Source organism: Phyllostomus discolor, chromosome 6, assembly GCF_004126475.2.
Source record: "Phyllostomus discolor isolate MPI-MPIP mPhyDis1 chromosome 6, mPhyDis1.pri.v3, whole genome shotgun sequence".
Lineage (NCBI taxonomy): Eukaryota > Metazoa > Chordata > Mammalia > Chiroptera > Phyllostomidae > Phyllostomus > Phyllostomus discolor.
Genome location: NC_040908.2, coordinates 158,576,397 through 158,720,575, shown reverse-complemented (window position 1 = coordinate 158,720,575; position 144,179 = coordinate 158,576,397). Strand labels below are relative to the sequence as shown.

At 35.8% G+C, this 144,179-nt stretch overlaps 9 protein-coding genes and 2 pseudogenes across 9 annotated transcripts; all 11 read right to left on the bottom strand.

The window, feature by feature from the left end:
- Positions 1-9,769: 9,769 nt before the first annotated feature.
- Positions 9,770-12,498, bottom strand: LOC114490205 (olfactory receptor 1052-like). The gene is made up of 2 exons (XM_028504131.2): positions 12,235-12,498; positions 9,770-10,763 (listed from the first exon to the last, which is right to left on the bottom strand). Exon 2 carries the CDS (start codon positions 10,742-10,744, stop codon positions 9,806-9,808), a length of 939 nt encoding a protein of 312 aa, XP_028359932.1. The 5' UTR covers positions 10,745-10,763; positions 12,235-12,498; the 3' UTR covers positions 9,770-9,805.
- An 8,971-nt stretch (positions 12,499-21,469) lies between these two features.
- LOC114490169 (olfactory receptor 1052-like) lies at positions 21,470-22,619 on the bottom strand. Its single transcript, XM_028504097.2, has one exon. The coding sequence runs from the start codon at positions 22,617-22,619 to the stop codon at positions 21,633-21,635; it is 987 nt and encodes a 328-aa protein (XP_028359898.1). The 3' UTR covers positions 21,470-21,632.
- Positions 22,620-29,515: 6,896 nt separating this feature from the next.
- Positions 29,516-30,419, bottom strand: LOC114490168 (annotated as a pseudogene).
- A 17,978-nt stretch (positions 30,420-48,397) lies between these two features.
- On the bottom strand, positions 48,398-49,180 carry LOC114490208 (olfactory receptor 1052-like). Its single transcript, XM_028504133.1, has one exon. The coding sequence runs from the start codon at positions 49,178-49,180 to the stop codon at positions 48,398-48,400; it is 783 nt and encodes a 260-aa protein (XP_028359934.1).
- Positions 49,181-59,481: 10,301 nt separating this feature from the next.
- On the bottom strand, positions 59,482-60,499 carry LOC114490167 (olfactory receptor 1052-like). Its single transcript, XM_028504096.2, has one exon. It carries the CDS (start codon positions 60,497-60,499, stop codon positions 59,513-59,515), a length of 987 nt encoding a protein of 328 aa, XP_028359897.1. The 3' UTR covers positions 59,482-59,512.
- Positions 60,500-67,085: 6,586 nt separating this feature from the next.
- Positions 67,086-68,069, bottom strand: LOC114490165 (olfactory receptor 5AS1-like). Its single transcript, XM_028504095.2, has one exon. The coding sequence runs from the start codon at positions 68,043-68,045 to the stop codon at positions 67,086-67,088; it is 960 nt and encodes a 319-aa protein (XP_028359896.1). The 5' UTR covers positions 68,046-68,069.
- A 17,280-nt stretch (positions 68,070-85,349) lies between these two features.
- LOC114490164 (olfactory receptor 1052-like) lies at positions 85,350-86,439 on the bottom strand. The gene is given in 2 exon segments (XM_028504094.2): positions 85,350-86,373; positions 86,375-86,439. Coding segments are annotated over 2 exon segments (1,035 nt in total). The 5' UTR covers positions 86,437-86,439; the 3' UTR covers positions 85,350-85,400.
- Positions 86,440-96,829: 10,390 nt separating this feature from the next.
- On the bottom strand, positions 96,830-97,863 carry LOC114490163 (olfactory receptor 1052-like). The gene has a single exon (XM_028504093.2). It carries the CDS (start codon positions 97,854-97,856, stop codon positions 96,870-96,872), a length of 987 nt encoding a protein of 328 aa, XP_028359894.1. The 5' UTR covers positions 97,857-97,863; the 3' UTR covers positions 96,830-96,869.
- Positions 97,864-104,455: 6,592 nt separating this feature from the next.
- On the bottom strand, positions 104,456-105,679 carry LOC114490162 (olfactory receptor 5AS1-like). Its single transcript, XM_028504092.2, has one exon. The coding sequence runs from the start codon at positions 105,538-105,540 to the stop codon at positions 104,503-104,505; it is 1,038 nt and encodes a 345-aa protein (XP_028359893.2). The 5' UTR covers positions 105,541-105,679; the 3' UTR covers positions 104,456-104,502.
- Positions 105,680-117,555: 11,876 nt separating this feature from the next.
- LOC114490161 lies at positions 117,556-118,687 on the bottom strand (annotated as a pseudogene).
- Positions 118,688-127,296: 8,609 nt separating this feature from the next.
- On the bottom strand, positions 127,297-128,256 carry LOC114490160 (olfactory receptor 10AG1-like). The gene has a single exon (XM_028504090.1). It carries the CDS (start codon positions 128,254-128,256, stop codon positions 127,297-127,299), a length of 960 nt encoding a protein of 319 aa, XP_028359891.1.
- Positions 128,257-144,179: the final 15,923 nt, after the last annotated feature.

Below are 144,179 nucleotides of genomic sequence, written 5' to 3'. Positions count from 1 at the left end.
ACTTGGTTTCTGAACAGGTTATAAGGTTACATTCAATTATGAATTTCTATGATTCTGAAAATAGAACATGGTGCCAAAAACAGGACTCCTTGGCTCTTTAAAATTCGTAAGTTATAGTCTACCGGAGAGTCATTAGCAGAATGCCTAATTTTAAGGAAAAACAAAACAAAAGACTTAGAGGCTAACCACATAACCATTCCTCTCATACTGAAACTGCTCCCTACAAAGACTCACCAAATTCTCATCCATCTTTGGTTTGAATCTTCCAAATAATTTTTTTCACATTTCAGTTGATCTTGGTATGTTATGTATTATAAAATCTCATTACATTGAGTCAAAATGTGCTTTCATATAGCTTCTAAGTAATCAAGATACTGTTAAAGATATATTTCATTGATTTTTAAAGACATTCTGTGTAAAACTTTTAAAATTATAATAACTGTATTCCTTCAACCTGTATAAAACAAATCTAACCTCTCCTTTCTATTCTTTTTGTGACTTTTCTTCAATAATAAGAGTCAAATATAACATGTGTGCTGACATTTTTAATTCCATATTTCTCTACCTAATATGTTTTTATCACTGTGTTGCTTAACCATGCAAAAAATTTGAATGTTTAAATATGTAGTATTCATACGTACATATATTACGTTGTTTGGCCACTATGAATTAAAGTTGAATCCAACACCTTAGTGCCTTAATCTTATACAAACTGTGTGCAGGTAGATACATATAGAGACATTGAAAATAGATACAGCTGTATATTAACACATAATTAATATATATTATTAACAGCTGTGCACTTCTAACAGTGGTTTTTAATAGCAACAAAATCAAACACATACCTTTAGGCTGGTTATAGATCTAAACAAAGAGACCATATTCACTCACACACCATTAAATTCCATTAAATGACTAGTTTAATTCCCAAAAGCAAAAACTGTTGTGAGAAACAACATCACCACAAAGTGCAGAAACAAATGAAGCAAATTTCAGGTAAATACTTGCTTGTTTATGTGGCCTTTTAGTGACTGTTGGAGAAAGTATCTTTGTGTATAAATAAGGACTTACTAGACTTGAGAAGTTCCTTTTTGTTGTTCTTTTATATTACAGCCTAAAACTATTGAGAAAGTTCACCTTAACAATTTCCTGCTTGAGTAAGAAGTATCTGAAGACACCAGGATTCCTCCTGGTTTTACCATGACATCCCTAAATAATTCCTTCATTTGTAATTTTCTATTTTAGGATACCCATTTCCTTTTATTTCACCCATATATTTAATTTAATATGCTTCTGTTTTCTTGATTTTTGGTCTAATGACCATGTTCTAAAACCCTTAAAAATACCATCCTACCTTTCTCCAAGCCCCACAGGTAGTTAACAATGTACCTGCCTGTAACATCAGTAAATATTTCTTAAATGTTTCTGCTTGAAAATTTATGGATACCGAGCAAATATTTTTCTCATAATCATTCTTGTCATTGCTTGTTTGCCTTCTGTGTTTCTCACACTGTATATCAGAAGATTTAGTATTGGCAGCAAAAGGGTGTAAAACACAGACAGGATTTTGGCTCTATCCTGTTGGTAGCGAGAGCTGGTTCCCAGGTAAGTAAATATTACTGTCCCATAGAAGAGAGTCACTACCATTAAGTGAGAGGCACATGTGGAGAAAGCTTTATATATATTCCTTGTTGAGTGTGCCTTCAGGACAGTCTGGAGGATTCCCAGATAGGAACTAACCACTATCAGAAAGGTAGTCACTGATGTTGCTCCAGAGAGGACAGAAAACAAAACCTCACTGTACTGGGTGTCAGAACACGAAAGTTGAAAGAGCAATGGAATATCACAAAAATAATGGTTAATGACATTGGACCCACAGAAAGACAGACTGAGCAAGCTACTCAGGTGAGTGAGTGAGTTAGCACAACCTAGTAGGTAGGAAGCAGTCACCAGGTACATGCACAATGTGGGAGTCATGAGACCTCTGTAGTGAAGGGGGTGGCAAATGGCAGCATACCGGTCATATGCCATTGCAGCCAGAAGGAAGCATTCAGTGGTCAGGAGCATGCTGACAAAGGAATACTGAAGGAGGCAGCCGAGATAGGAGATGACCATCTGCCCTGTTATGTAGTTCAGTAACATTTTAGGAATAAAGACTGAAGAATAGCAGAAATCTAAGAAAGCCAACTGGCAAAGAAAAAAGTACTTTGGAGAATGGAGCTGGGCAGTAGCCATAATGAGTGCCATAACCCAGACGTTGCCCACCACAGTAATGAGATAGATCACGAGGAGCAGCACAAAAAGGACAGCATTCACTTCTGGGCTGTCAGTCAAGCCCAGGAGTATGAATTCTGTGATTGTGCTGGAGTTTCTGTCAGCCATTTATGTTACTCCTCTGCAAAGGGTCTGCAGGAAGATAAGAGAAAAAAGAAATATTACCAAAGATACAGCTTAAGTATGTGAATTCAATTCGCTAGTTTCTTTAGAAAACAGCATAGTTTTAAGTCAACAATAATAAAACACAGTAAATCCATTTACTGCAAGTATGAAAACTTAGCTGATTCAAAAGTTTACTTGGCTCAAAGTTGCACCAGGAGATAGAAGTTGGCATTATGCACTATGTGGGAACCCCTCAAGAAATTAAAATACCCTTGGAGAGCCCTAGTAGAAATGTTTGTTTGACAGACAGAGTTCAAGAGCTGGAGCCTGGATAACAGTATAGTCCAGATCCCAGAACACAAGGCAAGGGCCTCATATTTCAAGGAACAGCACTCATTAACATCAAGCATACACACTCAATATTTAATAGGTAAATTTTGGAGACATCTAGACAAATTTTCTCTGTGACATCTTTTTAACTTTGACAATGAACACACATGACAAATGCATTAAAAAATAAAAACAATAGATACATATGTAAATATGTATGTCTGTTGTATGTACACACACATATATATAACATTTAAGAAAACATAATATATTTTGTATAAAAATGAAAAGTGCAATTCAAGGGTGTCCAGAGAAGAGAATAAAAATAATCAAATATTTTCTCTCATGAAAATATGACTTATTTGGTAAAACTTGCTTGCTCCAGCAAGTCATCCTTTGCTACTCCAGCAGATATTTATCACTTCATCATTTGATTTCCTATAGCATTTTTTATCCAATGGCTTGTATTAGTCCATGTGAGATCTTTTTTAAATTAAGATTGAATTAGGAAAGTCTTCAATATGTTTTAATTCTTTCCATTAAAAAGTCTCAAACCTAATTTCCAGTACAACGCATATGCTTTTGGCATATTAAATCACATATCAATCTAGCTTTTTATCCAGAAAAAGACAGATAATTAAGTTAATTTTAGTCAGGCTTTATGCATTACCCAAGATACATGAAAAGTAAGGTTCTGATGGCTAATGAATGTGTGGAATACTTGGTTAAATGATTCTTAAGGAAAGCTTTCTTTACTGTGGGACTAACAGGAAAATATAATATGCTACTATTATTTGAAAGTTTCCAAGGAGGGAAAGAAATAATACAGAACATGTCTCATATTAACTTCATGATTTAATCTATTTTAATTGAACACCTATGAAAATGGATTTCTACAAACCATGCCTAGGGAACAATAGTTCCCTGATATAGAAATATATATATATATATATATATATATATATATATATATATCTTTCTCACTGTTCAGTGAGAAAGACATAGGATTGGATTTCTACCCTTTACTATCAACGTGATTGATGTTTGCATTTAATAACAATTCAAACACTGCAAGTCATACTACAAAATAGTTTTGGTGTCATCCCTTTTACTGAAATTCCAGAGGTTAAAAAGAATGACTTGTCACTTTTCACCACATTGAGCTGTGATTTCAAGTCTAAAGCTTAGTTTCCTAGCCTAACTTAGTTTCATCGGTAAACCTCCCAGAAGAGGTAGTTGTGAAAAATATATAGGAAAATATGTAAGAAATGTCTGTCACACCATAGATCATCTCTAAGTAACTGCTGTGTATTCAAAGTAAAACAAGTAAAGAAAATAGAGACTGGACCTTCTATTCACCTATAGGCTGTTAATTAAAATAGTTTTTTAGTTCTTTGCTTTTTTGGCTTAGTTTATTTAGTTAGTGTTGCTTTGATCTACTTTACTTTTTTTTTTTTTTTTTTTTTTATTGTTCAGGTACAGTTGTCTCTCTGTTTCTCTCACCACTCCATCCCCACCTGACTCATCACCACCTCGCACCCTCAATCCAACCCATCTTTGGCTTTGTCTGTGTGTCCTTCGTACATGTTGATTGTTGACCCTTCCTCTATTTTCCCCCATTTTCCTTCTCCCCCTTCCAGTCTGGTTACTGTTGGTTTGTTTTTTATTTCAATGACTCTGGTTCTGTTTTGCTCACTTGTTTGTTTTGTTGATTAGGTTCCACTTACAGGTGAGATAACAAGGTATTTATCTTTCACCACCTGGATTACTTCACTTAGCATAATGCTCTCCAGTTCCGTCCATGCTGCTGCCAAGGGTTGGAATTCCTTCTTTCTTTCTGCTACGTGGTATTCCATTGTGTGAATGTACCACAGTTTTTTGACCCCCTCATTTACTGGTGGGCACAAAACATTTTTTTTTTACCTTGATGATGAGTTTTTTATTTCACTGATTCTATATTAGTTTCTTTAGTCATAATTTAATAAATGATAATTTTCATCTGGACTGCATTCCACATGGTGTGTTTCTTTTGCTGTAAAGTCTGTTATATACAATGAATTTTTTAACCCAATAATTAGCTCTGATAATAGGGCCAAATAAATCATTGACCTTTCTTCAGGTTTAGGATAATTCAATGATTTGTAATAATCAGCCTTAGATGTTAAAGAATTCTTTTAAATAAATTCAGCTCTTGCAATTGGTATCATTATATGTACATAAATGTATGAAGCTTTAAATATAGAGAATTGAGGAAAGATGGAATAAAACCACTAATCATCTCAAAAATTAGAATGTATTTGAGGCAGATTAGTTTACTTCACATTCCAGTCTCAGCATGTATTGAGAACTGTTGTTTTTAAAAAGCATTCAGGAAACACTTTTGTAACTTCTTTGATAGAACACTAAATATAACACTTACCTGGATTGAGAGGAAACCTGTTTTTTTCTATTACTCTTCTGACTTACGTTTATATTTTACTTATGGCCTTTGGAGGATGGAATCCCCAGTGATTCTGTGAACACTCAGTTTTGCTAAAATAGCTCAAGGGAAGCCTGGGGAAAGTAAGGCCCTGTGCTAATTTGCCAAATTGTAGCAATGATGTGTTTGACCTTTTCTCTGCTTTAGAGAAAACCATTGATGTTCTTGTCTTGTCTTGTATGAGACTCTACAAGGAAAAGTTGACCTATTAAAAATTAAGTCTTCCAGTATTTAAAATATTATATATGCATATTATCCATCATACATAAATTTTAATTTTAAAGAGTGCTATTTCATTTTATTTATTGATGACCATGTGCTTCTAAATACATTATTGTTGTAATTACAAATGATATTTGTAATTACTACAAATATTATTGTAGTAATAATATATTATTACTACATTATATTACTAATATATATTATATTATATATTGTGTATATATATTGATTATATTATATATTGTATATATATTACTAATATATATACAATAATATATTATTACTACAAGCAAATATATAACATTTCAATATGAGACAACCCCAAAGAGGTGGAAACAATTACTAAATAGAATTTGTGTGTGTGTTTTCATAAATTAGATTGCCTTTTAATATTAGGGGTATTTAGCCAATTATGACACTGAGATAAATATCAGTTTCAACATTTCTGTCATTATATTGGCTGAACATAGAAGTAATTTTTATTTTTTTATTTTTATTTTTTTAAGATTTTATTTATTTATTTTTAGAGAGGGAAGGGAGGAAGGGGGAGAGAGATAGAGATAGAGAGAGAGAGAGAGAGACAGGGAGAGAGAGAGAGAGAGAGAAACATCAACGTGCGGTTTCTGGGAGTTCTGGCCTGCAACCCAGGCATGTACCCTGGCTGGGAATCGAACCTGGGACACTTTGGTTCCCAGCCCGCGCTCAATCCACTGAGCTACGCGAGCCAGGGAGAAGTAATTTTTAGAGATACTACATTGGTTACTTGGAGAAAAGAATAAAAAATATAAAAGGGAATAAATACAGGACAAAATGATAGGCTACATTTTAAAAGGGGCAAGAGGCAAATCACAACACATAGGTCACTAAGCTAGGTCAAGTTCATCCAAACCAACACACAGAGATATAAAAGGTGGTACTAATTTACAATCATTTTAAAATGAAGCAATCAGGAAAACAGACTAACACTCAGGGAATTTTATAATTAGTTTTATTAACAAGAGTGTTCCTTTTTCTTTAGCAATCAAATGTAAAGAAGAACCCTAGCTGGAATTGTTCCTATTTATTAAATGCCTAAATACCTAGTGTTTTCCAGGCATTTCACAATTATTGTGTCCAATCATTATGTGCTTTTATTTAATTAAGTATTCCAATTCATATGATTGATATTATAGGTGACTTAGAATAACTAAAGAAATTCTCCTAGTTTGCACTTTAGGAAGTGCTAGAACAATAATTTTGATACAATACTTCTGTGATTCAAAAATCTGTGGTCTTTCACCATTTATTTCATTCAGCCTTTCGACAATGACATATTAAGGAGTAAACATAATAGGGTTTGAAGCCATACTGCATAAAGAATAGTGGAAATGTTAGGAAATACCCAGGGTGACAAAAATTGGAATCAGGATCATATTCTAGCAAAACCTTAACATGTCAGGAGACTAAGAATGAAGAATGAGAATATATGAATTCTAAGACTTCATAAGACATGTAAAACCAATTGACATAAACTCTAAGGATTGATTCATGTCTTGCTTAAATTTTAAAAAGTCATCATATAATTGGTAAAATTTAATAAATGCTGATTTTGTAAGGGAATGTAGACAACATGAGAGTGTTGTAGGGACTACTTTATATTAGATTATGGTTTAGGTGGGATGGCAGTGTGATTCTTAGATGTCCATGATTTTGGGAGTTTGAATTTGTCCAGAGGCCAATTTGACTGAGGACAACTGAAAGCTGTCATTGAAACTTCGGTTTATATAATCATTGTGTGCTCACAGCACAAAAACAAATCTCAAAACTTAGGAATGTCAATTCGTTGCATTGGCTTGTGGGTTTCTTCTGAGTAAGTGTCAAACTTCCCCACCATGCAGATGGAGCCACACCCAACCCACATGCTACCAGCACCGCATTTTCCTGATGAGCCAGGCCAGTTTCCAAATCACAAGCCCCAAGGCTACACACATGAAATAGAAAATGGACACATATTTGATACAGATTTTCTGAGGGTTCAGAAGAAAATGTTGTGAGACAGACCTCTACTGAGTCCTGATTTCTCCAGTGTTGAGGTTGAACAGTAACCAATTTTATGTAAGAGCTGAAGGAATTAGAGCTACAAGTATCATTCTCAATTCTTTTTACCTGTGCACGTGACAATTGATGACATAGCATCAGATATTTCATAAAAAAGTCTTCATTTATTTCCTATTAACTAATTAAACTTATCATTTATGGATATTAAGTGAACATCTTCTTGATGGAGCTTCATTTGCTTTCAGAATATGAACATAGGGTATATTACTTCTTTCAATTTCCAGCTTGCAACTTCCCCACAACCTCCCTTTTCCTCAAAATTCTAGAAGAAAGAATTTATTTCTCATTTTAGCATCCAATTCCTGTATAATACTGTAACATACAAGGTTAAGATCAGTATTTGAAAAAAATCTAAACACTTTTTCCATAAAATAATCCCCTCTCCCACACATACACACTTAATAAACGATTATTTTATCTGCATCCTGGGCACCAGACCCTTCTTTTACAGAGTGTATATTGTAGGAGAATTTATCAAAATTACACTTTGATTTATTTTTCTGAGTTTTAATTAACTTGATTGTATATTATTCCTTGTGCTTCATGCTCAAGGATATAAGATATTGAATGCCTTTGAAAAGTGTGAAGAACTATATAAAACCATGTTTACTAATTATCATTATTATTATATTTGTATTTTATTCTTAAAATAAAAACTTCCATACAAATGCATTTGCATGAATGTACCATACAAAAATGTCATGGCTTTATAGACCCCCATTTTCCAATAACATATTAAATATTCTTAGAAAATCATGAAGAGCTACATGAATATTATATGATGTTCTCAGCATTGGTGGTGGTGATGTTTTTTCATTCTAAGAGGCAAACTTTTATATGAATTACTTTGCATAATTTTCTAATATAATACGTGTTTTTGTTTGCTCCCTTCACAGATATTGGAAACATTCATTTATATGATTTTGGCTGTCACTGAGAGAAAAGAATTTCAATCTAGCTGCTATGTAAATACATGAGTTAATATTTAAAGAGCATTGAGCTGTCCCATAGTGCTGCTCAGCTTATTGACCTGTACTTATTTCAGTATTTAAAGCAAACCCCCCAAATTAAACTTAATTTTATTTCTAAAGGAAGATGTCCTCTAGTACACCATATTTGTTTTCCACATAGGACAATTTCTAGCAAATTAAGGAAAAAAGATCACCATGGAACGATTAGTAATTATGGGTTGACTGTACCTTTTCTATGTGCATGTATAGTTTGAATCAAAGGGAAAACAATTGGTTTCACATATTTCCCCTCTCTAGAACACCTTCAGGAAATTTTCTGTTTAACGTCTAAATAATATCCTTAAAAATATTCTTTAAGATATTGGAAAATCCTTAAAGAAAAGGAGGAAATTAGTCTGATTATTAATGGTTCCCTAATCATTATGGAGGCATTCTTTCTAAAATTGTTCAGGGTAAGTTTTACCTGAGAATTAGGGGCCCTTTCACGTGAAATGGTAAAACAGTGGCATTCCATCCTGTTCAGTTTCATGTGTGGTAATGTAAACTGGGTCCAGGAATAGGGAAATGATTTAGACCTGCGATCTCCAACCTTTTTGGCACCAGAGACAAGTTTCATTGAACGCAATGAAACTGTGTGAAAAATGTGTGAACAGTTTTCCACAGACCGAGGTTGGGGTGGGAGGTAGACAGAAGGCAAAATTCAGGCAGCAATGCCAGCAGAATTCAGGGACAGGGATGAGGGTATTGGGGACCGCTGATTTAGACTAACTACTGTGAGTGTGGAGGTAATCTAGTACCAAGTTCTTTTTCTGGAGTGTCATCCAGTGTTTAGATTTCTTTTGAACAATATCTGACTGAAAGTATAGGCTAATTTCAAGATCATGCATCTGTCTGTTTTATTGAACAACTCGATGTGATATTTTTTGCTTGAAAAGTATCTTATTTGTTTTCTGTGCAGCAAACAGACCAAGTTAAAATATATTTTATTATTTATAAATTTTGTTTGTATATCTCAATTTTTGTGTTTGTGTCTAGATATCTTTGTATATATGGTCATTTCTACCCATATGAAAGAATTAAAATGTCAACAATTGTCCAGACATAACTAACTTAGATCTTCATATAGTTTTTAGGTTAATTTACACAATAACCAGGTATGTGTACTATAAAATGTAATTCTACTCAGCTTTTTTCTTCTACTGTAAAACAGACGGTTCCAATTAAATAAACTGCAACGTTCCTTTGTGACCCAAGTTTAAATAAATTCATAGAGATATTATCAAAAGCACTTGTTTGTATATTACTTTAGGACACATATGGTATAAAGTTAACAAGGAAAACATTTCATCTCTATAGCCCTTTTCACTGCATCCTTCACCTCCTTGTTTCTCAGGCTGTAAATCAATGGATTTAACATGGGAATGACAAGGGTATAGAAAACAGATACCACCTTTTCCTGTTCTAAGGAATATTGGGAGCTTGGCTGAATGTAACTGAAACTTATAGAGCCGTAGAACAAAGTCACAGCTGTGAGGTGTGACGCACACGTAGAGAAGGCTCTGTGTCTCCCTGCTGCCGAGCGGATCCTCAGGATAGCAGCGACGATGAAGATGTAGGAGATCATCACAGTCAAGAAAGTGACCATGGCAATAACACCAGAGAAGACTAACAGCAACAATTCATTCATGGATGTATCAGAACATGAGAGCTTCAAGAGCGGGGGAAGGTCACAGAAGAAGTGATGGATGACATTGGGCCCACAGAAAGACAATTTCACCAAGCCAATTGTGTGTGTCAGTGAGTTGATTAAACCTCCTACACATGATCCAATGACCAGGGCAACACAAACTCTTTTCGTCATCGCCACTGTATAAAGTAAAGGGTTCACAATGGCCATGTAGCGGTCGTATGCCATTGCTGCCAGCAAGAAACCCTCAGTGGTAAGGAGTGACACGAAAAAAAAATACTGCACAATGCATGCAGAAAAAGAAATTATATCCCATTCAACAAAGAAGTTCAGCAACATTTGGGGTGCAAAGACTGAGGAATAGCAGGCATCAACAAATGACAGGCAGCTTAGGAAATGGTACATAGGTGTTTGAAGTTTGGGAGTTATGTGGATTAGAAAGAGCATTCCTAGATTCCCCACCAAAGAAATCATATAGATGAGCAGAAACAACACAAAGAGGAACACTTTCAGTTCAGCACGATCTGTCAGCCCCAAAAGGATAAATTCAGTAACCATTGTCAAATTAACATCAGCCATGTGGTTTTCTTCTTGGAACCTGTTAATGATCAGAAGATGGGAATAAATGGAGAATAATCATTCTGTGCCATCGAGACTACTCATAGTCCCTAACTAGCTTGTGTGGCTTGAGTTCTTGACTTCTCTGCTCTGGTTTTTTCATCTATAAAGTTGGAAAATTTTAACTAGAAAATCCCTAGTCTTTTCAGGCAGTGCTGATTTGCCAGTTCTATAAGGAAATTCCATGAAGAAAAAGGCAAACATTAACATTCCAGCTTCAGGGTGCATTTAAAATGCTGGTTTTAATGAGAAGGGGGCAGGAGATTAATAAATTTTATTCTAAAATATGTAAAGAAATCCAGTTTAGAAAGCACACTATTCAAGGTTGAAATTTTAATCTATGTTACCATGAAACTCTTTTGAACTCCCCATTTTGGATTTAAAAGTATTGATGTCAAATATATCAGGATGAAAGAATGAAATCTACTGTGGCATTTAAAGCAAGATATTTGACATATACCTTTCTGTTTTGTTGATACTCCACATTTTTAAAACTTGATGTAATGAAAGGCAGGGTCCTGACTTCCACCATCTCTGAGCCATCCTTAGGAAACAGCCAGGGACAATGGCTTTGGAGAAGCCTGCCCACTGGGAAAGGGGAGAGGGCACTCTGAGCTGGGATATGAAGCAGAGAGAATAACAAGAGCTTACAATTGGTCTTTCATATCCAAAAGAAATTATCACACTGGAAACTCAGGGAACAGAGTCTAAACTTTTTCTGAGAAAAAGCAGAGCAAACCCATAAAATAAAACAAACCTTTAAAATGTATAGGTACTTCCTCGTAGTATTTTTATGTTGAAATCCATTTTTTAGAATATGCAATGTCTTTCCTACTAAGTCAATGCAAAATTCTGATTTCTATTTCACTTTATCTGAATAACTTAACTATAGTTTCACATTTATATAAAAGTAAAAACAAATATTTTAAGTGGTTTACAGTAGGGTATCTTTACCTCCATGAAATAAAGGATGATGATTTTGGTGTCTTCCTTCTTTCACTCATGAGACATCGGCACTACTTTTCAGGACAGTAAGTGAAACTCACAAAAGAACTCATTGCCACATTACTACAGCAATAATCAATGAACAGTTATCGATGTTAGACTTAGTTGCTGACAGGTAATTCCCAAGGAAATATGCAGTTAGATGGATTACAATGAATCCTTTATGAAAGGATATTTAAAACTGAATTAAAACAGTGCTTTTCCATTGTCCCATTAGAAGCTGTATAACAGTTTTGATGTTAATGTAGAAAATGAAATAGTTTAGGATGAGGAGTAGGCATAAATGGCCAAATTACAAATTGCTCCCACTCCTCATCATTTGAAGTGTTTATCAGATTAAAATCTGAGCATGATCTTTCTTTCTCATCTTTATTTATTTTTTTGTATTTTAACTGATTTGCAAGATGTATGTGCATGGGATATTGAAAGAAGTGAATCAAACTTACCAATGGAAGAAAAAGTATTCAACACCTTAGCTCATGTAAGAACCTCATGATCTCTCATCCCCATGGTTTATTGCTATACATTAGCTCCCAAGCAAAGACAAAAACAAAACACAAACAAAAAAATAGTCCAATGTATCTGATGTTCACAGTCATTCAAAAATTAAGCGAATGATAGAAGTTATAGGTAGCAGAATTGAAATTCCAGCTTCTTCTTTAATATATGAGAACCAAAGAAGTAACCTTCAGGGTAAGAAAGCAAGCACGAGATGATTCAAACACAATCATCTCAGAAGATAGATTCAGTAACACATTCAGTTCTGTATTTACCTTAGTCTAAGGGGAGTAGGGTCCCTGGAGTTAATCTTCTGATTAAAAGGGTATTTTCAATGTGTGTAGTTCCTGTGTGCTTCTTGAGGGATTTGAGAAAATCTCAAGAATTTAATGACTCCCTTAAGACATTTGATTTCTTGAATATAATGATACATAGAAGAAAATATGGGGCAAGGATAAGTAAAACACAGACTATAAGGTCTCTGAAGAAATACAATTAGAATTACTAATGATGCCTACTTTGTGGTTTAGAAAGGGAAGCTTTTCAGAACACATGATGTGGGCCACATAGAAACACACACACACACACACACACACACACACACACACACACACACAAGGAAAATCAAAACCCAAACATATATAGCATTTCAGGTAGTACAGTAAGACCTGATGAAAGCAATGCTATCCCTTTATTTCCTTGGGTTTTGAGAATGGTAGAAAAGAACATTAAATCTATTACTTCCACAAGACTGACTTGACTGAACCTGGATGTCTATCTCTTGAATGTTTACTTCTTCATTCTAGCATGTGTTTGCTGACAGAACATTTTGGGATTTTTGCGTTTACTCTAAAATTAATGATGAGGGATTCGGGTAGCAATATTTCATACTGTTCTCTTACATTCTTTATTTTGTGTTCTAAAAATAATAATTTTCCTGGCTGGCATACCCCAGTGGATTGAGCACGGGCTGCGAACCAAAGTGTCGCAGGTTCATCCCAGTCAGGGTACATGCCTGGGTTGCAGGCCATGACCCCCAGCAACCACACATTGATGTTTCTCTCTCTCTCTCTATCTCCCTCCCTTCCCTCTCTAAAAATAAATAAATAAAATCTTTAAAAAATAAAAATAATTTTCCTTTAAATGCAAATTTCCTAAAACCCTAAATTATAAGGTAATGGGGCAGGTGATAGAAGTAAAAATTAGTTTATATTCTAATCATATGTTAGGCCAAATTGTGATATTATTTTAAAAGGCCTACAGCATTTCATGTATCTGTTGCATTGTGTTTCTTTTAAAACATGTAATTCATTCCCACTCAATATATAAAGACTTATATAAGAAATATACATAATTAATATAGAGTTTAAATGCTCAGGCCAATATTTTTTCTCCTAGAAAATTATTAATTAAGTACAAAAATTATTTAAAAACAATGTATGTAGAAACTCGGTTGAAAAGAAAACAGCAAATAATTACATTCATACATATTAGGTCCTTTATCTTCTATAGGTCTATCATTTCTTTGAAGCACATGCAATACCATGTTTAAAGGCATATTTTTTAAAAAGTCTTTATATCAATCATTAGATACCTATACATGTCCCCAAATCAAGAACTAATGTCTTTTTAGTAATAAACTGATGTTAAATAAAACTGATATTGAATAAAAGTATTACATTTAGAATAGTTATAGCTCTGTAATTGAATTTTACACATAAAAATTGTATTAGTATTATTTAAAAAGAATTGGCATATATTTGTTAATATGCATCCCTCACATTGCAGGGTCATTTACAATGGCCAAGATCCAGAAAGAGCCCGAGTGCCCACCAGTAGATGAGTGGGGGAAAAAGCCATGGTACATTTACACAATGGAATACTGCTACTAAGGTACCAAAAAGAAGGAAATCTTACCTTTTGTCACAGTCTGGATGGACCTGGAGAGCATTATGCTAAGCAAAATAAGTCAGTCTGGGCAAGACAAATACCATCTTATTGAAAATGGAAAAGACACCTGCATTCTTTCTGCCTCTTAAACCCAATAAGCTGAGACAGGAATTGAATCTTTATGGGCACTTTATTCAGAGGGTGGGAAGTCCAAGAAGACAGCAGGTTTACACCCTAAAACAAATTGTCTCACAATTTCTTTCCAGGCCAACATTTTTTATAACAGAGAATAAACAAAGTGTGGTGAGGGGTTTTGAAATTCAGGAAGAATTAGGTGAAAGAAACTGCAGCATTCTCTTCTGGGCAGTTAGCTGTTCCCAGGGGCAGGTGTTCCTGTGTCCCTCCCTGGAACACAATGGCCTGGATGCCTCCACTTGTCCCCAGGCAATGGTCTTTAGCAGTGCCCCAGGAGGTTGGCTGTCCCTCCCAGGAACCAGGATGGGCTTTATCTGTAGTTTTTGAAACAAAAGCTTTAACATATGCATCACCTACTGGACTTATTAACTATTTACTTAAACTAAAAATTTCCAACTCTTGAGTCTCCTATCATGATCTCAGTTATATGTGGAACCAAATGAATAAAATAATTTACTCATACATTTCTAAAAGTGGATGAAAATGATGCATGATAACCGGCCAGCAGTGATCACGCAATGCCCTGGATGGCTCGTCGAAACATGAGAAGTGAATATACACAGAAATAGGCAATTTTCTGTGGAGAAATAGGGACTGAATGGCCACTCTCCCAAGTGGAAAAGCACCATGTCCCCCTGCACAAGCAGGGTTTTATTCTTGAATACGGATACAGTTTGCAAATTACAAGTAGTTAGCTTTTGAAAGGTGCTGGCAGATTTCCTACTGGGATCCTAAGCCAGAGATTTGGGGGTTTTATCATTTAAAAAGACTACAGAACTTAAAGCTTAGTTCTGTTTCCTGCCCGTGACTTCATATTCTAATTAAAGAGCATCCTCTAGCAAGCGGATTTCACAGGGTCTTTCATATTCTCTGTCTCAGGCCCGATTACCCCAGGAGTCTGCCATTTCTGATCTGGACTCTACCGCCTCTGTTACCTCCAATGGGCCTGAGTTGGGCAGAGGAGACAAAGGCAGCTGGGAGACTTGGATTTCTAAAGGACTCAGGCATTGGCAAACCCAAGGGTGCAAGGGTTGGTGTCGATCACCCCATTATTTCCACAGCCCCGCGAGTCTCGTACCTGTCATTCCTCCGTGAACGCGTCTGTCTTAGATTCAGTCTCTATCCAAAAGAATTGTTTCCCCTCATTGACTGCCATTCAAGCATGAAAAGGAATGAGGCATATGAACAGGCAGCATTCAGGCCAGGGAAATAAGTTTTGTCTCTTTAGCGTCTCCTGGTTCAGAGGCCTCTTACTCAGCCATAATTATAGGCACTTACAGATTCCTGAGACCAGGCAGGACAGTCCCCAACATGACAATGGTACAGGCACTTTGGAGAACTGTCTGGCATTAAGCTGAATATGTGCCTGGCTCATGTCCCAGGACTTCTGCTTAGAGAGGAATGTGTCTGTCGACAAATGTACAGAAACAAAAATGCTCACCATTGAGGCCAATACTTTTTCCTAGACTGTATGTGCTGCCTAGGATATTCTGTATAATTTCAAATAGATGTGTTTACTGTGAATATTCCCATTTGCTCCCAAATCAAGCGTGGGTGTAGTAATGCTGGATATCTTATTAACATTATTACATTAGCTATATTGTATTTATATTCTATAAGTACTTTGCTGGGTTTTTATCACTATTAGATATTAAAATGTATAGGTATTTTCTGCACCTCTTATGATAGTCATATTCTTTTTCCTTTGTTAGGTCAGCTAAAACTACCATCTATTCCTAGAATAAGCCCTTCTTTATACTCACAAATATTTTCCCTAGAATTTTGGATTTTCTGGCATAAGATACACTAACCTGTAATTATCTCTCTTTGTAACATCCTATTCAGCTTTTGAGATCAGTGTTTCAGCAGTTCCATAAAATCAGCTTTTTTTTTCCTTTTCTTCCTCTCTGAAAGAATCTTCAAATGATGTTTCTTATTGACTATATAGCAGGAACATATCATCAGAGAAACATGTAAACCTGGTGTTTTCTTTTAGGATATGTTTTATTATTATAAATTCAATACCTCAACATGTTTAGAAATATTTAGATATTCTTGTTTGTATTTGTTTTGGTAAATCTTGTTGCTCTGTCCGATTTCCATATAAAGGAAATTTTTATGTCTGGTAAGATCTCATCCTATAAACTTTTTAATAGTGATAGAAACTCTAATGGTATTTTCATCTATGGTATTAGTAATTTGGTTTTTAGTCATTTTTTTCTGATCAGTTTTGCTACAGTTTCATCCCTTATTATTCTTTTAAAAGGATGACTTTATTGATTTTCTGTTATGTAATTTCTAATTTATATGTTCTGTTTTTATTTTCTTTCTTCTTACTTTATTGAATTTATTTCAAAAACTGTCCATATTGATTTTTTGAAACATAGTTTATTTGTGAATATATATATTTATCTGCAAACTTACAAAGATTGATTACTTGGCTTTTCTTATTTAAATTTATTGTGATCAAAATAAATAAATAAATAAATAAACTGTGATCAGAGAAAAACATTACAACACTACAATGGGCAAGTTTTAATATTTCATATGCATTTCGAGAATGAACATTCTGTAGTGTGGGTTGGTGGTCCACGTATTTCAACCAGGTAAATTGTTCATGCTGTGATTTTACTTTTATTGGCTTGATCTTTCAATTACTCACAGAGGTTTTTTAAAAACTCCAGCTAGATCTATGAAATTTATTATATCACTTTCATCAGCTTTCTAAAAGTATTTTAAAGCAAATTAATAGGTAAATATAAGTTTAGAACTATTTTATTTTAACACTAAGAATTATCCTTTTTAAAAAATAAAAATTTCACTTCATGTATTTTTCTTCTTTTTTTAAATACTGCCTAGAGGTTTTTTATTTTTTAATTTTCACATAGTGTACCTCTTATTTTTTTACAGTTGTTCAAGCACAGCTGTCTCCACTTTCCCCCACCCTCAGTCCTACCCCCTTTGGTTTTGTCCATGGGTCCTTCATGTATGTTCCTTGATGTCCCTTTTCTTTGTTCCCCCATTACCCCTTTCCCCCTCCCCTTTGGTTACTGTCAGTTTGGTCTATAATTTAATGTCTAAGCAACAAAACAGATAAGTAAGCAAAATAATCCCCTTCATACTTGATTTTTCAAATGTGAACCCAGTGACACCAGCTTTCCCTAAGTAACTTTTTCTTTCTTTTCATTTTCAATCTGTCTGTGTCCTTGTATCTCCCATGAACAGTACATATTGGCTCTCAGTTTAGGACATTTTGCCCCCACCCTGCTGCAGGGCATATTTGACAAACTCTAGGGACATTTTTGATTGTCCTCAATGGGGATGAGGGATGTTGCTACCATCTTGTGTTAACTTACAAGGAACAGGATGCCCACACAACAAAAATTCTCTGAGTTTAAAATGGCAATAATGTCAAGGTTAATAAACCTTGATTGAGTTTTCTAATCTTTGTTTTTATATGTAATAATATTTGGCAGAACTGATTTTTCATGGAGCATCTCTCTGTTCAATTTATATTTTTCCTTGTGACTTTTATTCCTTCCTTGTGGAATGCTATTAAATTAATCAAGATGTCACTATTAAATTTGGTTTTCTTAGTCTTTTATCTAGGTATTTTGATTAAAGCTTGTATAGCTTACAAGATAAACTTTAATATGTATTTTTCTTATTTGCATTTTTTAAAAGAGGATCCAAGACAGCAGCAGAGTAGGTAGAAGTTACACTCACCTCTTCCCAGAACTAAACTGGAATTAAAACTAAAATATAGAAAAGTCAACCTGAAAACCAACTGAAGACTGGCTGAATGGTATCTTTCTAAAAATAGTAATTTACCACACCTAATGCTGGGATAAAACTTTCAACAGTTTATTAATTCTTTTCTATCATTTTCATCCTATATTTTGATTCACCCAGTTAAAATTCCCTTAGAAAATCAATTTTGGTGTGGGTTTAATCAGTAAATATTTTTCAGTTTATCTTTTAATATATTTGACATAGAATGTTATATTATTTGACATACAATGTTATATTAGTGTTACATTTATAACATAGTGATCAGATATTTATATACTACAGTAATTCTAATACCCATCTATCAACATGCATAGTTATTATATTACTGACTCTACCCCTTATGCTGTGCTTCATACCCCATGCCTTACTTTATAACATGAAGTTTGTACTACTTATTCAGTCAATTTTTTAATATTTTTGCATATTTACCTTTGTGGATGCTTTATTATATTCTGTATTTACATTGGGATAGTTTATGCTTAAAACTTTTTTTTTTGCTATTTCTTATTAGAGAGTCAGAAAGATTCTCTCAGCTTTTGCTTGTTGATAATACCTTTATTTTTCCTATTTTAAAAGATTTTCCCCCTGAAAATAGAATTTTCAACATTTACTTTCTTTTCCTTTCATACTTTAAAAATGTTAATTCATTTGTCTCACATTTTATAATTTCTTTGGAAAACTGACCCTATATCTTACTGTTTTGTTTTTTTTGACGAAGCATCTGTATGTGGGTTTTTCTGCATCTTGAATATATCTGTTGAAGACTTATCAGTTTTGAAAAAATTAGCCTTTTTGTCTTAAAATATTCATTGTATCTATTCTCTCTTCTTATTCTGGGACTTAAACTACATGTATTTCACACCATTTGACTATATCACACATGTATCTCTCATACTCTGCTTTATCTTCTAATGTTTTTCTTCTCTGTGCTTTAGGTTAGATTAATTTATATTGGTTTGTGTTTGAAATTCTCAATCCTATCTTATGCTTTGTCTGATATCCTCTAAATTTTTCTTTTGAGTTCTTATTTTCAGCTTTTGTGGGATTTTTTTCATAACACCATTTCTTTCTGTTTTTTTTAAACAGCTTTAATGGATGTAATTGATGTTCAAAACACTACACATATTTAATATATAGAATTTGGTGCATTTGGTCATATGCACACACCTGGGAAACCATCACCAAAGTCAAGGTGATAAACAGTCATCACCTCTAAAAGTTTCCTCATGTCTCTTTGTTTTGTTTTCTTCGAGTAGGAACACTTCCTTAAATGTGTAACCTTTTCACACATTTTAAGGACACATTACAGTATTTTAACAATAAACAGTGCATTATACTGCAGATCTCTAGAACTGCCCATCGTGCACAACTGAAACTTTATACTCATGGAACAAGCACTCCCTATCCCTCCCCAACCACCCAGAGTTACTTACACTCAATGCCTTCTGCAGCACTCTTAACAATAACCAAGATAGGGAAACAGCCCAAATGCCCATCAGGTGAATGATTAAAGAAAAGGTGGTATATTCATACAGTAAGGTATTAGTCAACTTTAAAAAGGAAGGAAATCCTGCCATTTGTGATAACATGGGTTAACCTGAAGGACATTACACTAAGTGAAAGAAGCCAGTCACAGCATGATTCCACTTAGCAGAGGTTTCTAAAACAGCAAATTCATAGAAGCAGATTATAGAGTGCTTCTGTTTAAATTTACTTAATTCTCTCTTGAAATATTTCATTTTAGAATGTTTTCTCTTTTTTCTTTATTTTCTTTAATATGTTAATCATAGTATTTTTTGAAGTCTTTTTGTAGCTCTCCATATAGCTCTTCTATGCTTTGTGGTTTGTTTTGCAGATTTTTATATTTTCTGACTCTTGCATATGAACACAAGTTTTCTAGAACCTGGAGATGATACTATTTTCCAAGGAGGAAAGTTTCGTTTTCTTTTTAAAAAGGCATCAAGGAAGAAGGGCTGTTTGTTAGCTCAATTGTTAATTGATCTGAGACTGAACTTTGCGGTCAGAGTTCCTTTTTCCTTTGACTTGTTTCAGGTGTGTAGATTTCCCAAGGTGTTAAGATGTGGGCTTCTCTCCCTCTCTCTCCTTTTTCTCACTTGCCCTTAAACACTGTAGAAAGTTCAGTTTTAACTCTTTGGATGTTGAACTTAGCCTCTTGCTTTGTAGATCTTCAAACCACAGCAAATGCCTTGGAGGGGTTGGCCTCCTGCATCACCCAGGCTCATAGCTGTGGTGGGACATCACCAACCAAGCCCATACAGCCTGGATGACTTCACTTTCTGGCTCAGTCTGAATATCTGGAGTCTGAATCTTCTTGTGCTTCCTAAAGAAAATTCTAGCACTTCTGTGCCCGACTTAGAACAGCATCAAAGTCTCGTAGGTGTTTTCGGGATACCTACATAATGTTCGTTGCTGAGTCCCTGCTAGCAGGACTGTGTGTCTTCGAAGCACAGCAAGAGTACAAGGAGATTTCAGCCTGCCTCTGTGGCCTAAACCAGCTTTCTGCACTCTCCACTCACCCACTTCCCTCCAATTTCCTGTGGGCCAAAATAACTGTGTTTTTAAGCTTATGTATAATCCAATCCATCTTTGAGCCTATCTAACTGCTTACATACAACTCCATCGTTTTTCTTTTCCCAAGAGCAGTCATAGGGCACAACTTCAGATTCGGCAGGTCCTCCTTTTTGATTTAATATTTGTATTGTTTGGGACACAACCCAAAGTCCCTCCTTGATTTCAGAAGTTCTCCTTTTAGGTCTGTCCATCGATTATCTATTGTCTGACTATCATTTATCCATTTACCTATTTATCTAACATCTATCTGTCACCTATCTATCCATCCCTCTTTCTGTCACCTGTCTATCATCCATTATCTGTCTGTCTCTATATCTATTTATGTGTTTGATCCAGGTCTGCTCTGGCCAAGAATATGTCTAATGCCCTGAAAGAAAATAAAATCATATGTGACTAAACTTACAAAGGACCTGCCAAAAGCTCTACTGGTTGCTGAGAGCTTGCAGAAATCTCCATGCACCACAGGCCTGCCTTTTCTAGAGTGCCCTGGCTCAGTGAGATGAAAGTCAGCTCACTTCTCCATGTTAGACCTCCCTGAGTTCTAAACCACCCAGTTTCTGTAATAGCTACTTCATTTCATTACAGCTAAAATCTGTATCATGTCTTGTATTTCTTGTTCTTTCTGTGAAAAAATGAATTTAATGACAAGCTACTCCATCCTTGAGAAGTAAAAATATTATATCATTTTATAAGCACTTTTCCCTATGTTTTCCCAACTTTTTATTTTGAAACATTTTAAACTTCTAGAAGATGTAAGAATAACACAAAAAATCACAAGAATAGGGAGCTATCATTCATGTCTCATATTTCATGTGGATACCTTGATTGTAGCTCTGTTTGTGATCATACATCTGTGATGCAATTTTGAAGAATTTACCTATTTGCAGGTTAATGTTATGTTTAAAAAACCCATAGACAAGATGGAGTTAAGTTGGAGTTCTTTTCCACATATTGACCTTTTTGCTGCATCTTTCACATCCGTATTCCTTAAGCTGTAAATCATTGGGTTTAGCAAGGGGATCACCAAAGTACAAAACACAGAAGAGACCTTCTCCTGTTCCAGGGAATACTGAGAGCTTGGCTGGATGTAACTAAATGTTCCAGACCCGTAGAATAAGGTCACAGCAGTCAGGTGGGAGGCACAAGTGGAGAAGGCTTTGCACCTCCCCTCAGCTGAGCGAATTCTCTGGATGGCAATGATGATGCGGGAATAAGAGACCATGATTATGATGAAAGTGAACACTGCAATAATCCCAGTAAAGATCAAAAGCAGCATCTCATTGTTACGTGCATCAGAGCAAGAGAGCTTGAGAAGAGGGGGGATGTCACAGAAGTAATGATTCACAATGTTTGGACCACAGAAGTCCAGTTGGAGCAGCCCTATTGTGTGTGTCAGTGCATTAATGAGCCCACCCAAGTAAGATGCCAGGACCATCTGAATACAAACTTTTTGGGTCATGATGACTGTATACAGCAAGGGATTAGCTATTGCTACATAACGGTCATAAGCCATCATGGACAGAAGGATACCTTCTGTAGTTGCATACACTGCAAAAAAGAAACTCTGTAGAACACAGCCAGAAAATGTGCTGGACTTGTGTTTTGATAAGAAATTGACCAGCATCTTAGGGGTGAAGACAGTAGAGTAGCAGATATCACAAAAAGAGAGGTTGCTGAGAAAGAAGTACATTGGGGTATGAAGCTGGGCATTTACCCTGATCAAGGCAATCATCCCCCAATTACCCACCAGGGTCATGAAATAAATAAGGGTGAAAAGCAAAAAGAGAGGAATCTGCAAATTGGGATTTTCAGTTAAACCCACCAGAAGGAATTCCTTCACACCTGTGTGATTCTGACCTGCCATGCTTGCAGGTTTAGTCAGCTGTTTAGGTGCAGGACAAAATAGTATCACTAAGATGAAAAAGAAATGATGATTTCCTCCATGATCCGGTATCCATGATATCAAGGAGTATTTGGGTTTAGCCTGTAGTTAGAGGAAGAGAAGAAATTAACTTTAAGCAGTGTACTTTCTGTGTACTAGATAACCCATCTATAATAATTAACCCCACTGCAACTAGAATTATTTTATACCTCATTTCTCAGTTTGCACAACATAAAATTGGGATAAAGAAATCCTTAGATCATGAAAGTATTAATATTTGATACTGATATTCATACTCAGATATGCCTTGTGCCAGGCCTCTGGCTCATTCTATGGTAATTATAAGTCCTCTGATGAAATAACTACAAATTGAATGACATTCTGTGACAGCAATATTTTTGTTTTCCTGTGCCTGAACTCTTCCTATTTTTCACACCCAGTTTACCTATGAAACCAACTGTTACAGTATTCAACCCCCTCCTTTACAAATCTCAAGCATCAATACTTTTTTTGCATCATCTTCTGCTTGTGAGATCAATGACTGTGCTCTCTAAAGAGTTGAGACAGGAAAAAGGGCTAGAAAAACCTTTTTATTTGCTATTTACTGTTAAGGCCAATCAAAACATAGCAGTGTATTTTAACTCAAAAATTATTCCTTTTGCTATTTGCATCACTTCACTCTCACATCTTTGGTTTTCTTCAGTATTAAAACAATAAAGCCAGAAACCAAAAAGAAGAGAAGCAAAGTGTTACTATGAGGTAACAAAATTATCTCTATCATGACATAACTATATCAGATATGTTCTGCTTTCAAAAAGGTAGTCTTCAACTTAGTTTCACTTGTTTTTTGATATGACAGAATACTAATGCAACAATATTTATCATTAAATAGTAGTAAATTTATTAGCGCATACCTTCATACTTCCTGTCAAGTATATTAAGTAGTAATCTGTGCCAAAAAATATTATGTTTGCTATAGATGAAGTCATGAATAAAAAAAAGTCATGCTTTCAAAGAGCTTATATTTTATTAAGAAAACAGAAGCTTTTTGATATACTGCCCACAATGATGATAAGTACTGTGAAGAAGAGTCAAGAATGGGATGGTAAATAGTAAGAAATGGTAGATACTCTACCATATAGTGTGTAACTTTCCTATTGCTACTATAACAAGTCATCAAAAATTAGTGGCTTAAAATAACTACCATGCTTTTTTATGCAGAGAACTGTGTTATGCATCAGACGCCTCAGGAAGGATGTATGAGTTGTGCTCTCATGGAAATGGAAGTCCACTGAGGTCAGGATTTGGGTGAGTTTGGGATGTTGTCTTCAGGGTATTTTTAAATCTAAGCCAAAATATTTATTCTGTAAGTATATAAGCTCACCCCTCACAAACTGAGATTTTAATATGTATGTATTATTTATATATAATCCTGTTTCTATTTTAGATGGGTGGATTTAGAAGCACAACAAATCCAAATTTAACTGTATCCTAAGAAAAGAGGGAATAACTTATTGAAAGTGGCAAGAATATATTTTTGTTTTTTAATGAAACACTTTTAATGCCATAAAGAAGCTTGTGTAATATAACAAGAATGTAAAAATATAGAACCCAGAAATAAGCTCAATTAAAAAAATGGAGGTGAAGGGAAATTTGTATGATTATTTTTTTAAAAGATTTTATTTATTTATTTTTAGAGAGGGAAGGAGGGAGGGGGAGAGAGAGAGAGAGAGAGAGAGAGAGAGAGAAAGAGAGAGAGAGAGAAATATCAATGTGTGGTTGCTGGGGGTTATGGCTTAGAACCCAGTAATGTACCCGGGCTGGGAATCGAACCTGGGACACTTTGGTTCCCAGTCTGCGCTCAAAAGCGCAGCTTTTGCTGAGCTACACCAGCCAGGGCTGGAAATTTGTGTGGTTCTTAATGACACACTTTTTCTTCTCCAAGGCTCCTTAATGTAGTGGGAACACCATATCATGGGAGGATATTAGAATAAGGCAAGATTGAGTTCCAATATAATTCTGCCCTTGACCTGCTGTATATTTTGCTTCTCTACAACAAGTCATTAAAAAAGTAACACAACAGAGTTCATATAATTTTCCCATTGATCATTTAGAGAAAAAAGAAAAAAATTGGGATTCTTGTCAATTTAACTACCAAAGATTTCACAAAATATATGTGAACTGACATGATGTTGATGGAGAAGACTCAACAACACCAGGACACATGAGAAACAGACAGGAATTCAAAAAGTTGGTAGTACGATTTCTAGTAACAACTTTATCTATCAAGCTCATATAGAAAACTATAAATAGAGAAAAGCGTTTACCAAGAATCAAGGTATAATTTTCCCTTATGCTGTTAGAATTACAGCTAGAACACAAATTCTCTTCTGTCACTAAATGCTGGGCTTTGATACTCCTCAATGAAATTTTCCTGATAAAATAAAGGCTGCTTTAGAATACTGGTAAGCATGAGAATTCTCTTAGGGAAGCAAATACCTGAATCACATTTTAATAGTGTAAGAGTATGCTCAAATGCAGTTTTTCCAACTGTCAGATTAATATCTTGAAATGCCAGGATGAGAAAAAGGTATTTATTTAAAACATGTGAAAGTCATTTATTTTTGATTTATGACTCCAAAAAGGCATTTGAAAACACAGAATAATGCGTGATCAAGGACACAGTTGCTGATAAAGATGTTGGTGAGAGAAACCATAAGGTGTACAGCATTTAGCATTCTACTGAAAAGTGAACCCAAGCAAATGTCTATCAAAAGAGCTAATGGTATTCAATATAATGATCTTGCTATACTGTAGGTGCACAGTCATTAACCCAACTTGAATTTGCTATATGGTCACATGCAGCTTTTTCCACAAAATATTGTTATGTTAACATAATATTTATATATGAATTTATGTGAATATATCATATATCTTTCACTGTTCATAGTATTGCTCATGTTATTTTAGAGTATTATGTGAAAATAAATATATAACTGATTGTTATATGAAGTATGTCTAACGTATGTAAATTTATAAGTACATAAACTTATACTTTAAAATAATGTATAATAATGTAAAATGATGCATACTGAATGGTTTATGACTAAAATTTTCTACAAGATGAAAAAACTAATTACAAACGGAAAGTTTAACAAACAGTAATAACAGATAAAATATTTAAAAACCCACTATCAACAACAACTTTGACATACTGAAAAATCCAAAACTACATAGCTTAGATAGTCTGACTGAAAAACAAAGCATGCTGATTTGAGGACTATTTTATTCAGGCACACCAGAGTTGCAGTGGGAAGAACTAACACCTTCTTGTGGCAAAAACAGTCTTGTGCTCAGGGAATGGAGTGTCTGTGTGCACACCCAGGTTTTTCGCCAATAGGGCAGGCATAGTGACAGTCCGGGGATTGAAAATTATTCTTCAAATATCACTAGTGGAATCAGAAAATAAAACTAGATGTAAAAGGTTTCCAAAAATTACGATCATGTAAGATTAGAATGAAATCATTTTCCTTGTGATATGCTAAAATGCATTATAGTTCTCAGATATCCCATTTACCATAAAATAACTGAAATTTGCCATAAATATACAAGTAGCTTTAGACTCTATATAAACCAACTATTAAATACATAAAATGCAGACATTCTCACATACACAAGTATTAAATAGAGATATTATGGAAAAATTTTGCCCTTTTCACAAAATAAGAACATATGAAAGAAAAATAAAACACAGATTAGGAAATTTTATGGCTTTTACGGAATCATAATACCTGGTAACAAATTTTTGCAGTGTGGAGATAACAGGAAATATCAAAAGCCAAAGTAGACCCACATCATCACCTCCTAAACATACTCACAACTCAGAAAAGGCAAGAATAAGCAGAGTATCTAGAGAAGACCACATTATCGTGATTCTTTAAAGGGCTTATCACCGAGGGCAGAGATTTTTATGTGTGCTTTCTTTTCTTTTGGTGACACAACCTGTGTCTCTTGGCGTACATGGAATCTCAGATGTCCACAGGTTGGATCATTAGCAAATTCTCAGGTGTCTTGGGACTGGGGCTAATCAGAGTAGCAGGTCCTCTCAATAGTTATTCAGTAGATGCCTCTCCTTTCACTTGAATAAATTGTACCCCTTTTAGAAATCAAACAATTTTAAACAAGAACATGCTTCCTAAAAGTCAAACATCTTGGGTAAAGCACAATACAGAGACTAAATGCCATTGCAAGAATTAAAGAAATGTGTTCCAATCCCATGCATGTTGCTCAGACAAATGTTTGGATGTTCTAATGATGAAATAAGTGAAGCTGGGTTCTTTGTTTTAAAGTGGGGACATTCATGCATGCTGTGGCTACCTCACTGATCCATTGTAAAATTCACATAAATCATGCATGACATCATGCCCCGAATATTTTAACAATCATTCACGTTAAAGTGCTATGATTATACACACACATAGAATTAATTGAACTGTATGCTCTCCTTTGGGAGAATTTATATAAAATGTATGTTCTCCCTCTGTGTAATAATTCAACCAGCACCCTGGATCTGTGGACAGTGTGGAAATTTTGCATATATTTCACATAGGTGTATTAGCTTTTTATATAATTTTATATTTAGCTCTCTTGAATCATACAAATAACATAAACATCTGTGTGTTTGGAAAGTGTTGCAGATGGTTTTGTATAGTTCTGCTCTTAATTCATTAGCATGTCTTGGGTATTTTAGCATAATAGTAGAATATGTTCTAATATAGGCAGATAAATACAGTGTGAAATCTTGGGTCAATCCAAATATAGTACAAAATTTAAAGAATTATGACATTATTATATGGTTGTGAAGATACTGATAAAACATGAACATGCCTTTAGACACAAAATAAAAGATATTACCATATCACAAGAGAAAAAACTTCATTAGAACTAATAGCAAAATATCAGTTAAAAGTTAAGGAGAGACTTCTCCAGCATACTTAACAGTGTTTGCAGCCAAAAAAAGTTGGGTTCTCAATTAATACTTCCTTCCTATCTTCCTCTTTCTGCCATCTGCGTGGCAAATATGGTCTCATCTGTGTCAAAAAATATTTTTATTTCTGAGAAAAAATTTATGAATGTATTCCTTTGAAGATAAATATTCTTTAAATATGATCTGCAGATTATTTGTCTGATCACACTAGAAAAATTGGTATTATTCAACTCTTTGCATTCACTCACTTGCCCCACCCCCAATGCTCAATGTCAATGAAATAAACGTACAGAGTTATCCCATAGACTTTATTCATGACCTCAATTAAATGCACATAATTTTATAAAGGAAACACCAGTTTTATTTTATTTTTTAAAAATATTTTATTTATTTATTTTGAAAGAGAGGGGAAGGGAAGGAGAAAGAGAGTGAGAGAAACATCAACGTGTGGTTTCCTCTCATGTGGCCGCCACTGGGGACCTGGCCCACAACCCAGGTATATGCCCTGACTGGGCATCGAATCTGCAACCCTTTGGTTCACAGCTCACGATCATCCACACAGCTACACCAGCCAGGGCAAGGAAACACCAGTTGTAGTATTTTAACTTTGTGTATTATTTTTATGACTGAAACAAAATACAGCTTCTCAGCACCCTGTCTCCTCATAGAAGCAGAAAAGTAAATCTCATGACATGTAATTGTCATAAATACCTTACCTACTTCTAACTTCCTCTCAAGCGTGCTGTATTTTATAAAACATATGTTGAACTTTAATTTTATTTTTGTTTTATTAAAATTATGTGTTAATTGTTTCTGTTTATGGATACTGTCAGAGGAGATCTTAGAAATAAATAGAAATTGGGGTGATAATGCAGAACAAAATGAATAAATCACATCTGAGATGTTCTTCCCAAATTATGATTCTGACTTATGTTCAGGCAGTGACTTCCCTCTAATGGCTGTATTTGCCTAATGGTCAAAGAAACACTGCTGAGCAAGATGAGTGATTCCATCCCAAGAAAAATTTTGCCTCTGAAGAGACTTTTGGGAAAATTTTGAACATTTTTGTTGTCATAAGTAGATGGATTGCTACTGGCAGCTACTGAGCAGAGACAAGGGATAGTGCTAAACACCCTAAAATGTACAGGGTGGGCTTCTCTTCACTATACCTGCACCCCCAAGAAAGAAGTATTGGCCCAAAATGTAAATTGTGCTGCTTCTACAGGTTCAAAGTTAGATAAACTCATAACAACTTATGATTTTCAAATACATTGTGGTTCACTTATTTTAAACTAACTTATCTTGGAAAATGAAAAGTAACTCTTACATTAAATAGGTCCCTATTAAAAAAGCTGATATGCTTCCTCATGCAAACTTATGCCCCCTACTCAATAGAGGAAGGATTAGAAGTCAGCTCACTTGACAATATTCTCTTCAATGTTTTTTAAACATAGAGTACACTAAAACTAAAAGAATAATTCAAAATAATCTATATACCAGGTGTTATATAGTTATTGAAAAATGAACCAATATATATCCCTTGCTGCCAAGGAACTTTTAATATGAGCACATTGACAGACAAGTCACCATATACATTCAATACAACATGATAAAGAATAGTATGATAAATCAAAGTGCAAAGCTAACTGGAGAGTAAAAATTATTATTTATTTTAGTTTAGGAATGTTTCAGAGTAGAATAATTTCAGAGGGAACATGAGAGAGGACAAAAACATTTTCAAAGAGTGAGGTTGGAAAGTTATCTTTATTGTTGGAGATAAATTCAAAAGAGTTGATATCTCAGCACAGTACCGATAATGAAACTGGAAGAGCAGGCCATCCCTTAAAGTTTGTTCAGTGATTTAAGCTCTCATTCATCTGAAAATCCAGTTTCATTCTAATTGCTTTTTGAGGGCACTGTTTACATCCTTGTTTCTGAAACTGTAGATGATTGGGTTGAACATGGGGAAAACAACCATATAAAACACTGCCACTATCTTATCACTGTTTAGGGAGTAGCTGGTGGCGGGATGTAAGTAGGTGAACAGGACTGATCCATAGAATAAGGTGACTGCCATGAGATGGGAAGCACAGGTGGAGAATGTTCTGCTTCTGCCACCCGAGGGCTTGATGCTCAAAACAGTGATGAGGATACAAACATAAAAGAGGAATATGACCATGAAAGTGCTAGACTGGTTGAAGCCACACAAGACAAAGAGCAGAAGCTCATTGACATGGGTGTCTGCACATGATAAAGCCAGGAGAGGTGGGATATCACAGAAAAAATGGTTGACAACATTGGAGCCCAAAATGGCAGTGTGAATGTGAGGCACACGTGCACCACTGAAGTCACACTTCCACTGAAGTACGCCAGCACAATGAAGCAGGCACAGACTGCTTCAGTCTGGACATAAGTGTAGGGTAGCTCAGTGGCTTACAGATGGCTGCATAGCGGTCGTATGCCATTGCTGCCAGGATAAGGCACTCAGCATCAGCAAAACGACCAAAGAGAAACATCTGTAGTGCACAGCCATAGGGAGAGATGGTTCTCCTGGGTGTTAAGAAATTCACCAGCATTTTAGGAGTGATTGCTGTGGAGTAGCTGATGTCTAAGAAAGACAAGTTGCTGAGGAAATAATACATGGGGGTTTGTAAGCTAGAAGTGATGTTAACTAGGATTATTAAGCCCGTATTTCCCACCACAGTTAGTGAATAAATTATGAGAAATTCCAAGAATAAAGTGATTCTGGGAGGTAGATAATCTGTGAATCCAACAAGTAGGAACTCAGTTGGCATGTTCTAATTACTTTTTGACATCATTCTTTTCTTGTTTTTCTCATCCAATATAGAGGATGTCAGCATACATGACTTTACTTGAGTGACCAATGAACCCATAATATCTTTACTGACCCTTCTAAAGAAACAAATAGAAGGATAATAAAGTCATAGTCATGGCATTTTTCATGACCTATTTGATTTGTTTTCATTTTCATCATTTTCTTTACAGAGGTAATTGTTGATACCTGAGGATGTTTTCAGAGGTGGCGTTTGGAGATGCGGTAACTCTTCAGAAGCTGTGTGCATCAAGAGGTGAATTTGCTCCTTACAAACTGAAAGGGAATGAGTGTGGCTCAGTTGAAAAGACCTGCTAGAATTAAGAGGACTAGTAACATCCTTAGGGGCAAATCTCAAGTTTTTCAATGCTATAGTCATATTCTTCCATGTAAAATAATGTGGGGTTGAGAGAAATCCTAGAAAAAACGAGAGCTCACCTGTCAACTAGATAATTCTACAGAAGAATATCTGTGATCTTGAAAGATACTTTAGCATACCAGCTAAGAGCCCAGTAGCTATGGAAGAGTTCACTGGATTCAAATCTTAGCTTTGATACTGACTGATCATGTGACCATAAAGTTATTTAACAACTCTTTGATGGTTAGAGGAAAAATCAGCAGATAGTCATAGAGCATTTATGTAACTGGTACCTAATAAATGCTAATGGGACCATTTGTAATATAAAACTTATGTAAACAAATAAATTGGCCTTTGAATTTCCTTTTAATTACTCATCCAGTAGCTAGAAATAGTAAGGCTGTTTTCTCAAACTTTATCTAATCTCTGGCATCGAGGATACACAATCTGACTTCCCTATAAAAAAAGCCTTGAGGTTTTGTTTGTGTGTTGTGTGCAAATGCATTGCTTAACATCAATATATTTTAAAATGTGCTTATATTTCTTCCTCTCTATAGTTTATGTCTGTTTCCTGTATGGGACCAGTTTGTTTCAGTCTGGCAAAAGTGACTCAGCTCTGTATGGAAAACCTTCAGAATCAAAGTGGTAGGCAGGAGCCAGACCTTCAAAGTGAGAAGTTTTCCTGTGGGAATCGGGCCCAGAAAATGCATACAGATTGTTATGGCTTGCTCTTGGTAAAAGTCCATCACCCTGGTCTAAAATAGCAAATGTGTATCCTCTGTCTTTAAGGTAATTCCCAAAGCCTGTGTGAATTCACCCAAGGACAGAGCTAATCAGCTCACCGCCATTCCCCTCTGCATGTTATTTTCATTTCCTTGATTGTACCTAAAATGTAGACAACAATGTTCTATAAAATAGATAGTAAATCTTTCTCTGATGGAAGCCCCAAGAAAAACAATAAAAGCGTCTCTAGGCAAGGGTCAGGGCGTTCTTTTTTGGAGACAGTGGCCGAGGCACTCATAGGCTCTCTCTCCCTTTAAGAGAGTAGCCATGCTGTTCCCTTTTTCTCCACAGGATTGCTGTCACCTGTGCATTCATTTTCTCTTTCTGCCACAACAAGGTGGAACTCTGCTGTCCGGAGTCTGCCACACTTTCCTACCTCCAAGGTATGACAATGTCTGGTGTGAAGTCCCAGAAATATTAAGTATTTTGAAGAACCACTGTATCTGTAGTTATTAATAGACTTTTAAACTGGGACAAAGTGGGAAAATATATATTGTATAGCCAGGGGAAATAATCAATAAAGAAGCAGAATGGGTGCAAAGAAGAAATAAGTTATAGGGGAATATTCAGCAAATATTCCAAGATGTGTAGTGTTGGAAGTGATTTCAGTGAGAAACACTGTAGTGAATAATAAGGCAATAAATAATGAACCTGTATTGTATCTGCCATGCCTGCCTAAATCTCAGAATTCCCCCTGCTCCCCCCAAAATATCCTGCAGCCTTCTAGATGCACTGAGGTCAGTCTTTGGAAACCAGATCTTAAAAAGAAAGAACTGGACTGGGAAAAGACAAAAGGGGATGTTTGCAACTATAGTAAGGAATCCACACTTAAAATAAAACAGAAAAATAAGCTCATGTTTATCTCCCATGCAAGTGTCATTTAAGATTGATTTTCTGAATTAGTGTTTAAAAATCAATTCAATGGTTAAAATCCTGTAATTAATTTGCTGTAATACATTGCATATTCAACTTATATAAAGAATTTTACTTGTTTAGTGGTTAAGAATTCAATAATCATTAAAAATATTTCCACTAGAATCAATAAATAATGAAAGCATCCTAAATTTAGGAGATTCTATGCCACTGGTCTTTAAAATTTTGCCTAGGAAGGTATTGCTATCATTATCAGCTTTTGTTACAAGAGTAACAACATCTACACTCAGACTGCCAGGTCACTGGGTTTGCCTGCCTATGGGGCTGGATTTGGTATCACAGGTCCAGAAGACAATATAACAAGGAAGATTATGAACAAGTAAGTAAATGTCTGGAGACCTGGGCTCTAAAATACTTCCACTACTGAAAGTCATGTCATCTTTATGTCATCCCATCCTGATTTCTACAATCAGACCTACTCTATTTATCATGTGGAATCATCATTTTGGGGGCAAAATGACACTGCATATTCTAGAGCTTCATAATTGTCTAGTAAACTTTTATATTTGCTTAGATCTTATTGATAGAAATTTTAAAAATCAGGTAAGTTCATCAAAACATGTTTTATTTCCTCCTTGGAAACAACAAACTAATGAACAGACCTAAAAATTAAAACCTACACAAATTCTCACCAAAGAGAAACAAATTATAACCATCAGCACTGTCACAACAAAGGCAAATCATAATTTTTATTCATTGAGTAGTTTTCATTTGAGGTTTCTATGAACTAAAGCCCTTTTATATTCTGCTCCAACACACAGTTATCTGCATTGTTGTTGTTGATGATGATGATGAAAGCAATCAATAAGAAGTAACATTTTTGTGAGTGGGTCACAATATTTTCTAAGCATTTGAAGTGCATCATTTTGTTTAATCCTTATAGTGTACCATGAGATGAATATTATTATTTCTGCCCCCATAGATGATGAAACTGAAGTGTAGAGATGTAATTAGCCCTGGCTGGAGTAGCTCAGTGGATTGAGCGCGGGCTGGGAACCAAAGTGTCCCAGGTTCGATTCCCAGCCAGGGTACATTCCTGGGTTGCAGGCCAGAACGCCCAGCAACTGCACATTGATGTTTCTCTCTCTCTCTCTCTATCTCCCTCCCTTCCCCCTCTAAAAATAAATAAATAAAATCTTTAAAAAAAATTAAAAAAAGAAAGATGCTAGTTTAAAAAAAAAAAGAGATGTAATTAAATTGTCATGCTATAAATAGAAAAAATCCAGGTCTCACTTCATAACCAAAATACTATGGTATTGAAATATGACCATATTGTGATGTTGAAATATTTTCTACTGCTGTAAGAATGTTATCAGATATTACCTATCAATAGGATGTTAATGATAGAAAGAACCTCAGCAATCTAATCCATGCCTTATTTTTTAGGTTGGGTGACTAAGTCACATCCACAGGAGCATCCAACAAATGACTTGTCTATCCACTAGTGATGTTAATCAGTATCTTTTATCTATAAGCAGGTTTTGGCATCAGGGTCTGCCTTTCCTTCCTTGAGACCCCAAGAGATCTGAAACCTATTTAGAGGGTTTACTGAGTGAGAGAATCAAATCCCAGAACAATTTAATTTCATCTGCATGTCACTTTATTTTTAACGCACATGTGATAATATTATTCACATTGTGATACATTATATACATAAGAAAGGTAATTTTTCAGGTTTGTATATAATTTAGAACTACTAAGATTATTTTTTCATTCTATGTGTTTAATTTTCAAGTAAAACGTTAGTTTCCCTAAAATGTTAATTTCAAATTGTATTGCATTATAATTAGAAATGGTAACTCCTTTAAACCAGATTTCATGTATTTATTGAAATCTATAGATTAATTGTCATCAACTGCTATAAAGGAGTAATAGATTCTAGGAAAGAAAGATTAAAATGTTGATATGAATGTTTGCTTTTATCATTTATTATATTTATAGATTGTAAGTTTGAGGCATGGAGATACAAAAAGAATTACAAATTAGTGATACAACATGTTAAGAAGGCAAAAGGAATATAAAAATCAATAAAATGTAAATTATTATAGGGGTTCTGAAATAGGGGCATGAGGAAACAATCAGAAATTATGATCAAGGTAGTTTTCAGTAAAAAGTTGGCATTTCCCCCTGCCCAGTGTGGCTTAGCTGGTAGAAGCATAAAGGTTTTGGTTCCTGGTCAGGGCACACACCTAAGTTATGGGTTTGATCCACCATGGGGGTGGGTATAAGAAGGCAATCAGTGGAAGTTTCTCTTTCACATTTACATTCTGTCTCTCTATCTTCCCCATCCACCCTCTGTCTCCCCCTCCCCAATTGAAAAATGGGCAAAGGATCTGAATAGAAACTTCTCCAAGGAAGACATACAGATGGCCCATAGACATGAGAAAAGATCCTCAACATCACTAGTCATCAGGGAGATGCAAATTAAAACCACAATGAGATACCACCTCACATCAGTCCAAAGGGCCACCATGAAATCAACAAACAGCAAGTACTGGTGAGATGTGGAGAAAAAGGAACCCTAGTGCACTGTTGGTAGGAATTCAGACTGGTGCAGCCACTGTGGAAAACAGTACAGAGTTTCCTCAAAAAAATTAAAAATGGAACTGCCTTTTGACCCAGCAATAGTGTTGCTGGGAATATACCCTAAGAATCCAGAAACACTGACTCAAAAGAACTTAGTACCCCTATGTTCATAACAGCACAATTTACAATAGCCAAGTGCTGGAAAAAGCCTAAGGGCCCATCAGTAAATGAGTAGATCAAAAACTGTGGTCCATGTATACAAAAGAACACTAGCTAGGAGAAAGAAAGAAGGAATTCCTACCTTCTGCAACAAACAGCATGGATGGAACTGCAGAGCATTATACTAAGTGAAATAAGCCAGTCAGTGAAAGGCAAATACCATATGATCTCACCTATGAGAGGAATCTAATGAATAATAAAGTAATGAACAAAATAGAACTGCAGGCATGGAAACATGGGGCAGACTGAAAGTGACCTGATGGGAGCAGGGGGGGGAGATAATGGAGTCAAGAAGAGGCAGGGACTAGACAAAGAACATGTATGAATGGCCCATGGACATGGACAACAGTGTAGGGATTGACTATGGGAGCCTGAGTTGGGATGGGCAGAGGAGGGCAAGAGGGAAAAACTGGGACAACTGTAATAGAATAACAATAAAAATGATATTAAAGATGTCCTTGGGTAAGGATAAATCAAAGTTGACAGTTAGACAAATATTTCCAGGAGAGAAGAGTGAATCATTAGGTATAGTATATGGGAGGAAGTGTTCATTCAGACAGAGGGTATGTCTTCTGGAAGTGGCTGTGCTGTTTGAGCAGGAAGAGTGTTGTTCTAAGGAGGGGAAGAGTAACTGTAATGTCAATGGAGGTAAGAGCTGCAGAGAAAAACAAAATGGAGAAGGTACCTAGAGTCACCTGAATTTCATCTCTTAAAAACAATTATTTTTCAGGAACATCTGCAGTGGTAGGGTCACATGGGTAAAAGTGATATAGAGAGCCATAAAAATACATGGAGCAAGTGAGATTCAGGCAGATGGAAAAGTCATTAAAGTGGTGTCTGCCAGACTTCTTTATGTAGAGTTCAATTTCTTCACATTGTAATAAACTTATTTAGAGGTATAGAACTATATCTATCTCTCTATAAATAAATATGTCTCACCTTATATGGAAAAAATTTAGAGTATGTACTATTTTACTTATACTTAATGGCATCCATCAATATGTTGTCTGCACCAATTATTACCCTGGTGTTTTGGTAGTAAATTTCTTTCCCTTACATTTTCAATATATTTTCTTTCATTTTTTATTTTTAAATTTTTTAAAACGTATTGATTTTGGAGAGAGGAAGGGCGAGAGACATGCACACAATCATTAGCTTGTTGTCCCACTTACGGATGCATTCATTTGCTGATTCCTGTATTTGTCCTGACCAGGCATTGAACCTGCAGTTTTGGCCTATCACGATGATACTCTTACCAAATGAGCTCCCTGAACTGAGCTCCATGTATTTTCACTGAAATGATTCTGTAAAGAAGAGTTTTTCATTCCTTTCTATGTTTGTGTTCATTGAGTTAGCTGGTTTGACCAATGTGTACTAGCTGGGGATGATTTTGTTCTTTGGCATTGTTATCCAATACTACCATCATTTTTCTTGCTCCAGTTGTTCTAGCTTTGCTAATGAAACCATCACCAAATAGTTCCTGTGTCCTTTGCTTTTTGGACATGTTCTTGTCATTTGTGGTTGCTTGTTTCCACCTCTTAAATTCTGGTTGCACAATATGTTCCAGGTACATCTTATATTTTTCCAGATTCAGCTGCAGAAACAATCACTTCCCCAGGGAGGATGGCATTTGTGAATCAGTGTCTGACAACATATTCTACTTTCATGTGCACACTGACATTTCTCTGTTAAGAAAACACTTGGAACTTATACTCTTATTAATCAACATCACCCCAATAATTTTAATTTGAAAAACACTCTGTCGCACATATTTTCAGTGCTTTTAAATTTTCAAATATTTGTAATTACAACTTTTCAAATGAAGACTCAACACTATAGTTAAAAATGTTTAGATTTGGGAACCATAATTCTGAGTTTCTATCCAAAAATATTAAGTAGCACTATGGCCAAGTGAAAATATCTTAATCTCTTTGATTCTCTGTCCATGCCTGCAAAGTTATGATGATAATACCTGCTTCATGTGTTTGTGAAGATAATATTATATTATATGTATTTAAAACACTTTGCATGTTTTATTGATAATTTAATAGGTAGTCAATCATTTTTTTTATTTCTTAGTATAAATAACTTTATAGAAATCTATTACAGTCATTAATCCACATTTATTATTTTCTCCACTGTTGGGCAATTCCATTGATCATAAGTTTTCTTTGTTTAGTTTTTAAATGTCATGCAGAATACTCATTGATTTGTTTCCTTTAGATGAATAACCACAGGTAGTATTTTGAGGCCAAAACTCCAACTTTCCTCTACATATTTGTGTGAAGCATTCTAGAGTGGTCAGGCAAAATTTTATTTCTCTGAGCATTTCCCTGATGATTGGTTTCATCATAATTTTTCCTACACTTACATCTTCCAAGATCTATATTTTATAGAGTTTTAATAAATCACAAGTTACCTTATTAATATTTATTTCATTACTATACACGAGGGGCAATTCCCCCTGCTTGTTTACTATGTGTATACTCATCACTTTAAATATTGAAACCCTGCTTCCAACCAGTGGCTGAGTTTTTTATCTGTACTAGATGGAAATATTTTGAATTTTTAAAATTATTTTAATTTATTTACATTTCACTATCAAATATGCTAATATATTATAGGCAAGAAAATGATCCATTGCAGTAATTAATGACCTACTATGAGCACCTCTTATGTGATACTGAAGTTTCCAGTAATTCTGAAGCTATGAAGATGAATAAGATGCGGTCTTTTCCTCACAAGAATGAACAGCCCAGAAGAGGAGTTGGAGGTGAAAAGAAAACTTTGCAATCCATTTTTATACTACTATGTTCAATGATAGAACAATGGAGAATGGAACCAATATTCTTGAGGAAATTTTCAGGAAAACCTTTAAAGAGGTAGAAATTCTTCACATTGGTCTTTGAGGATTATTATTGTATTGCAGGAGGAAGAATTCTAAATAAAGACATATGCAAGCATAGGGAGTAAAAATTTACACCCTGGTAAATTGAAAACAATAAGCCACTTACTACACAGAATCTTAGTGTATGGTTGGAGAATGGAGAGGCCACAGGAGTGCATGTAAAACCAAAAAATTCAAATGATTTGGATTTCTTATTAAAAGGAGAGACAGTATGTGTCACTAACGAATGAATCATGATAGTAAAAATGGAGATGTGTTAAAGGGCAACTAGGCAATGGAAGAAGTCAGAAGACTTATCAAGAGTTAGGGTTAGAGAAAATGTAGACCTGAACTGAGACAGTAGCAATGATACAAAAAAAGAGGAAACTTATTTTAAGGTTATTTGTCTCACTTGCCAGGTATTGTCTTGTTTGCCAGAATGTATCAAAATACTTTTATCCAGAAAGTATATATAAAAATAGAAATTGAATACAAGAATAGCAGTGAGATTAGTTTAAAATACTGGATTTGAGAAATTTGAATGAATCTTAAAAATACTAGTTTTCTTGGGTGAAATATAAACTGGTCAGAGGTCTGATAAAGGTATAAATGTGTCTCTCACTCAGAGTTTCTTAGATATCTTACAGTGGAAAAAATTCCTTTTTAACACCATATGCAGGAAAAGAGAACTGAGCTGAAATTCAGAATGCCACTAAGTAACCAATGACTAATAAGGCCCATTTAGACATATAAATGTAACTTTTTGTTTTCTTTCTCTTATTCAGTACTTTGTTTTCTGAACAGGTTATAAGGTTCCATTCAATTATGAATGTCTATTATTCTGAAAATAGATTCTGGTGACAAAAACAGGACGTCTGGTTCTTTAAAATTCGTAAGTTATAGTCTATCTAAGAGTCATTAGCAGCATGCCTAATTTTAAGGAAAAAACAAAACAAAACAAAACAAAATACTTAGAGGCTAACCACATAACCATTCCTCTCATACTGAAACTGCTCCCTACAAAGTCTCACCAAATTCTCATCCATCTTTGGGTTGAATCTTCCAAATAATGCTTTTCACATTTTAGTTGATCTTGGTATGTTATGTATTATAAAATCTCATTACATTGAGTCAAAATGTGCTTTCATATAGCTTCTAAGTAATCAAGATACTGTTAAAGATATATTTCTTTGATTTTCAAGTACATTTAGTGTAAAGCTTTTAAAATTCTTACAACTGTATTCCTCCAACCTCTATAAAACAAATCGAACCTCTCCTTTCTCTTCTTTTTATGACTTTTCTTCGAGTCAAATATAACATGTGCCCTGTCCTTTTCAATTCCATATTTCTCTATCTAATACGTTTTTATCACTGTGTTGCTTAACCTTGCAAAAATTTGAATATTTAAATACGTAGTATTCATACCTACATATGTTACATTGTTTGGCCACTATGAATTACAGTTGAATCCAACACCTTAATGCATTAATCTTATACAAACTGTGTGTAGGTAGATATATATATATATATATAGACATTGATATATAGATATAGCTGTATATTAACACATAATTAATATATATCATTAACAGCTGTGCACTTCTAACAGTGGTTTTTAATAGCAACAAAATCAAACACATACCTTTAGGCTGGTTATAGATCTAAACAAAGAGACCATATTCACTCACATACCATTAAATTCCATTAAATGACTGGTTTAATTCCCAAAAGCAAAAACTGGTGTGAGAAACATCACCACAAAGTGCAGAAACAAATGAAGCAAATTTCAGGTAAATACTTGCTTGTCTATATGGTCTTTTAGTGACTGTTGGAGAAAGTATCTTTGTATATAAGTAAGGACTTACTAGATTTGAGAAGTTCCTTTTTGTTGTTCTTTTATATTACAGCCTAAAACTATTGAGAAAGTTCACCTTAACAATTTCCTGCTTGTGTAAGAAGTATCTGAAGACATCTGGATTCCTCCTGGTTTTACCATGACATCCCTAAATAATTTCTTCATTTGTAAATTTATATTTATGATACCCATTTCCTTTTATTTCACCCATACATTTAATTTAATATGCTTCTGTTTTCTTGATTTTTGGTCTAATGACCATGTTCTAAAACCCTTAAAAATACCATCCTTCCTTTCTCCAAGCCCCACAGGTAGTTAACAATGCACCTGCCTGTAACATCAGTAAATATTTCTTAAATATTTCTGCTTGAAAATTTATGGATACCGAGCAAATATTTTTCTCATAATCATTCTTGTCATTGCTTGTTTGCCTTCTGTGTTTCTCACACTGTATATCAGAAGATTTAGTATTGGCAGCAAAAGGGTGTAAAACAAGCACAGGATTTTGGCTCTATCCTGTTGGTAGCAAGAGCTGGTTCCCAGGTAAGTAAATATTACTGTCCTGTAGAAGAGAGTTTCTACCATTAAGTGGGAGGCACATGTGGAGAAACTTTATATATATTCCTTGTTGAGTGTGCCTTCAGGACAGTCTGGAGGATTCCCAGATAGGAACTAACCACTATCAGAAAGGTAGTCACTGATGTTGCTCCAGAGAGGACAGAAAACAAAACCTCACTGTACTGGGTGTCAGAACACGAAAGTTGAAAGAGCAATGGAATATCACAAAAATAATGGTTAATGATGTTGGACCCACAGAAAGACAGACTGAGCAAGCTACTCAGGTGAGTGAGTGAGTTGGCACAGCCTAGTAGGTAGGAAGCAGTTACCAGGTACATGCACAATGTGGGAGTCATGAGACCTCTGTAGTGAAGGAGGTGGCAAATGGCAACATACCGGTCATATGCCATTGCAGCCAGAAGGAAGCATTCAGTGGTCAGGAGCATGCTGACAAAGGAATACTGAAGGAGGCAGCCGAGATAGGAGATGACCATCTGCCCCGTTATGTGGTTCAGTAACATTTTAGGAATAAAGACTGAAGAATAGCAGAAATCTAAGAAAGCCAACTGGCAAAGAAAAAAGTACTTTGGAGAATGGAGCTGGGCACTAGCCATAATGAGTGCCATAACCCAGACGTTGCCCACCACAGTCATGAGATACATCACGAGGAACAACACAAAAAGGACAGCATTCACTTCTGGGCTGTCAGTCAAGCCCAGGAACATGAATTCTGTGATCGTGCTGGAGTTTCTGTCAGCCATTTATGTTACTCCTCTGCAAAGGGTCTGCAGGAGATAAGAGAATAAAGAAATATAACCAAAGATACAGCTTAAGTATGTGAATTCAATTCGCTAGTTACTTTAGAAAAACAGCATAGTTTTAAGTCAACAATAATGATGCACAGTAAATCCATTTATTGCAAGTATAAAAACTTAGCCTGGTTCAAAGTTTACTTGGCTCAAAGTTGCACCAGGAGTTAGAAGCTGGCATTATGCCAACTTCTTGAGGAGCCCCTCAAGAAATTAAAATACCCTTGGAGAGCCCTAATAGGGATGTTTGACAGAGTTCAAGAGCTGGGGCCTTGATTCAGTACAGTCCAGATCCCAGAAGACAAGGCAAGGGCCTCATATTTCAAGGAACAGCACTCATTAACAACAAGCACAAGCACTCAATATTTAATAGAAAAATTTTGGAGACATCTAGACAAATGTTCTCTGTGACATCTGTTTAACTTTGATAACAAACACACATGACAAATGCATTAAACAATGAAAACAATGGATACATATGTAAATATGTGTGTCTGTTGTGTGTACACACACATATATATAACATTTAAGAAAACATAATATATTTTGTATAAAAATGAAAAGTGCCATTCAAGGGTGTCCAGAGAAGAGAGTAAAAATAATCAAATATTTTCTCTCATGAAAATATGACTTATTTGTTAAAACTTGCTTGCTCCAGCAAGTCATCCTTTGCTACTCCAGCAGATATTTATCTCTTCATCATTTGATTTCCTATAGCATTTTTTATCCAATGGCTTATATTAGTCCACATGAGATCTTTTTTAAATTAAGATTGAATCAGGAAACTTTTTAATATATTTTATTTCTTTCCATTAAAAAATTTCAAACCTAATTTTCAGGACAATGCACATGGTTTTGGCATATGAAATGGCATATCAACCTAGCATTTTACCCACAAAAAGACAGATAATTAAATTAATTTTAGTCAGGCTTTATACATTACCCAAGATACATGAAAATTAAGGTTCTGATGCCTAGTGAATTTGAGGAATACTTGGTTAAATGATTCTTAAGGAAAGCTTTCTTTACTGTGGGACTAACAGGAAAATATAATATGCTACTATTCTCTGAGAGTTTCCAAGGAGAGAAAGGAATAATACAGAACACGTCTCATATTAACTTGATGGTTGAATCTATTTTAACTGAACACCTATGAAAATGGCATTCTACATCCCATGCCGAGGGAACAATACTTCCCTGGTATGGAATGAACAGTGAGAAAGACATGGGGTTGGATTTCTACCCTTTACTACCAGCAATTTGATGTTTGCATTTATAACAATTTAAACACTGTAAGTCATACTACAAAATAGTTGTGTTGTCATTCCTTTTGGTGAAAATTCAGAGGTTAAAAAGATTGACCAGTTATTTTTCACCACATTGAGCTTTGATTTCGAGTCTAAGGCTTAGTTTCCTAGCCTAACTTAGTTTCATCGGTAAACCTCCCTAAAGAGGTAGTTGTGAAAAATATATAGGAAAATATGTAAGAAATGTCTGTCACACCATAGATCATCTCTAACTGCTGTGTATTCAAAGTAAAACAAGTAAAGAAAATAGAGACTGGACCTTCTATTCACCTATAGGCTGTTGATTAAAATAATTTTTTAGTTCTTTGCTTTTTTTGGTTTAGTTTATTTAGTTAGTTTTGCTTTCACTTACTTTACTTTTATTTTTTATCATTGTTCAGGTACCGTTGTCTCTATTTTTCTCTCACCACTCCATCCCCACCTGACTCATCACCACCTCGCACCCTCAATCCAACCCATCTTTGGCTTTGTCTGTGTGTCCTTCATACATGTTCATTGTTGACCCTTCCTCTATTTTCCCCCATTTTCCCTCTCCCCCTTCCTGTCTGGTTACTGTCAGTTTGTTCTTTATTTCAATGACTCTGGTTCTGTTTTGCTCACCTGTTTGTTTTGTTGATTAGACTCCACTTATAGGTGAGATAACAAGGTATTTGTCTTTCACCACCTGGCTTACTTCACTTAGCATAATGCTCTCCAGTTCCATCCATGCTGCTGCCAAGGGTAGGAAGGAGCTCCTTCTTTCTTTCTGCTATGTGGTATTCTATTATGTGAATGTACCACAGTTTTTTGATCCCTTCATTTAGTGGTGGGCACCAAACATTTTTTTTTTACCTTGATGATGAGTTTTTTATTTCACTGATTCTATATTTGTTTCTTTGGTCATAATTTAATAAATAATAATTTTCATCTGGACTGCATTCCACATGGTGTGTTTCTTTTGCTGTAAAGTCTATTATATACAATACTTTTTTGAGTCTAATAATTAGCTCTGATAATAGGGCCAAATGAATCATTGATCTTTCTTCAAGTTTAGGAAAATTCAATGGTTTGTAATAATCAATCTTAGATGTTAAAGAATTCTTTTAAATAAATTCAGCTCTTGCAATTGGTATCACTATATGCACATAAATGTATAAAGCTTTAAATATAGAGAATTGAGGAAAGATGGAATAAACCCACTAATCCTCTCAATAATTGGAATGTATTTGAAGCAGATCAATTTACTTCACATTCCATTCACAGCATGTATTGAGAACTGTTGTTTTTAAAAAGCCTTCAGGAAACACCTTTGTGACTTCTTTGTTAGAACACTAAATATAACACCTGGATTGAGAGGAAACCTGTTTTTTTTCTATTACTCTTCTGGCTTATGTTTATATTTGACTTATGGTCTTTGGAGGATGGAATCCCCAGCGATTCTGTGAACACTCAGCTTCACTAAAACAGCTCAAGGGAAGCCTGAGGAAAATAAGGCCCCGTGCTAACTTTCCAAATTGTAGCAAGGATGCATTTGGCCTTTTCTCTGCTTTAGAGAAAACCGTTGATGTTCTTGTCTTATATGAGGCTCTACAAGGAAAAGTTGACCTATTAAAAATTAACTCTTCCAGTATTAAGAATTATATACGCATATTATCCATCATACATAATTTTTAATTTTAAAGAGTGCTATTTCATTTTATTTATTGATTACCATGTGCTTCTAAACTATATTATTGGTAGTGATTATGGGAAATATGTAATATTTCGATGTGAAACAACCCCCAAGAGGTGGAAGAAATTACTAAATAGAATTTGTGTGTGTGTTTTCATACATTAGATTGCCTTTTAGTATTAGGGGTAATTTAGCCAATTATGACACTGAGAGAAATATTAATTTCAACATTTTTGTCATTATATTGGCTGAACATAAAAGTAATTCTTAGAAATACTACATTGGTTACTTGGAGAAAAGAATAAAAAATATAAAAGGGAATAAATACAGGATGAAATAATAGGCTACATTTTAAAAGGGGCAAGAGGCAAACCACAACACATAGGTCACTAAGATAGGCCAACTTCATCCAAACCAACACACACAGATATAAAAGGTGGTAAAAATTTACAATTAGTCTAAAACAAAGCAATCATGAAAACAGACTAACACTCAGGGAATATTATAATTAGTTTTATTAACAAGAGTATTCCTTTTTCTTTAGCAATCAAATGTAAAGAAGGATCCTAGCTGGAATTGTTCCTATTTATTAAATGCCTGAATGCCTAGTATTTTCCAGGCATTTCACAATTGTTGTGTCCAATCATTATGTGCTTTTCTTTAATTAAATATTCCAATTCATAGGATTGATATTATGTGTGGCTCAGAATAATTAAAGACATTCTCTAAGTTTGCACTTTAAGAAGTGCTAGAACAATAATTTTGATACAATACTTCTGTGATTCAAAAATCTGTGGTCTTTCACCATTTATTCCATGCAGCCTTTCGACATTGACACAGTAAGGAGTGAACATAGTAGGATTTGAAACCATACTGCATAAAGAATAGTGGAAATCTTAGGAAATATCCAGAGTGACAAAAAATTTGACCCAGGATCATATTTTAGCAAAAACTTAACATGTCAGGAGCCTAAGAATGAAGAATGAGAATATATGAATTCTAAGACTTCATAAGACATGTAAGACCAATTGACATAAACTCTAAGGAGTGACTTCTGTCTTGCTTAAATTTTAAAAAGTGATCATATAATTGGTAAAATTTAATAAATGCTGATTTTGTAAGGGAATGTAGACAACCATGAGAGTATTGTAGGGACTATTTTATATTAGATTATGGATTAAATGGGATGGCAGTGTGATCCTTAGAGGCCCATGATTCCGGGAGTTTGAATTTGTCCAGAGGCCAATTTGACTGAGCACAACTGAAAACTGTCATTGAAGCTACTGTTTATATAATCATTGTGTGCTCACAGCATAAGACCAAATCTCAAATCTTAGGAATGTCAATCTATTGCACTAGCTTGCAGGTTTCTTCTCAGTAAGTGTCAAGCCTCCCCACCGTGCAGATGGAGCCACACCCAACCCACATGCTACCAGCACCTCATTTTCCTGATGAGCCAGGCCAGTTTCCAAATCACAAGCCCCAAGGCTGCACACATGAAATAGACAATGGACACATATTTGATGCAGGTTTTCTGAGGGTTCAAAAAAAAATGTTGTGAGACAGACCTCTACTGAGTCCTGATTTCTCCAGTGTTGAGGTTGGACAGTAACCAATTTTATGTAAGAGCTGAAAGAATTGGAGCTACAAGTATCATTCTCAACTCTTATCTGTGCACATGGCAATTGATGGCATTGCATCAGATATTTTATAGAAAAAGTCTTCATTTATTTCCTATGGACTAATTATACTTATCATTTAAGGACATTTTGAATCTTCTTGACGGAGCTTCATTTGCTTTCAGAATATGAATGTAGGGTGTATTACTTTTACAATTTCCAGCCTGCAACTTCCCCTACAACTTCTCTCCCTAGAAGAAAGAATTTATTTCTCATCTTAGCATCCAGTCACTGTATAATGGTAAAATACAAGTTTAGTACAAGTTGAAGATCAGTATTTGAAAAAAATCTGTACACTTTTTCCATGAAATAATTCCCTCTCTCAGACATGCACACTTAATAAACTGTTATTGTATCTGCACCCTGTGGGCCAGACCCTTCTTTTACACAGTGTATATTGTAAGGGAATTTATTAAAATTACACTATGATTTATTTTTCTGAGTTTTAATCAACTTGATTGTATATTATTCCTTGTGTTTCATACTCAAAATATAAGACATTGAATACTTTTGAAAAGTGTGACTAACCAGATAAAGCCATGTTTACTAATTATCATTATTATTATATTTGTATTTTATTCTTAAAATAAAAACTTCCATACAAATGTATTTGCATGAATGTACCATACATAAAAGTCACATACATATAGCTTTATGGGCCCAAATTTCAAATAACATATTAAATGATCTTAGAAAATCATGAAGAGCTATATGATGCTCTCAGCATTGGTGGTGGTGATGTTATTTTTTCATTCTAAGAGGCAAACTTTTATATGAGTTACTTTGCATAATTTTCTAATATAATATGTGTTTTTGTTTGCTCCCTTCACAGATACTGGAAACATCCTTTATTTGGTTTTGGTTGTCACTGAGAGAAAAGAATTTCAATCTAGCTGCTATGTAAATACATGAGTTAATATTTATAGAGCATAGAGCTTTCCCATTGTGCTGCTTAGCTTATTGACCTGTACTTATTTCAGTATTTAAAGCAAACCCCCCAAAATTAAATTTAATTTTATTTGTAGATGAAGATATCCTCTAGTATACCATATTCATTTTCCAGATAGGAAATTTTACAACAAGTTAGGGAAAAAAGATCACCATGGAACGATCAGTAATTATGGGCTGACTGTACCTTTTCTACCTGCATGTACAGTTTGAATCATAGGGAAAACAATTGGTTTTACATATTTCTCCTCTCTAGAATACCTTCAGGAAATTTTCTTTTTAATGTCTAAAGAATATCCTTAAAAAAATCCTTAAGATATTGGAAAATCCTTAAGAAAAGGAGGAAATTCATCTGATTATTATTGATTCCCTAATGATCATGGAGGCATCCTTTCTAAAATTGTTCAGGGTAAGTTTTACCTGAGAATTAGGGGCCCTTTCACGTGAAATGGTAAAACAGTGACATTCCATCCTGTTCAGTTTCATATGTGGTAATGTAAACTGGGTCCAGGAATAGGGAAATGGTTTAGACCTGCAATCTTCAACTTTTTTGGCACCAGGGAGAAGTTTCATTGAACACAATGTTTCCACAGACTGAGGTTGGGCTGGCAGGGAGACAGGAGGCAAAATTCAGGCAGTAATGTCAGCAGAATCCAGGGACGGGAGGGGTGATATTGGGGACCGACCGCTGATTTAAACTAACTACTGTGAGTGTGGAGGTAATCTAGTACCAAGTTCTTTTTCCGGAGTGTCATCCAGTATTTAGATTTCTTTTGCACAATATCTGACGGAAAGAGTGTAGGCTAATTTCAAGGTCATGCATCTGTCTGTTTTGTTAAACAACTCAATGTTTTATTTTTTTGCTTGAAATTTATTTTTCTATTTGTTTTCTGTGCAACAAAGAGACCAAGCTAAAATATATTTTATTATTTATAGATTTTGTTTGTATATCTCTATTTTTGTGTTTTCTGTCTAGATATCTTTATATATGTGTTCATTTCCACCGATATGCAAGAATTGAAATGTCAACAATTGTCCAGATATAACTAACTGAAATCTTCATATAGTTTTTAGGTTAGTTTACACAATGACCAGGTATATGTACTATAACATGTAATTCTTCTCAGCCTTTTTCTTCTACTGTAAAACAGAGGGTTCCAATTAAATAAACTCTAAGATACCTTTGAGACCCAAGTTTAAATAAATTCATAGAGATATCATTATCAAAAGCACTTGTTTGTGTATTACTTTAGGACACATATGGTATAAAGTTAACAAGGAAAACATTTCATCTCTATAGCCCTTTTCACTGCATCCTTCACCTCCTTGTTTCTCAAGCTGTAAATCAATGGATTTAACATGGGAATGACAAGGGGATAGAAAACAGATACCACCTTTTCTTGTTCTAAGGAATATTGGGAGCTTGGCTAAATGTAACTGAAACTTATAAAGCCATAGAACAAAGTCACAGCTGTGAGGTGTGACGCACACGAAGAGAAGGCTCTGTGTCTCCCTGCTGCCGAGCGAATCCTCAGGATAGCAGCGACTATGAAGATGTAGGAGATCATCACAGTCAAGAAAGTGACCATGGCAATAACACCAGAGAAGACTAACAGCAACAATTCATTCATGGATGTATCAGAACATGATAGCTTCAACAGTGGGGGAAGGTCACAGAAGAAGTGATGGATGACATTGGGCCCACAGAAACACAATTTCACCAAGCCAATTGTGTGTGTCAGTGAGTTGATTAAACCTCCTACACATGATCCAAAGACCAAGGCAACACAAACTCTTTTTGTCACCACCACTGTATAAAGTAAAGGGTTCACAATGGCCATGTAGTGGTCATATGCCATTGCTGCCAGCAAGAAACCCTCGGTGGTAACGAGTGACCCCCCTAAAAAATACTGCACAATGCATGCAGAAAAAGAAATTGTATCCCATTCAACAAAGAAGTTCAGCAGCAATTTGGGTGCAAAGACTGAGGAACAGCAGGCATCAACAAATGACAGGCAGCTTAGGAAATGGTACATAGGTGTGTGAAGTTTGGGCATTATGTGGATTAGAAAGAGCATTCCTAGATTCCCCACCAAAGAAACCGTATAGATGAGCAGAAACAACACAAAGAGGAACACTTTCAGTTCAGCACGATCTGTCAGCCCCAAAAGGATAAATTCAGTAACCATCATAAAATTAACATCAGCCATGTGGTTTTTTCTTGGAACCTGTTAATGACAAGAAGACAGGAATAGTGGAGAATAATCATTCTGTGCCATCAGACTACTGATAGTCCCTAACTAGCTGTGTGGCTTGAGTTCTTGACTTCTCTTCTCTGGTTGTTTCATCTATAAAATTGGAAAAATTTAACTAGAAAGTCCCTAGTCTTTTCAGGCAGTGCTGATTTGCCTGTTCTATAAGGAAATTCCATGAAGAAAAAGGCAAAGATTAACATTCCAGCTTCAGAGTGCATTTAAAATGCTGGTTTTAATGAGAAGGGGGCGGGAAATTAATAAATTTTATTCTAAAATATGTAAAAAATTCCAGTTTAGAAAGCACACTATTCAAGGTTGAAATTTTAATATATGTTACCATGAAACTCTTTTGAACTCCCCATTTTGGATTTAAAAGTACTTGATGTCAAATATACCAAGATGGAAGAATAAACTGTACTGTGGCATTTAAAGCAAGATATTTGACATATGCCTTTCTGTTTTGTTGATACTCCACATTTTTAAAACTTGATGTAATGAAAGGCAGGGCCCTGACTTCCACCACCTCTGAGCCATCCTTAGGAAACAGCCAGGGGCAATGGCTTTGGAGAAGCCTGCCCACTTGGAAAGGGGAGAGGGCACTCTGAGCTGGGATATGAAGCAGAGAGAATAACAAGAGCTTACAATTGGTCTTTCATATCCTAGAGAAATTATCATGCTGGAAACTCAGGGAACAGAGTCTAAACATTTTCTGAGAAAAAGCAGAGCAAACCCATAAAATAAAAAAAAAAAAAACCTTTAAAATTTATAGTAGTTCCTCATAGTATTTTTTATGTTGAAATCCATTTCTTAGAATATGCAATGTCTTTCCTACTAAGTCAATGCAAATTTCTGATTTCTATTTCACTTTATCTGAATAACTTAACTATAGTTTCACATTTATACCAAAATAAAAACAAATACTTTAATGGTTTACAGTAGGGTAAATTTACCTCCATAAAATAAAGGATAATGATTTTGGTGGCTTCACTCTTTCACTTGTGAGACATGGACACTACTTTTGAGGAGAGTAAGTAGAACTCATAAAAGAACCCAGTGCCAGATTGCCACAACAATAATCAATGAGCAGATGCCCATGTCAGACTTAGTGGCTGACAGGTGAGTAATCCCCAAGCAAATATGTAGTTATGATGGATTGTAATGAATGATCAGATTAAAATCTGGGCTTTATCTTTCTTTCCCATCTTTATGGCTATTTTTTTATATTTTTAGCTGATATGCAAGATGTATGTGCATGGGATAGTCCAGTAAGGGAATAGAACTTACCAAAAGAAGAAAAGGTATCCAACACCTTAGCTCATGTAAGAACCTCATAATCTCTCATCCCATGGTTTATTTGTATGCGTTACCTCCCAAAGACAAAAACAAAACATAATACAACAGTTCAATGTGTCTGATGTTTACAGTCATTCAAAAATTAAGTGAATGATAGACGTTCTAGGTAACAGAATTGAAATTCCAGCTTCATCTTTAATATATGAGAACCAAAGGAGTAGCCTCCAGGGTGAGAAAGCAAGCATGAGATGATCCAAACACAATCATCTCAGAAGATAGATTCGGATAACACATTCAGTTCTGTGTTTACCTTAGTCTAAGGGGAGTAGGGTCCCTGGAGTTCATCTTCTAATTAAAAGGGTATATTGAATGTGTGTAGTTCCTGTGTGCTTCTTGAGGGATTTAAGAAAATCTCAAGAATTTAATGGTTCCCTTAAGACATTTAATTTCTTGATTGTAATGATACATAGAAGAAAATATGGGGCAAGGATAAGTAAAAAACAGACTATAAGGTCTCTAAAAAATGCAATAGAATTACTAATGATTGCTGCTTTGTGCTTTTCAGAACACATGATGTGGGCCACATAAAAACACACACACACACACACACACACACACACACACACAAGGAAAATCAAAACCCAAACATACATAGCATTTCAGGTAGTACAGTAAGACCTGATGAAAGCAATGCTATCCCTTTATTTCCTTGGGTTTTGAGAATGGCAGAAAAGAACATTAAATCTATTGCTTCCACAAGACTGACTTGACTGAGCCTGGATGTCTATCTCTTGAATGTTTACTTCTTCATTCTAGCCTGTGTTTGCTGACAGAACATTTGGGGATTTTTGCCTTTACCCTAAAATTAATGATGAGGGATTCGGGTAGCAATATTTCATACTGTTCTCTTGCATTCTTTATTTTTTTTCTAAAAAATAAAATATTTTTCCCTTAAATGCAAATTTCCTAAAGCCCTAAATTATAAGCTAATGGGACAGGTGATAGAAGTAAGAATTAGTTTATATTCTAAGCATATGTTAGGCCAAATTGTGACATTATTGTAAAAGGCCAACAGCATTTCAAGTATCTGGTACACTGTGTTTGTTTTAAAACATATACTTCATTCCCACTCTCTATATAAAGAATTATATAAGAAATATACATAATTAATATAAAGAGTTTAAATGCTCAGACCAATATTTTTTTCTCTTAGAAAATTATAAATTAAGTACAAAAAAATCTGTAAAAACAATGTATGTAGAAGCTCAGTTGAAAAGAAAACAGCAAATACTTACATTCGAAAAGTACATGTCAGGTCCTTTACCTTCTATAGGTCTATCATTTCTTTGAAGTGCATGCAATACCATGTTTTAAGGCATGTTTTTAAAAAAGTCTTCATAGCAATCATTAGATAACTAAATTTTTCCCCAAATCAAGACCTAATGGCTTTATTAGTAACAAAACTGATGTTAGATAAAACTGATATTGAATAAAAGTATTATATTTAGAATAGTTATAGTTCTGTAATTGAATTTTACACATAAAAATTTTTACTCGTATTATTTAAAAAGAATTGGTAGCCCTTGCTGGTATAGCTCAGTGGATTTAACTCGGGCTGCGAACCAAAGTGTCACAGGTTTGATTCCCAGTAAGGGTACATGCCTGGGTGGCAGGCCATGACCCCCAGCAACCGCATATTGATGTTTCTCTCTCTCTCTCTATCTCCTCCCCTTCCCTCTCTGAAAAAAAAAATAAATAAAATCTTAAAAAAAAGAATTGGCATATATTTGTTAATATGCGTCCCTCACATTGCAGGGTCATTTACAATGGCCAAGATCCAGAAACAGCCTGAGTCCCCATCAGTAGATGAGTAGGGGGAAAAGCCATGGTACATTTACACAATGGAATACTGCTACTCAGGTACCAAAAAGAAGGAAATCTTACTTTTTGTCATAGTCTAGGTGGACCTGGAGATACTTATGCTAAGTAAAAGAAGTCAGTCTGAGCAAGACAAATACCACCTCATTGAAAATGGAAAAGACATTGGCATTCTTGCTGCCTCTTAAACCCAATAAACAGAGACAGGAATTGAACCTTTATGGGCACTTTATTCAGAGGGCAGGAAATCTGAGAAGACAGCAGGTTTGCACCCTAAAACAAATTGTCTTACAATTTCTTTCCAGGCCAATGTTTTCTATAACAGAGAATAGACAAAGTGTGGTGAGGGGTTTTGAAATTCAGGAAGAATTAGGTGAAAGAAACTGCAGCATTCTCTTCTGGGCAGTTAGCTGTTCCCAGGGGCAGGTGTTCCTGTGTCCCTCCCTGGAACACAATGGCCTGGATGCCTCCACTTGTCCCCAGGCAATGGTCTTTAGCAGTGCCCCAGGAGGTTGGCTGTCCCTCCCAGGACCCAGGATGGGCCTTATCTGTAGTTTCTGAAACAAAAGCTTTAACACAGGCATTACCTACTAGACTTATTAACTATTTACTTAAACTAAAATTTTCCAACTCTTGAGTCTCCTGTCATGATCTCACTTATATGTGGAACCAAATGAACAAAATAATTTACTCATACATTTCTAGAAGTGGATGAAAATGGTGCAGACACATTGGAGAACTGTCTCGCATTAAGCTGAATATGTGCCTGGCTCATGTCCCAGGACTTCTGCTTAGAGAGGAATGTGTCTGTCGACAAATGTACAGAAATAAAAATGCTCACTATTGAGGCCAATACTATTTTCTAGACTGTATGTGCTGCCTAGGATCTGCTGTATAATTTCAAATAGAGGTGGTTACTGTGGATATTCCCATCTTGCTCCCAAATCAAGCATGGGTATGGTAATGCTGGATATCTTCTTAACATTATAACATGAGCTATATTGTATTTATATTCTATAAGTACTTTCCTCAGTTTTTATCACTATTAGATATTAAAATGTATAGATATTTTCTGCAACTCTTATGATAATTATATTCTTTTTCCTTTGTTAGGTCAGCTAAAACTACCCTCTATTTCTAGAATAAGCCCTTCATTATACTTACAAATATTTTCCTTAGAATTTTGGCTTTTCTGGCATAAGATATACCAATCTGTAGTTATCTCTCTTTGCAATGTCCTTTTCAGGTTTTGAGATCAGTGTTTTAGCAGTTCCATTAAATCAGTTTTTCTTTTCCTTTTCTTCCTCCCTGAAAGAATCTTCAAATGATATTTCTTATTGCCTATATAGCAAGAACATATCACCAGAGAAACATATAAACCTAGTGTTTTCTTTTAGGATACGTTTTATCATTATAAATTCAGTCTCTCTGCATGTTTAGATATATTTGGATATTCTTGTGTGTACTTGTTTTGGTAAGTCTTGTTTCTCTGTCTGATTTCCATAAAAGGGAACTTTTTATGTCAGCTAAGATCTCATCCTATAAACTTTTTAACAGTGGTAGAAACTCTAATGGTATTTTTCTTTTCATTTATGGTGTTAGTAATTTGTTTTTACTCATTTTTTTTCTGATCAGTTTTGCTACAGTTTCATCACTTATTATTCCTTTAAAGGAATAATGTTATTGACTTTCTCTTAGCATGTAATTTCTAATTTATATGTTCTATTTCTATTTATTTTCTTTCTTCTTACTTTGTTCAATTTGATTTATTTCAAAAACTTCCCATACTGATTTTTTGAAACTTAGTTTATTTGTGAATATATATATATTTATCTGCAAACTTACAAAGATTGATTACTTGACTTTTCTTATTTAAATTTACTGTGATCAGAATAAATAAATATACTGTGATCAGAGGAAAAAAATTACAACACTACAATAGTCAAGTTTTAATACTTCATATTCATTTAGAGAATGAGTATTCTGTGGTGTGGCATGGTGGTCCATGTATTTCAACCAGGTCAATTAAATAATTCATGCTGTGATTTTATTTTTATTGGCTTGAACTTTCAATTAAATGCTCAGAGAACTTTTAAAACCTCCAGCTAGAAATTAAACCTCCATCTATGAAATTTAATATCTCACTTTCATCAGCTTTCTAAAAGTATTTTAAAGCAAATTAATAGGTAAATACAAACTTAGAATTATGTTTAATTTAACACTAAGAATTATCCTTTTTAAAAAATAATAATAATTTTCACTTCATGGTTTTTTTCTTCTTTTTTTAAATACTGTCTAGAGGTTTTTTATTTTTTAATTTTCACATAGTGTATCCTTACTTTTTTACTGTTGTTCAAGCACAGTTGTCTCCACTTTGCCCCACCCTCAGTCCTACCCCCTTTGGTTTTGTCCATGGGTCCTTTGTACATGTGCCATGATGACCCTTTTTTTTGTTCCCCCATTAGACCCCCCCCCCCCTTCCCTTTGGTTACTGTCAGTTTGGTCTCTATTTTAATACTCATCTACAAAACAAACCAGCAAGCAGAATATAATCCCTTTCATGTTCGATTTTTCAAATGTGAACCCAGTGACACCAGCTTTCCCTAAGTAACTTGTTCTTTCTTTTCACTTTCAATCTGTCTGTGTCCTTGTATCTCCTATAAACAGTATATATTGGCTCTCAAATTAGGTCATTTTGCCCCCACCCTGCTGCAGGGCATATTTGACAAATATGGGACATATTTGGGACATATTTGATTGTCCTCAATGGACAATTGAGGACAATAAATTGTTGCTGACATCTTGTGTTAACCCACAAAGAACAGGGTGCCCACACAACAAAATTGCTCTGAGTCTAAAATGGTAATAATGTCAAAGTTAATAAACCTTGATTGAGTTCGCTGATCTTTGTTTTTGTATGTAATATTTGGCAGAACTGATTTTTCATGGAGCATCTGTTAGATTTATATTTTTCCTTCTGACCTTCATTCCTTCCTTGTAGTATGCTATTAAATTAATCAAGATGTCACTATTAAATTTGGTTTTCTTAATCTTTTATCTACGTATTTTGATTAAAGCTTGTATAGCGTGCAAGATAAACTTTAATATATCTTTTTCTTACTCAAATTTTTTAAAGAGGATCCAAGATAGCAGCAGAGTAGGTGGAAGTTACACTCACCTCTTCCCAGAACTAAACTGGAATTAAAACTAAAATATAGAAAAGTCAACCTGAAAACCAACTGAAGACTGGCTGAATGGTATCTTTCTAAAAAATAGTAATTTACCACACCTAACGCTGGGAAAAAACCTTCAACAGTTTATTTACTCTTTTCTACCATTTTTGTCATTTTTATCCTATATTTTGCATCACTCAGTTAAAATTCCCTTAGAAAATCAATTTTAGTGTGGGTTTAATCAATAAATATTTTTCAGTTTATTTTTTATTCTATTTGACATATAATGTTATATTAGTGTTACATTTATAACATAGTGATTAGATATTTATATACTACAGTAAGTCTTGTACCCAGATATCAACACGGATAGTTATTATATTACTGACTCTACCCCTTATGCTGTGCTTCATACCCCATGCCTTACTTTATAACTTGAAGTTTGTACTTCAGGTTCAGTCAATATTTTTAAATATTTTTGCATATTTACCTTTGTGGATGCTTCTCTTTATTATCCTCTATATTTACATTGGAATAGTTTATTTTTGCTTAAAACTTTTTTTGCTCTTTCTTATTATAGAGTCAGAAAGATTCTCTCCACTTTTGCTTGTTGATAATATCTTTATTTTTCATGCCCATTTTAAAAGATTTTCCCCCTGGAAATAAAATTTTCAACACTTACTTTCTTTTCCTTTCATACTTTAAAAATGTCAATTCATTTGCCCCACATTTTATCATTTCTTTGAAAAATTGGCCCTATATCATCCTGTTGCTTTTTTGACAATGAAGCATCTGTATGTGGGTTTTTCTGCATTTGTTCACTTTGGATATTCTGCCCTTCTTGAATATATCTGTTGAAGATTTATCAGCTTTGAAAAAATTAGTCTTTTTGTCTTAAAATATTCATTGTATCTATTCTCTCTTCTTATTCTGGGGCTTAAACTACATGTATTTCACACCTTTTGACTATATCACACATGTATCTCTCATACTCTGCTTTATCTTCTAATGTTTTTCTTCTCTGTGCTTTAGTTAGAGTAATTTATATTGGCTTTTGTTTGAAATTCTTAATGCTACCTTATGCTTTGATACCCTCTAAATTCTTCTTTTGAGTTCTTATTTTCAGCTTTTGTGGGATTTTTTTCATAACACCATTTGTTTCTGTTTTTTAAACAGCTTTAATGGATGTAATTGATGTTCAAAACACTACACATATTTAATATATAGAATTTGGTGCATTGGGGCATATGCACACACCTGGGAAACCATCACCAAAGTCAAGGTGATAAACAGTCATCACCTCTAAAGGTTTCCTCACGTCTCTTTGTTTTGTTTTCTTGGAGTAGGAACACTTCCTAAGATGTGTAACCTTTTCACACATTTTAAGGACACATTACAGTATTTTAACAATAAACAGTGCATTATACTGCAGATCTCTAGAATTGTCCATCGTGCATAACTGAAACTTTATACTCATGGAACAAGCGCTCCCTATCCCTCCCCCACCACCCGGAGTTACTTACACTCAATGCCTTCTGCAGCACTCTTAACAATAACCAAGATAGGGAAACAGCCCAAATGCCCATCATCAGGTGAATGGTTAAAGAAAAGGTGGTGTATTCATACAGTAAGGTATTAGTCAACCTTAAAAAGGAAGGAAATCCTCCTATTTGTGATAACATGGGTTAACCTGAAGGACATCACACTAAGTGAAAGAAGCCAGTCACAGCATGATTCCACTTAGCAGAGGTTTCTAAAACAGCAAATTCATAGAAGCAGGTTATAGAGTGCTTCTGTTTAAATTTACTTATTTCTCTCTTGAAATATTTCATCTTAGAATGTCTTCTCTTTTTTCTTTATTTTCTTTAATATGTTAAGCATAACATTTTTGAAGTCTTTTTCTAGCTCTCTATATAGCTCTTCTATGCTTTGTGGTTCTTTTTGCAGGTTTTTACACTTTCTGACTCTTGCATATGAACACAAGTTTCATAGAACGTGGAGATGATATTACTTTCCGAGGAGGAGTGTTTCATTTTTCTCTTTAAAAAGGCATTGAGGAAGAGATGGTAGATGAATAATCAATTACTAATTGAACAGAGACTGGACTTTGGAGCCAGACCTCATTTTTCTTCTGATTTGTGCCTGTTTCCATTGTGCAGATTTCCCAAGGTGTTAAGAGGTGGGTCTCTGGCCCTCACTCTGCTTTTTCACCTGCCCTTAAAAATGGAAGAATGATCAGTTTTAGCTTTTTGGAGGTGTGAACTTAGCCTCTTGCTTTGTAGACCTTCAAACCACAGCAAATGCCTTGAAGGGGCTGGCCTCCTGCATCACCCAGGCCTTTAGCTGTGGTGGGACATCACCAAACAAGCCCATACAGCCTGGACGATTTCACTCTGTCTTTCTGGCTCAGTCTGAATATCTGGAGTCTGAATCTCATGCTTCCAAAGGAAAATTCTAGCGCTTCTGTGTCCGACTTAGAACAGCATCAAAGTCTCTCAGGTGTTTTCGGGATACCTACATTACATTTGTGCTGAGTCCCTGTTAGCAGGACTGTGTGTCTTCAAAGCACAGCAAGAGTACAAGGAGATTTCAGCCTGCTTCTGTGGCCCAAACCAGATTCATGCACTCTCCACTCACCCTCTTCCCTCCAATTTCTTGTGGGACAAAATAACTGTGTGTTTAAGCTTATATATATTCCAATCCATCTTTGAGCCTATGTAACTGCTTACATATAGCTCCAGTGTTGTTCTTTTCCCAAGAGCAGTCACAGGGCACAAGTTCAGATTCAGAAGGTCCTCCATCAAACTATTTAATATTTGTATTGTTTCGGACACCACCAACCCGCTTCCTAATTTCAGAAGTTGTCCTTGTAAGTCTGTCCATCTATTATCTATTGTCTGTCTGTTGTCTTTCTTTATCAATCTATTATCTATATATCATCTATCATATGTATCTATGTATCTATGTATCTGTCTATCTATCTATCTATCTATCTACTTACCTATCTATCACCAGTCTGTCATCCATGGTCTGTCTGTCTCTCTTTATGTGTTTGACCCAGGTCTTCTCTGGCCCAGAATATGGCTAATGCCCTAAAAGGAAATATCATCACATATGAAGAAACCTACAAAGTACCTGCCAAAAGCTTTACTGGTTTCTGAGAGCTTGCAGAAATCTCCATGCACCACAGGCCTGCCTTTTTGAGAGTGCCCTCACTCAGTGAGATGAAAGTCAGCTCACCTCTCCATGTCTAGACCTCCCTGAGTTCTAAACCGCCCCATTTCTGTAAGAGCTACTTCATTTTATCAACAGATAAAATCTGTATCATGTCTTCTTTTTCTTGTTATTTTTCCACAAATGTGATTTTTATCACAAGCTACTCCATCCATCCAAAAGTAAAAATGTTTTACCATTTTATAAGCCCTTTCTCCTATGTTTTCCTAACTTTTGATCTGAAACATTTTTATTGTTTATTATATTACAGTTGCCTTAATTTCTTCTCTTTGCTCCACTCCTCTGAGCTTACCACTTACTCCCTCAGTCTCCACTCCGTTGTCCATGCCCAAGGATCACTCATGCATGTTCTTTGACTAATCCCTCCCCCTTTATTCTGCCATCCCCCTTTTCTCCTCTTATAGCAGTCAGTCTGTACGATGTCTCCTTGTCTCTGGTTCTGTTTTGCTCATAAGTTTATTTTGTTCACTGGACTCCACTTATAAATGAGATCATATGGTATTTGTCTTTCACTGACTAGCATATTCCACTTAGCATAATAGTTTCTAGTCCCATGTATGCTTTTGCAAAATGTTTTAAACTTACAGAAGAGATTTAAAAACAACACAAATTTCAAAATAGGTAACTATCATTCATGTATCACATTTCATGTAGGAAGATACCTCGGTTGTAGTTCCACTTTGATCCCATTTAAATTTAAAGAAACTATCTATTTGCAGGTTAATGTTATGTTTGAAAAGGCATTTGACAAAAAGAAGGGAAGTTGGAGCTCTTTTCCACATATTGACCTTTTTGCTGCATCTTTCACATCCTTATTCCTTAGGCTATAAATCAGTGGGTTTAGCAAGGGGATGACAAAATTATAAAACACAGCAGAGACCTTCTCCTGTTCCAGGGAATACTGAGAGCTTGGCTGCATGTAACTAAACGTTCCAGACCCGTAGAATAAGGTCACAGCAGTCAGGTGGGAGGCACAAGTGGAGAAGGCTTTGCACCTCCCCTCAGCTGAGCGAATTCTCTGGATGGCAATGATGATGCGGGAATAAGAGACCATGATGATGATGAAAGTGAACACTGCAGTGATCCCAGAAAAGACCAAAAGCAGCATCTCATTGTTACGTGCATCAGAGCAAGAGAGCTTGAGAAGAGGGGGGATGTCACAGAAGTAATGATTCACAATGTTTGGACCACAGAAGTCCAGTTGGAGCAGCCCTATTGTTTGTGCCAGTGCATTAATGAGCCCACCCAAGTAAGATGCCAGGACCATCTGAATACAAACTCTTTGAGTCATGATGACTGTATACAGCAAGGGATTAGCTATTGCTACATAACGGTCATAAGCCATCATGGACAGGAGGATGGCTTCTGTGGTTACATACACTGCAAAAAAGAAACTCTGTAGAACACAGCCAGAAAATGTGCTGGACTTGTGTTTTGATAAGAAATTGACCAGCATCTTAGGGGTAAAGACAGTAGAGTAGCAGATATCACAAAAAGAGAGGTTGCTGAGAAAGAAGTACATTGGAGTATGAAGCTGGGCATTTACCCTGATCAAGGCAATCATCCCCCAATTACCCACCAGGGTCATGAAATAAATAAGGGTGAAAAGCAAAAAGAGGGGAATCTGCAAATTGGGATTTTCAGTTAAACCCACCAGAAGGAATTCCTTCACACCTGTGTGATTCCAACCTGCCATGCTTGCAGGTTTAGTCAGCTGTTTAGTTGCAGAACAAAATAGTATCACTAAGATGAAAAAGAAATGACGATTTCATCCATGATCCAGTATCCATAAAATCAAGGAGCATTTGGGTTTAGCCTGTAGTTAGAGGAAGAGAAGAAATTAACTTTAAGCAGTGGACTTTATGTGTGTTAGATAACCCATCTATAACAATTAACCCCACTGCAACTATTTTATTCCTCATTTCTCAGTTTGCAAAACATGAAATTGGAATAAAGAAGTCCTTAGATAATGAAAGTATTAATATTTGAAACTGATATTCATACTCAGATATGCCTTGTGCCAGGCCTCTGGCTCATTCTATGGTAATTACAAGTCCTCTGATCAAATGAACCACAAAATGAATGACATTCTGTGACAGCATTTTTTTTTGTTTTTCTGTGCCTGAACTCTTCCTATTTTTCACACCCAGTTTACTTATGAAACCAACTTTCACAGTATTCAACCCCCTCCTTTACAAGTCTCAAGCATCAAAACTTTTTTTGCTTCATCTTCTGCTTGTAAGATCAATGACTGTGCTCTCTAAAGAGTTGAGACAGGAAAAGGGCTAGAGCAACCTTTTAATTTGCTATTTACTATTAAGGCCTATCAAAACATAACGGTGTATTTTAACTCAAAAATTATTCCTTTTGCTATTTGCATCACTTCACTCTCACATCTTTGGTATTCTTCAGGATTAAAACAACAAATCCAGAAACCCAAAGAAGAGAGGCAAAGTGTTACTATGAGGTAACAAAATTATCTCTATCATGACATAACTATATCAGATATGTTCTGCTTTCAAAAATGTAGGCTTCAACTTAGTTTCACTTGGTTTTTGATGACATAATACCCATACAGCAATATTTATGGTTAAATACTAATAAATTCATTCATGTATACTTTCATATGTCCTGTCAAAATATATTAATTAGTACTCTGTGCTGAAAAAATGCTGTTTGCTAGAGATGAAGCAGTGAATAAGAAGAATGTCAGGCTTTCCAAGAGCTTATGTTTTATTAAGAGAACAGATGCTTTTTGATATACTGCCCTCAATGATGATAAGTACTGTGAAGAAGAGTCAAGAATGGGATGGTAAATAGTAAGTAATGGTAGATACTCTACTATATAGTGTATAACTTTCCCATTGCTACTATAACAAGTCATCAAAAATTAGTGGCTTAAAATAACAACCATGCTTTTTATGCAAAGAACTGTGTTAGGCATTAGACACCTCAAGAATGAGGTATGAGTTGTGCTCTCATGGAAATGGAAGTCCACTGAGGTCAGGATTTGGGTGAGTTTGGGATGTTGTCTTCAGGGTACTTTTAAATCAAAACCAAAATATTTATTCTGTAAGTATATAAGCTCACCCCTCACAAACTGAGATTTTAATATATATGTATTATTTATATATCATCCTGTTTCTATTTTAGATCGGTGGATTTGGGAAGCACAACAAATCCAAATTTAACTGTATCCTAGGGACAGAAGGAATAACTTATTGAAAGTGGCAAGATTTTTTTTTGTTTTTAATGAAACATTTTTAATGCCATAAAGAAACCTGTGTAATAAAACCAGAATGTAAAAATACAGAACCCAGAAATAAGCTCAATTAAAAAAAATGGAGGTGAAGGAAAATTTGTATGATTTTTAATGACACACTTTTTCTTTTCCAAGGCTCCTTAATGTAGTGGGAACACCACATCATGGGAGGATATTAGAACTAGGCAAGATTGAGTTCCAATATAATTCTGCCCTTCATCTGCTGTATATTTTGCTTCTCTACAACAAGTCATTAAAAAAGTAACACAACAGAGTTCATATAATTTTCCCATTGATCGTTTAGAGAAAAAAGGGAAAATGTGGGGTTCTTGTCAATTGAACTACCATAGATTTCAAATAATATATGTGAACTGACATGATGTTGATGGAGAAGACTCAACAACACCAGGACACATGAGAAACAGACAGGACTTCAAAAAGTTGGTAGTACGATGTCTAGTAACAGCTTTATCTATCAAGCTCATATAGAAAACTATAAATACAGAAAAGCATTACCAGGGATCAAGGTATAATTTTCTCTTACGCTGTTAGAATTATAGCTAGAACACAGATTCCTTCTGTCACTAAATGTTGGACTTTGATACTTCACAATGTAATCTTCCTGATAAAATAAGAGGCTGCTTTAGAATACTGGTAAGCATGAGAATTCTCTTAGGGAAACAAATACCCGAATCACATTTTAATAGTGTAAGAATATGCTCAAATGCAGTTTTTCCAACTGTCAGATTAATATCTTGAAATGCCAGGATGAAAAAAGGTATTTATTTTAAACATATGAAATTCATTTATAGTCATTTATTTTTGATTTATGACTCCAAAAAGGCATTTGAAAACACAGAATAATGAGTTATCAAGGACACAGTTGCTGATAAAGATGTTGGTGAGAGAAATCATAAAGTGTACAGCATTTATCATTCTACTGAAAAGTGAACCCAAGCAAATGCCTATCAACAGAGCTAATGGTTTTCAGTATAATGATCTTGCTATACTGTAGGTGCATAGTCATTAACCCAACTTGAATTTGCTATATGGTCTCATGCAGCTTTGTCCACAAAGTATTGTTATGTTAACATAGTATTTATAAATGAATTCATTTTAATGTATATTATATATCCTTCACTGTTCATACTATTGCTCATGTTATTTTAGGGTATTATATAAAAATAAATATATAACTGATTTTTATGTGAAGTATGTTATATGTATGTAAATTAATAAGTATATAAACATACTTTAAGATAATGTATAATAATGCAAAGTAATGTATACTGAGTGGTTTATGATTTAAATTGTGTACCAGATGAAAAAACAAATGACAAACAGAAAGTTTAACAAACAGTCATCACAGATAAAATATTTAAACACCCACTATCAACAACTTTGACATCGTGAAAAATCCAAAACTACATAGCTTAGATAGTCTGACTTAAAAACAAAGCATGCTGATTTGAGACTATTTTATTTGGGCACACCAGAGTTGCAATGGGAAGAACTAACACCTTGTTGTGGCAAAAACAGTCTTGTGCTCAGGGATTTGAGTGTCTGTGAGCACACCCAGGTTTTTCGCCAATAGGGCAGGCATAGTGACAGTCAGGGGATTGAAACTTATTCTTCAAATATCCCTAGTGGAATCATAAAATAAAACTAGATGTAAAAGATTTCCAAAAACTATTATCATGTAAGATTGGAATGAAATCATTTTCCTTGTGATATGCTAAAATGCATTACAGTTCTTAGATATCCCATTTTCATAGAATATTCAAAATTTGCCATAAATATACAAGTAGCTTTAGGCTCTATATAAACCAACTATTAAATACATAAAATGCAGACATTCTCACATGCACAAATATTAAATTGAGATATTATGGAAAAATTTTGCCCTTTTCACAAAATAAGAATATATGAAAGAAAAATAAAACACAGATTAGGAAATTTTATGGCTTTTAGGGAATCATAATAGCTGGTAACAAATTTTTGCAGTGTGGAGATAACAGGAAATATCAAAAGCCAAAACAGACCCACATCATCACCTCCTAAACATACTCACAACTCAGAAAAGGCAAGAGTAAGCAGAGTATCTAGAGAAGACCACATTATCATGATTCTTTAAAGGGCTTATCACCGAGGGTAGAGAGTTTTATGTGTGCTTTCTTTTCTTTTGGTGACACAACCTGTGTCTCTTGGTGTAGATGGAATCTCAGATGTCCACAGGTTGGATCATTAGCATCTTCTCAGGTGTCTTGGGACTGGGGCTAATCAGAGTAGCAGGTTCTCTCAATAGTTATTCAGTAGATGCCTCTGCTTTCACTTGAATAAATTGTACCCCTTTTAAAAATCAAACAATTTTAAAAATGAACGTGCATTCTAAAAGTCAAACATCTTGGATAAAGCACAATACAGAGACTAAATGCTATTGCAAGAATTAAAGAAATGTGTTCCAATCCCATGCATGTTGCTCAAACAAGTGTTTGGATGTTCTGATGATGAAATAAGTGAAGCTGGGTTCTTTGTTTTAAAGTAGGGACATTCATGCATGCTGTGGCTACCTCACTGATCCATTGTAAAATTCACATAAATTATGCATGACATCATGCCCCGAATATTTTGACACCAGTTCATATTAAAGAGCTATGAGTATACACACACATAAAATTAGTTGAAATGTATGCTCTCCTTTGGGAGAATTTATATAAAATGTATGTTCTCCCTCTGTGTAATAATTCAACAAGCATCCTGGATCTGTGGACAGTGTGGAAATTTTGCATATATTTCACATAGGTGTATTAGCTTTTTATATAATTTTATATTTAGCTCTCTTGAATCATACAAATAATATAAACATCTGTGTGTTTGGAAAGTGTTGTAGATGGTTTTGTACAGCTCTGCTCTTAATTCATTAACATGTCTTGGGTATTTTAGTATAATAGCAGAGTAAGTTCTAATGTAGGAAGATAAATAAAGTGTGAAATCTTGGGTCAATCCAAATATTGTATAAATTTAAAGTATTATGACATTATTATATGGTGGTGAAGATACTGATAAAACATTAACCTGTCTTTAGATACAAAATGAAAGATATTACCATATCATAAGAGAAAAAACTTAATTAGAACTAATAGCAAAGTGTCAGTTAAAAGCTAAGGAGAGACTTCTCCAGCATACTTAACAGTGTTTGCAGCCCCCAAAAAGGTTGTATTCTCAATTAATACTTCCTATCTTCCTCTTTATGCTATCTGTGTGGCAAACATTAGCTCATCTGTGTCAAAAAACATATTTTTATTTCTGAGGAAAAATGTATAAATGTATTCCTTTGAAGATAAATATATTTTAAATATGATCTGCAAATTATTTGTCTTCTCACACTAGAAAAATTGGCATTATTCAACTCTTTCCAATCACTCACTTGCCCCACCCCCAATGCTCAATGTCAATGAAATAAATGTACAGAGTTATCCCATAGACTTTATTCATGACCTCAATTAAATGCACATAATTTTGTAAAGGAAACACCAGTTTTATTTTATTTTTTTAAAGATTTTATTTATTTATTTTGAAAGAGAGGGGAAGTGAAGGAGAAAGAGAGTGAGAGAAACATCAATGTGTGGTTTCCTCTCATGTGGCCACCATTGGGGACCTGGCCCACAACTCAGGTATGTGCCCTGACTGGGAATTGAATCAACAACTTTTTGGTTCACAGCTCACGCTCATCCACTCAGCTACAGCAGCCAGGGCAAGGAAACACCAGTTGTAGTATTTTAACTTTGTGTATTATTTTTATGACTGAAACATAATACAGCTTCTCAGCAACCTGTCTCCTCATACAAGCAGAAAAATAAATCTCATGACATGTAATTGTCATAAATACCTTTCCTTCTTCTAACTTCTTCTCAAGTGTGGTTTATTTTGTAAAACATATATTCAAGTTTAATTTTATATTTATTTTATTAAAATTATGTTAATTGTCTCTGTTTATGGATACCATCAGAGGAGATCTTAGAAATAAATGGGAATTGGGGTGATAATGCAGAACAAGATGAACAAAATCACATCTGGGATGTTCTTACCAAATTATTATTCTGACTTATGTTCAGGCAGTGACTTCCCTCTAATGGCTGTATTTGCCTAATGGTCAAAGAAACAGTGCTGAGCAAGATGAGTGATTCCATCCCAAGAAAAATTTTGCCTCTGAAGAGACCTTTGGCAACATTTTGATACGTTTCATTGTCATAAGTAGGTGGATTGCTACTGGCAGCTACTGAGGAGAATCAAGGGACAGTGCTAAACACCCTAAAATGTGCAGGGTGGGCTTCTCTTCACTATACCTGCACCCCCCAAGAAAGAAGTATTGGCCCAAAATGTCAAGTGTGCTGCTTTTACAGGTTCAAAGTTAGATAAACTCATAATAACTTATGGTTTTCAGATACATTGTGGTTTATTTTAAACTAACTTATCTTGGAAAATGAAAAATAACTCTTACATTAAATAGGTCCCTGTTAAAAAAGCTGATATGCTTCCTCATGAAAACTTATGTCCCCCAACTCAATAGAAGATTGACTGGAACTCAGCTCATTTAACAATATTCTCTTCAATGTTTTTTTAAACATAGATTACACTAAAATTAAAAGAATAATTCAAAATAATCTATATACCAGGTGTTATATAGGTATTGAAAAATAAACCAATATATATCCCTTGCTGCCAAGGAACTTTTAATATGAGCACATTGACAGACAAGTCACCATATACATTCAATACAACATGATAAAGTATAGTATAATAAATCAATGTGCAAAGCTAACTGGAGAGTAAAGACTATTATTTATTTTAGTTCAGGAATGTTTCAGAATAGAATAATTTCAGAGGGCACATGAGAGAGAACAAAAACATTTTAAAAGAGTGAGTTTGGAAAGGTATCTTTATTGTTGGAGATAAATTCAAAATAGTGGACACATCAGCACAGTCCTGATAATGAAAGTGGCCACGCCTTACAGTTTGTTCAGTGACTTGAGCTCTCATTCATCTGAAAATCCAGTTTCCTTGTAATCGCTTCTTTGAGGGCGTTTTTTACATCCTTGTTTCTGAAACTGTAGATGATTGGGTTGAACATGGGGAAAACAACCATATAAAACACTGCCACTGTCTTATCGCTGTTTAGGGAGTAGCTGGTGGCGGGATGTAAGTAGGTGAACAGGAGTGATCCATAGAATAAGGTGACTGCCATGAGATGGGAAGCACAGGTGGAGAATGTTCTGCTTCTGCCACCCGAGGGCTTGATGCTCAAAACAGTGATGAGGATACAAACATAAGAGAGGAATATGACCACGAAAGTGCTAGACTGGTTGAAGCCACACAAGACAAAGAGCAGAAGCTCATTGACATGGGTGTCTGCACATGATAAAGCCAGGAGAGGTGGGATATCACAGAAAAAAAGGTTGACAACATTGGAGCCACAAAATGGCAGTGTGAATGTGAGGCAGACATGCACCACGGAAGTCACACTTCCACTGAAGTACGCCAACACAATGAAGCAGGCACAGACTCTCCTGGACGTAAGTGTAGGGTAGCTCAGTGGCTTACAGATGGCTGCATAGCGGTCGTATGCCATTGCTGCCAGGATAAGGCACTCAGCATCAGCAAAACAACCAAAGAGAAACATCTGTAGTGCACAACCATAGGGAGAGATGGTTCTCCTGGATGTTAAGAAATTCACCAGCATTTTAGGAGTGACTGCTGTGGAGTAGCTGATGTCTAAGAAAGACAAGTTGCTGAGGAAATAATACGTGGGGGTTTGTAAGCTAGAAGTGATGTTAACTAGGATTATTAAGCCCATATTTCCCACCACAATTAGTGTATATATGATGAGAAATACCAAGAATAAAGTGACTCTGAGAGGTAGATAATCTGTGAATCCAACAAGTAGGAACTCAGTTGGCATGCTATAATTACTTTTTGACATCTTTCTTTTCTTGTTTTTCTCATCCAGAATCGATGGTGTAAGCATACATGAGTTCACTTGAGTAACCAATGAACCCATAATAGCTTCATTCACCCTTCTAAAGCAACAAATACAAGGATAATAAAATCATAGTCATGATATTTTTCATGACCTATTTGGTTTGTTTTCATTTTCATCATTTTGTTTACAGAGGTAACTGTTGATACCTGAGGATGTTGTTCAGAGGTGGTGTTTGGAGATGTGGTAACACTTCAGAAGCTGAGTGCATCAGGAGCTGAATTTGCGCCTTACAACCTGGAAGGAAATGAATGTGGCTCAGTTGAAAAGACCTGCTAGAATTAAGAGAACTGGCAACATCCTTAGAGGCAAATCTCAAGTTTTTCAATCCTAAAGTCATATTCTTCCATGTAAAATAATGTAGAGTTGAGAGAAGTCCCAGGAAAAAAAAAAGAGCTCACCTGCAAACTAGACAATTCTACAGAAGACTATCTGTGATCTTGGAAGATAGTTTAGCATACCAGCTAAGAGCCCAGTAGCTATGGAAGAGTTCACTGGATTCAAATCTTAGCTTTGATCCTTACTGATCATGTGACCATAAAGTTATTTAACAACTATGTGATGGTTAGAGGAAAAATCAGCAAATAGTCATAGGACATTTATGTAACTGGTACATAATAAACGCTAATGGGACTATTTGTAAAATAAAGCTTATTTAAACAAATAAGTTGACCTTTGAATTTCTTTTTAATTACTTAACCAGCAGCTTGATATAGTAAGGCTGTTTTCTCAAACATTATCTAATCTCTGGCATTGAGGATACACAATCTGACTTGCCTATAAAGAAAAGCCATTGAGGTTTTGTTCGTGTGTTGTGTACAAATGCATTGCTTAACATCAATATATTTTAAAATGTGCTTATATTTCTTCCTCTCTGTAGTTTATGCCTCTTTCTTGTAGGGGAACAGTTTGTTTCAGCCTGGCAAATGTGACTCAGCTCTGTATGGAAAACCTACACAAGCAAAGTGGTTGGCAGGAGCCAGACCTTCAAACTGAGTTTTCCTGTGGGAATCAGGCTTAGAATGCTTACAGATTGTTATGGCTTGCTCTTGCTAAAACTCCATCACCCTGGTCTAAACTAGCAAATGTGTACCCTTTGTCTTCAAAGTAATTCCCAAAGCCTGTGTGAATTCACCCAAGGACAGAGCTAATCAGCTCACCGCCATTCCCCTCTGCATGTTATTTTCATTTCCTTGATTGTACCTAAAATGTAGACTACAATGTTCTATGCAATAGATAATAAATCTTTCTCTGATGGAAGCTCCAAGAAAAATAATAAAAGCCTGTCTAGGCAAGGGTCAGGGCATTCTCCTTTGGAGACAGTGGCCGAGGCACTCATAGGCTCTCTCTCCCTTTAAGAGAGTAGCCATGCTGTTCCCTTTTTCTCCACAGGATTGCTGTCACCTGTGCATTCATTTTCTCTTTCTGCCACAACAAGGTGGAACTCTGCTGTCCGGAGTCTGCCACACTTTCCTATCTCCAAGGTATGATACTGTCTGGTGTGAGGTCCCAGAAACATTAAGTATTTTGAAGAACGACTATATCTGTAGTTGTTAATAGACTTTTAAACTGGGGCAATGTGGGAAAATATATATTATATAGCCAGGGGAAATAATCAAGAAAGAAGCAGAATGGGTGCAAAGAAGAAATAAGTTATAGGAGAATATTCAGCAAATATTCCAAGATCTGTAGTGTGGGAGGTGATTTGAGTGAGAAACACTGTAGTGAATAATAAGGCAATAAATAATGAATCTCTATTCCATCTGCCATGCCTGGTAAATATCAGAATGCCCCCTGCCCCCCCCAAAAATAACCCGTAGTCTTCTAGATGCACTGAGGTCAGTCTTTGGAAACCAGATCTTAAAAAGAAAGAACTGGACTGGGAAAAGATGAAAGGGGATGTTTGGAACTATAGTGAAGGAATCCACACTTAAAATAAAAGAGAAAAATAAGCTCATGTTTCTCTCCCATGCAAATGCCATTTAAGACTGATTTTCTGAAATAGTGTTTAAAAATTAATTCAATGGTTAAAAAACCTGTAATTAATTTGCTGTAATACATTCCATATTAAACTTACATAAGGAATTTTCACTTGTTTAATGGTTAAGAACTCAATAATCATTAAAAATGTTTCATCTAGAATGAATAAATAATGAAAGCTTAGGAGATTTCTATGCCACTGGTCTTCAAAAATTTTACCTAGGAAGGTATTGCTATAATTATTGGCTTTTATTACAAGAGTAACAACATCTACACTGAGACTGCCAGGTCACCTGGTTTGCCTGCCTATGAGGCTGGATTTGGTATCACAGGTCCAGAAGAGAATATAACAAGGAAGATTATGAACAAGTAAGTAAATGTCTGGAGACCTGGGCTCTAAAACACTTCCACTACTAAAAGTCATGTCATCTTTATGTCATCACATCCTGATTTCTACAATCAGACCTACTCTGTTTATCATATGGAACCATCATTTTTGAGGGAAAATGACACTATGCATATTCTAGAGCTTCATATTGTGATGTTGAAATATTTTCTACTGCTGTAAGAATGTTATCAGATATAATTATAAATAGGATGTTAATGATAGAAAGAACCTCACCAATCTAATCCACACCTTTTTTTTTAGGTGGGTGACTAAGTCACATCCACAGTAGCATCCAACAAATGACTTGTCTGTCCACTAGTGATGTTAATCAGTATCGTATACATCTATAAGCAGGTTATGGCACCAGAGTCTGCCTTTCCTTCCTTGAGACCCCAAGAGGCCTGAAACCTGTTTAGACGGTTTGTTGAATGAGAGAATCAAATCCCAGAACAATTTCATTTCATATGCATGTCACTTTATTTTTAACTCACATTTAATAATATTAATTATTCACATTGTAACACATTATATACATAATATACATAAGAACATTAATTTTTAAAATTTTTATATAACTTAGAACTACTTAAGATTTTTTTCATTATATGTGTTTAATTTTCAAGTGAAAAGTTAGTTTTCTTTAAAATATTAATTTCAAATTGTATTACATTGCAATTAGAAATGGTAACTCCTTTATACTAAATTTTATAAATTTATTGAAATCTATAGATTGTAATCAATGGCTATAAAGGAGTAATAGATTCTGGGAAAGAAAGATTAAAATGTTGATATGAAAGTTTGGTTTTTTCATTTATAATACTTACAGATTATAAATTTGAGGCATGGAGACACAAAATGAATTACAAAATTAGTGATACAACATGTTAAGAAGATGAAAGTAATATAAAAATCAATAAAATGTAAATTATTATAGGGGTTCTGAAATAGGGGCATGAGGAAACAATCAGAAATTATGATCAAGGTAGGTTTCAGTAAAAAGTTGGCATTTCCCCCTGCCCAGTGTGGCTCAGTTAGTTAAAGCATCAAGGGTTTGGTTCCTGGTCAGGGCACACACAAGTTATGAGTTTGATCCACCATGGGGGTTGGTATAAGAAGGAAGTCAAGCCCTGGCTGGCATAGCTCAGTGGATTGAGCATGGGCTGTGAAACAAAGTGTCGCAGGTTCGATTCCCAGTGAGAGTACATGCCTGGGTTACAGGCCATGACCCCCAGCAACCACACATTGATGTTTCTCTCTCTTTCTCTATCTTCCTCCCTTCTCTCTCTAAAAATAAATATATAAAATCTTTAAAAAAAAGAGAAGTCAATCAATGGAAGTTTCTCTTTCTAACTGATGTTCTCTGCCTTTCTCTCTCCTCACCTAACCTCAGTCTCTCCCTCCACAATTGAAAAATGGGCAAAGGATCTGAATAGAAACTTCTCCAAGGAAGATATACAGATGACCCATAGACATGAGAAAAGATCCTCAACATCACTTGTCATCAGGAGATGCAAATTAAAACCACAATGAGATACCACCTCACATCAGTCCAAACGGCCACCATTAAATCAACAAACAACAAGTACTGGTGAGATGTGGAGAAAAAGGAACCCTAGTGCACTGTTGGTAGGAATTCAGACTGGTGCAGCCACTATGGAAAACAGTATGGAGGTCCCTTAGAAAACTAAGTGCTGGAAAAAGCCTAAGGGCCCATCAGTAAATGAGTAGATCAAAAACTGTGGTATATTTATACAAAAGAATACTAGCTAGAAGGAAGGAAGAAGGAATTCCTACCTTCTGCAACAAAGAGCATGGATGGAACTGGAGAGCATTATGCTAAGTGAAATAAGCCAGTCAGTGAAAGACAAATACCATATGATCTCACCTATGAGAGGAATCTAATGAATAATAAAGTAATGAACAAAATAGAACTGCAGGCATGGGAACATGGGGCAGACTGAAAGTGACCTGAGGGAAGCAGGGAGGGAGATAATGGTATAAAGAAGAGGCAGGAACTAGACCAAGAACATGTATGAATGGCCCATGGGCATGGACAACAGTGTGGAGATTGTCTATGGGAGCCTGAGTTGGGATGGGCAGAGGAGGGCAAGAGGGAAAAACTGGGACAACTGTAATAGAATAACAATAAAAATGATATTAAAGATGTCCTTGGGTAAGGATAAATAAAAGTTGACAGTTAGACAAATATTTCCAGGAGAGAAGAGTGAATCATTAAGTATAGTATATGGGAGGAAGTGTTCATTCAGACAGAGGGTATGTCTTGTAGAAGGGGCTGTGCTGTTTGAGCGGGAAGAGTGTTGTTCTAAGGAGGGGAAAGGTAACTGTAATGTCAATGGAGGTAAGAGCTGCAGAGAAAAACAAAATGGAGAAGGTGCCTAAAGTCAGCTGAACTTCATCTCATAACAACAGTTATTTTTCAGGAACATTTGCAGTGGTAGGGTCACATTGGTAAAAGTGAAGCAGAGAGCCATAAAAATATCTGGAGCAAGTGAGAATCAGGCAGATGGAAAAGTGGTTAAAGTAGTGTCTGCCAGACTTTTTTATGTCAAGTTCAATTTCTTCACATTGTAATAAACTTATACAGTGGTATAGAACTATATATATATCTCTCTATAAATAAATATGTCTCACCTTAAATGGAAAAAGAGTATGTACTATTTTATTTATACATAATGGCATCCATCAATATGTTGTCTGCACCAATTATTACCCTGGTGTTTTGGTAGTAAATTTCTTTCCCTTATTTTTTCAATATCTTTTCTTTTATTTAATTTTTAATTTTTTAAATGTATTGATTTTGGAGAGAGGAAGGGAGAGAGACATGCACACCATCATTGGCTTGTTGTCCCACTTATGTATGCATTCATTTGTTGATTCCTGTATGTGCCCTGACCAGGCATTGAACCTGCAGTTTTGGCCTATCAGCATGACACTCTCACCAACTGAGCTGCCTGGACTGAGCTCCATGTATTTTCACTGAAATGATTCTGTAAAGAAGAGTTTTTCATTCTTTTCTATGTTTGTGTTCATTGAGTTAGCTGGTTTGACCAATGTGTACTAGCTGGGGATGATTTTGTTCTTTGGGTTTGTTATCCAATACTACCATCATTTTTCTTGCTCCAATTGTTCTAGCTTTGCTAATGAAACCATCACCAAATAGTTCCTGTGTCCTTTGCTTTTTGGACATGTTCTTGTCATTTGTGTTTGCTTGTTTCCACCTCTTAAATTCTGGTTGCACAATATGTTCCAGGCACATCTTATATTTTTCCAGATTCAGCTGCAGAAACAATCACTTCCCCAGGGAGGATGGCATTTGTGAATCAGGGTCTGACAACACATTCTACTTTCATGTGGGCACTGACATTTCTCTGTTAAGAAAACATTTGGAACTTATACTCATTAATCAACATCACCCCAACTATTTTAATTTTAAAAAGACTCTGTTGCACATATTTTCAGTACTTTTAAATTTCTAAATAGTTGTAGTTATAACTTTCCAAATGAAGACTCAACACTATAGTTAAAAATGTTTAGATTTGGGAACCATAATTCTGAGTTTCTGTCCAAAAATATTAACTAGCATTATGATCAAGTGAAAATGTCTTAATCTTTTGGATCCTGTGTCCATGTCTACAAAGTTACGATAATAATACCTGCCTCGTGTGTTTGTGAAGATAATATTAAATTATATGTATTCAAAACACTTTGCATGTTTTATTGATAACTTAATAGGTAGTCAATCATTATTTTTTGTGTTCTTAGTATAAATAGCTTTATAGAAATCTATTACAGTTATTAATCCACATTTATTCTTTTCTCCACTGTTGGGCAATTCCATTAATTATAAGTTTTCTTTGTTTAGTTTTTAAATGTCATGCAGAATACACATTGATTTGTTTCCTTTAGATGAATAACCACAGGTAGTATTTTGGGGCCAAAACTCCAACTTTCCTCTACATATTTGTGGGAAGCATTCTAGAGTGGTCAGGCAAAATTTTATTTCTGTGAGCATTTCCCCTGACAATTGGTTTCATCATAATTTTTCCTACACTTACATCTTCCCAAGATCTATATTTTATAGAGTTTTAATAAATCACAAGTTACCTTATTAATATTTATTTCATTAGTATACACGAGGGGCAATTCCTCCTGCCTGTTTACTATGTGTATACCCATCACTTTAAATATTGAAACCCTGCTTCCAACCAGTGGCTGAGTTTTTTATCTGTACTAGATGGAAATATTTTGAATTATTAAGATTATTTTAATTTATTTATTTACATTTCACTATTAAATATGCTAATATATTATAGGCAAGAAAATGATCCATTGCAGTAATTAATGACCTACTATGAGCACCTCTCATGTGATACTGACTTTTCCAGTAACCCTGAAGCTATGAAGATGAGTAAGATGTGGTCTTTTCCTCACAAGCATGAACAGCCCAGAAGAGGAGTTGGAAGTGAAAACAAGAGTTTACAATCCGATTTTATACTACAATGTTCAGTGATAGAACAATGGAGGATGGAACCCAATATTCTTGAGGAAATTTTCAGGAAAATCTTTAAAGAGGTAGAAATTCTTCATATTGGTCTTTGAGAATTATTATTGTATTGCAGGAGGAAGAATTCTAAATAAAGACATATGCAAGGGTAGGGAGTAAAAAATTTACACCTGCTAACTTGAAAACAGTAAGCCACTTACTACACAGAATCTAAAGTATGTGCTTGGAGACTGAAAAGGCCATAGGAGTGGATGTAAAATCAAATGATTTGTATGAGCAGCCCAAAGAATTTGGATTTCTTATTAAAAGGAGAGAAAATGTGTATCACTAAGGAAAGAATCATGATAGTAAAAATGGAGATATTAAAGGAGAACTAGGCAATGGCAGGAGTCAGAAGACTTATCATGAGTTAGGGTTAGAGAAAGTGTAGACCTGAACTGAGACAGTAGCAATGATACAAACAAGAGGAAACTTGTTTTAAGGTTATTTTTCTTACTTGGAAACTTATTTTAAGGTTATTTGTATCATTGTGTTGTCTTGTTTGCCCAAATGTATCAAAATACTTTTATCCAGAGAAAAAATATATGAAAATAGAAATTGAATACAGGAATAGCAGTGAGATTAGATTAAAATGCTGGATTGGAAAAATTAGAGTGAAACATAAAAATACTAGTTTCCTTGGGTGAGATATAAAATGGTCAGATGTCTGATAAAAGTATAAATGTGTTTCTCACTCAGACTTCCTTAGATACCTTACAGTGGAAAAAATTGCTTTTTAACACCATATGCATCAAAAGAGAACTGAGCTGAAATTCAGAATGCCACTAATTACCCAATGAGTGATAAGGCCCATTTCTACATATAAATATAACTTTTTGTTTTCTTTCTTCCTTTCAGTACTTGGTTACCTGAACAGGTTATAAGGTTCCATTCAGTTATGAGTTTCTATGATTCTGAAAAGAGAACAGGGTGCCAAAAACAGGCCTTCTAGCTCTTTAAAATTCATAAGTTATAGTCTAAGAGTCATTAGCAGAATGCCTAATTTTAAGGAAAAAACAAAACAAAACAAAACAAAATACTTAGAGGCTAACCACATAACCATTCCTCTCATACTGAAACTGCTCCCTACAAAATCTCACCAAATTCTCAGCCATCTTTGGTTTGAATCTTCCAAATAATTTTTTTCACATTTCAGTTGATCTTGGTATGTTATGTATTATAAAATCTCATTACATTGAGTCAAAATATGCTTTCATATAGCTTCTAAGTAATCAAGATACTATAAAGATATGTTTCTTTGATTTTCAAGTACATTTAGTGTAAAACTTTTAAAATTCTTATAACTGTATTCCCTCAACCTCTATAAAACAAATCTAATCTTTCTCTTCTTTTTGTGACTTTTCTTCAATAATAAGAGTCAAATATAACATGTGTGCTGACATTTTCAATTCCATATTTCTCTACCTAATATGTTTTTATCATTGTGTTGCTTAATCCTGCAAAAATTTTGAATATTTAAATACGTAGTATTCATACCTACATATATTACATTGTTTGGCCACTATGAATTAAAGTTGAATCCAAAACCTTAATGCCTTAATCTTATACAAACTGTGTGCAGGTAGATATATATAGATAGACATTGATATATAGATATAGCTGTATATTAACACATCATTCACATGTATTATTAACAGCCTTGCACTTCTCACAGTGGTTTTTAATAGCAGCAAAATCAAACACATACCTTTAGGCAGATTAGAGATCTAAACAAAGAGACCACATTCACTCACATACCATTAAATTCCATTAAATGACTGGTTTAATTCCCAAAAGCAAAAAGCCTTCTCAGAAACAACATCACCACAAAGTACAGAAACAAATGAAGCAAATTTCAGGTAAATACTTGCTTGTGTATATGGTCCTTTAGTGACTGCTGGAGAAAGTATCTTTGTATATAAATGAGGACTTACTAGACTTGAGAAGTTCCTTTTTGTTGTTCTTTTATATTACAGCCTAAAACTATTGAGAAAGTTCACCTTAACAATATACTGCTGGAGTAAGAAGTATCTGAAGACATCTGGATTCCTCCTGGTTTTACCATAACATCCCTAAATAATACCTTCATTTGTAATTTTATATTTTAGGATACCCATTTCCTTTTATTTCACCCATATATTTAATTTAATATGCTCTGTTTTCCTGATTTTTGGTCTAATGACCATGTTCTAAAACCCTTGAAAATGCTATCCTTCCTTTCTCCAAGCCCCACAAGTAGTTAACAATATACCTGCCTGTAGCATCAGTAAATATTTTATAAATGTTTCGGCTTGGAAATTTATGGATACTGAGCAAATTATTTCTCATAATCATTCTTGTCATTGCTTGTTTGCCTTCTGTGTTTCTCACACTGTATATCAGAAGATTTAGTATTGGCAGCAAAAGGGTGTAAAAGACGGACAGGATTTTGGCTCTATCCTGTTGGTAGCGAGAGCTGGTTCCCAGGTAAGTAAATATTACTGTCCCATAGAGGAGAGTCACTACCATTAAATGGGAGGCACATGTGGAGAAAGCTTTATATATATTCCTTGCTGAGTGTGCCTTCAGGACAGTCTGGAGGATTCCCAGATAGGAACTATCCACTGTCAGAAAGGTAGTCACTGATGTTGTTCCAGAGAGGACAGAAAACAAAACCTCACTGTCCTGGGTGTCAGAACAAGAAAGTTGAAATAGCAATGGAATATCACGAAAATAATGGTTAATGACATTGGACTCACAGAAAGACAGAGTGAGTAAGCTACTCAGGTGAGTGAGTGAGTGAGTGAGTTAGCACAACCTAGTAGGTACAAAGCAGTCACCAGATAGATGCATAATGTGGGGGTCATGAGACCTCTGTAGTGAAGGGGGTGGCAAATGGCAACATACCAGTCATATGCCATTGCAGCCAGAAGGAAGCATTCAGTGGTCAGGAGCATGCTGATGAAGGAATACTGAAGGAGGCAGCCGAGATAGAAGATAAACATCTGCCCTGTTATGTAGTTCACTAATGTTTTAGGAATAAAGACAGAAGAATAGCAGAAATCTAAGAAAGCCTAGTGCCAAAGAAGAAAGTATTTTGGAGAATGGAGCTGGGCAGTAGCCATAATGAGTGCCATAACCCAGACGTTGCCCACCACAGTAATGAGATAGATCATGAGGAACAGCAGAAAAAGGACAGCATTCACTTCTGGGCTGTGAGTCAATCCAGGATAATGAATTCTGTGATCATGCTGGAGTTTCTGGCAGCCATTTATGTTACTCCTCTGCAAAGGGTCTGCAAGAGATAAGAGAAAAAAGAAATATAACCAAAGATACAGCTTAAATATGTGAATTCAATTCGCTAGTTTCTGTAGAAAACAGCATACTTTTAAGTCAACAATAATAATGCACAGTATATCCATTTATCACAAGTATGAAAACTTGGCCTGATTCAAAAGTTTACTTGGCTCAAGGTTGCACCAGGAGATAGAAGTTGGCCCTTTGCACCATGTAGGAGTCCCTGAAGAAATTAAAATACACTTGGAGAGTCCTAATAGGAAAGTTTGACAGAGTTCAAGAGCTGGAGCCTGGATAACAGTATAGTCCAGATCCCAGAACACAAGGCAAGGGCCTCATATTTTAAGGAACAGCACTCATTAACATCAAGCATACATACTCAATATTTAATATGTAAATTTCTGAGACATCTAGAAAAATTTTCTCTGTGACATCTTTTCAAGTTTGATAACAAACACACATGACAAATGCATTAAAAATACAAACAATAGATACATATGTAAATATGTGTGTCTGTTATGTGTACACCCACACACATATATATAACATTTAATAAAACATAATATATTATTATGTATAAAAATAAAAAAGTGCAATTTAAGGGTGTCCAGAGAAGAGAGAAAAAATAATCAAATATTTTCTCTCATTTAAATATGACTTATTTGTTAAAACTTGATTGCTCCAGGAAGTCTTTCTTTGCTACTCCAACAGATATTTATCACTTCATCATTTGATAGCTGATAGAATTTTTTATCCAATATCTTATATTGGTCCATGTGAGATCTTTTTTAAATTAAGATTGAATCGGGAAACTTTTCAATATATTTTAATTCTTTCCATTAAAAAATCTCATACCTAATTTTCAGGAAAATGCATTGTATGAAATCACATATAAACCTAGCTTTTTATCCACAAAAAGACACATAATTAAGTTAATTTTAGTCAGGCTTTATACATTACCCAACATACATGAAATGTAAGGTGTTGATGGGTAATGAATTTGGGGAATACTTGGTTAAATAATGCTTAAGGAAAGCTTTCTTTACTGTGGGACTAACAGGAAAATATAACATGCTAATATTCTTTGAAAGTTTCCAAGGAGAGAAAGAAATAATATAGAACATGTTTCATATTAACTTGATGGTTGAATCTATTTTAACTGAACACCTATGAAAATGGCATTCTACCATCCATGCCGAGGGAACAATAGTTCCATGTTACGGAAGGGACAGTGAGAAAGACATGAGCTCAGATTTCTACCTTTCATGCTGATGTTTATTTAATAACAATTCAATTCAAACACTGCAAGTCCTACTACAAAATAGTTATGGTGTCATCCTTTTTACTGAAAATACAGAGGTTAAAAAGAATGACTAGTCACTTTTCACATTAAGCTTTGATTCAGAGTCTAAGGCTTAGTTTCCTAACTTTAGTTTCATCGATCAACCTCCCTGAAGAGGTAGTTGTGAAAAATATATAGGAAAATATGTAAGAACTGTCTGTCACACCATAGATCATCTCTAAGTAACTGCTCTGTATTCAAAGTAAAACAATGAAATAAAATAGAGACTGGACTATCTGTTCACCCATTAGACAAATGACTTTTGAGTAAAATAGTTTTTAGTTCTTTGCATTTTTTGGTTTAGTTTATTTAGTTAATTTTGCTTTGATGTACTTTACTGTTATTTTTTTTATTATTGTTCAAGTATAGTTTTCTCCATTTTCCTTTCACCACTCCATCCCCGCCCAACTCATCACCACCTCCCACCCGCAATTCAACCCATCTTTGGCTTTGTCTGTGTGTCCTTCATACATGTTCATCGATGACCCTTCCTCTATTTTTCCCATTTTCCCTCTCCTTCTTCCCCTTTGGTTACTGTCAGTTTGTTCTTTATTTCAATGCATCTGGTGCTATTTTGCTCATTTGTTTGTTTTGTTGATTAGGTTCCACTTAGAGATGAGATCATATGGTATTTGTCTTTCACCACCTGGTTTACTTCACTTAGCACAAAGCTCTCCAGTTCCATTCATGTTACAGTGAAGGCTAGGAGCTCCTTCTTTCTTTCTGCTACGTGGTACTCCATTATGTGAATGTACCGCAGTTTTTTGATTCCCTCATTTACTGGTGGGTACAAAACATTTTTTTACTTTGATGGTGACTTTTTTATTTCACTGTTTCTATAATTGTTCCTTTAGTCATAATTTAATAAATAATAATTTTCACCTGGACTGCATTCCACATGGTGTATTCTTTTGCTGTAAAGTCTGTTATATACAATAAATTTTTGAGTCCAATAATTAGCTCTGATAATAGAGCCAAAAAATCCTTAATCTTTCTTCAGGTTTACGAAGATTCAATGGTTTGTAATAGCCAATCTTAGATGTTAAAGAATTCCTTTAAGTAAATTCAGGTCTTGTGGTTGGTATAATTATGTGTACATAGATAGATGTACGAAGCTTTAAAAATAGAGAACTGAGGAAATATGGAACAAACCCACTAATCATCTCAATAATTGGAATGTATTTGAGGCAGATTAGTTTACTTCACATTCCACTCACAGCATGTATTGAGAACTGTTGTTTTTAAAAAGCTTTCAGGAAACGCATTTGTAACTTCTTTGTTACAACACTAAATACAACACCTACCTGGAGAGAGAGGAAATCTAGTCTTTTCTATTACTCTTCTGACTTATGCTCATATTTGACTTAGGGTCTTTGGAGGACAAAATCCCCAAAGATTCTCTGAACACTCAACTTCACTAAAACAGCTCAAGCGAAGCCTGAGGAAAGTAAGGCCCTGTGCTACCTTTCCAAATTGTGGCAATTCACATATTTGGCCTTTTCTGTGTTTTAGAGAAAACTGTTGATGTTCTTGTCCTGTATGAGGCTCTACAAGGAAAAGCTGACCTATTGAAAATTAACTCTTCCAGTATTTAGAATTATATATGTATATTATCGATCATACATAAATTTTAATTTTAAAGAGTGCTATTTCATTTTATTTAGTGATGACCATGTGCTCCTAAATACACTATTATTGGTAATAATTATGGGAAATATGTAATATTTCAATGTGAGACAACCCCAAAGAGGTGGAAGCAATTACTGAATAGAATTTGTGTGTGTGTTTTCATAAATTAGATTGCCTTTTAATATTAGGGGTAATTTGGCCAATTATGACACAGAGATAAATATCAGTTTCAACATTTTTGTCATTATATTGGCTGAACATAAAAGTAATTTTTAGAAACACTACATTGGTAGCCCTGGCTGGCATAGCTCAGTGGATTGAGCTTGGGCTGTGAACCAAAGCATCGCAGGTTTGATTCCCAGTCATGGCACATGCCTGGGTTGCAGGCCATGTCCCTAATGGGTGCATGTGAGAGGCAACCACACACGGATATTTCTCTCTCTTTCTTTCTCCCTTGCTTCCCCTCCTAAAAATAAATAAATAGAAAATCTTTAAAAAATACATATTAAAAAAAGAAATACTACATTTGTTACTTGGAGAAAAGAATAAAAATACAAAAGGGAGTAAATACAGGATGAAATAATAGGCTACATTTTAAAAGGGGGTAGAAGCAAATCACAACACATAGGTCACTGAGCTAGGTCAGGTGCATCCAAACCAACATGCACAGATATAAAAGGTGGTAAAAATTTCCAATCATTTTAAAATGAAGAAATCACAAAAACAGACTAACATTCAGGGAATATTAAAATTAGTTTTATTAACAAGAGTATTCCTTTTTCTTTAGCAATCAAATGTAAAGAAGGATCCTAGCTGGAATTGTTCCTATTTATTAAATGCCTGAATGCCTAGTATTTTCCAGGCATTTCACAATTGTTGTGTCCAATCATTATGTGCTTTTATTTAATTAAATATTCCAATTCATAGGATTGATATTATGTGTGGCTCAGAATAATTAAAGACATTCTGTAAGTTTGCACTTTAAGAAGTGCTAGAACAATAATTTTGATACAATACTTCTGTGATTCAAAAATCTGTGGTCTTTCACCATTTATTCCATGCAGCCTTTCGATATTGAACAGTAAGGAGTGGACATAATAGGATTTGAAGCCATACTGCATAAAGAATAGTGGAAATGTTAGGAAATATCCAGAATGACAAAAGTTGGAATCAGGATCATATTTTAGCAAAACCTTAACATGTCAGGAGCCTAAGAATGAAGAATGAGAATATAGGAATCCTAAGACTTCATAAGACATGTAAGACCAATTGACATAAACTCTAAGGAGTGACTTCTGTCTTGCTTAAATTTTAAAAAGTGATCATATAATTGGTAAAATTTAATAAATGCTGATTTTGTAAGGGAATGTAGACAACCATGAGAGTACTGTAGGGACTATTTTATATTAGATTATGGATTAGATGGGATAGCAGTGTGATCCTTAGAGGCCCATGATTCTGGGAGTTTGAATTTGTCCAGAGGCCAATTTGACTGAGCACAACTGAAAACTGTCATTGAAGCTACTGTTTATATAATCATTGTGTGCTCACAGAACAAGACCAAATCTCAAATCTTAGGAAAGTCAATTCATTGCATTAGCTTTCAGGTTTCTTCTAGGTAAGTGTCAAACCTCCCCACCGTGCAGATGGAGCCACAACCAACCCACATGCTACCAGCACCTCATTTTCCTGATGAGCCAGGCCAGTTTCCAAATCACAAGCCCCAAGGCTGCACACATGAAATAGACAATGGACACATATTTGATGCAGATTTTCTGAGGGTTCAAAAAAAAAATGTTGTGAGACAGACCTCTACTAGGTCCTGATTTCTCCAGTGTTGAGGTTGAACAGTAACCAATTTTATGTAAGAAGTGAGGGAATTGGAGCTACAAGTATCATTCTCAACTCTTATCTGTGCACATGGCAATTGATGGCATTGCATCAGATATTTTATAGAAAAAGTCTCTGTTTATTTCCTATGGACTAACTATACTTATCATTTAAGGACATTTTGAATCTTCTTGATGGAGCTTCATTTGCTTTCAGAATATGAATGTAGGATGTATTACTTTTACAATTTCCAGCCTGCAACTTCCCCTACAACTTCTCTCCCTAGAAGAAAGAATTTATTTCTCATTTTAGCATCCAGTTTCTGTATAATAGTATAATACAAGTTTAGTACAAGTTTAACATCAGTATTTGAAAAAAATCTGTACACTTTTTCCATGAAATAATTCCCTCTCTCAGACATGCACACTTAATAAACTGTTATTGTATCTGCACCCTGTGGGCCAGACCCTTCTTTTACACAGTGTATATTGTGAGGAAATTTATTAAAATTACACTATGATTTATTTTTCTGAGTTTTAATCAACTTGATTGTATATTATTCCTTGTGTTTCATACTCAAAATATAAGATATTGAATACTTTTGAAAAGTGTGACTAACTAGATAAAGCCATGTTTACTAATTATCATTATTATTATATTTGTATTTTATTCTTAAAATAAAAATTTTCATACACATGTATTTGCACAAATGTACCATACATAAAAGCCACATACATATAGCTTTATGGGCCCAATTTTCAAATAATGCATTAAATGATCTTAGAAAATCATGAAGAGCTATATGAATATTATATGATGCTCTCAGCATTGGTGGTGGTGATGTTGTTTTTTCATTCTAAGAGGCAAAGTTTTATATGAATTACTTTGCGTAATTTTCTAATATAATTGTGTTTCTGTTGGCTCCCTTCACAGATATGGGAGCCATTCATATTTTTGATTTTGGATGTCACTGAGAGAAAAGAATTTCAATCTAGCTGCTATGTAAATACATGAGTTAATATTTATAGAGCATTGAGCTGTCACACTGTGTTGCTTAGCTTATTGACCTGTACTTATTTCAGTATTTAAAGCAAACCCCCAAAATTAAACTTAATTTTATTTGTAGATGAAGATGTCCTCTAGTATACCATATTTATTTTCCAGATAGGAAATTTTACAACAAGTTAGGGAAAAAAGATCCCCATGGAACGATCAGTAATTATGGGCTGACTGTACCTTTTCTACCTGCATGTACAGTTTGAATCATAGGGAAAACAATTGGTTTTACATATTTCTCCTCTCTAGAATAGCTCTTCAGGAAATTTTCTTTTTAATGTCTAAAGAATATCCTTAAAGTATTCTTTAAGATATTGGAAAATCCTTAAAGAAAAGGAGGAAATTCATCTGATTATCATTGATTCCCTAATGATCATGGAGGCATCCTTTCTAAAATTGTTCAGGGTAAGTTTTACCTGAGAATTAGGGGCCCTTTCACATGAAATGGTAAAACAATGACATTCCATCCTGTTCAGTTGCATGTGTGGTAATGTAAACTGGGTCCAGGAATAGGGAAATGGTTTAGACCTACAGTCTTCAACTTTTTTGGCACCAGAGACAAGTTTCATTGAACACAATTTTTCCACAGACTGAGGTTGGAGTGGGAGGGAGACAGGAGGCAAAATTCAGGCAGTAATGCCAGCAGAATCCAGGGACAGGGACGGGAGTATTGGGGACCGCTGATTTAGACTAACTACTGTGAGTGTGGAGGTAATCTAGTACCAAGTTCTTTTTCTGGAGTGTCATCAGTGTTTAGATTTCTTTTGAACAATATCTGACTGAAAGAGTATGGGCTAATTTGAAGATCATGCATCTGTCAGTTTTGGTGAACAACTCAATGTGGTATTTTTTGCTTGAAAAGTATTCTATTTGTTTTCTGTGCAACAAAGAGACCAAGCTAAAATATATTTTATTATTTATACATTTTGTTTGTATCTCTCTATTTTTGTGTTTTCTGTCTAGATATTTTTATATATATATGTTCATTTCTACCCATATGCAGGAATTAAAATGTCAACAATTGTCCAGACATAACTAACTGAGATCTTCATATAGTTTTTAGTTTAGTTTACACAATGACCAGGTATATGTACTATAAAATGTAATTCTTCGCAGTCTTTTTCTTCTATGTAAAACAGAGGGTTCCAATTAAATAAACTCTAAGATGCCTTTGGGGATCCAAGTTTTAATAAATTCATAGAGATATCATTATCAAAAGCACTTGTTTGTGTATTACTTTAGGGCACATATAGTATAAAGTTCACAAGGAAAACATTTCATCCCTATAGCCCTTTTCACTGCATCCTTCACCTCCTTGTTTCTCAGGCTGTAAATCAAAGGGTTTAACATAGGAATGACAAGGGTATATAAAACAGATACCACCTTTTCCTGTTCTAAGGAATATTGGGAGCTTGGCTGAATGTAACTGAAACTTATAGAGCCGTAGAACAAAGTCACAGCTGTGAGGTGTGACGCACACGTAGAGAAGGTTCTGTGTCTCCCTGCTGCCGAGCGGATCCTCAGGATAGCAGCGACGATGAAGATGTAGGAGACCATCACAGTCAAGAAAGTGATCGTGGCAATAACGCCAGCGAAGATAAATGCCAACAATTCATTCATGGATGTATCAGAACATGAGAGCTTGAACAGTGGGGGAAGGTCACAGAAGAAGTGATGGATGACATTGGGCCCACAGAAACACAATTTCACCAAGCCGATTGTGTGTGTCAGTGAGTTGATTAAACCTCCTACACATGATCCAATGACCAGGCCAACACAAACTCTTTTCGTCATCGCCATTGTATAAAGTAAAGGGTTCACAATGGCCATGTAGCGGTCATATGCCATTGCTGCCAGCAAGAAACCTTCAGTGGGAACGAGTGACCCCCCTAAAAAATACTGCACAATGCATTCAGAAAAAGAAATTGTATCCCATTCAACAAAGAAGTTCAGCAGCAATTTGGGTGCAAAGACTGAGGAACAGCAGGCATCAACAAATGACAGGCAGCTTAGGAAATGGTACATAGGTGTTTGAAGTTTGGGCGTTATGTGGATTAGAACGAGCATTCCTAGATTCCCCACCAAAGAAACCGTATAGATGAGCAGAAACAACACAAAGAGGAACACTTTCAGTTCAGCACGATCTGTCAGCCCCAAAAGAATAAATTCAGTAACCATTGTCAAATTAACATCAGCCATGTGGTTTTTTCTTAGAACCTGTTAATGACAAGAAGACGGGAATAAATGGAGAATAATCATTCTGTGCCATCGAGACTACTTATAGTCCCTAACTAGCTTGTGTGGCTTGAGTTCTTGACTTCTCTGCTCTGCTTGTTTCATCTATAAAGTTGGAAAATTTTAACTGGAAAGTCCCTAGTCTTTTCAGGCAGTGCTGATTTGCCTGTTCTATAAGGAAATTCCATGAAGAAAAAGGCAAACATTAACATTCTAACTTCAGGGTGCATTTAAAATGCTAGTTTTAATGAGAAGGGGGCAGGAAATGAATACATTTTATTCTAAACTATGTAAAGAAATCCAGTTTAGAAAGCACACTATTCAAAACTGAAATTTTAATCTGTTCCCATGAAACTCTTTTGAACTTTCCATTTTGGATTTAAAAGTACTTGATGTCAAATATACCAAGATGGAAGAATAAACTGTACTGTGGCATTTAAAGCAAGATATTTGGCATATACATTTCTGTTTTGTTGATACTCCACATTTTTTAAGAGTTTTTTTTATTTATTCACTTTAGAGAGAGAGAGAGAGAGAGAGAAACAGAGAAACATCCATGTGTGGTTGCTGGGGGTTATGGCCAATCCAAGCATGTACCCTGGCTGGGAATCGAACCTGTGACACTTAGGTTCACAGCCCGAGCTCAATCCACTGAGCTACGCCAGCCAGGGCAATGCTCCACATTTTTAAAACTTGATATAATGAAAGGCAGGGTCCTGACTTCCACCATCTCTGAGCCATCCTTAGGAAACAGCCAGGGGCAATGGCTTTGATGGAGCCTGCCCACTGGGAAAGGGGAGAGGGCACTCTGAGCTGGGATATGAAGCAGAGAGAATAACAAGAGCTTACAATTGGTCTTTCATGTCCAACAGAAATTATCACACTGGAAACTCAGGGAACAGAGTCTAAACTTTTTCTGAGAAAAAGCAGAGCAAACCCATAAAATAAAACAAACCTTTAAAATGTATAGGTACTTCCTCATAGTATTTTTATGTTGAAATCCATTTCTTAGAATATGCAATGTCTTTCCTACTAAGTCAATGCAAATTTGGTTTTTATTTCATTTTATCTGAATAACTTAACTATATTTTCTCATTTATATAAAAATAAAAACAAATACTTTAAATAGTTTACAGTAGGGTAGATTTACCTGCATAAAATAAAGGATAATGATTTTGGTGGCTTCATTCTTTCACTTATGAGACATAGACACTACTTTTGAGGAGAGTAAGTAGAACTCATAAAAGAACCCAGTGCCAGATTGCCACAAGAATAATCAATGAGCAGATGCCTATGTTAGACTTAGTTGCTTATGGGTGAGTAATCCCCAAGCAAATATGTAGTTATGATGGATTGCAATGAATCCTTTAGGAAAGGATATTTAAAACTGAATGAAAACATTGCTTTTCCATTGTCCCATTAGAAGTTGCATGCCAGTTTTGATGTTCATGTAGAAAATGAGATAACTTAGGATGAGGAGTAGGAATAAGTGGCCAAATTACAAATTCCTCCCACTCCTCATCATTTGAAGTGTTGATCAGATTAAAATCTGGGCATTATCTTTCTTTCCCATCTTTATGGCTATTTTTTAAAATATTTTTAGCTGATATGCAAGATGTATGTGCATGGGATATTCCAGTAAGGGAATAGAACTTACCAAAGGAAGAAAAGGTATCCAACACCTTAGCTCATGTAAGAACTTCATAATCTCTCATTCCCATGGTTTATTTCTAGGTGTTACCTCCCAAACAAAGACAAAAACAAAACATAAAACAACAGTGCAATGTATCTGATGTTTATAGTCATTCAAACATTAAGTGAATGATAGACATTGTAGGTAACAGAATTGAAATTCCAGCTTCATCTTTAATATATGAGAACCAAAGGAGTAACCTCCAGGGTGAGAAAGCAAGCACGAGATGATCCGAACACAATCATCTCAGAAGACAGATACGGATAACAAACTCAATTCTATGTTTACCATAGTCTAAGGGGAGTAGGGTCCCTGGAGTTCATCTTCTAATTAAAAGGATATTTTGAATGTGTGTAGTTCCTGTGTGCTTCTTGAGGGATTTAAGAAAATCTCAAGAATTTAATGGTTCCCTTAAGAAATTTAATTTCTTGAATGTCCTGATATGTGGAAGAAAATATGGAGCAAGGATAAGTAAAAAACAGACTATAAAGTCTCTGAAAAAATGCAATGAGAATTACTAATGATTGCTGCTTTGTGCTTTTCAGAACACATGATGTGGGCCACATAGAAACACACACACACACACACACACACACACACACACACACACACACAGAGGCAAAATCAAAACCCAAACATACATAGCATTTCAGGTAGGACAGTAAGACCTGATGAAAGCAATGCTATTCCTTTTCTTCCCTGGGTTTTGAGAATTGCAGAAAAGAACATTAAATCTATTTTTTCCAGAAGACTGACTTGACTGAGCCTGGATGTCTATCTCTTGAATGTTTACTTCTTCATTCTAGCCTGTGTTTGCTGACAGAACATTTGGGGATTTTTGCCTTTACCCTAAAATTAATGATGAGGAATTCGGGTAGCAATATTTCATACTGTTCTCTTACATTCTTTATTTTTTCTTCTAAAAAATGAAATAATTTTCCCTTAAATACAAATTTCCTAAAACCCTAAATTATAAGCTACTGGGGCAGGTGATAGAAGTAAGAACTAGTTTATATTCTAAGCATATCTTAGGCCAAATTGTGATATTATTGCAAAAGGCCTACAGCATTTCAAGTATCTGGTACATTATGTTTCTTTTAAAACATAATTTTCCCACTCTCTATATAAAGAATTATATAAGAAATATATATAATTAATATAAAGAGTTTAAAAATTCAGACCAATATTTTTTCTCCCAGAAAATTATAAATTAAGTAAAAAAATTACATAAAAGCAATGCATGTAGAAACTCAGTTGAAAGCAAAGAATTACATTCAAAAAGTACATGTCAGGTCCTTTATCTTCAATAGGTCTATCATTTCTTTGAAGTACATGCAATATCATGTTTAAAGGCATGTTTTTAAAGAAGTTTTCATAGCAATCATTAGATACCTAAATGTGTCCTAAAATCAAGACCTAATGGCTTTATTACTAACAAAAGTGATGTTAAAACTGATACTGAATAAAAGTATTATGTTTAGAATATAGTTCTGTAATTGAATTTTACACATAAAAAATTTAGTAGTATTATTTAAAAAGAATTGGCATATATTTGTTAATATGCGTCCCTCACATTGCAGGGTCATTTACAATGTCCAAGATCCAGAAACAGCCCGAGTGCCCATCAGTAGATGAGTGGGGGGAAAAGCCATGGTACATTTACACAATGGAATACTGCTACTCAGGTACAAAAAAGAAAGGAGATCTTGCTTTTTGCCACAGTCTGGATGGACCTAGAGAGCATTATGCTAAGCAAAATAAGTCAGTTTGAGAAAGACAAATACCATCTGATTGAAAATGGAAAAGACACCTGCATTCTTTCTGCCTCTTAAACCCAATAAGCTGAGACAGGAATTGAATCTTTATGGGCACTTTATTCAGAGGGCAGGAATTCTGAGAAGACAGCAGGTTCGCACCCTAAAACAAATTGTCTTACAATTTCTTTCCAGGCCAACATATTTTATAACAGAGAATAAACAAAGTGCGGTGAGGGGTTTTGAAATTCAGGAAGAATTAGGTGAAAGAAACTGCAGCATTCTCTTCTGGGCAGTTAGCTGTTCCCAGGGGCAGCTGGTTGTCTGTCCCTCCCTGGAACACAATGGCCTGGATGCCTCCACTTGTCCCCAGGCAATGGTCTTTAGCAGTGCCCCAGGAGGTTGGCTGTCCCTCCCAGGAACCAGGATGGGCCTTATCTGTAGTTTCTGAAACAAAAGCTTTAACACAGGCATTACCTACTAGACTTATCAACTATTTACTTAAACTAAAATCTTCCAACTCTTGAGTCTATCATGATCTCACTTATATGTGGAACCAAATGAACAAAATAATTCACTCATACATTTCTAGAAGTGGATGAAAATGGTGCAGACACTTTGGAGAACTCTCTGGCATTAAGCTGAATATGTGCCTGGCTCATGTCCCAGGACTTCTACTTAGAGATGAATGTGGCTGTTGACAAATGTACAGAAACAAAAATGCTCACTATTTAGGCCAACACTGTTTTCTAGACTGTATGTGCTGCCTAAGATCTGCTGTATAATTTCAAATAGAGGTAGTTACTGTGAATATTCCCCATCTGCTCCCAAATCAAGCATGGGCGTGGTAATGCTGGATATCTTTTTAACATTATAACATGAGCTATATTGTATTTATATTCTATAAGTACTTTGCTGAGTTTTTATCACTATTAGATATTAAAATGTGTAGATTGTAAGGTTTTCTTAGACCCCACCGAGGAAATAAGCAGCCAATTAGCCATGGAAACAGGCAGATGAGGTTTATTGTGGAAGTTTGTGCTCCCGGGCGACGTTTTCCCCGCCAGGAGAAGGGGCTAAGAAAAGACCGCATGAGAGAAGGGAAAGGCTGGGAGTTTTATATGGCTGGACTTCGCGAGGGAGCCAAGGATTGGGTCCTGGTGAACAAAGAAGCAACTTAGCATTGGTGGCTCCTGGTCTGATGTCAGTCACCTCTTCTGGGTCAGAGTTCAGTTGCCATATTACTTGTAGTCCAAATGGTGGCCATATTTGTAGTCCAAAATGCTAATTGTAACTAGATTCCCACTTGTCCTACCCTGCCCATCCTGACATAGATATTTTCTGCATCTCTTATGATAATTATATTCTTTTTCCCTTGTTAGGTCAGTTTAAACTACCATCTATTCCTAGAATAAGCCCTTCTTTATGCTTACAAATATTTTCTATAGAATTTTGGCTTTTCTGGCATAAGATACACTAACCTGTAATTATCTCTATTTGTAATGTCCTTTTCACGTTTTGAGATCAGTGTTTCAGCAATTCCATAAAATCAGTTTTTCTTTTCCTTTTCTTCCTCTCTGAAAGAATCTTCAAATGATATTTCTTATTGTCTATATAGCAGGAAGACATCACCAGAGAAACATAGAAACCTAGTGTTTTCTTTTAGGATATGTTTTATCATTATAAAGCATATCCTAAAACATTCAGCCTCTCTGCATGTTTAGAAATATTTGGATATTCTTGTGTGTATTTGTTTTGGTAAGTCTTGTTGCTCTGTCCAATTTCCATATAAAGGAACTTTTTATGTCAGCTAAGTTCTCATCCTATAAACTTTTTAATAGTGATAGAAACTCTAATGGTATTTTCATTTACGGTATTAGTAATTTGTTTTTTACTCATTTTTTTTCTGATAAGTTTTGCTACACTTTCATCACTTATTATTCTTTTAAAAGAATGACTTCATTGATTTTCTGTTGTGTAGTTTCTAATTTATATGTTCTATTTTTATTTTTCTTCTTACTTAATTCAATTTGATTTATTTCAAAAACTGTCCATATTGATTTTTTGAAACATAGTTTATTTGTGAATATGTAGATTTATCTGCAAACTTACAAAGATTGATTACTTGGCTTTTTTAATTTAAATTTACTGTGATCAAAATAAATAGATATAGTGTGATCAGAAAAAAATATTTACAACACTAAAGTGGTCAAGTTTTAGTGTTTCATATGCATTTAGAGAATGAGTATTCTGTAGTGTGGCATGGTGGTCCATGTATTTCAACCAGGTCAACTCAATTGTTCATGCTGTGATTTTATTTTTATTGGCTTGATCTTTCAATTACTCAGAGAGCTGTTTTAAAACCTCCAGCTAGATCTTTCAAATTTATTATCTCAGTTTCATCACTTTCTAAAAGTATTTTAAAGCAAACTAATAGGTAAATATAAATTTAGAATTATTTTTAACACTAAGAATTATCCTTTTTTAAAAATAATAATAATTTTCACTTCATGATTTTTTCTTTTTTTTTTCAAATACTGCCTAGAGATTTTTTATTTTTTAATTTGCACATAGTGTATCTCTTATTTTTTTATTGTTGTTCAAGCACAGTTTTCCCATTTTCCCCCATCCTCAGTCCTATCCCCTTTGGTTTTGTCCATGGGTCCTTTGTACATGTTCCATGATGACCCTTTTTTTTGTTCCCCCATTAGCCCCCTCCCCCCTTCCCTTTGGTTACTGTCAGTTCGGTCTCTATTTTAATACTAATCAACAAAACAAACCAGCAAGCAAAATATAATCCCTTTCATGTTTGATTTTCAAATGTGAACCCAGAGACACCAGCTTTCCCTAAGTAACCTTTTCTTTCTTCTCCCTTTCAATGTGTCTGTGTCCTTGTATCTCATATAAAGAGTACACATTGGCTCTCAGTTTAGGCCATTTTGACCCCACCCTGCTGCAGGGCATATTTGACAAAGTCTAGGGACATTTTTGATTGTCCTCAAAGGGGATGAGGGATGTTGCTGACATCTTGTGTTAACCCACAAGGAACAGGGTGCCCACACAACAAAAATGCTCTGAGTCTAAAATGGCAATAATGTCAAGGTTAATAAACCTTGATTGAGTTTGCTAACCTTTGTTTTTGTATGTAATAATTGGCAGAGCTGATTTTTCATGGAGCATCTCTCTGTTTGATTTATGTTTTTCTTTCTGATCTTTATTCTTTCCTTGTAGTATGCTATTAAATTAATGAAGATGTCACTGTTAAATTTGACCTTCTTAATCTTTTATCTAGGTATTTTCATTAAAACTTGTAGTGCTCTCAAGATAAATTTTAATATGTCTTTTTCTTATTCAAATTTTTTAAAGAGGATCCAAGATAGCAGCAGAGTAGGTGGAAGTTACACTCACCTCTTCCCAGAACTAAACTGGAATTAACACTAAAATATAGAAAAGTCAACCTGAAAACCAACTGAAGACTGGCTGAATGGTATCTTTCTAAAAATAGTAATTTACCACACCTAATGCTGGGAAAAAACCTTCAACAGTTTATTTACTCTTTTCTATCATTTTTGTCATTTTCATCCTGTATTTTGCATCACTCAGTTAAAATTCCCTTAGAAAATCAATTTTGGTGTGGGTTTAATCAGTAAATATTTTTGAGTTTATTTTTTATTATATTTGACATACAGTGTTATATTAGTGTTACATTTATAACATACTGATTTGATATTTATATACTACAGTAAATCTGGTACTCATCTATCAACATGCATAGTTATTATATTACTGACTCTACTCATGTTGTACTTCATACCCCATGCCTTACTTTATAACTTGAAGTTTGTACTTCTTGTTCAGTCAATATTTTTAATATTTTTGCATATTTACCTTTGTGGATGCTTTTCTGTGTTATATTCTGTATTTATATCAGAATAGTTTATTTTTGCTTAAAACTTTTTTTTTGCTATTTCTTATTATAGAGTCAGAAGGATTCTCTCCGCTTTTGCTTGTTGATAATATCTTTATTTTTCCCAACCATTTTAAAAGATTTTCCCCCTGGATATAGAATTTTCAACATTTACTTTCTTTTCCTTTCATACTTTAAAAATGTTAATTCATTTGCCTCACATTTTATCATTTCTTTGAAAAACTGACCCTATATCTTCCTGTTGTTTTTTTGGCAAGGAAGCATCTGTATGTGGGTTTTTCTGCATTTGTTCACTTTGGATATTCTGCCCTTCTTGAATATATCTGTTGAAGATTTATCAGTTTTGAAAAAATTAGTCTTCTTGTCCTAAAATATTCATTGTATCTATTCTCTCTTCTTATTCTGGGACTTAAACTACATGTATTTCACACCATTTGACTATATCACACATGTATCTCTCATACTCTGCTTTGTCTTCTAATGTTTTTCTTCTCTGTGCTTTAGTTTAGATTAATTTATATTGGCTAGTGTTTGAAATTCTTCATCCTGTCTTAGGGTTTGTCTGATACCCTCTAAATTCTTCTTTTGAGTTCTCATTTTGAGCTTTTGTGGGATTTTTTTCATAACACCATTTGTTTCTGGTTTTTTTTGAACAGTTTTAATAGATATAATTGATGTCCAAAATGCTACACATATTTAATATATAGAATTTGGTGCATTGGGACATATGCACACACACCTGGAAAACCATCACCAAAGTCAAGGTGATAAACAGTCATCACCTCTAAAAGTTTCCTCATGTCTCTGTTTTCTTTTCTTGGTGTAGGAACACTTCCTAGGAGATCAAACCTTTTCACACATTTTAAGGACACATTACAGTGTTTTAACAATAAACAGTGCATTATACTGCAGATCTCTAGAATTGTCCATCGTGCATAACTGAAACTTTATACTCATGGAACAAGCGCTCCCTATCCCTCCCCAACCACCCAGAGTTACTTACACTCAATGTCTTCTGCAGCACTCTTAACAATAACCAAGATAAGGAAACAGCCCAAATGCCCATCATCAGGTGAATGATTAAAGAAAAGGTGGTGTATTCATACAGTAAGGTATTAGTCAACCTTAAAAAGGAAGGAAATCCTGCCATTTGTGATAACATGGGTTAACAGGGAGGACATTATGCTAAGTGAAAGAAGCCAGTCACAGCATGATTCCACTTAGCAGAGGTTTCTGAAACAGCAAATTCATAGAAGCTGGTTATAGAGTGCTTCTGTTTAAATTTACTTAATTCTCTCTTGAAATTTTTTATCTTAGAATGTCTTCTCGTTTTTCTTTATTTTCTTTAATATGTTAATCATAGTATTTTTTGAAGTCTTTTTGTAGCTCTCCATATAGCTCTTGTATGCTTTGTGGTTCTTTTTGCAGGTTTTTATACTTTCTGACTCTTGCATATGACCACAAGTTTTCTAGAACCTGGAAATGATACTACTTTCCAAGAAGGAGTGTTTCATTTTCTCTTTAAAAAGGCATCAAGGAAGAGATGCTGTTTGTTAGCTCAATTATTAATTTAACTGAGCCTGAATTTAGGAGTCAGAGTTCATTTTTCTTTTGACTTGTTTCAGGTGTGTAGATTTCCCAAGGTGTTAAGATGTGGGCTTCTCTCTCTCTCTCTCTCTCTCTCCCTCCTCTTTCTCACCTGCTCTTAAACACTGTAGAAAGTTCAGTTTTAACTCTTTGGAGGTGTGAACTTAGCCTCTTGCTTTGTAGATCTTCAAACCACAGCAAATGCCTTGAAAGGGCTGGCCTCCTGCATCGCCCAGGCCTTTAGCTGTAGTGGAACACCACCAACCAAGCCCATGCAGCCTGGATGATTTCACTGTCTTTCTGGCTCACTCTGAATATTTAGAGTCTGAATCTCCTTGTGCTTCCAAAGGAAAATTCTAGCCCTTCTGTGCCTGACTTAAATAGGATGAAAGTCTGGCAGGTGTTTTCAGGATACCTACATTATGTTTGCTGCTGAGTCCCTGCTAGCAGGACTGTGTGTCTTTGAAGCACAGCAAGAGTACAAGATTTTATACTGCCTCTCTGGCTGAAACCAGTTGTGTGCACTCTCCACTCACCCCCTTCCCTCCAATTTCCTGTGGGGCAAAATAACTGTGTTTAAGCTTATGTATAATCCAGTCCATCTTTGAGCCTTTGTAACTGCTTACATACAACTCCACTGTTTTCTCTTTTCCTAAGAGCAGTCACAGGGCACAAGTTCAGATTCAGCAGGTGCTCCTTTTAGTAGATCAAACTATTTAGTATTTGTATTGTTCAGGCCACCACCGAAAGTCCCTCCCTGATTTCAGAAGTTCTCCTTTTAGGTCTGTCCATCTATTATCTATTGTCTGACTATCACTTATCTATTTACCTATTTATGTAACATCTATCTGTCACCTATCTATCCATCCCTTCGTCATCCAGAAGTAAAAATATTGCATCATTTTCTGCCACCTGTCTATCATCCATTATCTGTCTCTGTATCTATTTATGTGTTTGATCCAGGTCTGCTCTGGCCCAGAATATGTCTAATGCCCTGAAAGAAAATATAATCATATGTGACAAAACTCATAAAGTACCTGCCAAAAGCTCTACTGGTTGCTGAGAGCTTGCAGAAATCTCCACGCACCACAGGCCTGCCTTTTCCAGAGTGCCCTGACTCAGTGAGATGAAAGTCAGCTCACCTCTCCATGTCTAACCTCCCTGAGTTCTAAACCAGCCAGTTTCTGTAAGAGCTACTTCATTTCATTACAGCTAAAATCTGTATCATGTCTTGTATTTCTTGTTATTTCTGTGAAAAAAATGAATTTAATGACAAGCTACTCCGTCATCCAGAAGTAAAAATATTGCATCATTTTCTAAGCACTTTCCATATGTTTTCTTAACTTTTTATTTTGAAACACTTTAATCTTCTAGAAAAGATTTAAGAATATGGAAAAATCACAACAGTAGGGAGCTATCATTCATGTCTCATATTTCAAGTGGATACCTTGACTGTAGCCTCTGTTTGTGATCATACATCTGTGATGCAATTTTAAAGAATTTATCTATTTGCAGGTTAATGTTATGTTTAAGAAAGCCATAGACAAGATGGAGTTAAGTTGGAGTTCTTTTCCACATATTGACCTTTTTGCTGCATCTTTCACATCCTTATTCCTTAGGCTATAAATCAGTGGGTTTAGCAAGGGGATGACAAAATTATAAAACACAGCAGAGACCTTCTCCTGTTCCAGGGAATACTGAGAGCTTGGCTGGATGTAACTAAATGTTCCAGACCCGTAGAATAAGGTCACAGCAGTCAGGTGGGAGGCACAAGTGGAGAAGGCTTTGCACCTCCCCTCAGCTGAGTGAATTCTCTGGATGGCAATGATGATGCAGGAATAAGAGACCATGATGATGATGAAAGTGAACACTGCAATAATCCCAGAAAATATTAAAAGCAGCATCTCATTGTTATGTGCATCAGAGCAAGAGAGCTTGAGAAGAGGGGGGATGTCACAGAAGTAATGATTCACAATGTTTGGACCACAGAAGTCCAGTTGGAGCAGCCCTATTGTGTGTGTCAGTGCAATAATGAGCCCTCCCAAGTAAGATGCCAGGACCATCTGAATACAAACTCTTTGGGTCATGATGACTGTATAGAGCAAGGGATTAGCTATTGCTACATAACGGTCATAAGCCATCATAGACAGGAGGATAGCTTCTGTAGTTGCATACACCACAAAAAAGAAACTCTGTAGAACACAGCCAGAAAATGTGCTGGACTTGTGTTTTGATAAGAAATTGACCAGCATCTTAGGGGTGAAGACAGTAGAGTAGCAGATATCACAAAAAGAGAGGTTGCTGAGAAAGAAGTACATTGGGGTATGAAGCTGGGCATTTACCCTGATCAAGGCAATCATCCCCCAATTACCCACCAGGGTCATGAAATAAATAAGGGTGAAAAGCAAAAAGAGAGGAATCTGCAAATTGGGATTTTCAGTTAAACCCACCAGAAGGAATTCCTTCACACCTGTGTGATTCCAACCTGTCATGCTTGCAGGTTTAGTCAGCTCTTTAATTGCAGAACAAAATAGTATCACTAAGATGAAAAAGATATGACGATTTTTCCTCCATGATCCAGTATCCATACTATCAAGGAGCATTTGGGTTTAGCCTGCAGTTAGAGGAAGAGAAGAAATAACTTCAAGCAGTGGACTTTCTGTGTACTAGATAACCCATCTATAATGATTAACCCCACTGCAACTAGAATTATTTTATACCTCATTTCTCAGTTTGCACGACATAAAATTGGGATAAAGAAATCCTTAGATAATGAAAGTATTAATATTTGATACTGATATTCATACTCAGATATGCCTTGTGCCAGGCCTCTGGCTCATTGTATGGTAATTACAAGTCCTCTGATGAAATGAACTACAAACTGAATGACATTCTGTAACAGCAATATTTTCATTTTCCTGTGCCTGAACTCTTCCTATTTTTCACACCCAGTTTACTTATGAAACCAACTTTCACAGTATTCAACCCCCTCCTTTACAAATCTCAAGCATCAAAACTTTTTTTGCATCACCTTCTGCTTGGAAGATCAATGACTGTGCTCTCTAAAGAGTTGAGACAGGAAAAAGAGCTAGAACAATCTTTTTATTTGCTATTTACTAGTAAGGCCAATCAAACCATAGCAATGTGATCTAACTCAAAAATTATTCCTTTTTCTATTTGCATCACTTCCCTCTCACACCTTTGGTTTTCTTCAGGATTAAAACAACCCCAGAAACCAAATGAAGAGAGGCAAATGTTACTATGAGGTAACGAAATTATCTCTATCATGACACAACTATATCACATATGTTCTGCTTTCAAAAAGGTAGTCTTCAACTTAGTTTCACTTGTTTTTTGATATGACATAATACTCATACAACAATATTTATGGTTAAATAGTAATGAATTCATTCATGTATACTTTCATACATCCAGTCAAAATATGTTAATTAGTATTCTGTGCCAAAAAATGTTATGTTTGCTAGAGATTAAGCAGTGAATAAGAAGAATGTGAGGCTTTCAAGGAGCTTATATTTTATTAAGAAAACTAATGCTTATTGATATACTGCCCACCATGATGATAAGTACTGTGAAGGAGAGTCAAGAATGGGATGATGAATAGTAAGATATGGTAGATACTCTACCATATAGTGTATAACGTTCCTATTGCTACTACAAAAAGTCATAAAAAATTAGTGTCTTAAATTAACAACTATACTTTTTATGCAAGGCACTGTGTTATGCATCAGACACCTCAGGAAGGATTTATGAGTTGTGCTCTCATGGAAATGGAAGTCCACTGAGGTCAGGATTTGGGTGAGTTTGGGATGTTGTCTTCAGGGTACTTTTAAATCAAAACCAAATTATTTATTCCGTAAGAATATAAGTTCACCCCTCACAAACTGAGATTTTAATATATATGTATTGCTTATATAATCCTCTTTCTATTTTAGATGGGTGGATTTGGGAAGCACAACAAATCCAAATTTAACTGTATCCTAGGAAAAGAGGGAATAACTTATACTGAAAATTTTTTAAGTAAATTTTTTTAAGTAAAATTTTTTGGCAAGATTTTTTTTTTGTTTTTTAATGAAATATTGTTAATGCCATAAAGAAACCTATTAATAAAACCAGAATGTAAAGATACAGATTCATACTTTCATAGACCGGAAATAAGCTCAATTTTAAAAAATGGAGGTGAAGGAAAATTTGTGTTTCTTAATGACACACTTTTTCTTCTCCAAGGCTCCTTAATGTAACGGAAACACCACATCATGGGAGGATATTAGAACTAGGCAAGATTGAGTTCAAATATAATTCTGCCCTTCATCTGCTGTGTATTTTGCTTCTCTACAACAAGTCATTAAAAATGTAACACAACAGAGTTCATATAATTTTCCCATTGATCATTTACAGAAAACAGGGAAAAATTGGGGTCCTTGGCAATTGAACTACCATAGATTTCACATAATGTATGTGAACTGACATGATGTTGATGAAGAAGACTCCACAACACCAGGACACATGAGAAACAAACAGGACTTCAAAAAGTTGGTAGTACGATGTCTAGTAACAGCTTTATCTATCAAGCTCATAATAGAAAACTGTAAATAGAGGAAAGCATTACCAAGGATCAAGGTATAATTTCTCTTATGCCATTAGAATTACAGCTAGAACACAGATTCCTTCTGTCACTAAATGCTGGGCTTTGATACTCCTAGATGTAATCTTCCTGATAAAATAACAGGCTGCTTTAGAATACTAGTAAGCTTGACAGTTCTCTTAGGGAAACGTCAAATCACATTTGATTAGGGAATACCCAAATCACATTTTAATAGTGTAACAGTATGCTCAAATGCAGTTTTTCCAACTTTCAGATTAAAATCCTGAAATGCCAGGATGAAAAAAGGTATTTATGTAAAATATATGAAATTCATTTGTAGTAATTTTTTTTGATTTATGAGTCCAAAAAGACATTTGAAAATACAGAATAATGAGTGATGACGGACACAGTTGCTGATAAAGATGTTGGTGAGAGAAATCATAAAGTGTACAGCATGTATCATTCTACTGAAAAGTGAACCCAAGCAAATGCCTATCAACAGAGCTAATGGTTTTCAGTATAATGATCTTGCTACACTGTAGGTGCATAGTCATTAACCCGACTTGAATTTGCATTATGGTCTCATGCAGGTTTGGCCACAAAACATTGTTATGTTAACATTATATTTATAAATGAATTCATTTTAATGTATATTATATATCCCTTACTGTTCATAGTATTGCTCATGCTATTTTAGAGTATTATATACAAATAAATATATAACTGTTATATGAAGTATGTTATATGTATGTAAACTTGTATGTACATAAACTTATACTTTAAGATAATGTATAATAATGCAAAGTAATGTATACTGAGTGGTTTATGATTTAAATTGTCTAAGAGATGAAAAAATAACAAACAGAAAATTTAACAAACTAATCACAGATAAAATATTTAAAAACCCACTATCAACAATAAACCTGGCATACTGAAAAATCCCAAACTACATAGCTTAGATAGTCTGACTTAAAAACAAAGCATGCTGATTTGAAGACCATTTTATTTGGGCACACCAGAGTTGCAGTGGGAAGAACTAACAGCTCGTTGTGGCAAAAACAGTCTTGTGCTCAGGGATTCGAGTGTCTGTGTGCACACCCAGGTTTGTTACCAATAGGGCAGGCATAGTGACAGTATGGGGGATTGAAAATAACTCTTAAAATATCACTAGTGGAATCAGAAAATAAAACTAGATGTAAAAGGTTTCCAAAAATTATAATCATGTAAGATTGGAATGAAATCATTTTCCTTGTGATATGCTAAAATGCATTACAGTTCTCAGATATCCCATTTTTCATAGAATATCTGAAATTTGCCATAAATATACAAGTAGCTTTAAATTCTATATAAACCAACTATTAAATACATAAAATGCAGACATTCTCACATACACAAATATTAAATAGAGATATTATAGAAAAATTTTGCCCTTTTCACAAAATAAGAACACAAACCAGAGATTAGGAAATTTTCTGCCTTTTTGGGAACCATAATAGCTGGTAACAAGTTTGTGCAGTGTGGAGGTAACAGGAAATATCAAAAACCAAAATAGACCCACATCATCACCTCCTAAACATACTCACAACTCAGAAAAGGCAAGAGTAAGCAGAGTATCTAGAGAAGACCACATTATCATGATTCTTTAAAGGGCTTATCACTGAGGGTAGAGATTTTTATGTCTGCTTTCTTTTCTTTTGGTGACACAACCTGTGTCTCTTGGTGTAGATGGAATCTCAGATGTCCACAGGCTGGATCATTAGCACCTTCTCAGGTGTCTTGGGACTGGGGCTAATCAGAGTAGCAGGTCCTCTCAATAGTTATTCAGTAGTTGCCTCTGTTTTCACTTGAATAAAATGTACCCCTTTTTGAAATCAAACAATTTTAAACAAGAACATGCTTCCTAAAAGTCAAACATCTTAGGTAATGCACAATACAGAGACTAAATGCCATTGCAAGAATTACAGAAATGTGTTCCAATCCCATGCATGTTGCTCAGACAAATGTTTGGATGTTCTGAGGATGAAATAAGTGAAGCTGTGTTCTTTGTTTTAAAGTGGGGACATTCATGCATGCTGTGGCTACCTCACTGATCCATTGTAAAAATCACATAGATTATGCATGACACCATGCTCTGAATATTTTAACACTCATTCATATTAAAGTGCTATGATTATACACACACATAGAATTAATTGAATTGTATGCTCTCCTTTGGGAGAATTGATATAAAATGTCTGTTTTTCCTCTGTCTAATAATTCAACAGGCATCATGGATCTGTGGACAGTGTTGAAATTTTGCATATATTTCACATAGGTCTATTAGTTTTTTATGTAATTTTAGCTTTCTTGAATCATACAAATGATATAAACATCTGAGTGTTTGGAAAGTGTTGTAGATGGTTTTGTACAGCTCTGCTCTTAATTCATTAACATGTCTTGGGTATTTTAGCATAATAGTAGAATATATTCTAATATAAGCAGATAAATAAAGTGTGAAATCTTGGGTCAATCCAAATATTGTACAAAATTTAAAGAATTATGACATTATTATATGGTTGTGAAGATACTGATAAAACATGAACATGTCTTTAGATACAAAATAAAAGATATTACCATATCATAAGAGAAAAAACTTAATTAGAACTAATAGCAAAGTATCAGTTATAAGTTATGGAGAGACTTCTCCAGCACACTTAACAGTGTTTCCAGCCAAAAAAGAGTTGGATTCTAAATTAATACTTCCTTCCTATTATCCTCTTTAGGCCATCAATGTGGCAAATACTATCTCATCTGTGTCAAAAATATTTTTATTTCTGAGAAAAAATTTATGAATGTATTCCTTTGAAGATAAATATTATTTAAATATGATCTGCAAATTATTTGTCTGATGACACTAGAAAAATTGGGATTATTCAACTCATTCCATTCACTCACTTGCCCCATCCCTAATGCTCAATGTCAATGAAATAAACATTCAGACTTATCCCATGGACTTTATTCATGATCTCAATTAAATGCACATAATTTTGTAAAGGAAACACCAGTTTTATTTTATTTTTTAAAAGATTTTATTTATTTATTTTCAAAGAGAGGGGTAGGGAAGGAGAAAGAGAATGACAGAAACATCAATGTGTGGTTGCCTCTCATGGGGCCACCACTGAGGACCTGGCCCACAACTCAGCTATGTGCCCTGACTGGGCATTGAATCAACAACTTTTTGGTTCACAGCTCACGCTCATCCACTCAGCTACACCAGCCAGGGCAAGGAAACACCAGTTGTAGTATTCTAAGTTTGTGTATTACTTTTATGACTAAAAACATAATACAGCTTCTCAGTAACCTGTCTCCTCATAGAAGCAGAAAAGTAAATCTCATGACATGTAATTGTCATAAATACCTTACCTACTTCTAACTTCTCAAGCGTGGTGTATTTTATAAAATATATATTCAACCTTAGTTTTATATTTATTTTATTAAAATTATGTGTTAATTGTCTCTGTTTATGGATACTGTCAGTAGATCTTAGAAATAAATAGAACTTGGGGTGATAATACAGAACAAAATGAATGAAATCACATCTGAGATGTTCTTCCCAAATTATTATTCTGACTTATGTTCAGGCAGTGACTTCCCTCTAATGGCTGTATTTGCCTAATGGTCAAAGAAACAGTGCTGAGCAAGATGAGTGATTCCATCCCAAGGTAAATTTTGCCTCTGAAGAGACTTTTTGCAATATTTTGATACATTTTGGTTCTCATAAGTAGGTGGATTGCTACTGGCAGCTACTGAGCAGAGACAAGGGATAGTGCTAAGCACCCTAAAATGTACAGGGTGGGCTTCTCTTCACTATAGCTGCACCCCCAAGAAAGAAGTATTGGCCCAAAATGTCAATTGTGCTGCTTTTACAGGTTCAAAGTTAGATAAGCTCATAATAACTTATGGTTTTCAAATACATTATGGTTTGCTTATTTTAAACTAACTTATCTTGGAAAATGAAAAATAACTCTTACAGTAAATAGGTCCCTATTAAAAGCCGATGTTCTTCCTCATGCAAACTTATGCCCTCTACTCAATAGAATAATGATTAGAAGTCAGCTCATTTGACAATATTCTCTTCAATGTTTTTTTAAACATAGATTACACTAAAATTAAAAGAATAATTCAAAATAATCTATATACCAGGTGTTATATAAGTACTGAAAAATAAACCAATATATATCCCTTGCTGCCAAGGAACTTTTAATATGAGCACATTGACAGACAAGTGACCATATACATTCAATACAACATGATAAAGTATAGTATAATAAATCAATGTGCAAAGCTAACTGGAGAGTAAAGATTATTATTTATTTTAGTTCAGGAATGTTTCAGAATAGAATAATTGCAGAGGGAACATGAGAGAGGACAAAAACATTTTCAAAGAGTGAGGTTGGAAAGTTATCTTTATTTTTGGAGACAAATTCAAAATAGTTGACACATTGGCACAGTTCTGATAATGAAAGTGGAAGAGCAGGCCATGCCTTAAAGTTTGTTCAGTGATTTAAGCTCTCATTCATCTGAAAATCCAGTTTCGTTCTAATTGCTTTTTTGAGGGCATTTTTTACATCTTTGTTCCTGAAACTGTAGATGACTGGGTTGAACATGGGGAAAACAACCGTATAAAACACTGCCACTATCTTATCACTGTTTAGGGAGTAGCTGGTGGTGGGACGTAAGTAGGTGAACAGGAGTGATCCATAGAATAAGGTGACTGCCATGAGATGGGAAGCACAGGTGGAGAATGTTCTGCTTCTGCCACCTGAGGACTTGATGCTCAAAACAGTGATGAGGATACACACATAAGAGAGGAATATGACCACGAAAGTGCTAGTCTGGATGAAGCCACACAAGACAAAGAGCAGAAGCTCATTGACATGGGTGTCTGCACATGATAAAGCCAGGAGAGGTGGGATATCACAGAAAAAGTGGTTGACAACATTGGAGCCACAAAATGGCAGTGTGAATGTGAGGCAGACGTGCACCACTGAAGTCACACTTCCACTGAAGTACGCCAGCACAATGAAGCAGGTACAGACTCTCCTGGACATAAGTGTAGGATAGCTCAGTGGCTTACAGATGGCTGCATAGCGGTCGTATGCCATTGCTGCCAGGAGAAGGCACTCAGCATCAGCAAAACAACCAAAGAGAAACATCTGTAGTGCACAGCCATAGGGAGAGATGGTTCTCCTGGATGTTAAAAAATTCACCAGCATTTTAGGAGTGATTGCTGTGGAGTAGCTGATGTCTAAGAAAGACAAGTTGCTGAGGAAATAATACATGGGGGTTTGTAGGCCTGAAGTGATGTTAACTAGGATTATTAAGCCTGTATTTCCCACCACAGTTAGTGTATATATGATGAGAAATACCAAAAATAAAGTGACTCTGAGAGGTAGATAATCTGTGAATCCAACAAGTAGGAACTCAGTTGGCATGCTATAATTACTCTCCGACATCTTTCTTTTCTCGTTTTTCTCATCCAGAATAGATGGTGTCAGTATACATGAGTTCACTTGAGTGACCAATGAACCCATAATATCTTCATTCACCCTTCTAAAGTAACAAATAGAAGGATAATAAAATCATAGTCATGGCATTTTTCATGACCTATTTGGTTTGTTTTCATTTTCATCATTTTGTTTACAGAGGTAACTGTTGATACCTGAGGATGTTGTTCAGAGGTGGTGTTTGGAGATGCGGTAACACTTCAGAAGCTGTGTGCATCAGGACGTGAATTTGCTCCTTACAACCTGAAAGGAAATGAATGTGGCTCAGTTGAAAAGACCTGCTAGAATTAAGAGAACTGGCAACATCCTTAGAGGCAAATCTCAAGTTTTTCAATCCTAAAGTCATATTCTTCCATGTAAAATAATGTAGGGTTGAGAGAAATACTAGAAAAATAAAAGAGCTCACCTGCAAACCAGATAATTCCACAGAAGAATATCTGTGATCTTGGAAGATAGTTTAGCATACCAGTTAAGAGCTCAGTAGTTGTGGAAGAGTTCACTGGATTCAAATCTTAGCTTTGATCCTTACTGATCATGTGACCATAAAGTTATTTAAGAACTATGTGATGGTTAGTGGAAAAATCAGCAAATAGTCATAGAGCATTTATGTAACTGGTACATAATAAATGCTAATGAGACCATTTGTAAAATAAAGTCTATTTAATCAAATAAGTTGACCTTTGAATTTCTTTTTAATTACTTGACCAGTAGCTTGAAATAGTAAGGCTGTTTTCTCAAACTTTATCTAATGTCTGGCATCAAGGATACACAATCTGAGTTCCCTATAAAGAAAAGCCTTTGAGGTTTTGTTTGTATGTTGTGTGCAAATGCATTGGTTAACATCAATATACTTTAAAATGTGCTTATATTTCTTCTTCTCTGTAGTTGATGTCTCTTTCTTGTAGGGGACCAGTTTGTTTCAGTCTGGCAAATGTGACTCAGCTCTGTATGGAAAACCTACAGAAGCAAAGTGGTGGGCAGGAGCCAGACCTTCAAACCGATTTTCCTGTGAGAATCAGGCTTAGAAAATGCATACAGATTGTTATGGCTTGCTCTTGCTAAAACTCCATCACCCTGGTCTAATATAACAAATGTGTATCCTCTGTCTTCAAAGTAATTCCCAAAGCCTGTGTAAATTCACCCAAGGACAGAGCTAATCAGCTCACCGCCATTCCCCTCTGCATGTTATTTTCATTTCCTTGATTGTACCTAAAATGTAGACAACAATGTTCTATGCAATAGATGATAAATCTTTCTCTGATGTAAGCCCCAAGAAAAACAATAAAAGCCTGTCCAGGCAAGGGTCAGGGTGCTCTCCTTTGGAGAAAGTGGGCGAGGCACTCACAGGTTTTCTCTCCCCTTGAGAGAGTAGCCATGCTGTTCCCATTTTCTGCACCCGATTGCTGTCACCTGTGCATTCATTTTCTCTTCCAGCCACAACAAGGTGGAATTCTGCTGTCCGGAGTCTGCCACACCTTCCTATCTCCAAGGTATGACAATGTCTGATGTGAGGTCCCAGAAACATTAAGTATTTTGAAGAACAATTATATCTGTAGTCATTAATAGACTTCCAGACTTGGGCAATGTGGGAAAATATATATTATATAGCCAGGAGAAATAATTGAGAAAGAAACAGAATGGGCACAAACAAGAAATAAGTTATAGGAGAATATTCATCAAATATTCTAAGATTTGTAGTGTTGGAAGTGATATAGGTGAGAAACACTGTAGTGAATAATAAGGCAATAAATAATGAACCTCTATTCTGTCTGCCATGCCTGGTAAATCTCAGAATTTCCCCTGCTCCCCCCAAAATAACCTGCAGTCTTCCAGATGCACTGAGGTTTGTCTTTGGAAACCAGATCTTAAAGAGAAAGAACTCGACCTGGAAAACATGAAAGGGGATGTTTGGAACTATAGTGAAGGGATCCACACTTAAAATAAAACAGATAAATAAGTTTGTGTGTCTCTCCCATACAAATGTCATTTAAGATTGATTTTTTGAAATAGTGTTGAAAAATTAATTCAATGGTTAATAAACCTGTAATTAATTTGCTTTAATACATTGCATATTAAACTATAAGGAATTTTCACATGTTTAATGGTTAAGAATTCAATAATCCTTAAAAATGTTTCCTCTAGAGTTAACAAATAATGAAAGCATACCAAATTTATGAGATTCTATATCATTGGCCTTCAAAAATTTTACCTAGGAAGGTATTGCTATCACCATCAGCTTTTATTACAAGAGTAACAACATCTACACTGAGACTGCCAGGTCACCTGGTTTGCCTGCCTATGAGCCTGTATTTGGTATCACAGGTCCAGAAGAGAATATAACAAGGAAGATTATGAACAAGTAAGTAAATATCTGGAGACCTGGGCTCTAAAACGCGTCTACTACTGAAAGTCATGTCATCTTTTTGTCATCACATCCTGATTTCTACAATCAGATGTATTTTATTTATTTTGTGGAATCATCATTTATTTGGGGAAAATGAGACTATGCATATTCTGGTACTTCATAATTGTCTAGTAAACTTTTATACATGCTTAGATATTGTTCATAAAATTTTTAAAAATCAGGCAAGTGCATTAAAACATGTTTTATTTCCTTACTGGAAACAACAAACTAATGAATGGACCTAAAAATTAAAACCTACACAAATTCTCACCAAAGAGAAACAAATTATAACCCTCAGCACTATCACAACAAAGGCAAACCATAATTTTTATTCATTGAGTAGTTTTCATTTGAGGTTTCTATGAATTAAAGCCCTTTTATATTCTGCTCTAATACACAGCTATCTGCATTGTTGTTGATGATGATGATGAAAGCAATCAATAACTAGTAACATTTTTTTGAGTGGGTCATAATATTTTCTAAGCATTTGAAGTGCATCATTTTGTTTAATCCTTATAATGTACCATGAGATGAATATTATTATTTTTGCCCTCATAGATGATGAAACTGAAGTATAGAGAGGTAATTAAATTGCCATGCTATAAATAGAAAAAATCCTGGTCTCACTTCATAACCAAAATACTATGGTATTGAAATATGACCATATTGTGATGTTGAAATATTTTCTACTTCTGTAAGAATTTTATCAGGTATTACCTACAAATAGGATGTTAATGATAGAAAGAACATCAGCAATCTAATCCACACTTTATTTTTTACATTGGGTGACCAAGTCAAATTTGCAGAATCATCCAACAAATGACATGTCTATCCACTAGTGATATTAATCAGAATCTTATATCTATAAGCAGGTTATGGCATCAGAGTCTGCCTTTCCTTCCTTGAGTCCCCAAGAAGCCTGAAACCTGTTTAGAGGGTTTTTTGAGTGAAGGAATGAAATCCAAGAACAATTTCATTTTTCTTGAAGGATTCCTCTCACAGTACTTCGAGCTGAGATCAGAATAATCTCCTAAAATAAGTTGAGACCACTGACTTCCAATGAAATATCATGTAACAAAGTGGTTGTTGGTGCCCATGAGCGGGTTTTTATTTGCTACTCTTTTGGAGTATGAATGTAAGATATGCTCTCTTTCTCCTTTACCAATGGCATTGTATAGCAGTTAAATACGCTGGATTTAGAACAGGGAAAATTGAGTTTAATCCCAGACGCCACATCTAATGTTCTGTAAGTCATTGAACTTCTATATGCCTAAATTTCTCTGTTTTGTTTAACCAGCCTAATAATAAATCACAAGGTTGAAACAAGAATGATACTAGATAACATAGAACTATCTACAGTGCTCATTACATTATAGATGCATAAAAATGTATCCATTATTATCTATTATTAATATTAATGCCATTATGATTATTAATATGTTAACATCTGATTTTAAACTCATAAGTGCTCTGAGTTGACAATTATAGAAATGTTGTATATTGGTTTGTTATGATTTCAAATACACTTGTTTATAACTTAAGTAATTTTGACCTACTTGTTTATGGCTTAAGGAACACCGTTTTGATCTCCAGTAAGGTCCTCACTTAACATCCAAGACAAGTTCTTGAAACTTTGAAAACAAGGTATAACAAAACCAGTTTTACCCTAGACTAATTGATATAAAACAAGGGTAAACTCCTCCAGCATCACATTAAAATTAAGATGAAATGCCACTGAATAAAATGGTGTTTTTAGAGGACCTGCTGACTTGTTTATGGTTTCAGTGTAGTTGTTCTGGTGGTGAATTTGTTACTTTGGGGAGGCCCTGTCAGGATGATATCATCAACACTTTAAAGCTTCAAATACCAAGGATTTGTAAGGACTTACTGAGAGGGTTTAGTCTCGGGAAGCCTACTTTTTGCTGATCTAAATAGCTCTCCACATACCTTGGGACATTAGCTCCTATTGTCTGAAGCCTAGTTTGCTGCCAGTGGTGGAAACTGTGCATCAGCCTCTTGAAGGAGGTCATCTTGACACCAGCATCAGCCTCTGTTCTCACCATCCTCCAGCACCAAGGGGCTTTCAGTTAACCCTGGCAACTGGACATCAGCTCTTGTTTGGCTAAGCGGACCCTTCTAAGGGTCAACTCACAGAAAAGTACACCTCACCTAAATTCGGACTTCATATCTTTTATCTCCTCTGTGCCTGGAACAATAGTGTAATGAATCTATCATTAGTTTGGAGTACATTATTTTCTTGTAGACCCATTAAGAGATGTTAACCTGTATGTTACTGGCTTGTGAAATTTCTTTATTACAAATTACAATTTCTGAAATGAACCTGTGTTAAATTAATTATTGGTAAAGACAACCTGACTCTGAAAAGAGTTTGCCTCAGACAAAATATGGAGCAGATACAAAATAGATATTCTGTATGTTGCTATGTATATGCATCCGTAGAAACTGAGGTCTGCCTTACTGATGAGGCTTAGTTTACTTAATGGGGCTTTCCCAGATTCCAAAATAGGCACAGTCAGCTTCCCCCTCATAGCAATAAAGAACATGGTGAATCAGACAGTGAATTTTGGAAAATGGCATGGTTAAGATAAGGTTAGAATGATGCCCTCACCATCTCCTACCCACTCTTCCAGCCCACAGAGAGTCAGTGAAGATATAAGATATTTAAAGCAGCATTATCATTATGATATTCACACAAGACATGTTGTTGATGTTTTAGAGAATCAGTCACTTACCTCAGCACCATCTAGAATTTTGAATTATGGAATTTATTTTGTACAAGACACTGACAACATTTCCCCCTAGTTTTTACAAAGAGATCTTAGAAGGAATGGGTATTTATCATGTAGTCTGTGACAAGTGGGGCATTACCTCAAGGTAATTACCAACCCCAGGAGGACTTTGAATAAACAATTACTTGTGTTCCAGAGATGTGGCTTGAATGCTTTATTTTAAATGAGAAAGATGAAGAAGTAACATAATTGACTGTAATGTGGCCATCACAAAATAACATATGCCTCCTTCAGTGGGAGAGCTTTGATTAAAAGAATAACAACAACAAAACAACACATCCTTAAACTATACTAGTCAAAACATTATTTATTTTGATGTCTCTCAGATATTTATTTAAAAACAATTTAAAGCATTTAGCTGTATAAGAAAATTCTAAAATAGAAGCTCAACACTTTTAAGAAGAATCCTAGGCACTCTAATTTTTCTTTTTCTAAAATTTTAATTCATATTGTTGTAAATCTTCCTTAAGTACATGGTTCCTCTTCTTTATTTTATTCTATTTTTACTTTTTATTTTTTATTGTTGTTTAAGTACAGTTGTCTCCATTTTTCTTTGCTGCTCAGTTATCTGAGTGACTAAAATAAACCATGTCTTGAATGACGGGATTCAAAAGTAAAAGCTTATGACTCAGGCAACCTGGGTTTGAATGTCACTTTTGCCATTTCATAACTGTGAGACATTGCACTACTTTTTTATTCCTACTTTTACTAATTAGTAAATTGTGAATAGTAATTGTCTACCTCACCAGATTCTTATGAAGGTTGAGATAACACATGTAAATACTTAACCCTTGTTGAGTGGATTTTACTCATTTGATGACTTTTAGCTTTCTTGTTAAATTACAGCAATGTAATATACACATGCATCATTGCTCTCAACTGTAAAACACTGAATGGTTATCAACTGCTGACACATCTATAGAATGGTCTACTACTTAAAAATAAAGGAAAAAACTGATAAAGGTAACCATGTGATTGGATTTCAAAACTGTTGGGAACCGCCCTGACTGGTATCAGAAGCTGAAACCCCCACCTAGACTAAGGCAAAGGGAACACCCTTGGAACCGTAAGCCAGCAAGGAGACAAAAGCTTATCTCCCTGGCAGGAATGCTGCTTCTGCTGCTTTATTCATAACTGAACCCCAAAAAGCTTGGTCAGTCAGCCAAAGACGGGTAACATTCCCCAAGGGGGGAACGACCTCAGACAGGCACGATCACTTGGGAGGCCCCCCAAAAGAAGGACTTTGGGGGCTGCAGCAAAACGGGGTGATGGACCCTTGCTCCTCGGCTTTGACATAGCCTGAGTTCTCAACATCTGGGAGAAAATCTCCTTATCTCTTGGTTGCCTTAGTTCCCTTGCTCCACCTAAGCCTGAAACAATGACAGGGTAGTGCAGCTCTGTGCTGAAAAGGGCGTATTCCCCGGGTGATCAGGCCTAAGAAAGAACATGTAAATTCCTGTGAAATCTTCTTTGTTTAGAATGCTCTCAGTTAAATGAGAAGGGTGCTAGGAGGAAGTTAGTTTGTTCCTCAAAGTCTTACAAATCTTTGAGCCTGACTCAAAATAGACCCGCAGAGTTCCTTGTTATCTACTGTTCCTTACTTCCTCGTAATGAGTACTATACCTGAATTGTTATGCAAAACGAGCCCAATAAAAGCAGGGTGGACGGTAAATCGGCACGCTCTCCACTAGAGGGGGTGGCCATTCCGTCCCTACTTCTCCACAGAAACTAGTCTGTCTCTGTGTATCTTTTTTCTCGTGTGTTTTCGACAAGCCATCCGCAGCGTTCCATGATCACTGCTGGCCAGTGACCCATACATCAATATACATACATGGGTGAAACTATTCCCACTGGCAAAATACAGAGCAATCATATTATCCAAAACATTTTTCCTCATATTCCATATTTTTAGTTATTAAGTATATTGAATTGATTTTTATAATTTTACATTCCAGTTGATTGCTACTAACGTATAAACAGTTGAAGTGATGTTAACATTTAATAGCATATTCTTGTTCATTTCATGTAATTACTTCAGGACTTGTTTTGTAGATACCCTAAGATATTCTAGGTAAAAAATCATAACTCTACCAAAACAACCACTTTCTTTCTTTGCAATTTCAATTTATTTTCCCTTACTTCCTTTGGAGTTTTTTATTTGTTTATTTGTTGAGAATATGTCAGTTAGTTAATAAATATTTGAGGTTTTAAAAGAAATATCTTCTTTTCATTACTTCTTCATTAATTCTACTGTATTCAGAGAAAATATTCCAAACCTTTGAAACTTACAAGCACTGCTCTGCAAGGTAGCATATGGACTACCTTTGTAAATGCACACTAGTGCTCTTGAAAGCGTGCATAATATGCATTTTGTGTGTAATATTGTTCAGACAGTTTATTCCCGTACCGATTTTTTAGTTTTCCACAGGTGAGTGAAACATAAATGTGAAGATGTCCTGCTATGATTGTAGTATTGTCAAGTAATTAGTCTTAGTCCCTGTATTTTTAGATTCTGTTTTCAGGTAAATACAAATTTATGACATTTGTGCCTTCCTAATGAATTAACCTTTTCATGTCAATGTAATATACCTATTTATTTCTGCAATACAATAGCTATTCAAGTTTTTTATGCTTACTGTTTGCATGGTAAAGTTTTCCTCTTCATTTATTTTTAATTAATATATTCTAGCTTTAAAGTGTGTTTCATGTAGATAGCACATATTTGATTCTGGCTTTGTAAAGTATTCTCTGCTTTTTAATTGTAGAGTTTATTAATGAACATTCAGTGTACTTAGATATGTTTGGAATTAGTCTCATCTTTCTTTTCCTTTTTTTTATTGTTGTTCAAGTATAGTTCTCTCCATCCCCCGCTGCCACTACCCCCTAACCTACCTGCTCTCACTTCCCACCCTCGACCTTACCACCCTTTGACTTTGTCCATGGGTCACTTATACATGTTCCTTGATAACCCTTCTTATTTTCCCCCCTATTATCCCCCTTCCCCTCCCCCTCTGGTTACTGTCAGTTGGTTGTTTATTTCAATGTCTCTGGTTATATTTTGCTTGTTTGTTTTGATTAGGTTCCACTTACACATAAGATCATATCGTATTTGTCTTTCATCATATAGTTTATTTCACCTAGCATAATCCTCTCCAGATCTATCCATGTTGTCACAAAGAGTAGGAGCTCCTTCTTTCTTTCTGCTGTGAGTTATTCCATTGTGTAAAGGTACCACAGCTTTCTGATTTGCTTATTTACTGATGAGCACTTACATTGCTTCCAACACTTGGCTATTGTAAATTATGCTGCTATGAACATTGGGGTGCATAGGTTCTTTTGAATTGGTGTTATAGGATTCTTAGGGTATAATCCTGTTCCAGAACAAACAAGGGGGGCCTGCGACGATATACTATTATTGAAAAAAAAGCCCCCAGGTCCGTCATGTCTGCCGCCAGAGGAAAGACATCTCTCAATGCCAGAGATTTGTGAAAAGGAAAGGAAATGTTTATTTAATGCTATACAAACTTAAAGTAGTGATCTAATGTCTATCAAAAATCCTAAAGTCCCTTAAAATACCCACAAACAGACACAATCCTTCCTTCCTTCCCCCTTTGCCTAGTCCAGAGTACCGTATCTCAGGAAAGGAAATAGAAGTCCATAGCTCAGGCAGTCCTCTGGTTCTTCCCAGTTAGTACTCGATCTCGACTGGGAGACCTCCCTGGGTTCCCGGCACCCTCAGCTGAGTCGCCGGGATCTCTACTAAAACGAGCTGGTGGTTCCCCCTTCTAAAGCTGCGGGGGTCCGCACTCTGGCAAAGGCCATGTGGTTCTCTCTCAATGGCTGCCGTGGCTGTACTTCCACAGCTGCATGGTTCTCCCTCTCAGGGCTGTGGGAGTCTCCATTCTATCAAGGCCTCGTGGTTCTCTCTCTTAGGGCTCTGGGAGTCTCCATTGTGTCAAGGCTGCATGGTTCTCTCTCACATGGCTGCTGCATCTCGATTTAAATCCCTCTGCCAGTCTTCCTCTGGATCCCCATTTCTGACTCCTCCCACACTCGGCTTCAAATGCCAGAACTCATATCCTTCCAGCTTTACAGGACTGCCATCATGAGTCTGGGCAGGTGTGGCCCTATGTCCGGGAGCCAATCTTCTCCAAGCTCCCATGCAGGCACTGTAGCTCGGGGGACCTGCCCCCAGTCACATCTTGGTGGGGAAGTTACTTCCATTCCCCTGGCTCAGAGCATGGCCACAGCTATTTCACATATCTAAGCGACCAGCCAAAGGCTATAGATATGTTAAATGACCATACCTGAGGTTAGCTGCAAGGCTGTTGCTATCCAAAACAGCTCTCAATGGCCCTGCTGCATTTGTCCCTTTCACCAACCCACACCTGGGGAGTGGGAGTGAGGACATCCAAAAATCCCCTGGACACCTTGAGTTTTGGGCCCCATTTTAAATGCCCATATGGGGTCCCCCCTCTCGGCTGCACCCTATAACAATCCCAGCAGTGGAATTGCCAGGTCAAAAGGAACTTTCACTTTTGGTTACCTGGTGAAATTCCATACTGTATTCCAAAGTGGCTGCCCCATTCTGCATTCCCATCAACAGTGCATGAGGGTTCCCTTTTCTCCACATACTCATCAGCACTTGATGTGTTGTTGTTGTTGTTCATATCCTTTCTTTAAAAAGAAAATTTTGTTTATTGATTTGTCTCCTCTATTTGTTGATTGTTTATTTCCTCTTTCCTAGAGTCTTAGATTATTTTGATTTTTAAATTTTGGGGGCTTTATAATGGTTATGCATTTTAGCTTATACATGTTTAAACAGTCTAAGTTAATTATGCACAACTTTATGTACTCTATAAACCTGTCTTGACTTTGACCTTCATTAGAGGTATTTGAAAAGTAAGTAAGTACAACTTCTTGATCCGCCTTGATTCATTCTGCTGGGAAAATTTAGAAAGGCTTTCTTAATTCCAATATGGCAAATGATTTCTCCTTCTACCTATTGTCCTTTGGAGTCAGCAGAGGTAAAACTGCCCATAAGTTAACATTTTATGTCTATAAAAATTATGTAGTGTTTTGCAGGTCAAGTGTTCATCTTCATGCAGGACCTACCTGTGGCAAATGGCACCTCTTATCCAAGGAGTCAGGCTGATGCAAAGAAGTCCATCTTTCTCCATTGCATTGGCATAATGAGGACAATCCCAAGGACCACACAAGGGTTTCACCATTTTCATGGCACTTCTATAATACTATTCATATTTCTTCCATCTTAGTCCAACTGGATTTCCATCTGATAGGAAATTCTAAGGTTATACATTTTAAAAGGATATGGAATTTTGATGTTCATATGTTGACTGAACACATAACTTAAAATGCAGCACGGTGTATACCAGTACCACCTTGTCTTCTGCTGCTTCAGAGATCTTTCAGTTTTAGTATTCTATGCATGACAGTCTGGTATTATTGGGGACAATATAGCTAAAATATTAAAAAAAGTAATCCCCTATTATTTTTATGGCTCTTTTGCACAGTATTTATGAACAACTCTAAGATTTATTTACTTATGATGTTTGATAGTCTCTTTTATAGAGATAAAATGACAAAAATGTATTTTCTTATAATTGTATATTATTAAGACCTTGATAATTGTTTCCTAATTGTTTTCTTATTTTCTCTCTAAGTTGAGGTTTTAATGTCATGAAGAAAATGTACAAAAATTGTATTATATGCACTTTCTCATTACCTTTTAACAAACTCTGGTGATAGATGTGATAAGGAGAGCTGGAGAAGGTGGAGGTGAGTGAAAGTATTCAGTGTTTTGAAAGGAATATCTTGGAAAATATAGTGATGTCCAACTAAGTTTGGAAGGGTTGGTACCAGAAATTTTACAGAATGCAGTATCATGTGATGCAAAAGGAATGTAGGGAGTACAGGGCTAATGTAGGGCTAATATGGATTTTATCTAATTTTGCTACTTTAGCATTCAAACGTGTCTTATCTTCTTACACAGTTATTCTTTATCATTAGGTCCCATATGGTTTCTTTAAAGAAAGAAGAAAGGAAAGAGAGCTGTAACTAAGAAAAGTAATTCTCAGTGATACTATTTTAAATTTTTATATAAAAGTATTTTTTTCAGTTACTGAAATCCGTTTATTTTTCTCCATCCACAACTTGTATTCTTTTTTCTATGCACTTAAGACCTATACAACAAAATAACAATCAAGTATTCTTATTGTTATAATAAAATAATGGCAATTAATTAGCATTCCAGACAAAAACTGAATTCTGGAACCATGTGTGCCTAGTTTTCTCACATGTGAATTTATCTTTGGAGAGTTAGCTGAAGAATCACCATGAAAAACTGATAGAATGTATTTTTTCTTTAATCCATCAACTTATTGTTGTTGGATTCCCATCTTTCCTTTCTTTTCATGAGCTTGCCTGATTATAAGAGTTATTAATCATGAGCAAATAAAACATCAATAGTTACACCTTTGCTATTAGTCATTCTTTCAATTTAGCAAAGTAGATTAGATACCTGTTATCTTTTGGGCAATATGTTGAGCTCTGGAAATACAAAGATGAATCATATTGTTGTGAAAAAGAAAATGTAGGTAATACTCTGAAGTGTTTATAAACAACAACAGCAATAACAAACTTTAATGATTCCAGTATGTTGTGTCAGACATTGTAATACCTTGGATTGAGTTTCAAATTAATTTGCTATTTAAAAATAACAACACAGTTTATTTCACTTGAGATATAATATGATGTAACTCATCCAGAATAGTTAAGATTCCTAGCAGTATTGGAGAAGAATCAAAATTATTTCTGGATATTATGATAAGTAAGAAACAAATCTTGGGAAGTTTCATTGTCAAGTAATAGAACAATCCATTTTGACAAGAATTTTCTCAGTGCTACCATAACATCTTTGTTTCTCAGACAATTTATCATGGGGTTAAACATTGGTGTCACAATGGTGTAAAAGAGACAAAGATATTTGTCCACCCCTGTTGAATGATTGGACTTTGGTCTCAAGTATGAAATGTTGCCTGACCCAAAGAATAAAGCCACAACCGTGAGACTGGAAAAGCAGGTTTAGAATGCCTTGGCTCACCCTGTTACTGACTACAGCTTCAGGATTGTGGAGATTATTTTCACCTAAGATCCAAAAATCAACATAAAAGGAATAGTGACAACTAAGACAGCAACCATATAAATCAACATCTCTGCCATAAAAGTGTCCCCACAGGCAAGTTGAAGTACTGGAGGCATGTCACAGAAAAAGTGATTCAGCTGGTGAGATCCACAGAAGGGTAGAGATTAATTCTGGTAGGTGAACCCTATGTGGACTGGAATTCCAGTCACCCAACAGCCAGCTGCCTACTGGATGCACACTCTGTTGTTCATGATGAGAGGGTAGAGTAATGGGTTTCAAAGGGCAACATACCTGTCATAAGCCATTACAGTCAGAATAAAGCACTCAGTGGCTCCCAAGACCAGAAAGAAATACATCTGAGTAGCACAAGCCAGAAAGGAAATATTTCTGTTTTGTGTACAAAGATCTATTAACATTCTGGGGACAATGACTGACACGTCACATATTTCCAAAGAAGAAAAGTTCCCAAGGAAATAATACATGGTGTTCTGAAGGGAAGGACCAACATTGATTATGCTAATAATGAGGCTATTTCCCATTAGAATAATCACATAAATTATCAAAAACACTCCAAACAGAAATCCTTGAAGGTCAGAAACATCAGAAAAGCCAATCAGGATCAAACCCATCAATGTGGTTTGGTTCCCCTTTGGGGGATTTTGTCCTGTGGGTTCCATACATGAACAAAATGATTTCAAGCTTAGAAGTCACTTCAATTCACTGGCACAAGATAGAGAATCTATTTTTTTATTCTTGTTTTTCATTGTTTTTGTATTTTTGGAAGTATATTTCAAGTCCAATATCCTTAAATTCTAGTATGTAAAAGCAGAAAACAATCTTAAATTGAAGTTTTCCTGTTCATATTAACGATGCGGGTAAATGGATAGCACAGCAAAACAGACAACAATCCAATGAGACCAGAACAGGCCAGGTAGCTTAGTCTCAGGACAAGAACTGCTCTAGGTAACCTGTAGCATTCTCTCATTAGAAATTTTACTCCTTCTGACCTATCTGCTATCTACTTGCTTTTTATGTGTATTTTTTCTGCCTAGCACCTTCTAGTGTACAGATGTTTAGATGACGTTTTTCACATTTGGTTCTATGTTTCCCCTGTGAACTTCATTGAGGCTTGCTGAAGGGCAAGGTCATCAGTAAGACTCCCCTGTAGAGCCAGTTCAGGCCAGCCTGGGCCACTTCCCACCTGGGAAACAGACAGAGACACTTGACAGAAAAAGAAGAACTATAGCCTTGTTCCATCATAAAAACAATTCCATTTAATATATCATACAAATTTATATTAGTAATACATCATAACAAGTCAGAGATTCATTTGAATTTTAGAATGTGAAATAAAGATATAAAATTTTGTTTTAACATGTTCTTATCTCTGCAATGGCCCCTAACAATTTTAACAGTTTCACTTATATTCTGAATTTTAGGCCTAATTTAGAAATAATTAAGTAAGTTTGGGCTTTTATGGGGTAATTACACAAGGAAGAGTGAAAACAAAATGTGTAAGAGAACTTGATAATGATGTCACAGATGAAAGCAGACAAAATGTAAAATCTGCTTTTGTACACCTGTTCCCATCTCTAAACATGTGTTCTAGATTCCTACTTGAATATATAATATGTCATATAGTATGAATGTTATCCATGATGTATACTTAAAATATTTATACTTAAAAAAAAACATTATAAAACACAATGTTAAATGCAGTATAGGTTTAGCCTAATTAGCTCCTTAAATAACTAAGAATTTTAATACAAATAAGTTCAGTCCCTCCTCCACTGTACTGGATCCCACACATTACTTCTGTGATTTTCATGCAGCCTTCATTAATACTAACCCGTGACCTTTTTAACACATTGCGATATGCCAAAATCTACATTGTCATGAGTTTTGAACTTTCTCCTCCATTTCCCAGACTCCAATCTCATCTTTTCCTACATAATACAGCCTTCCTTTCTTCTTATGAGTTCCTCTTCCCTGCACAAACCTTGAACTACTGGAACACCTTAAATTCCTACTCCTTGCTTCTTCCATCTCACCAGTCCTAAACCTTTTCCCTCTTAGTTAAGTGAGTTCTCCATTCTGACATTCATATTACATTCTCAAAACATACCCTAGAGATAAAAGTTCCCTCCTCCCTCTTTCATGCTCTGTCTTAGAAATTTCAAGAGGAAGAATAAGGACCTGGGACATTTCAGATTCAAATAATATATTCTATAAACTGAAATTGAGTTCATGGCTGCAAGTTTTTCCTTCCTATCTCTTTGTTTTCCTGATGTCTCTCTCTCTCCCTCCCTTCCTTTCTCTTCACATCTTGGTCATCATTTTACCATTTTATGTCTTCTCAAACTTTCAAGATTTTATATCACTTTACCTATATGTGTTTTTCCTCAGAAGTCATACCTTAAAATCAAACAACTGCAACAAAAGCAGAATTGAATTTTCAGTGACACAGATATGTTTGATAAACATATCAGGTGCTGAATCAATATATATTTTGTAGTACATTCTGTAATTTCTTGTGGATAAATACTAAGTGTGCATTAAACACAAAATGTGTTAAACACCAAGGATGCTAATTGTAAATGACATGAGCCTAGTTTCTGTCTTTACAAAACTGACAGACTAGTGGTGACACCAGGCAGATCAGTCAGGTGCTTGCAATAAGAAGATTGCTTTGCCATGACTGTGATCTTAACCGGTCATGCATGTTATTTCTTTATTTGTTGGAAAATATATGTGGCTTGGTTTGGTGTAAGTCCTTGCATAGTTTTGATTCATTTCCCCCAAACAATTCAGTAGCATCACCACTCTTGAATATATGTATGTTGTTGATTGTTTTTTGAGGTAAAGGGAAATTAATTTTCCTGCAATAGTTTCAGGAAAAATAGAAGTGTGGCATTGTTCCTGGTAGAAAACAAGTTCTTGCGATGTTGAAGGAAAATAATTTCCTGAGACCAGCATGGGAAGGTGGGATCCTGTTGTATGGTTTCTTTATGAGGTACAATGAAGGGGGTTCCCCTCCTGACTTCCCGATGTCCCATCTACATCCATCTCACCATGGATAGAGTCCCATCTTGTCTGCACTAGGGCCAGGATGTGGGCCACCACCCAGAGTCTGTGTTCCATATTAAAGTCCAGTCTATTTCAGACAGGAAAAGTCAAGAACCATATGATATCACTCATATGTGGGATGTGAAAGTGAAAACCGCAGGTGAACAAACAAGACAACCAAAAACTCAGGCACAGACAGCAGTGTGGTGGTGATTAGAAGGAAGAAGGGTGGGTGGGTTAGTAGTAAATGGTAAAGGGAGTTACCTAAATGGTGAGGGAAGAAGATTTAAATTGGGTGGTAGGAATCGTGTGGTAGGCACACAGTGCAATATGCAGATGATGTATCATAGAACTGTACACTTGAAATGTATATAATCTCATTAATCAATGTCACCCCAATAAATTTAATTAAAAGATAAAGCAAAACAAAATTAAAGAATTCTCTAGATAAAAGCAGGCTGTTGGCTATGGTGCTGTCTCGGTGCACAGTCCTGCATCCATGAGAGCTCCCGTTGGTCCACACCTTTTACACCTGTGGCGTGGTTAGTACTGATTCATTTATTTTAAAAATTATGTGTTTCTGAGGAGTGTGTCATCGACCTCATTTGATTTTAATATGCCTTTTACTGTTCATTGATGAGTTATTTTCATTTTCTTGGTCATTTGGAATACCCTGTTTTGTGAAATGCCCCTTCAGGGTTCCTGTCAACTTTTCTCTCAAGTTTTCTCTGTTTTGAATTTAGAGTAGTTCTTTGTATGTGGTGTATTAAGCATTTTGCATTGAAAAGTTCACTCTGAATGGCTTCCTTGCATGAAGAATACTTCTTTGTCAATTCCATTCAACATATCAATGCTTTCCACTATGGCGCCTTATCTTATTAAAACATTTTTTCTCACAGCTGAGGCCATAAAAAATATATTACCTTTGAAAAGAGTCTTGCTGCATTTAATATTTAGGCTTAAGGATTATGTGAATATTTTTGCAAATTCTGTGAAGCAAGGGTCACTTTTTACAAATTTACATGAATTTATATTCATGTAAATTGTTAAAATGCCATATTTTCTACACTGCAAACTCTTATATGTTCCAACATCTTCATGTTCTGCAGTCATTCAGTAATTATTCTCAAAAGGATTTCCGTATACAGCATTTTTTACTGGCTGACTTCTTTTTAATTCAATAATAACAATGAATGGAGAGAGGACATAAAATATACACTATGATTTGTGAGGGAAATATTGGGGCATGTGTTACTAGATAAAAGATATATTTTTTGTGTAAACAGTTTCAAATGAGCAGCAAGTTTTTGCTGACAGAGATTATTCCACTACCCATAAGATTTTCTGAAATATTAGTTTCTTATTGGAAATATTACCATTTGCAACAGCAGAAAGTTGAGCCAAAAATGGCAACTTCAAGAATAAGTAAGGACAATCAATTCACTGTGGAGCAGAAAAGAGAATACAAACTAACTTCTAATCAGACAAAAGCAGAATTAAAAGGGAAAACAGAAAATACATTCAAATTAGTGGCTGATGCATTGAACATTAAGGTGCCATTTCATCTAGGCCATCCTGTCACCCTTGTTCCTCAGAATATGTGTCGTGGGATTAAACATCAGTGTGACAATGGTATAGAAAAAAGAGAGAAATGTGTTTGTCCTGGAAGAATGTTTGGATTTGGGTCATGAATGTTTGTTTGTATAGTGGGACAAAGCCACTACTGTGTTGTGAGATGGGCAAGTAGAGAAAGTGTGTAGCAACAGGATCTATTGCTAATGGCAACCTCAGGGTGGTGGAGACAATTTTACTGTAGGAGCCAAATATCAACATAAAGGGACTTATAATACACAGCACACGAACTCTAAAGACCTGAATCTCCCACAGGAAAGTGTCCCCACAGACCAGCGTGAACACTGGGAGGAGGTCACAGAAGAAGCGACTAATTTAGTTAGATCCACAAATTGGAGGAAAGCCAATGCGCATGTCTGCCCCAACCTGACGGGACATCTACTCATCCAACAGTCAGTCATTGTCAGCCAGGTACAGAGCTGCTGCTTCCTACCCTGAGGGCACTGCAGAATGTCACAACTGGACACACTGCTGTCACAGAATGTCACTGTCAGGAAAAAGAATTCCGTGTGCCCAAGCATTAAGATAAAACATACTTTTGTTACAGAAACAATGAAAGATAGATTTCTTTCGTGAGTCTAAATTTTTATGAGTATTCTACAAAGAGTGAGAAATACATAACAGATTTCCAGGAAGAAAAAAATTACTGAGGAAAAAATGCTCTGGAGTTTGGAGAGCCTGGTAAGCTCTGATTATGAGGATAATGATGCCCTTCCCTCTGAGCACTATTAGACAAACAAGAAAAATATCACAAAAAACTCATTCAGAGATTGGGAATACAATAAAGTCCCCCCAAAATCGAATTCCATCATTGCAGTAAAATTTGCATCTGGTTCATATGTTTTGGTGTTCCATCTGTAAAAATGGTGACATTAATCATCTATCCTTCTGATTTTTTTTATTGCCCAGAGTAGGTTGATCAATTAATATATAGAGTCATTATTATCATTCAAATGGCAGCATTTTACATCATAATATTAAAGAGAAAAACTGAATAAATGGTCAACATATGCTAAATCTAAACATAGAGACACAATGAAATATATAGTAAGTTGACATTGTAATGGAATCAAAGGGTTCTGGAAATAGCATTTTTAGCCTTTGTTTGTGGACAGGGCAAAGTGAGTCTTTTTACCCCACATACTACACAGTCCTTCAGCAGAAACATTGGCATCTGTCACAGTTCCCAGTGGGGAGCTCGCCATACTGTTCTGCCTTGTGCTTCTGGCCACAGGAGGCTTCCACCTGCCCTTTGGCAAGCAGAGCATGTGCATTCCTGAACTGTAACACTGCTCTTGCTCTTCCTGATTCTGCACGAACTTTTCCCCAGAATTTTATTCTTGTTTCACTTATGTATCAAAATCAAATACATGACATTATCACCAGGCATCATGTTTCAAGAGCTTTCCTTTACTCAATCCCATCATGCAGCAGAGACTCGATAAATGTATTCTGACCTGTAAATTGGTTAACCAGCAATGAACGTAAAGAAATTGCATAGCTAATATTAGAGGAACGTTGCCTTGTGCACATAACCTGATGTGTCTTGCTGTCTGTGATTAGTTGTTCTCATGAAAACACTTCTCATTTTAATAATTATCTGAGATTCATAGAGAAATCCAAATTGAACAGAATGACTATTATAAAATATAATTGTTAGGCAGTTGCTCCCCAAAATCAAGGACTAAAGTATTGGCTCAAAGTTTTTAGTTCTTTGAAGGTAGAAAGAACTGTGGAAATTAATATAGACAAAACAACTTCCAAACGGAGTCAGAGCCACTATCCCAGGGGCAGGGCCTTGCATGCTTTACTTCTCAATCAAACCTCCAGAACATTTGGGCAAAATAACCTTTACACTGGGCCACAGCAGCCTTGTATTCCAACTGATTTCAGAACTAACAGGGAAGCAGACATCCTGACTGCAATACTGAACATTAAAGACATTCTTAGAATTAGCACCGTTATGTGTATCTAAAGACTAACTAGCTTGGGTGCACCTATAGAGATTTCTTCCTTGGCTTATAAATTCCCATAGAAAGTCCTTTGTTCTTTTCATGGAATTATTGTCCTTCCTTTTCACATAAATACGCCTTGCCTCTATCCCATAACACAAACACCATTTGGATTTCTGCTTTCATCAGTTCTACCCAAATAGCTATTCTTTGATCTAAAATAGATGCTGTTATTTCTGACTTTGTCTTTTTATTTTTAAGGTTAACAGAACCCCACCTTACACCCCCCAAAAAGGAAAAAGGTGGTTTGGAAAATAAAGTTTTGAAAGAAAAAATTGTATGTGTTTTGAAGCAGTTAAAAGTATGAAGAAAAAAAGAAGGTGACAAAGAAATGAGAAATCCTATGTTTGTATACTGCCTTAATTTTACTATTCTTGATAAGAAAATCACTTGTAAAAATATATATATGTATATGTATATGTGTGTGTGTATGTGTATATATATATATATATATATATATATATACACATATTACGTTAAAAAAGGCGGAACCTTAATCTCCCTTAATGCAGCATATAACTTTTTCTATGGTGAGTCATAGAAGCACCTATAAATAAAGATAAACCAGTATTGTTCTGATTAAAAGGGATTTGGAACAAATAACTTTCAGTTATTTACCTGGTTAATTAATCACACAAACATGCTGTATTTATGTAGGGCCCTATGATCTCTACAGTGCTTTAGTATCAGTTCATTTTTCAATGTCCTGTATCATCATAAAAGTGAGAAAATTACATTTTCAGCTTTGATTTGAGTGCAAATTTTGAGCTGAAATATGTCTTCTTTAACATGGTGTCTTCTGAATTTTGTTTCTCAGAATTTTTCAGTATTCTAAAATAAATAAAAATATCACTATAACAATCAGATTGATATAAAATAATGGATATGTTCTCCTCCAGATTAAGTTATAGCTGCTCTTTTCCCGCTCCTTGGAACAGTTTAACTACATGTGCTTTTACATGTGTATGTAAGAAACATTTGTTTTAATAATAATTGATTTTTTTCCCCTCAGAACTGAAACTAGTATGTCTTGGTTACAATGAGACCAATGGGCATTATGATATGCTGTTTAAGGTATAATAACATTACTGTGGATACTCAAACCTGTTTATTTACTGATGGTTTTCAACCATCAATAGGGGTTTGACAATCCTGGCTTCATTATATGAGAGAAATTGCAGCCTCACTTCAGTGCCTCTTATCCTCTGAACTCTCCAGAAGCCTGTATTATTTACACACTTCATTCAATTCCAAGTAAGCCTGCAGTATCGCATACAGGGGACAAAAAAATCCTAGGAAGTTCCAGCTGCTGAGTGTGTTTGAGACCTCTCATGCGTCTCTGCGTCAGAGAAAATGCACGTGCAGAATGGCCCAGAGGCTGCACATGACCCCAAATTACCTCTGCGTGCTCCTTATACATGTTTGATAAGAGGATTTCATGGATAGGAAATATTTGTTTGATCAATTATTTGGCATGTTCAGGAAAAATATTTTACTAATTGGGTTGATATGGTGAAATCTCAAAAATGTGAACACATTTGTTTGATTGTCATTAAGTTTGAATAGATTTAAATTATCTTAGTTATTTCACCTATGTCTTAGTTAGTGCTCAAATTCTCAACATTTATAGTGTCTTACATATTTAAGTTTTTGCTTTTTTTACTTGGTCAATTTGAATTTGTTTGAATTATTTTTGTCAGCAACATATAAAAAGCATTTTATATATTTTTGGTACCAAAAAAGAGACATAGGCGCAATTTATGAATTTACCACTAATATAATCTCTGTTCATTTTGATTTGTCCAAGGCCAGAAACTCATAAATGTCATTATTTGTATAATTTTTACATTGTTTATTATCTTTCTCATTTGTCAAATTTAGAACCTCTTCACTGATTTAATACCTAGTGATATTTTTCTTTTTTGTTTTGAGAATTGTTTTATTTAGAATAATCTAATATTCACTTACAGTCATTTATTTTCAGCTCTGTTCATTTTTAATCATACATTTGTCCACCTCAATGTCTACTGTAAATGCCTTTTACTTCTTTTTCTAAAAAACTACAGTAAATATTTCAGATACTTCTAATACTAATTAGATATTACTAAAGCACAACCTGAAGCTCCAAGTGGAGGGGATGATGTAATAACAGAACAGAGTGCTGAGATAATAGTGGGGGGTCACCCTCAGGATGTGTAGTCATGAAGAGACATGGACAGCAACAACAGATAGAAAGGAGGGGAAATGCAAAGCAAACACTTAGATTCCCCTGTTTCTGACATCATGGCTGCTGTTTGTTTTTCTCATTGGCCAAATCCAATCACAGTGCAGAGCAGTGTGATTCTCCTCTGAAGGAGTGGGAAGATTACAGAAATTACATCAGAGAACATAACTCTAATCCATGATTACGTAACACACTCAGTTAACACTGTATTGCTGGGGCAATCTCCTTAATTCACTAGTTCATAATGAGAGGAAAGATGAATTCTTCAGATTAGATTGTTACAAGTGAGATAATCTGTGCCCTCATTATAGAGAAGCCCTTTCCTTAACCTTATGAAACTAAAACCCCTTAACATAATGTGAAGTTCCTATCATGATATTCATGATAATCATTTAAAAATATGACAACAAAACTATATTTTTTCCTGTTGTATCTACACAGCCAACACATAAACAAAGTCTTCCATAATTTCAAGTGTTTGAATCATTGTAATGACTTAGTAGTTTTTTCAGTGCCACCATGATGTCTTTGTTCCTCAGGGTGTATATGATGGGATTCAACGTTGGGGTGAAAACGGTGTAGAAAAGAGAGATCAGTTTTCCAATTCCTTCAGATTCATTTGGTTTGGGTTGTAAATAAGTGATGGTAGCTGTGCCATAGAATAAGATGACAACTATCAGGTGTGAGGAACAGGTGGAGAAAGCTTTAGCTTTGCCTCTGGCTGATGATAGTTTCAGAATGTTGGAAATAATTTTGCCATAGGAGGCAACAATCAACAGAAACGGAATTATGATATATACCACTGCAGATCCATAGAGTATTACCTCACTCACAAACGTGTCCCCACAAGCTAGCTTGAGTAGTGGGGGGAGGTCACAGAAGAAATGATTAATTGCATTAGATCCACAAAAGGGCAGAGAAAAAATCTGCCATGTTTGCCAGATTACAACAGGAACTGCACTGACCCAGGAGGCAATCACCAGCTGGACACAGACCTTCTGGCTCATCACTACAGTGTAATGCAGAGGGCTGAAAATGGCCATGTAGCGGTCATAAGCCATCACTGTCAAGAGGAGACACTCCGAGCCTCCGAACGTAAGGACGAAAAACATTTGTGTTGCACAAGCGAGCAAAGAAATGTTTCCCCTCTGGCTCAAAAGGTCCATGAGCATTCTAGGGATAGTGACTGTAACATAACAGATTTCTAGAAAGGAAAAATTGCTGAGAAAAAAATACATGGGTGTTTGGAGGGCAGGGTCAATTTTTGTTATCAGTATAATGATGCTATTGCACATGAGGATGGTCAGATAGATGACTAAAAATATCCCAAATAGAAGCCACTGCATACTTGGGATATCAGAAAAGCCCAAGAGAACAAACTCCATCATTGTAGTGACATTCGATTTTTCTGTTTTTAATTTGTTCTTCATCTGCAAATATGGTAAATTCAAGGTGGTTAATTCATTAATGTTCTTGAACCACATTCCCCTCTCCTGTAAACTGGATTAAATGCATGAAAGTATTTCTATAAACTCTAAAATTAGTTTTATCATTGCCTTGGTCTATTTCTATGGAATATGATTGGAAACTTCAGAAATGAGCTGATGTGCATTTAAAATCAATGCAAGAAATAAAATTCTAATATATCTTTTATAGTTGGATGTGATGATACCTGAGAAAGTGTGCCTTGTTATTTAGAGCTTATTGTGCAAGACTAATATCTCTTGCAGCCTTATTCAGAGTGGAATTATGACACAGGCTTTTTCTATATGTTTTGTCTGGGTTCGTCATTTTCTTTTCCTGTATTGATTGACTTATTCCATCTTCTTTCAATTCAAAGCTATTCTCTTAAAGTTCTGTTTAATTCTTGTTCAAAAGGGTTTGAAGTCCTCTCATTTATATTTCACTAAGAATCAGTTATTTTAAATAATTCTTTTTAAGATGGGGAATAAGTATATGCAATATGAATGTTCTGCATTATGTATCACACCTGTCACTTATGCTAAATAGAATTTTATCATCTTCTTAAATAACTTTAACTATTAACACCTCCTATATAGTGTATACAGTGTATAATAACTATTGATAAACATTTAACTAAGTCAAGAAGTATGGATCATTCATTACAATATTTTTTACATTTACTTCCTTATTTATGGAAGATTCTATGATCCATTGTCATATAATTCTCTTTTAACCAAATACAATTCTCTTACTTTATTTTCCCTTCATAATTTTGCCTAATAAAGCTTAATTTGAGTAGACCCTACTATTTTTTCCTCTGTGCATGTAAATGGTTGGAACATACAAATGAAACTAAACACACACATATACATATAAAAACATCAACACTCACATACTCAATCTTTCTTCCATTCATATTAAAGTCGTGAGTCTCAGACAGTCAGCACAACCTGACATTTCTAGTATACTTTATTAATAGTTGTCTGTAACTTTCCAAAACAAATATGCTTTCTGATCTCATCAAACCCACTACAACTATGTTACCCTCTAACCCCATCACTTTTTTTTTTGCCTTAATAATACTTTGAAGTAAAACTAAGAGGACAAAATATCTCCCACATTTCTCTATTTTTATCATTAGTAGTTTGAAAATTTACCTTAAGTGCATAATTTTATTATAAATATCATTATTTTAATTTCACCCATTGCTAATTTTATTTTACTTGATAATTAAGAAAGTTAAGAACTACATGATTTAAGTAGTTATTCATTTTCTGATAAAGTTCTCAGAATTCATGTTTCTCTGTTTCATTCTCTGCATGTTGATCCTCCAATTTACAACTTCCTTAAATAAAATAGGCTAACTACACAATTACAACTTACCTTTATGGACTTGCATGAAGCTGTCTATGTGAACGCAGGTGTTTTTTAAGCCATAAACTTTTTAAGTTCTCTTGTTTCAGGAAGCCAATGTAATTCTACAATATTCCTGTAGCTTTAGTGTCACCTGCTCTCAAGTAGGAAGTAGCTAGCCATGCTCACCCTGGGGGACTTCTCTCATGTATGAATTTAATTCCCAGATGGCTGCTTCTATTTGGAAATCATCTGGGATTATGATTTGAAACTGTTTTCTCTGTAAATCACCTGTCCTTCTGTTCAGCCCCTTCTTGGCATAAAGCTCCCCACAGTGGGATAGTCCCTGGTGAAGAAATGTCACTTAATTGTCTAGGATCACTTTCAAGATAAAGTTAAAAAATCTTCCCATGTATTATATTTCAGACCCTTATAAATGTGTGTGGATTCGCCATCCTTCCTTTTATTTCCATAATTTATCCAGATCTAGAGCATCCAGACCTTTAGAAAACTGTATCACATGTTTTGTTTGGGACATGGCACAGTTTTTCTCTTCAATACATGGGAGGCAGGATCCCTCTTCAAAAGTATAATGCTCTGTCCTTAGATTAAGTTTTATAAAAATTAGAGCAGGATATATGTGCTGACAAAATTCTAGGCAGTTTTATTCACGCTATAGCATCTGCTAAGGCAACAGGGAAGATATTTAGCTGATTCAAAATGTAAGCCACTCATACACACAGACAACAGCATGCTGGTTACCAGAGAGAAGGGGGTGGAGGAGTAGTAAAGGTTAAAGGGGGTCAAATATATGGTGATGAGAGATTTGACTTTGGGGGATGGACATACAGTGCAATATACACACAATGTATCATAGAATTATACACTTGACACATATATAATCATTAACCAGCGTCATCCCAAAAAATTAAATTGAAAAATAAAATATAAAGAAAAATTTAAAAAATCAATATATGGGAAGCATAAAATGTGAAGTGCAATCACAAATACAAGCATTTTTTTCATTTTTTAAAGATTTTATTTATTTATTTTTAGAGTGGGAAGGGGGGGAGATAGAGAGAGAGAGAGAAACATCAATGTGCAGTTGTTGGGGGTTAGAGCCCGCAACCCAGGCATGTACCCTGGCTGGAAATTGAACCTGCAACACTTTGGTTCCCAGCCCGCTGGGCTACACCAGCCAGGGCTACAAATACAAGCATTTTAAGCAAGACTATTTAAGACAGAAAAAAAGAAACTTTTGTGTCAAAATTCTTTTCTGATTTCAGCTACTGCTGGGCACGTACAGAGATAAAACTTTATCACATTTAAGAATCCCAATATCCACCTCTACTTGTAATTGCATTTGTTTCTGTTCTGGGGTTTGTTGGCTGTTGGACAGTGTGTTTCTAGAACTGCATCCCTTTTTCTATATTAAGCCTCCTCCTGTTTACGACAGCATGCCTCTCACACACTGGCCCTTGTACTCTTTCCTATGACTGTTTCAATGTGAGACTCCCTTCACTTTTATTTATAAATGAGAACTGCATTCATGATTGGCCTCAAGTAAGTTTGACAGTTACTTACAAGCTGGGACAACTTGAATGTCCATCCCCCATTAGAGGAGACTGATCTAATCTCTATTCTATTATTAAGATAAAGGATTAGAGATTGCATTATTCAATTAAATATGACCGTTATCTGAAAAAAATATCTAAAAACAAATAGTTCCTCAGCTGTGTCCATGGTCAAACAAAATAAAGAACCATCTTACAGTCCAACTTGGTGTCAGTAATTAAGAAACTGATTTCTTTCATTTGAGAATCCCACTGTTCTCTAGTTCATTCTTCTTCACAGTTCCATATTACATTTTTAGCATTCAGAGAGCTGGGCATTAAAGACACACAGGAAATAATTAAACAAACCCACTCTGAAGAGCTTCAACACATTACTTCTACCCACATGCTATTAGAGAAACTAATCACGTGATTTCATGTAGCTATGAGAGTGTGAGGGAATGGTGTTCACTGAAGATCAAAGAAACCGAAATACATTTGGAGAGCATCAAGCCAGACTCTGCCACAGTCCTCCCTTTTGGTCACTAACAATGTGTTATAGCATGCTGTAACATATACACCTTTAGGTTTAAGTTTTAATATGATGTATATAGAACAGAATCATTATGTGTAGTATGTCCATGTATTTTAGTTGGTTTTTAGACATATTTGTGTCTAATGAAATGTCATTATTATTTCCATTCCTAAATTAGCAACATTATGGAAGCATAATTTACCAAAATTAAAGTTCAATCTTTAAAATGCACGCAATGACACTTAAAATTAGACACAATTTGACATACATGAGGTCTTTCCAGAAAGTATCCAGCCATGTAATATGAAAAATAGTGACATTTTGAAGAAGATACGACATACAAGAAACATTGAACATAGGACAATGATGCCTCAGTCCCCTTCAAAGTGGGCACCTGGGAACCTCACACAGTTCTCCCAATCAGTACCAGCTGTCCCACTGTATTTTCCTGAATCTCACTGATGGTCTGAAATCTCTTCCCTTTCAAAGGTGATTTTAGTTTTGGGAAAAGGCAGAGTCACAGGGCGCCACATCTGGGCTGTAGGGGGCCTGAGTCATCTGGGTGATTTGATATTTTGCCAAAAACTCTGTACAAGGTGTGATGCATCAGCAGATACATTGTTGTGATGAAGCTGCCAATCACCAGTTGCTCATAGCTGCAGCTTCTGAATCATCAAACAGTTTCCATGGAGGAACATTCAAGCTTAATGCAGAATTTGATGCAGATTTGTTGCTCTACTCCCTTAGTCATTTTGAATGTGATGACCACACAGTATATACACACTCATTCAGTGGCGTCTACCATCCCCACTGACTAGTACAGTGAAACTGTCAGTGTTTACATGTGTTCATTCCAGACCACTCTCCTTGGCTGCCAGTAGCATGATGTTGCACAAACAATTCTCCTTATATTAACAATGGCTGGACTTTTTCCTGATAGACCTCATATACTGTTGGGAACCACCCTGCCTGGTATGAGAAGCTGTAACCCCTGCCTAGGCTAAGGCTGAGGGAACTCCCTTGGAACCATAAGCCAGCAAGGAGACAAAAGCTTAACTCCCTGGCAGGAGCACTGCTTTTGCTGCCTCATTCATAACTGAACCGCAAAGCTTGGTCGGTTAGCCAAAGACAGGTAAGCTTCTCCAAGGCGGGAACCATCTAAGACAGGCACAGTCACATAGGAGGCTTCCAAAAGAAGGACTTTGGGGGCTACAGCAAAACGGGGTGATGAACCCTTGCTCCTCGGCTTTCACATAGCCTGAGTTTTCTTCATCTGGGAGAAAATCTCCTTATCTCTTGGTTGCCTTAGTTCCCTTGCTCCACCTAAACCTGAAACAATGACAGGGTGGTGCAGCTCTGTGCTGAAAAGGGCGTATTCCCTGGGTGATCAGGCGTAAGAAAGAATATGTAAATTACTGAGAAACCTTCTTTGTTTAGAATGCTCTCAGTTGAATGAGAGGGGTCCAAGAAGGAAGTTAGTTTGTTCCTCAAAGTCTTATAGCTCTTTGACCCCGACTCAATAGACCGGCAGAGTTCCTTGTTTTCTATAGTTCCTCACTTCCCCCTGATAAGTACTGTACTTTACTTGAATTATTATGCAAAATGAGCCCAATAAAAGCAGGTATGGATGGTAAATCTGTGTGCTCCCCACTGGGGGGGGGGTGGCCATTTTGTCCCTACTTCCCCACAGAAACTAGTTTATCTCTGTGCATGTTTTTTTCTCGTGTATTTTTCGACGAGCCATCCATAGGGTTCCGTGATCACTGCTGGCTGGTGACCCACGCACAAAACATTGCAATAAGGATCAGAAGCCAGACTCAAAAGGCTACAAACTGTTTGATTCCACACAAGATGATCACATTCTGGGAAGGGTAAAAGCATGACATAAATCACACTGATGTCATCTCAGTGGTTATCAGAGGCTGGTAGATGGAAGGAGCTATCTGTTAGGGGATCATGGAATTTGTTAGGCTGTATGAAATATTCTGTTTTGATGGGGGTGATGGTTACAAGACAGTCGGTGTTTGTCAAAACTCACAAAAACATACATAAAAATAGTGATAATTTACTGTAAAACACCAACGGCACAATAACCCTGACTAAAACACTGAGTATCCAGCTCATTGTGCAGCCATTTTGAAATATTTCTTATTTATTATTCTTTCTGCTTCTTCATGATAAAAACCTTTTTTCAAAATTGTTAATTACAATATCTTGTTCAGATCTTTGGAGTGGGAAGGCAAGCAACCAACATATTTCAGCATTTTTGAGAACGGAGGACCAAGGATTGTGGCAGAACCGAAAGAACAAAGAACAGATTGCTGCATCAAGGTAGGCTCCCGGGACAGGCGTGTGGTACCGGGGCTGCAGCCCCAGGCCCGGGGGCCGCGGCTGGGTTTGCCCTAGGGTTAGTGGGAGAGAGCCAGGTCGGCGGCTCCCTCCCCAGCCGAGCAAGGTCTGGGCGGCTCTGGGAGGAGTCCAGGTGCTGGCGGGCACACCGGGTGGCGAGCAGCTTTGGAGGCGGTGAACGCCAGAGCCGAGTCGCGCTGCGGACCCGGACTCCCAGGGTCACCGTTCTGGCTGGAGCTTTGACGGTGAGAGAAACCGGGCCATTGGAAAGCAGCGGGCTCGATTGGGAGGAATTTCCCAAGAGGAAGGAGTGGATGGACACAGACGCTGTTTGGGGAATTCTCCTGAAGTGACCAGTGGCTCTGGCCTGTTTGCTCCCCAGCTGTGAGCGCGCAGGCTGCGGACAGGCCGCGCCCGCCCGCCCGCGGGGGCACCGGCGTGCGGCAGACGGCCGTGCAGGCGCCCGCTCACCGGAGCGCGGGGAGCGAGGGTCGCGCTGGTCACGCCGGGCGGCGGCCGGGCCGCGGAGCCAGTGCGAACCCCACGGGCCTAGGAAGAAAAGCCAAACAAGTCAACCTTCAGACTGCCTCAGCCAGCAAGAGCAGAAAAACCGGTTTGGCCACTTTGAAATCAAGAGACTTTTTAATTTGATTCTATTTTTTTAACAATTTTTAATTTTTTAGGTTTTATTGTTTTTATTCTCTTTTGATTTCTTTTTCCTCTCTTACCTGATTTCTTGTTTTATTCCTTCCTCCTTCCTGTCCTCCAATTTTATCTCTTCTTCCTGCCTTCGTCTGCCTTTTCTATTTTTTTTTCTTTTTTAAATTTTTTCCTAAATACCTACAAGTGAGACAAAAGCCTGGAACGGTGAAAAGACCAAAGTTGAACCCAAAGAAGGGGCATCACAACAGCTGGGACAGTGAGATAAATGTCACTCTGCTATTACAAAGAACCTGCAAGTTATTGCAAATTTGTATTATTATTATTTCTCCAGTGTTCCTACATCCTTTTTTTTTTTTTTTTTTTTTTTAAACAATATTTTTATATCCCTCTTATTTTTGTATAGCCTGCTTTGCTAGGCTGGTTTTATTGTATGACCTCACAGCTTTCCCCTGATATCTCTTTCTATACCGTATTACTAATCTACTGTCCATTAACTCACCTGTGTCCTATAAGCATACTACTCAATGTTTGGTACTTCATATCCTTATTACCTAAATTTCATAGACTCTGCCATATGAATGTTGCCATAATATTATTGTAAATAACTGCTGTTCCATGCAAGTGTAATTACTTCACGACACCCCCCCCCCCCCCCAGATCGTAGCCCATTTCAAAGTTTCCTGAACTCTATTACTGTAGTGGTTAACTCTATTCTCTCACACACTACACCTATTTACTACCCTTTACTGTCACCTTACCCCAGAATCTGACCGCCCACAACCTCTCTGCTTTATAGATCCAACGCACAATCCTTCCTCCCCCAACAAGAGTCTTATCTTCTTTCCATCCTTTCTAAAAATCAGCTAGCTGGGTGGAAGACCACGGTTAACACTATACATAGTGAAAGGATCTCCTATATCTTCCCTACTTGCTACTACTGTAAATAGCATAGAATTCTCGGTAGCTGTCTTAAACCATTTTGCCCTCCCCTCCATCTGATGACAAAAAAGAATAGGTGGAGGAGGTGAACACCAGGATACCCACTGGAAGAGGAAACCCAACAACTAAGGAACCACTAACAGATAACAGCAGAAGAAGGTGAAGGAGGGAGTAGTAACCACACAAACCTCAATCCAGGGCTTATCTGGAAATACAACTAAACAGTAGAGACAGTACCCAATACAAACAACTGAACAAGATTTCTTTAAACCTTGTACACACAGAAGAACCAGCCTCAACACAACCTGCCCTCACCAGCACAACAAAATATAGAAGGTGGTGGACAGAGTGACCCACATTTAACCAGCTGGAGGGAAGGAACCATCAAAGAAAGACTCAACAACAATCAGAACCCAAAGGCAAACACAAAGCCAACTTAAACAACAGCCCAAGACCAGCGAGCTTGGGGGGTCAAGGAAACAGTACCACTGAAACTCACTGCTACTCTACTAAAGAAGTTCACATCATAAACCGAGGGAGCCAGAACAGATCAATATAAGAAGCTGAGGTGAACAAGAAGAGTCTCACAAACAATGGGAAGACAAAGAAATACTCCCCAAATGAAAGGAAAGGAGGAAGCCTCAAAAAGAATGCTAAATGAAACAGAGGCAATTCAACTATCAGATATTGAATTCAAAGCAGTGATTGTCAGGAAGCTCAATGAGCTCACAATGAGCTACGAGAAGCTACAGGGAAGCTACAATGAACTCAATGAAAACTACATCAGCATAAAAAAGGAAATAGAAACTCTCAACAAGGGCCAAGAGGAAATGAAGAATACAATCTCTGAAATGAAGAACACAGTAGAAGGAATGAAAAGCAGGATCGATGAAGCAGAAGATCGGATCAGCGAGCTAGAGGACAAAATAGAAGAAAACACCCAGAAAGAGCAAGAAAGGGAAAAGAGGCTCAGAAAGAATGAAGAGGGATTAAGAGAAATGCAAGACAATATGAAACGTAATAATATCCGTATAATAGGGATACCAGAAGGAGAAGAAGAAGAACAAGGGATAGAAAACCTAGTTGAACAAGTGATGATGGAAAACTTCCCTAATTTGATGAGACAAAAAGTCACACAAATACAGGAAACACAGAGAGTCCCAATCAAGAGGAACCCAAGGAGGCCCACCTCAAGACACATCATAATTAAAATGGCAAAATTTCAAGACAAAGAGAGAATCTTAAAGGCAGCAAGGGAGAAGAAGGAAGTAACATACAAGGGGGCTCCAATAAGGCTAACAGCTGACTTCTCAATGGAAACACTCCAAGCCAGAAGAGAATGGCAAGAAATAATCCAAGTAATGAGAACCAGAGGCCTGCAACCACGACTACTTTACCCAGCAAGGCTCTCAATTAAGATAGAAGGCCAAATAAGAAGCTTCTCAGACAAAAGAAGTCTAAAAGAATACACCTCCACTAAACCAACTCTGCAAGAGATGCTGAAGGGACTGCTTTAAGGAAAGAAAGGAAAAGAGAGAGTGAGAGAGGATCACACGTACATAAAAGGCAATGAATAAGTACCTATCAATAATAACCTTAAATGTAAATGGACTAAACGCTCCAATCAAAAGACATAGAATAGCTGATTGGATAAGAAAACATGACCCACACATATGCTGTCTACAAGAGACCCACCTCAGGATAAAAGATCTGCACAGGTTGAAAGTGAAGGGCTGGAAACAAATTTTCCAAGCAAATGGACAGGAGAAAAAAGCCGGGGTAGCAATACTCATATCTGACAAAATAGACTTCCAAAGAAGATCCATAAAGAGAGACCCAGAAGGTCATTTCATAATACTCAAGGGAAGAATTCACCAAGAAGACATAAACATAGTAAATATATATGCACCCAACATAGGAGCACCTAAATACATAAAGAAAATCTTAGAGGACTTCAAGAAAGATATGGACAGCAACACAATTATTGTGGGGGATTTTAACACCCCTCTATCAAAAATGGACAGATCTTCCAAACAAAACATCAACAAAGAGATTGTGGCATTGAACAATACCCTAGACGAGCTGGGCTTTACTGATATTTACAGAACCCTCCATCCCAAAGAAGCTAAATACACATTTTTTTCAAATGTACATGGAACATTTTCAAAGATTGACCACATGATAGGACACAAAACAAGCCTCAACAATTTCAAAAAAATTGAAATCATACCAAGCAATTTCTCGGATCACAAGGGACTGAAACTAGAAACCAACCCCAAGGAAAAAAACCCAAAACACTCAAATTCGTGGAGATTAAACAGCATGCTATTAAACAATGAATGGGTCAAGAATGATATTAGGGAAGAAATCAAACGGTTTTTGGAAACAAATGAAAACGAACTCACAACAACCCAAAACTTATGGGACACAGCCAAGGCAGTCCTGAGAGGGAAGATCATAGCGATACAGGCCCACCTAAAAAAGTTAGAAACATTTCAAACAAACAACCTAACCCTACGTCTACAAGAACTCGAGGAACAACAACAAAGACAGCCCAGAGCAAGCAGAAGGAAGGAAATAACCAAGATCAGAGCAGAATTAAATGACATAGAGGCTAAAAGCACAATTCTAAAGATCAATGAATCCAAGAGTTGGTTCTTTGAAAAGATAAACAAAATCGACAAGCCTTTAAGCAGACTCATCAAGAAAAAAAGAGAGAAAACCCAAATAAACACAATCAGAAATGAAAGAGGAGAGATTACAACAGATACCACAGAAATACAAAGGATTGTAACAAATTACTACAAAGAGCTGTATGCCAAGAAATTTGAAAACCTAGATGAAATGGACAAATTTCTAGAAAAATATAACCTTCCAAAACTCAATAAAATGGAAGCAGAAAGCCTCAACAAACCAATAACAGCAAAAGAAATCGAAGCAGTAATCCAAAAACTCCCAACACACAAAAGCCCTGGACCAGATGGTTTCACAGGAGAATTCTACAAAGCATTTAAGGAAGAACTAAAACCTATCCTTCACAGACTATTTCAAAAAATCCAAAAAGATGGAAGACTACCAAACTCTTTTTATGAGGCCAACATCATCTTAATCCCAAAACCAGATAAAGACACAACAAAGAAAGAAAACTACAGGCCAATATCGCTGATGAACATTGACGCTAAAATCCTCAACAAGATACTGGCAAACCGCATCCAACAGTACATTAAGAAGATCATACACCATGACCAAGTTGGATTCATTCCAGGTATGCAAGGATGGTACAATATACGCAAATCAGTAAATGTAATACATCACATAAACAAAAGCAAAGACAAAAACCACATGATCATATCGATAGATGCAGAAAAAGCATTTGATAAGGTACAGCACCCATTTATGATAAAAACACTCAGTAAAGTGGGAATAGAGGGAGCATTCCTCAACATAATAAAGGCCATATATGAGAAACCTACAGCCAACATTATACTCAATGGGCAAAAATTAAAATCTTTTCCACTAAGAACAGGAACAAGACAAGGATGTCCACTTTCACCACTTCTATTCAATATAGTACTGGAGGTTCTAGCCACAGCAATCAGACAAGAAAAAGAAATAAAAGGAATCCAAATCGGAAAGGAGGAAACAAAACTGTCACTGTTTGCAGATGACATGATAGTGTACATAGAAAATCCTATAGACTCCACCAAAAAACTGCTTGACCTAATAAATGAATTTGGTAAAACAGCGGGATACAAAGTCAATATCCAGAAATCAAAGGCATTTCTGTACACCAACAATGAAACAGCAGAAGCAGAAATCAAGAAAAAAATCCCATTTGAAATAGCAAAAAGGAAAATAAAATACCTAGGAATAAACCTAACCAAAGAGGTAAAAGACCTGTATGCAGAAAACTACATAACACTGAGGAGAGAAATCAAGGAGGACACAAACAAATGGAAACATATACCGTGTTCATGGATTGGAAGAATTAATATCATTAAAATGTCCATACTACCAAAAGCAATCTACACATTCAATGCAATACCGATTAAAGTACCAATGGCATATTTCACAGACATAGAACAAACACTTCAACAATTTATATGGAACCATAAACGACCCCGAATAGCTGCTGCAATTTTGAGAAAGAAGAGTAAAGTAGGAGGAATCACAATACCTGACATTAAACTATACTACAAGGCCACTGTAATCAAAACAGCCTGGTACTGGCATAAAAACAGGCACATGGACCAATGGAACAGAACAGAGAGCCCAGAAATAAACCCAAGCCTCTACGGTCAATTAATATTTGACAAAGGAAGCAGCAACATAAAATGGAATAAAAATAGCCTCTTCAACAAATGGTGTTGGGAGAACTGGACAGCTACGTGCAAAAAAATGAAACTCGAGCACCAACTTACACCTTATACAAAAATAGATTCAAGGTGGATAAAAGACTTAAATATAAAGCGTGACACCATTAAAGTCCTAGAAGAGAACGTAGGTAGGAAAATCTCAGATATTTCACGCAGAAACTTTTTTACTGACTTGTCTCCTAGAGCAAGGGACATAAAGGAAAGAATAAACAAATGGGACCTCATCAAAATTAAAAGCTTTTGCACAGCTAAGGAAAACAGTATCAAAATAAAAAGAGAACCAACTGTATGGGAAAACATATTTGCTAATGATACCTCAGACAAGGGTTTAATCTCCAAAATATATAAAGAACTTATGCGACTCCACTCTAAGAAGACAAGTAACCCAATTAAAAAATGGGCAAAGGACTTGAACAGACAATTCTCCAAGGAGGACATACAGAAAATCCAAAGACACATGAAGCGATGTTCAATATCGCTAGCCATCAGAGAGATGCAGATTAAAACCACAATGAGATACCACTTCACACCAGTCAGAATGGCCATCATAAACAAAGCAACAAATAACAAGTGTTGGAGAGGATGTGGAGAAACGGGGTCCCTAGTGCACTGTTGGTGGGACTGCAGACTGGTACAACCATTATGGAAAGCAGTCTGGAACTTCCTCAGAAAACTAAAAATGGATCTGCCTTTTGACCCAGCAATTCCATTGCTGGGACTCTATCCTAAGAACACTAAAACACCAATACAAAAGAACCTTTGCACCCCGATGTTCATAGCAGCACAATTTACAATAGCTAGGTGCTGGAAGCAACCTAGATGCCCATCAGTAAATGAATGGATCAAAAAACTATGGTACATTTACACAATGGAATTCTATACAGCAGAAAGAAAGAAGGAGCTCATACCCTTTGCAACAGCATGGATGGAGCTGGAAAGCATTATGCTAAGTGAAACAAGCCAGGCAGTGAAAGACAAATACCACATGATATCACCTTTAACAGGAATCTAAACAACAAAACAAAACAAAACAAAAAACTAGCAAAATATAACCAAAGACACTGAAATAGGGGATAGTCTGACAGTGGCCAGAGGGGAGAGAAGAGGGAATTTCAGGGGGGAATGGGTAGGGATTACAGGAACAAATTTGGAGGACACATGGACAAAAACTAAGGGTGGGGGGTAATGGGGGGAAGGGAGGAGGGTTGGGTGGAGGGGCTGAAACGGGAGTAGGGGGCAGAAAACTGTACTTGAACAATGATTGAAATAAAAAAAAAAAAAAACAAAAAACAAAAAACAAAAAAAAAAAAAAAAAAAAAAAAAAAATATCTTGTTCAGTAAATTCAATCTGTTTTTGGTGTTTATTTGATTTATGGTTTAGTAATATTAATCTCTTCTTTCTTTAAAACATTCTCCCCTTCCCCTCCTATGATAACCCATGATGCTGATTCTCTTTCCATCTCTCTTAACTCACATTTCTGGTAGTTCAGTTATAAATTATTTTGAAGTCTTTTTATATTTTAAGTTGTTAAGTTCCACACATTAGTAAATAAACATGCATTTGATAGATGTCAATCGGGACAGCTTTTTAGGCTTGAAGTTGGGAACGTTACAAATCAAGTTTTGGGTTCTTTTAAATAATTTTTGTTGTGGTGGTTGAATAACAGTTATATCACTTTTTTCCCCGTTGTTCTCCCCTGTCCTGTCCCCAAACCACCCAGTCAATCCCCTCCCCACTGTTCATCCCCATGAGTCCTCCATTCATCCTCCTTGACTTGCCTCTTCCCCTTCTGTCCCCGATTATCCCCCTCATCCCTCCACTCCAGTCACTGTCAGTTTGTTCTTCTTTTCCATGTCTTTGGTTCTATTTTGCTCATTTGTTTGTTTTGTTGATTAGGTTCCTCCTAAAGGTGAGATTTTATGGTATTTATATTTCACTGACTGGCTTATTTCATTTAGCATAATGCTTTCCAGATCCACCCATACTATCAAGCAGAGTAGGAGTTTCTTTGTTCTTTCTGCTGTGTAGTATTCCATTGTGTAAATGTTGTGTAAATGTACCATAGTGTTTTGATCCACTCATTTACCGATGGGCATTTAGGCTGCTGCCAGCCCATGGCTATTGTAAATAATGCTGCTATGCATATTAGGATGCATAGATTAATGTGAATTGGTGATTCGGGATTCTTCGGGGATAATCCCAGCAGTGGGATTGCTGGATCAAATGGCAATTCTGTTGGGGTCTGCCCTGCCTGGTCTCAGGAATCTGTAACCCCCTGTGGCTAAGGCTCAGTGAGAGACCTCCAGACCAGAAGACACTAAGGAGATAAGCTTATCTCCCTGGCAGGAGCATTGCTTCTGCCCCTTGCCTGGCCCCCAGTGCTTAATCAGTTAGCCAATGACTGGTAAGATTCCCCAAGAGGGGAATCATCTAAGACAGGCATGATCACGTTGAGACCCCAGGGAAGAGACTCAGGGGACTGTGGAAATGAGGGGGTGATCGACGCCTGCCCCCTTGGCTTTGACAAAGCCTGAGTCCTTGTTCTGGCTGTGAGACATCCAAATATCCTAGCTGCCTTTGTCTCCTGTGCTTGACTCAAGCCTGTGACAATAACAAGGGGTGGTGCAATCCACACTGGGGACTTCCCGACTTCCCAGGATGATCAGATCTGAAAAAGGAATATGTAAAATCCTGTGAAACCTGCTTGCTGAGGATGCTCTTAATTAGATTACGAAGACCTGGGCAGGACATGAATTTAGCTCCCCAAATTCTGTAGTTTGGGGTGAAATGGTATCTCATTGTGGTTTTAACGTGCATCTCTCTAATGGCTAATGATGTGGAGCATTCTTTCATGTGTCTATGGGCCCTCTGTATGTTCTCCTAGGAGAAGTGTTCATTCAGTTCCTTTGTCCATTTTTTTAAATTGGATTGATTGTCTTCCTGGTGTGGAGTCATGTGAGTTCTTTATATAATTTGAAGATCAAACCCTTGTCCAATGTATCATTGGCAAATATGTTTTCTCATACAATTGGTTCCCTTTCCAAATTTGTTGATATTTTCTTTCGTCATGCAGATCTTTAGTTTGATGAGGTCCCATTTGTTTATTTTTTTCTTCTATGTCCTTACAATAGGGGGTGTCTTGATGAAAATATTGCTACGTGAAATACCTGAAAATTTCCTGCCTATGTTTTTCTCTAGGACTTTTATGGTTCAAGACTAATATTTAAGTACTTTATCCATCTTAAGTTTATTTTGGTTGACGATGTAAGCCAGTGATCTAATTTCATTTTTTTCCATGTAGTTGCCCAAATCTCCCAACACTATTAATTGAAGAGGTAATCTTTACTCCATTTTATGTTCCTTCCCCCATTGTCAAATATTACTTGGCCATATTTACATGGGTTTATTTCTGGGCTCTGTATTCTGTTCCATTGATCTATGTGTCTGTTCTTATGCCAGTACCAGACTGTTTTGATTATAGTGGCCTTATAATGTAGTTGGATATCAAGTATTGTGATCCCTCCTACTTTGTTCTTTCTCAAAATTGTTGAGTCTATTGAGGTTATTTATAGTCCCACATAAATTTTTGAAATATTTTTTCTCTGTCTGTGAAATATGTCATTGGTATTTTTATAAGGGTTGCGTTGAATCTATAAATTACTTTGGGTAATATGGACATTTTGACATTGTTAATTCTTCCAATATCATGAACATGGTATATGTGTCCATTTATTTGTTTCTTCATTAATTTCTTTCTTCAGTGTTCTTTAGTTTTCTGCAAATCAAGTTTTTAAACAGCATACAACATGATGTTACAGATTTTTCTTTAGATGCAGAGATAAACTAACTGCATTGAAGTTTGACAGATTCAATTTACCAGAAGATACACATATAAATATATATATAAAACATAAGCGAGTAAGATAAAATGTTGTAAGAAACTGCACTGGGAAACAAAGTAGCTAGGTATCCATTCTTTTGTATAAAATTAAGTTTAGGTTAACTCTCCCACTTTGTACCACCTTGCTCATTGGCAAATCCTATAGTACCTTTAAGTCTTGCTTTCCACATCTACAAAATATGTAAAATGATATTACCAATTTCAAAGATTGTTGTAGAG

Bases quoted from the DNA above. Each gene is read 5' to 3' on its own strand.
- LOC114490167 (XM_028504096.2), bottom strand. From the start codon at position 60,499: ATGGCAGGTTGGAATCACACAGGTGTGAAGGAATTCCTTCTGGTGGGT.
- LOC114490169 (XM_028504097.2), bottom strand. From the start codon at position 22,619: ATGGCAGGTCAGAATCACACAGGTGTGAAGGAATTCCTTCTGGTGGGT.
- LOC114490160 (XM_028504090.1), bottom strand. From the start codon at position 128,256: ATGAAGAACAAATTAAAAACAGAAAAATCGAATGTCACTACAATGATG.
- LOC114490208 (XM_028504133.1), bottom strand. From the start codon at position 49,180: ATGGCTGATGTTAATTTTATGATGGTTACTGAATTTATCCTTTTGGGG.
- LOC114490163 (XM_028504093.2), bottom strand. From the start codon at position 97,856: ATGACAGGTTGGAATCACACAGGTGTGAAGGAATTCCTTCTGGTGGGT.
- LOC114490162 (XM_028504092.2), bottom strand. From the start codon at position 105,540: ATGGGTTCATTGGTCACTCAAGTGAACTCATGTATACTGACACCATCT.
- LOC114490205 (XM_028504131.2), bottom strand. From the start codon at position 10,744: ATGGCTGATGTTAATTTGACAATGGTTACTGAATTTATCCTTTTGGGG.
- LOC114490165 (XM_028504095.2), bottom strand. From the start codon at position 68,045: ATGTCAAAAAGTAATTATAGCATGCCAACTGAGTTCCTACTTGTTGGA.